The 133337-nt window shown below is 52.7% G+C and overlaps 11 protein-coding genes and 2 long non-coding RNA genes across 29 annotated transcripts in view; 7 read left to right on the top strand and 6 right to left on the bottom strand.

Moving 5' to 3' along the window:
- PPP1R3F (protein phosphatase 1 regulatory subunit 3F) overlaps window positions 1-10666 on the bottom strand; it is a 17568-nt gene extending 6902 nt beyond the window's left edge. Inside the window, exons 1-3 of the mRNA XM_072626176.1 lie at window positions 9596-10666; window positions 1732-1787; window positions 1073-1155 (exon numbers count right to left, since the gene is read on the bottom strand). Coding sequence (XP_072482277.1) covers window positions 1073-1155; window positions 1732-1787; window positions 9596-10554 — 1098 coding nt within the window. The 5' untranslated portion in view covers window positions 10555-10666. The remainder of the gene's footprint in view (window positions 1-1072; window positions 1156-1731; window positions 1788-9595) is intronic.
- Window positions 10667-23021: 12355 nt separating this feature from the next.
- Window positions 23022-28907, top strand: FOXP3 (forkhead box P3). Its single transcript, XM_072626175.1, has 12 exons — window positions 23022-23283; window positions 24675-24779; window positions 24926-25067; window positions 25413-25545; window positions 25900-25989; window positions 26082-26169; window positions 26324-26404; window positions 26876-27035; window positions 27113-27189; window positions 28175-28276; window positions 28390-28511; window positions 28696-28907. The coding sequence occupies exons 1-12, from the start codon at window positions 23104-23106 to the stop codon at window positions 28772-28774; spliced, it is 1359 nt and encodes a 452-aa protein (XP_072482276.1). The 5' UTR covers window positions 23022-23103; the 3' UTR covers window positions 28775-28907.
- Window positions 28796-33391, bottom strand: CCDC22 (CCC complex scaffolding subunit CCDC22). 2 transcript variants are annotated; one of them, XM_072626173.1, is made up of 16 exons: window positions 33221-33391; window positions 32864-33041; window positions 32613-32745; window positions 32415-32512; window positions 32254-32320; window positions 31907-32064; window positions 31497-31694; window positions 31195-31401; window positions 30995-31114; window positions 30792-30908; window positions 30490-30591; window positions 30262-30369; window positions 30068-30163; window positions 29458-29517; window positions 29300-29374; window positions 28796-29036 (listed from the first exon to the last, which is right to left on the bottom strand). In XM_072626173.1, exons 1-16 carry the CDS (start codon window positions 33268-33270, stop codon window positions 28923-28925), a joined length of 1881 nt encoding a protein of 626 aa, XP_072482274.1. In that variant the 5' UTR covers window positions 33271-33391; the 3' UTR covers window positions 28796-28922. The 2 variants fall into 2 exon arrangements, with proteins under 2 accessions (XP_072482274.1, XP_072482275.1); XM_072626174.1 differs by having other exon boundaries at window positions 28796-29032; window positions 33221-33382.
- A 62-nt stretch (window positions 33392-33453) lies between these two features.
- CACNA1F (calcium voltage-gated channel subunit alpha1 F) lies at window positions 33454-54868 on the top strand. The gene is made up of 48 exons (XM_072627335.1): window positions 33454-33817; window positions 33963-34125; window positions 34314-34419; window positions 35123-35262; window positions 35475-35617; window positions 35969-36121; window positions 37501-37700; window positions 37872-37975; window positions 38061-38236; window positions 38549-38623; window positions 38830-38908; window positions 39065-39091; window positions 39653-39813; window positions 39956-40181; window positions 41091-41298; window positions 41486-41606; window positions 41780-41861; window positions 41911-41929; window positions 42031-42141; window positions 42216-42264; window positions 42520-42652; window positions 42746-42875; window positions 43564-43623; window positions 43754-43860; window positions 44376-44463; window positions 44559-44666; window positions 44747-44799; window positions 44904-45050; window positions 45458-45659; window positions 45747-45905; window positions 46339-46449; window positions 46648-46731; window positions 47180-47308; window positions 47985-48050; window positions 48141-48232; window positions 48809-48968; window positions 49913-50040; window positions 50225-50321; window positions 50616-50718; window positions 50813-50914; window positions 51104-51234; window positions 51453-51560; window positions 51705-51832; window positions 52662-52751; window positions 52825-52988; window positions 53102-53214; window positions 53310-53510; window positions 53764-54868. The coding sequence occupies exons 1-48, from the start codon at window positions 33790-33792 to the stop codon at window positions 54016-54018; spliced, it is 5820 nt and encodes a 1939-aa protein (XP_072483436.1). The 5' UTR covers window positions 33454-33789; the 3' UTR covers window positions 54019-54868.
- An 11627-nt stretch (window positions 54869-66495) lies between these two features.
- Window positions 66496-74733, top strand: SYP (synaptophysin). The gene is made up of 7 exons (XM_072626171.1): window positions 66496-66600; window positions 69071-69136; window positions 71801-71925; window positions 72618-72816; window positions 72994-73188; window positions 73380-73680; window positions 73814-74733. Exons 1-6 carry the CDS (start codon window positions 66583-66585, stop codon window positions 73674-73676), a joined length of 900 nt encoding a protein of 299 aa, XP_072482272.1. The 5' UTR covers window positions 66496-66582; the 3' UTR covers window positions 73677-73680; window positions 73814-74733.
- Window positions 69949-77082, bottom strand: LOC140515457 (uncharacterized). The gene is made up of 3 exons (XR_011971033.1): window positions 76933-77082; window positions 72648-72774; window positions 69949-70238 (listed from the first exon to the last, which is right to left on the bottom strand). It is a non-coding gene; the product is annotated as an uncharacterized lncRNA (long non-coding RNA).
- Window positions 77083-77342: 260 nt separating this feature from the next.
- Window positions 77343-81881, top strand: PRICKLE3 (prickle planar cell polarity protein 3). Of its 4 annotated transcripts, XM_072626166.1 has the most exons (9): window positions 77343-77472; window positions 77616-77701; window positions 77908-78091; window positions 78320-78364; window positions 78881-78994; window positions 79450-79587; window positions 80145-80348; window positions 80434-80620; window positions 80822-81881. In XM_072626166.1, the coding sequence occupies exons 1-9, from the start codon at window positions 77431-77433 to the stop codon at window positions 81643-81645; spliced, it is 1824 nt and encodes a 607-aa protein (XP_072482267.1). In that variant the 5' UTR covers window positions 77343-77430; the 3' UTR covers window positions 81646-81881. The 4 variants fall into 4 exon arrangements, with proteins under 4 accessions (XP_072482267.1, XP_072482268.1, XP_072482269.1 ...); XM_072626167.1 differs by lacking the exon at window positions 78320-78364; XM_072626168.1 differs by lacking the exon at window positions 80145-80348.
- Window positions 81882-81986: 105 nt separating this feature from the next.
- PLP2 (proteolipid protein 2) lies at window positions 81987-84313 on the bottom strand. Its single transcript, XM_072626172.1, has 5 exons — window positions 83998-84313; window positions 82745-82900; window positions 82498-82593; window positions 82306-82396; window positions 81987-82213 (listed from the first exon to the last, which is right to left on the bottom strand). Exons 1-5 carry the CDS (start codon window positions 84091-84093, stop codon window positions 82191-82193), a joined length of 462 nt encoding a protein of 153 aa, XP_072482273.1. The 5' UTR covers window positions 84094-84313; the 3' UTR covers window positions 81987-82190.
- Window positions 84314-95905: 11592 nt separating this feature from the next.
- CCDC120 (coiled-coil domain containing 120) lies at window positions 95906-103980 on the bottom strand. Of its 9 annotated transcripts, none has more exons than XM_072626157.1 (11): window positions 103862-103980; window positions 101794-101913; window positions 100255-100345; window positions 99967-100097; window positions 99770-99886; window positions 99298-99568; window positions 99149-99205; window positions 98878-99052; window positions 98679-98777; window positions 97127-98131; window positions 95906-96920 (listed from the first exon to the last, which is right to left on the bottom strand). In XM_072626157.1, the coding sequence occupies exons 3-11, from the start codon at window positions 100301-100303 to the stop codon at window positions 96806-96808; spliced, it is 2019 nt and encodes a 672-aa protein (XP_072482258.1). In that variant the 5' UTR covers window positions 100304-100345; window positions 101794-101913; window positions 103862-103980; the 3' UTR covers window positions 95906-96805. The 9 variants fall into 9 exon arrangements, with proteins under 9 accessions (XP_072482258.1, XP_072482260.1, XP_072482253.1 ...); XM_072626159.1 differs by lacking the exon at window positions 103862-103980 and adding an exon at window positions 102179-102355 and having other exon boundaries at window positions 95906-96408; XM_072626152.1 differs by lacking the exon at window positions 103862-103980 and adding an exon at window positions 102179-102355 and having other exon boundaries at window positions 98878-99205.
- A 5954-nt stretch (window positions 103981-109934) lies between these two features.
- Window positions 109935-111192, bottom strand: LOC140515453 (uncharacterized). The gene is made up of 2 exons (XR_011971032.1): window positions 110908-111192; window positions 109935-110223 (listed from the first exon to the last, which is right to left on the bottom strand). It is a non-coding gene; the product is annotated as an uncharacterized lncRNA (long non-coding RNA).
- Window positions 111186-117614, top strand: TFE3 (transcription factor binding to IGHM enhancer 3). 2 transcript variants are annotated; one of them, XM_072626164.1, is made up of 10 exons: window positions 111186-112076; window positions 113630-113743; window positions 113967-114255; window positions 114670-114894; window positions 114991-115095; window positions 115471-115588; window positions 115869-115925; window positions 116048-116123; window positions 116566-116713; window positions 117002-117614. In XM_072626164.1, the coding sequence occupies exons 1-10, from the start codon at window positions 111895-111897 to the stop codon at window positions 117356-117358; spliced, it is 1671 nt and encodes a 556-aa protein (XP_072482265.1). In that variant the 5' UTR covers window positions 111186-111894; the 3' UTR covers window positions 117359-117614. The 2 variants fall into 2 exon arrangements, with proteins under 2 accessions (XP_072482265.1, XP_072482266.1); XM_072626165.1 differs by lacking the exon at window positions 113630-113743 and having other exon boundaries at window positions 111759-112076.
- Window positions 117615-117851: 237 nt separating this feature from the next.
- Window positions 117852-125768, top strand: GRIPAP1 (GRIP1 associated protein 1). Of its 4 annotated transcripts, XM_072626146.1 has the most exons (25): window positions 117993-118112; window positions 118731-118797; window positions 118947-119008; window positions 119267-119293; window positions 119997-120104; window positions 120219-120372; window positions 120464-120660; window positions 120760-120807; window positions 121155-121186; window positions 121275-121322; window positions 121405-121504; window positions 121583-121660; window positions 121825-121917; window positions 122072-122206; window positions 122301-122375; window positions 122785-122997; window positions 123330-123443; window positions 123530-123607; window positions 123694-123846; window positions 123943-124042; window positions 124320-124450; window positions 124721-124840; window positions 124924-125017; window positions 125145-125299; window positions 125394-125768. In XM_072626146.1, exons 1-25 carry the CDS (start codon window positions 118071-118073, stop codon window positions 125487-125489), a joined length of 2520 nt encoding a protein of 839 aa, XP_072482247.1. In that variant the 5' UTR covers window positions 117993-118070; the 3' UTR covers window positions 125490-125768. The 4 variants fall into 4 exon arrangements, with proteins under 4 accessions (XP_072482248.1, XP_072482247.1, XP_072482249.1 ...); XM_072626147.1 differs by lacking the exon at window positions 121825-121917 and having other exon boundaries at window positions 117852-118112; XM_072626148.1 differs by lacking the exons at window positions 117993-118112; window positions 121825-121917 and having other exon boundaries at window positions 118485-118797.
- Window positions 125769-127063: 1295 nt separating this feature from the next.
- On the top strand, window positions 127064-131813 carry KCND1 (potassium voltage-gated channel subfamily D member 1). The gene is made up of 6 exons (XM_072626160.1): window positions 127064-127497; window positions 127949-128748; window positions 130062-130308; window positions 130419-130517; window positions 130791-131056; window positions 131366-131813. The coding sequence occupies exons 1-6, from the start codon at window positions 127162-127164 to the stop codon at window positions 131625-131627; spliced, it is 2010 nt and encodes a 669-aa protein (XP_072482261.1). The 5' UTR covers window positions 127064-127161; the 3' UTR covers window positions 131628-131813.
- Window positions 131814-133337: the final 1524 nt, after the last annotated feature.

The raw sequence follows: 133337 nt of genomic DNA, 5'->3' as shown, positions 1-133337 counted from the left end.
GACCAAGAATGGGTTTAGGAAGAGTGTTGCAGAGAGAGACACGGAAGGAGAGAAGATGATCCAATAAGGGAACTTCTGAATTCCTGGACATGGACGTGGACCATCCATGGCCAACAGCAAGATCAAGAACATAGCTGAGGTGGGCACAGCAAGCATGTTGCAGGGGGGGGGCATATGGCATGCTGAAGTCCCTTAGTTAAGGGCAGGAACTGTGCAGCAGAGGAAGACTGTGAGCCATCAGGATTGGGTAATAAATGTGGAAAGGAGAAGAGGCTGCAGAGGGAGAGAGATCCCTTCTCGTGCCACTTTGTCCAAGGTGTCGGTATTTGAGAGGTGAAACTAGTATTATAAAGTATGGCCAGGCATGTAATATGGCAGGGCACAGCTCCAGGGGGCGTTACAGTGCACAGAGCTTGTAGTCAAGTCAGGATGACCTGAGCTCAAATCTGCCCTCAGATACTAGCTGTGAGACTTTGGGTAAGTCACTTCACCTTTGTCTGCCTCAGTTTCCTCAACTGTAAAATGGGGATAGTAATAGCCCCAACTTCCAAAGTTGTGAGCATTAGACGAGGTGCTATATGTAAAGTGCTCAGCACAGGGCCTGGCACATAGAAGGCTCTATAGAAATGCCAGATAGTATTATAATATTCAGTGTCAGCCAAGAGGAGTTGGGGATGGAAGGAGCATCAGAGTAAGAGGCTTTAAATAAGGGAAGGTTTGTTAGCCACAGAACTGGGCCATTCAGAAATCCTGAAGTTTCACAGCTGCAGGAGCAGGAGTGCTCTCCACCCATCCCAGATCTCTGTTTGGACACCTCCAGTGACCAGAGGGCACCTCACTCCCTCGGCCGATCTTGATGGGGAAGACAGTCTTCCTTAGGCTGTGCCAACCTCTCACTAGACCCCCAGCCTAAGCTACTGGGAGAGCTAAGGACAAAGGTGGAGGCCAGCTCCCCTGGTGGTGTTTTGTCCCTGGGCATCCTGGAAGGTTGCCCATCGACATGTGAGGCACATTACCACAAGGGTCCATGTGTGTATTTGGCTAATGTCATGGGGATGCTACTGTCTCTTACCTGTATTATCTGTGACCCTGGCTGGAGTGGCAGATGTGTCAGTAATATGCTCCCTGAACCCCTGTCCCCATCATCAGGGCATTCTGAAAGAGAAAAAGGTAGGAAGGAGAGGTCATGCTGCATTTCGGTGACTTCATGTCAACAGATTCTTTTCAAAACTAGTCACTGTATGAGAAACCCACAGGGAATGGGGAGGGCACAGCTACCTCTGGAGAGAAAATCTCCCCACTCCTGCCGCCCCACCAAGAGACTGCCTGCCTTGGTTTCCAACACCCTTCTCCATCTTCAAAGCCCACCAGACAAACTGTCCATTCATCCATGAAACCCAAGGTGTCATGGCCCCAAGTGCCAGTGTTCACCATCAGTGACAGCTTCATATCAGGAAGTGTCAGTGGAAAAGTTGGCCCAGGTCACCAGGATGGGTGACTCCCTGCCCTCCTTCCCCAAAAGGCTTTATCAGAGATATGCCTGTGCCTAGACTTACCAGTCTTCTTTTTTCACAGTAAACAGTCCATTCAACTCCCAAATTGGTGAGGTTCCCACTCTATAACCAGGGAATTTCTGAGACTGCAGGGGAATTTGTGTAAAACTCATAAGGAGATGAGAGGCAGGGTAGCAAAACAACACCAGTGTCATCATCACACTGCCCCGTCACTTACCCATCGAAGAGCCAGGGTCACCTACATTCTCTCTTCTGAGGTCCTCCTCAGTCTGCCTGTGGGAGGTAGAGAGAGGAAAGTGGACACATTCTCTACCTTGGAGGTCTGTCTCTCTGCCCCTCCACACCAGCACTACGATGTTTCTGAAGTAGAGCCCTGGCCATCCGCACCACTCACCACTGCTGGGCATTCAAGGTCTTTATATTTCAAGTCTCATCTCTCACTGCTCTGTGCTCTGCCCCTCAAACGTGGCTTCTACTGCCTTTGCCAGACTACCATCCCTCCCTTTTCTGTCAGATGCCATCTTCTCTGACATCACCTGTTTACTAAGCTAACCGCACCTAGCAATGAGGGTGTGTTGTAAGAATCATCGGCATGACAGATGGTACACTCTTTGCACCCAGCTCATTGCAGAAAAGCAGGAAGAGGGTATAGATTGGTGCCACCAGCCAAGTGCTCATAAGAGGGCACTCAGTCCAGACACTCTGCCAGCATCAGGAGCTTCCTCAGCTACTGGCCCCAAGCCAATTCTGATCTAGAAGTATAAGGAGAAAAAAAAAGCAAAGCAGACTGTGGGGGGCAATATTGGGGGCACACTGGCCCTGAAGTCAGAGGGACTTGAGTTCAAATCCGACCTCAAATACTTACTAGCTGTGTTTTACTGGTCACTCAACCCCAATTGCCTCAAAAAGGGGGGGTATACACCATATGAAAAGGAAAGCTTCACCTGGTCTCCTACCACCCCTAAATCTGAGACCGTTGGGCTCTTGGCTGAACAACTGTATTTACAAATTTACTTTTTACAACGAATCTACTCTTTTTTGTCTCCATGGTTTATTAAGATGTAGCTGAGAGACTTCCTTGTCCACACACCTCCTCAGAGAAGGGTTGTGCGTCCTGGTGACTGGCAAAGCGTCCAGGTCTGGTAGCGATATCCTGAGTCTGCTCTCGCCCTTGGAGATCTTTGGTCTCACCATCACAGCCCACAGTGACTCCCATCCAAGCACTTCTAGTCTCTAATCCCAGTGGCAGGGAAAGCGAGACTGGAACAGTGGGGCTGAAGCCTGAGGACAACAGTCAAGGGGGAAAGGTCTTCAAAGGATTTGAATCTTCACCAAGAAGCCCCTTGTGCCTGCTCCTCCAAACACTTCAGTCTAGTTCCCATGATCCTCCTGGGTCTTGCCTTCACATTATAGACAATCCCAGTTGCTTCAATGTGGCCTCAATCCATCTGCTGCTCAATTCAATATCTGACATGAGTTGGGACAAGGGCAGAGGACGGAAGGACAGCCGCTTTCTGGTTGTCTTAATGCACTGAGTTCATATGAGCATGCTTGGGCCTTTCCACTAAAACCCTCAGATCTTTTTCTAATTTGATTCAGCTCAAGGCTCTCGCCCAAAGCTGTCAAGAACAGGGTTCACAGTCAGCAAGTGGGCCCACAGCACTCCAGAGAGTTTAACAAAATAAATAACAAGGCAATGAAACACAGATACCATGACGTTTGAAAATGAAGTCAATCTGTGGTCGGTGTGAGTCCTGCCCGAGTCCAGCAAGGCTGCCCTGTGCTGCCTCCACTGTTTGTGCTTTTGTCCAAGTCAGGGAAGGAACATGAAACAGCAATCTGGGGCCCAGTGGGGCCCTCCTCCCCCCACACGGACATGGGGCCATCACCAGCCAACTCCACTTTGAGCTGATCGTCAGCTGGACAGATTCGATCTTGCTCCATGTGAACTGTCCAGCCCGATGTCCTCTCTCAGATGGTCCCAGGAGGGCACAGACAACTGGAATCAGGTGTGCATACGCAGAACTGGAGACAAACGGAAGTCTGGTGGGAAGCAGAGCACTGGCCTAGAGATTAGCTACTTGAGTGTCCTGACCCTGTACCACCTTTCACCCAGAGCCTCTGGCCTCTACCTCATCACACTCAACACCCCAGAAGCAAAAGAAGCATGGAGTGAGAAAACACCCAGGCCCGTCGCAGGTACTGTTCTTTGCAATAGTAGGACACAGAAGCGGTGAAAAGAGCCCTGGGAACCAGGAAAGCCCTGCATTCTAGTCCCCATCTGACTGAAGCCACCAGCCCAAGATCACATAACTGCAATGAGGAGAGAAAACGGAAAATGGGCCTCATCGGAAGGTCTGATGCAGACGAATACTAGAAGGCCATCGTTTGGGGGCCTCGAGCTCTGGCAGATCAGCACTTTGAAAGTCTCATATCTAAAAAATGTCTTTCATTTTCTCAAACCCCAAGTTCAAATGCTAAGAGGTCAGGGTGAAGGAGCATTCTGGGCCTCTAGCAGCAAATATAAAATCCTCTGCTTAGCTTTCTTCAAACCTGGCCCCCTCCTACTGTACTTGGATACTGGCCTCCCCGCAGCTCCATTCCCTGACTCTGAGCATGTGCACTGGCTGTGCTCCATGCTCAGAATCCTCTCCCTCCTCATCTCCTCCTCCTGCCCTCCCTGGCTTCCTTTCTCCAGGACATTGTTCCTCTTCCTCTTGCTGTCACTGCCTTCCTTCTGCTGATTCTCTCACTTTTCCTGACCGCGCCTTTGCAGCTGGCTGTTTGCGTGTCTAACCCTGTGAGCTCCTTGAGGGCAGGCACTCACAGGCTGGATGTTTCCTTCTATGCATAGCCTCGGCCCCAATGCTCCTAGTCACTACAGTGCACTGTTCCCTGTAGAATGCAATCCAAACTCCCTGGTCCAGCAACGAAGACCCTTCACAGCCTGGCCCCTGCCTTCTTTTTCTCCAGCCACACTAGACTTCTGCCTCTTTCTTTTGCATATCCCACACGCCTAGAATGTCCTCTCTCCTCATGGTCTCCTACAAGCCTTAGCTTCCTTCAAAGCTCAGATCCAAGGTTATTTTCAACATGAAGGCTTCCCAGGTACCCACCACCTCTGCCCCACAGACTGCTTTGGCTCTGCCAGTACCTGGCACACAGTGAGGGTTTCAGAAATGCTTGTTCAATGATCAGCTGATTAAACTGCCAGGTCACCTTTCTCCCTCCAACCTAGTCTCTTAATTATGGAAATCAAGGTGCTCTCACAGCAGTCTGAAGATCATTTCTAGCAGCTAGGAGGGGAAAACCTGGCAGGCAGGAGATGAGGGGGTGAGCTGAGAGTAAAGTGTGGCAACTTAGGAGCTTCTAGACAGTGGGGACAGACAAGAAAGAAGCAACCACAGAGATTTCACTTGAAAGGGAAAAGAGCCAGATGTGACCATTTCTAAGAGGCTGTGGAAAAAACAATGAAAGAGAAGAGAAGCGTGCCTCCACACTGAAGAATCAGCCTCTGCTGTTTCCTCCAAGAGTCTCTCTGATGCCATCAGCTCAGGTGGCTTTCGAGGTGCTTAGGTCACAGAAGAAAAGAGAAGATTCACAGACAAGGCAAGAAGCACTGACTGATAAGTGTGCGAACAGGGTTGTATGGGGCACACGGTAACCTGAGTGAGGAAACAGTCTGTACCATGGGAAAGTGGAGTCACGGACGTTTCAAAAAAGCATGTCCGCCCCACCCTGGTGTAGGCCCTGATAACCTGCCTCAATCTCTCCCCACCAAAGTGAGCTTCCTAAAGCTCAGGTCCGACCGTGCCCCCCAGAGGCCCTGCTCAGTAAACTCAGTTGATCCAGTGACCCAGGCCTCCTGGCTACTCCTCAAACAAGGCTCCAGGCATTTTTTCTGGTCTGGAATGCTCTGGCTCCCAGATTCCTTCAAGTCCCAAAGGAAATCCCACTTTTCCAGGCAACATTCCCAGGGCCTTTTCTTTGCAGACCATTTCCTATTCATCCTGGAGAAAGCTTGTTTGAACATCATAGTTGGTGGCTGGGCTTGGAGATCCTTGACAGCAGGGGCTGGCTTTCACCTTGCCTTTAATCCCCAGAGTTTAAGCACATGGTAAGAGCTTAATAAATGCTTCATGACTGCCTTGAAGCAGCAGGCCCAGCTCTGGTTCTCAGATCACTAGTGGGTGACTGGTGGCTGGAAGCATCACAGCCTCCACAACAGAAGCTCTGAGAATGGAGAAGGAGCCCACAGGATAGCAGAGACTGAGAACCCTTGGGAGGAGGAAGGAGAAACCTCAGGGCTCTTCCTTTTATCTCCACTTTCTGAATATCTGTGGGACTTCTTGGGAAACAGGAGAAATGGACGTTCCTCTCATAGTAATCCATGCTAAAACAGAAGGTCCTTTTTCCTGACTCCCACGTCTACAGACACAGGGAGAGGAGTACAACTCTGCCCACTAGGCCCAGGACAATCCATTTCAAACACATTTAAGATACAACCCACACTCATCTCCTGACCTGGCCAAAAGTCAAAGTGGTCCACCCCGGACACAGAGCACGATGGTCTCTCAAAAGCTTCCTACCGCCCAGTCTCACATTCCCATCACGAGAAACCAACTCCTACCTGACCTGCCCCTGAACAAGCATCTACTGGGAAAGCACCAGTGCCTGGGGGCTCATGGCCCCCCAAAGTAGTCCTTTTACAGTAGGAGAACTCTTCCAACTTTGCTCTTCCCACCAGCTGGGGCCCAGAGGAACGAGGTTGATCGTTCTCCACCCACAATGGTGGAGAACCCCCTTCTTCCCCACCCCAGGATCCAACTCTGACGTGGGTCTCCCTCTGAAATCTTCCCTGCTTCCCCCAACATTTGCATCCACAGCTCATTCCCCTCATCCTAGATTTAGGTTGGGCCTAGGCCATTTTTCATCTTAAAGTATACAAGCAACAGATTTATTCAATTAACAGCCACTGAGTTGTATTTTCTCAATTCTGAGAGTATATAGTTTAGATAAGATTAAGCCCCCTCTCCCACTTCAACAAACTCCTAGTGTGGGAGTGATGGGGGAGGGGAAGACACAGGGACCTGGACCACACATTACATTAAGTGCACTGGAGTGTTCTAAAACAAAGCACTCCCTGGGTCACTGATGGGAGGGAGGCTTTAAAGGGTGACTGAAGGGGTGGTTTAGGGAATGGTAGCAGCAAAGCCCCGGGCACAGGGGAGCCCACACATGCATGTTCACTCTGACCACACACGTCACAGAATGACACCGACTGGTAGAGGCCTGAGTGTCAGGTAGAAGAGTCTCAGCCAAGTGGCCCAATGGATAGAGATGCTCAACCAGGAGGCAGGAAGGCCTGAGTTCCAATTCTGCCTCAGATACTCCAGGGGCAAGTCACTCAACCTCTGTCTGCCTCAGTTTCCTCATTTGTAAAAGCACACCCACCTCCAAGGGCTGTAAGGCTTGAATGGGATAACACATGGAAAGCACACAAGTGCCAGCACTGATTTTTATTGTACACTGTTTGTATCAAACTAAGTCTCCTCCCTCTCTCACTTTTATGGTTATCCAGCAACCAGAAGGGAAATCCTGTCCTCCTCAGTGAGTGCTCTCCTGCATGCACACCCTGGCTAACGAGGTGCACGCATGTGTCTCTGGGTCTGGGAAAAAACTGAGGCCCTCCATGTTTTTTTGCAGTAGAGAAATTAGGGGCTAGCAGAGAATCAGACACGGGTCAGCACGGGTAGAGATGGAAGAAGATGAGCTCTGGGTGTCTTGCACAGCACCCAGACCAGCCCCAGAGTCCAGCTCAGATCTCTGCTTTCTGAATCTAGTGTTCAGATGGGCTCCAAAGTAGAAACTGACTCAAACCCAGCCAAATGAAGACTTGCCACGCTGGCTTTCCAATACTCACAAACCTGAGCTTGCCATCCAGTGCATTTAGTGGGCACTGGTGGAGGCTTTGTTGGGAAGCACCTTAACCACATGGGATATTCTGCTGTAAGTTGGATTTCCTCCCTTTTCTTCTCCCATATCTGATTTTTCAAAAGCTCTTGGAACTTAAAGGGCCTGTCAAGGCCATGCAGGCCAAATTACTTCCTGTGCTAAAGAGGAGAGGACAACCTATGGGCCAGTTACTCAGGCTGAAACCCAGGAGTTTCTGATGCCAAATCCAATTCTAATCCAAGTCTATTTCAGACTATGCCTAGTCTGAAATCACTCCTGCCCTCAAGGGCTCCCATAATATAGGAGATATCTCAGGCACTTGGCCCTGAGAAACTGACAGTACAAAGGCGATCACTCTCATTTTATAGATGAAGAAAATGAGGTGGAGAGAAGAAATCTGTCCAATGTTACACAGTGAGACAAGAGCTTAAGTTACTGGACCTTGGGTTCTACTTCTGAAAGCCATTTTGGCAAGGGCCCAGGACATGGTGACCAAGCTAGACAGGCTGATCTCATGCTGGTCAAGTTCTCCTTTCATTCGCAGGGTTAGGCACCATCCCATCATTCTCTCCAGCCAGGACTAGTTATCTGTGCATAGGTCACACCCTCATACCAGTCTGGGGGCCCCAAGAGGGTCAGAACTGGTTTTCCCAAACAGTACATCTTCTATCGCAGTGCAAGGCACTTTTGGGGTGGGGAACCATACTACTGACTTCATCAGTGTAGGGAACGAAGAAATCTGCTCCACTCAGTCTAGCCATTCCTATGTAATTTATTCCCTGAATCTTCAGGGAACTACCTAGAGCAGATTCAAATGTCACTGGGAAATGTTTAACAAAATCAAGAAAAATACATTAATACAACCTAGATAACGTTAATTTGTAGTTTTCTAAGTCTTTGTATTGAAGTTTGATACTATTGGCCAAGAGCACTGAGAAGGTAACAGAATCAGCAGGTGTCAGAGGTGAGATGGGAACCCAAGGCTTTCTGCCTCTAAGGCCAGTCCTCTATCTATTTGCCTGTCATGTTAGAAAAGAACAAGTGTCCAATTGGAGGACAGTGACCTGTGTGGGTTCAGCTAAAGCATGAAGCCTTGGTTCTCAAATATAATGTTACCCAGTGACCATGATGGGGATTACTCAGCAAGTCCTGCTGGGCTGGAAAGGCTTTGAGTACAGGAGTGGGCATGGTCTTGGTCCAAGAGTGAGCCGGCCAGTGGGGGACAGAATTCTCAGTGCTGGGATTAGCCATGATGGAAAATACTAGACAACACTGAATGTGTGAAGGTGTGCTCACCAAGGCTGGTTTTCTCAGCCAGTACTGGGCACAAGAGTCACTTCATCACTGTCTGCCTAACTCTAGGTTGGGGAACCCGTGGCCCAGAGGACCCACATGGTCTTCTAGGTCCTTGGGTTCAGCCTTTTGACTGAGTCCAAGTTTTACAGCACAAATCCTTTTATGAAGGGGATTTGTTCTGTGAAATTTGGATTCAGTCAAAGGGCCACACCCAAGGAACTAGAGGGCCACATGTGGCCTTGAGGCTGCAGGTTCCCCACCTTGATTCACTTTACAGAGGAGAAGACTGCTGGAGGCCCAAGAAGGTCCAACAGGCATCTGAGGCAGAGCAAGAACCCAGGTCTTCCAGTTTCTGAGTTGTTACTCTTTCACTTGGGACAGTGACACTAACACTGTTCACTCTAACATCTCTTCACTGTCCCCCCAAAACATTTGTGTTCAGATCTTGTTAAGACAACAGCTCCAACGACCACAGTCATCTGCAGCACTGGCTGCTGCTTCACAATATTACCTCATTTGAGCCTTGCCAGCTTACATGCTATAATAGGCAGGTGCTATTATTATTATTCCCATGTCACAGATGAGGAAACTGAGGCACAGAGGAGCTAAGAGATTTGCTAGGGGGTGTCTGAGACCACATTTGAACTCAGGTCCAGTGCTCTAGCCACTGTGCTCCCTATTTACCTGACCCTTACTCAGAGCTTTATCCCTTTTAATGGGGGGTGGGAGGGGATAGGGCAATGGCTGCCTCAGACTCCTTAGTGGGCTCCCACCCTGAGTATGGGAGGGAAGGAGCAGAAGCAGGGGTGGGCGCTGCAGTTCGAGTTTACCTGTGTCTGACAGGCTTCATACAACTCTTCAGATGTTTCGTCTCCACCTCCCAAAGTAGGTGCTTTGGTGTTGGGGGTGGCACAGAAGGCCGTGGGAGGCCCAGCCCCTTGGCCCGGGCTGCCGAGGTCTCCTTCAGCACCACTGTATAGTTTTTGCCCTGGTTGTTGGCCCAGTAGGTGGCCTCGGGTGTCTGGTAGCGCACCACGAAGTCTATGCGGGCACCGTCCTGGACCTGGGCACCCACGCTGGCGGGCTCGAAGGGCAGCTGGAAGGCGAAACGGTCCGTCTGCCCCCCGTCCTCAGGAGAGCTGCTCCCGCCTGGCACATAGTGGGCTGGGTGGTCACGGAAGGTGAGCCAGCCGTCGTGGGTGGCACGCACGTGCACAGCCTTGTGGTAGGACAGGTTGAGGACCCGGATGAGGCCACGCAGCACTGGGGCTCGGCCGGGCGCCCCGGGATCCTCAGGGGGCAGCAGGTCCTCCAGCTCCACCATGGAGCCCCGCAGGCGTTCCAGGCGCCCGGGGGCCGGGGGCAGCACAAAGCCGGGCAGCAGATAGAAGGGAGGCCCGGGCCCGGCTCCGGGGGTGCTCCCGCTCAGGCCCAGCTCGGCAGGGGACACGTCGTCGTCGTCGTCGTCGTTGTCATCGTCGTCGTCGTCACCGCCACCGTCGGGCCCTCCCCCGAGCCCCGCGCATCCCCAGGGCTGGTAGCGCCTCAGCTGGGCCAAGGGCAGCCCCAGGGCCTCGTCCGCAAAGAGCACGCGTCGGGGTCCTCCCGAGGGGCGCCGTGGCTGCCCCGGCCCCGGCCCCGGCCCCGGCCCCGGCCCCGGCCCCTCCTCTGGCCCGCGCGGGGGTCCGCCCAGCTCCTCGAAGGCGGCGGCGGCGGGGGGCAGCGGCCCGGGCTCCGGGGGCACCCCGGCCAGGCTCGGGGGCTCTCCCTGGGGGGCCGCTCGGGCCATGGCGATGGCGGGGCCGGACGGCCCTTCGACGAGGCCAGGCCCCGAACCCCGAGCCGGAGCCGGAGCCGGAGCCGGAGCCGGAGCCGGAGCCGGAGCCGGAGCCGGAGCCGGAGCGGGAGAGAGAAGAGGGGAGGGGGAAAAGCGCAGGCGAGAGCAAGACGCGGCCACGCGGCCAATGGCAGGCAAGCGAAGGCGGGAGATTAAGGGCAGAGACCAATGGGAAGATGGCAAACGCGAAGGGAGGTGGGGTAGGGGGGTGTGGGGCGCGCGGGGGTTGACGGAACGGGGCACGAGGCCAATGGGAGAAAGCAGCGCGAGGAGACCAGCCGAGGGAGGAGGCCTCACCTCGGAAGAAGGGCGGGGAAAGAAGAGGGAGGGGGGAAGGGGAGGAGTCGGAGGCCGGCCCGCCCCCCAGCCTCAGACGCCTGCGCGGCCAAGCGAACGGGCACGTGGGGAAGGCGGCAGGAGGCTTGCGGGCCGTGGCCGCCTTGTTTTTCCTTTCGCCTCCCTTCCTTACCTCTCCTTCCTTCCTCCTCCCTTCCTCTCCCCTCCTTTCTTACTCCCCTCTCTTTCCCCTCCCCCTGCTTCCTTTTTCTAGACGGGGAGAGAGTTCCCCATGTGGGGAGAGTTCCTACCTCTCCCCCAGCCGACTCCCAGAGCTCTGGCCTTGGGGGTTGGCCCATGTAGCCACCTCTGATGGTGTGTGATGGCAAAGAGAGGCATTTGGAGAGGGGACTTGGGACATTGACGGGGCTGCTTTGAGGGACCCAAGAGCCAAACAATGGGTAGGACCCCTGAGCCTCTCAAGGAGACAGAGGAGTCTGGGACCTTGAACTGGGGGTAAGAGACCTGGCCTTCAGACCTGACCGTTGCTGACTTATGAGCTGTAGCCTATCATGAGCTATGATTATGAGTTATGGTTGAGTCATAATCAGTATTGGTTTAGTGAATGCATCAAATGTGGCCTTAGGGAGGGAGGCAGCATCCCTGGAATTCTAGTTGCTGCTTACAGTCTGGATGAGCTTAGCCAAATCATGGCACCCCTGGGCCACATTCCATCCTTAAATTTCCTCTTCTGCAAAATACAGGAATTGGACCAGAGCACCTCTGAGGTCCCCCTTAAAGGAATTAGAGGGGGCAGGGTTTAGTGTGACTTGGCCAAGGGCCCCCAAGAAGTAAAGAAGTACAGCCCATTTTAATATGGTGCTTTAAAGTTCACCAGACACACCTCCCAGCCCCATGAGCAGTAGGTTAGCATATTTATCCCCAATGAGCAGGTTTCACTTCTGGGGAAATCCTCACAATCCACCTTGAGCACAACACTGAATCTCTCACTATATAACCTCTAAGAAGTATGTATTAAATGCCCTTTATAAGCTAAGCACAGTACCTACACATATGAAAAAGCAACCATAGCCCTTTCCCTCAAGGAGTTTAGAATTGAGTAGGAACATGATGAGGTCCCACAGTACAGATAAGATGCGGGAGCTGAGGATGGTGGTGAGGGGGAGGACCAAGGTTGATTTCATGATAAGGTTTTTTCCCTATCATTTATCATTTTCCCTGTGGCAGGTAGGGGGTGCTGCAGTGAATAGAGTGTCAGGTCTGGAGTCAAGAGGATCTGAGTTCAAATTTGGCCTCAGACACTTCCTAGCTATGCAAGTCATTGTACCCTATTTGCCTCATTTCCTCATCTGTAAAATGAGCTGGAACCACACAAGTATCTTTGCCAAGAAAACCCCAAGTGGGGTCACAGAGAGCAAGACATGACTGAAAAATGACTGGACAATGACAAAGATTTTCCCAATAATGAATTTCCTAGGGCATAGGGAAAAAGCCAAATATCTCTCTTCGAATGAGAGCCCAAGGAGCCTGACATCCAGCCATCCAGCCTTCTGAAAAAAGGATGCTATCTAGCCATGTTGAGGGACATACAGAAAGGGGCATTGAATTAAAAATAAGGGAGTGGTGGAAGCTTAAGGAAAGAAGAAAAGAAAACTTTGAAAAACCATTGTACTTGTTGTGTAACAGAGTTAAAGTCATAGTGATCACATTATTTTCCAAATAAACACACAAAATGCAAGTTTTAGTGGTCAAGTCCACTGACAGGTCTTAACAAGTAAGTGTTGGTAGGCAAGCCTGTTTCTCATTGTCTGGAAGTGCAGCATGCATTGGCAGGAATATGTGCATGTAATGACTTGTTTACAATGCAATACAGTACTATACAATTACATGACTCAATATTGTGTCAGAATTTCAATGCAGAAAAAACTCACAAATTTATAATAAATTATTAAATTTCAAGTGTGTCATTTAGAAATATATATTTTATATTTTTTGAAATGATGCAAATCTAAAAAAAAACACATTATTAAGGGGTTAAAGAAAGTAGATTTCCAAGGGGGTATGGAGTAATTTTCTTTTGAAAAGGGGGCACTAGGTCAATTGAGTTTGGGAACCTCTGTCTCAGATCCTGTGGGGAGACTTTAAGATGTCTGCAGGACATTATTTCAAGATGTATAAGAGGCAGTTGGAGATAAGAAATTCAAGATCAGCAGATATTTGGGGGCAGGTAAGGGAGATTTCAGAATCATTAGCATAGAGATAGTCATTAAATCCAGGGGAGTTGATAGGATCACCCAGTGAAGTTGATAGAAAGAGAAAAGAGCCTAGGACAGAGCCCTGAGGGCCACCCACTGTTAGCAGGTATGGACCTAGAGGAAGATCCAGCAAAGAAGACTGAGAAGTAGTCAGAGGTGGGAGGAGAAGCAGGAGAGAGACACTAGAGAGGAGAGAGTGTCCAGGAGGAAAGGGCTATGGGCAGCGGCTAAGGCTACAGAGCAGTCATCAGCATGTAAGAGCGATTACAAATTGTTAGTGTGGCAACTAGAAAGCATCCCTCCATCTTATCACTCCAAAATCTATAAACAAAAGAAAATGCTGCATTGGCTGAAAAACACAGAGGGGATTCGCAGAAGTCTCCGGTGTAGAAGGGTGCTTCCTTAGCCACTTACTGATTATTCCACCCTGGAACATTAAGCCTTCAACTCAGTTGCACAAGGCTTAGTCAGGTACCATAAATATCTATCAATCTATCTGTGTGTGTGTATGTGTGTGTTTCTATCTATCTGTCTATCTATCTATCTATATCTATATCCCAAGCATAGCATGTATATAACTATGAGGTCCACATGTAAAATGGTCTAGAAAATCCATCACCAACACAATAATGTTGAGAACAATTTATATAAAATGTGGCATTTTGGAAAGAGGTAACATACAAACAATTGTATACCCAGGATACACACAGTGTAAATGGGAGGGAATTTCAGAAAAGGTGCTAGTGGTGGAGGGAGAGGAACCAGAAGAAAGTGGGATTTGATCTGAAACTTAAAGGCAGCCAGGGAAACTCAGAGACAGAGATAAGGAGAGAGAGTGTTCCAGGCCCAGAGACAGTCAGAGGGAAGGCCCAGAGGCTAGAGATGGAGAGGCTAGAACAGTGGGGAGGCCAGGGGCACTGGATGGAAGAGGACATGGTAGGGAGTGAGGTGTGAAGAGACTGGGAAGGGAGGAGGGGGCAAGGTGTGAAGGAGGTCCTAGGGAGCCACTGGGGTTTACTGAGTAGGGGAGTGACCTGGTCAGACATATGCTTTAGGAAAACAATGTGACCACTTCCATGTTCATGAACTCTGAAATTCCCTCACCTGCTCATAATCTGCTGTCATGTCATTTCTTTCTTTGTCTTTACCTACACCATGGCCTGCAATTCCTCAGCCTCTCAGTTCTGTCCCAGGAAGCTACACTCTCCTCTTTTCTCCATCTTGACTCCTTGTGGTGCAGTGGATATGGCACCAGTGCAGGAGTCAGGAGGACCTGAGTTCAAATCTCACCTCACACTCTTGACACTCACTAGCTGTGCAACCTTGGGCAAGTCACTTAACCCCAATTGCCTCATCCTGGGTCATCTCCAGTTATCCTGAGGAATATCTGGTCACTGGATTCAGATGGTTCTGGAGGAGAAGTGAGGCTGGTGACCTGCACAGCACTCCCTCACTCAAAACAAAGTCAAGTGCAAGTCATGTCATCATTTCTCTGATGGTATGATCTTCTTCAGCTACGAAGGACAAACACACACCTATCTTTTTTCGTTATTTCCCTTGATGTTCTAAATCTTTTGTTTCTCCAAATGAATTTTGTTATTATTTTATCTACTTTTGGAAAATATGCCTTTGTTAATGGGACTGGTATAGCTTTAAAAGTGTAAATCAATTTTCGTGGTGTTGTCATTTTTATTCTGTTGGCACAGTCCAGCCATGATCACTGAATATTTCTCCAGCTATTTAAATTGGTTTTTTATTTATTTTGAGAGGATTTTGTAGTTTAATCTATACAGGTGTTGAATGTATAGATTGATTCCAAAATATTTTACACATTATATAGTTTTTTGACTAGAACTTCCCTTTTTATTATGGCTTCCTAGATACTGTCATTAGAAACATGGTTTATTTTTGTAGCCTGCAATTTTGTTGAAGCTATTGTCTTGATTAGTTTCTGTGCTGAAGCCCTATGATTTTCTAAGTAAACCATCCTATCACCAATACATAGAGCTAGTTTTATCTTCTCTCTGCCTTCTTTATGCCTTAAATGTCTTTCTCTCTTTTGACCGCCATTTCTAGAACTCTCTCAAATACCAGTAGGGCAAAGGGACGTCTTTCCTTTTCCTTTCCTGACTCTTCATGACTCCATTTGAAGTTTTCATGCCAAAGATGCCAGACTGATTTGCCATTTCCTTTTCCAGCTTATTTTACAGATGAGGCCAACAGGGTGAAGTGACTTGCCCAGGGTCTTGAATTTACTCTGAGACTGGATTTAAACTCAGGTTTTTCCTATTCCAGGCCTAGCACTCTACCCAATGCAGTGCCCACTAGGTGCTCCCCATTGAAAAACCTGATTCAGAGGATGTCACAGACTTCTTCCATAGTCTGCTCATGGACTGCATGACACAAGAGAGGTGAAGAGCCTATGGCACCCATCTTCTTTCTCCCCTGCCATCAGAGATGCTTTATGTCATCAACAGGACCGTAGAACCTCAATTTGCACCCAGTCCCTCGGACTCCCTATGCCTTGTGTCTCTCAGAGTGGGATGAGGAGCATCTTGGTAACTCTCAGATGTGGTCTTTGGACCAGTCTCAAGTGTCTGAGTTCACAGAAGGCTTGGAGGTTGGGTTTCCTTTCCTTCTTGATCTTTTTTTCAAACAAGAATTTAAACAATTCTGTAGATGACAGAGTGGGAGGCACAGTGTGGCGAACTCCTGTCCACAGACTCCTTCGCACAAAGTCAGAGGGCACATGAAAGCGCATTTTTCTCTTTCATTCTTTTTCTTGCTGTTTTTATATTTGTATTGCATGGGGGGAAGGAAAGAAAGAAATAAAAAGAAAGCAATGAAAAAATAATAATAAACCACAGCAGATAGAATCCTGATGGAAAAGCCAGAAGTCACAGCAAGTTCTTTGTCCAGCACAGCATAGGGGGGATGGGGGAGGGGCCCGATCAGAGCAGGAGCACCAGGGCCATCCAGGCCACATAGAGGGTCCCCCAAAAGGAACAGATGTCAACTGGCAGCTTTGTCATTCACTACCCAATTCTGGGTCACAGGTCCTGCCCAGGGGTGGCATTCCCAGGTGAGGAGACCCTAGCCAGTATATGAAGGCAGCAGCAGCAGTACTGGTGGGTCTCAGACCCCAGGACCAGATTGAGCTCTCAGTTCCAGTATCTAGCCCAGCCTGCAGAGAAGTAGCCAGGGTGGGAAACCCAGACCAAAGAGATGCTTACAATTCTGCTGCTCTAAAACAGCAGAGCTTGCCAGCTGGCTGCTGTTGAAGCCTGCAGCATCTACTGTTGCTCAGACTCAAACCCAGGCCCGGAACTTGCAGAGTTGGGGGGGGGTGTTGGGCATCAATCAGCTTTTGCCCTAGATCAGACCCCTCTGGGAGCATTGAAAGCTTGCAGGTCCCCAGTCTGAGCTGTTCCTGAGATATAACACTCAATACCCTAAGAAAATAGCAATAGAAGAAGACTTCCCTCCACAGAGGGACAGAGCCCACCCATAAAATCACATGCAAAGTCAGGAAGCAGGCTGGAAGAATGGGCAAACACAAAAAGAAGCCCACCGTAATGAGCTGTTATGGCGGCAGGACACTCTAGACACACATGCAGAAGAGATTGACTAAAACATTTCCAAGAAATGCTTCAGAAAAAAACACAGCTTGGGTACAAACTCAACTGGAATTCTTGGAAGAGATGAAATAAGAGCATTTTTAAAAAGTTAAAAATATTTTTATAAATGGAATGAGAGTGCTTAAAGAAAAAATTTAGAAAAGAATTTTAGGAGAAAGAACTGGAAAAGGAATTAATAGCTTGGTACAAAGGTATAAAACCTTTCTCAAGCAAAAATGCCCTGAAAATTGAAGTAGGTCAAATAGAAGCCCATGGTGTCATGAGGCAACAAGAAATACTGGAACAAAGTTTAAAAAAAATCCTGGAAAAAATAGAAGAAAATGTAAGGTATTTCATAGCAAAAACAATTTACGTAGAAAACAGATAGAGGAGAAAACAAATTAAGAATGATGGATCATCTAAAAGCCATGATCAAAAAAAGCCTTCACATTCTATTTCATTTTTAACATTCATTTTTAAAATTTTTGAGTTCCAAATTCTCTCCCTCTCTCCCATTCTCCCATCCCCCTACCTATTAAGAAGGCAAGGTACGTGATACCAATTATGTCTGTGAAGTCATGCAAAATATTTCCATATTACCTGTGTTGTAAAAAAAAAAAAAAATCCAACAAACCCAAAACTTAAAAAAAAAAAAACGTAAGAAAAATAAAGTAAAAAAAATCCATTTCAATCTATACTCAGAACTCATCATTTCTGCGTCTGGTAATGGATTGCATTTTTTACCTTGTAGACATCCTGTTTCAGAAATTCTTAAAAGAAAACTGCCCCAAACTCTTAGAACTGGAGGCAAAGTGGAAATAGAAAGAATAAACTGGTCACCTCCTACCAAAATCTAGAGTTTCCAGGTCAAAGAAAAAAATAAGTCACATTCTAAAGAGCCTCAGTTGGCATCACACAAGATTTAGCGGCCACCACTCGAAAGAAGCAGAGAACTTGGAATGTAACATTTCAGAAGGCAGAGGGTATGGCCTTACAACAAAGAATAAATTATCCAGCAAAACTGAGTATAATACCACTGGGGGAAAATGAACTTTTAGAGAAATAGAGGACTTTCAAGCATTTCTGATGAAAAGACCAGAGTTGTGGAGAAGTTCAAACACAGGAGTGAAAAGAAGCGTAAAAAGGTCAACCTGAATGAACAGTGACAAAGGACCAAACAAGGACCCTGTCATCGTCATGGCTTATAGAGGTGCTGCCCACTATGCCACTGTCCCTCAACCTCACCCCCAGTCCTCTCTCTTAGATAGCTGCCAGCGATCCTGACTGTACCCTGGCAGAGATGGAACATCAGCCTCCTGATGAAGGGATGGCGGCTTCTTGTCCAGGGCTCTGGGGAGCAGCTTTTGGCATGAGTCTGAGTCCTCAGTAGGTCCTCTGATAATGAGTATGGCAGACCAGGAGCTTGCTCACTTAGGCAGGGCTTAGCCACCAAGGGGTCAGGGAGAGGGGAGGGACCCGACCAAACCTGCTTCTCTTATGTTGTTAAAAACTCTGGGGTTTCCTTCAACAATATCTTCACCTCAGCAGGGCAGTATCTCATTTGCCTCAACATCTCTTGTTATTTCCAAATAACTGTGAAGGGCAGATACTGAGAGGGAGGAAAAGAGGGAAGGATGGAGAGTGAAACAGAGAAACAAAGAGAAAGGCGGAAGGGAAAGAGGGAAAAGATAAGACAGATACAGAAAGACAGAGAGACAAAGACAGACACAGTGAAAGACAGATACTGAGAGAAAGAGACAGAGAGGAGAGACAGACAGACAGTGAGAAACAGACAGACACAGAGAGAGAGACGGAGGGGAGGGGGAGGGGGGAAGGGGGAGAGAGAGAGTCTGAATTTCAAAATTTCCGTTTAAGTCCTGTACACTAGACCAAGAAGGGAGAAGAGCGATAGGATTGATTGAGAAGACAGCGTGTGGGTTCAGTTTTCAGTGGTTTTTTTTTTCTTCTCACCTCCCATATAAAAGCGAACTTGTTTTTGCGCCCTTGGTACTTCTTCCCCCAAGACAGCCTGGCCACCCTGCTCCCAAGAGGTGAGTAATTCCCACTTGTGCCTTCCCCAAACCCCATAAGCCAGGTGGTTTTCTTGGCCTCCAGCATTTGGGGTTACCAAAGGTGTGGAGAGACTTGGACTGGGTCCCAGGGAGGTCGCCTCCTATTCTGCTCCCGGGTCCAAGCTCTGCCACTTGTCATCTCTAGGACACCCCCTCCTCTGCACTGCCCCCCTCCCCTCCGCCACAGTAAAATGAGGGGCAGTCGAGGTGATTGCTAAGGTCTCTCAGATTCTGGCCATTTCCTAGCCCAAGTCAGAACAGGAAGGAAAGTAGAGATCCATTGAGTCATGAGGTCCTAGGACTTAATGCTAGAAGGGGGGTCTTGGACATCATTTCATTCAAAGCCCTGATTTTACATCAGGGAAGCCCACAGAGAGAAGAGACTGGGCCAGGGTCACCCAGAATCCAATGGGAAGGGAGGCAGCTTTTTAGGGGGGTGCTTTTCCAGGCTCCCTGTGGGAGACTTCTGCCTGGGCTCCCCACTTAGGAGCTGTGGGGACAGAGGGGCCAAAGTGCACCATTCCCCTGTGATGCAAGTCTCTGGGAGAAGTCCTGAGCTTTGGCTAGTGCTGTCCTTGTGAGACACACCCACAGTTACAGGATTTTATAATAATGTTGTATGTTAATAAATGCCATGAATGCTCATAACCCTATAGCTAACTGTTGTGCTATTGCTAATGATGGCACAAACCCAGTCTTGCTTGGTCTTCAACTTAGTCCCACTTGACAGAAAAGAAAACTGAGGCCCAGAAAGGATACATAGTGAGAACATAGTTGAGCCCTGTGGAGCTTGGTGGGGTGAGGGGCTTCAAATGCCAGAACCCTGTTCTAAGCCAAGTCCTCAGAGTACCCGACTGGCAAGGGCTTCCAGATGGGGCAGGGGACGGGGAACAATGAAGTAAAAAGTGTGGCCAGAGGAGCAGGAGCAGGGACTTGGAGGATGTGGCTGTTTGGTTGGGGGGGGGGGCACGAGAAGCCCCTGACTCCCAGATCAGACACCCAGGGGTATGAGAAAGGAAAAAAAATAAGCCAAACCCCAAACCTGAACACAAATAAGGCAGCTTGTAACCTGGAAGGAACCGTACCATGTTATGGCAGACAAAGCCAGGTCTCTTCCACACAGTTTATCTGTGTATGTGCATGTGTGTTACTTAGAGAGCTCAGGACACATCTAGCTGTCCAGCTTTGGAGAAAGGTATGTTACCCCCTTCACTGGGCCTCAGTTTCCTTCTGTGTCAAATGAATTTGCTCTACAGGTTCTTCCACAGTTCAGTCCTGTGAGCCTCGGGGTGCCTCATGTGGATAGTCTGTGGCTCCTGAATTGAGAACTGGATTCCAGTCTCCCTTCTCCTGGCCTCAGTTTCCTCCACTGTCAAAGGAAGTGCTTAAGGTTTAATGATTCCTGAGGTCTGCTGGGGAAGGTGCCAGATATCTTCCTTCTGCCATTGTTACTTGCTGGTCAGGGAACCTGAGGAGGGGGAGAAGGTGCTGGCAAGCTCTCTCCCTTGCCATGGAACCTGTTTTGGGCCCTCTCTTGGCCTCAGTTTTCAATCTCTGTCTAAAAAAAAGTGTATGGGGGGGCTGGAGTTGATGAGATAATCCTGAAGTGCCTGGACTGGCAGGAGGTGCCCATGGTCTGTATGCTAGGCCCAGGGTTTTGGCAAAGACAGTAAAGAGAGGCCATGGGAGCTGCCAGGCCACCAGGGAATAAGCTGAGCCGCTTTGGTTGAACTGGGCCCTAGGATTTCATTGGCACAGGGAACTCCTGGTAAAGAAGTTCCATCTGCTAATGCCACTCTGTGCCTGTTTTGCCATAGTCCTCGAGAGCAGCCCAATGCACTGAGAAGTGAAGTGACTTGTGCAGGAACACACAGCTAAGAGGTGGCAGAGGTGGGACTTGAATCTGGACCTTTATCCACTCTGTAAGGCTGCCTCTCACAAATGGGAAAGGAGCAGAGGAAGGGCAGGGGAGGAGCCCTGGACAACGGGGGCAGGAATAGGAAACAGCCTGGGCAGGGACACAGAGGCAGGGGATAGGATCAGAACAAAGGAGTCAGCTGACAAAGCCAAGGGCTCTCTGGGAACGCCAAAGAGAGGCTTCCTGAGGGCCATGGCCGGAGGCAGGCATTTCGCTCCAGGGAAACTCAAGACAGCAAGACCAGTTAGGAGACCTCGAGTTAGTGGAGAGATGTTGCCAAGGGAGAACCAGCACATGGTGAGGTGTGAGGAGGAGGGAGCAGTTGGGAGGATGGCTGGTGTGAGCAAGGCCAGGCCGATTGATGACTTCTGTTTGGGATGTTGAGGAGAGTCAGGTGGCCAAGAGTCAAAACGTTCAGCCTCAGTGACTGAGCTGGAGTCCCTGACGTGTTTGGCCATTCTGTGTGGGACCTGGAGCAGGCATCCAGAGGGAGGGAGGGACACAGAGGTCAATGGGCCTCAAAGAGAGTTCTGCTCCTATAGAACAGCTAGGCGAGACCACCAAACGTATTGCCTGAAGAAGCACAGATGACTGCCAAACCCTCCTCTCCCAGGACTGCTCTTCTGAGGGCCCTGGGACCTTAAAGAGGGAGAACTAGCTTGTCCAAAGTTGGGAGGTGGCCAGTTGACTCAGTGACAGGAACGTAAGGATTTTGTGGCAGGAAGGATTTCAGAAATTGTCTGACTTTAGAACAGAGAAGGATAGTAGAAGGGAATTGCTGGAGCTCACTCTCTAGACAGGAATGCCATGCTCCAGGCAAGACCTTTAGTCTTCAGGAAGTCTGTCAGATTGGACTGGACTGGACTGGACTGGGGTAGGAAGGTCCTAGGCCTGAGGGTGGAGTCAACGCAGGGCATGTTTTCCCGGATATCACCTATTTCCGCTGTTATTCACGTCATAAGTCCAGAAGTAGGGGGCCCAGGCTGCTGGGCAGGCCCCACCGGTTCTCAGAACGAAACCCTGGGGTGGCGTTTTCTTCTGTATCGCCAGTGACGTGGAGGGAAGTCTGGGGGTGGCAGGGCCGCTCAAGCTGGCCATCTCCTCTATCACACTGGTCCGCAATGAAACCCTACTTCTGATGAGAGAGGTGTGGCCCCCAGGGAATAGTCCGAAATGTAAGGGCAGGTCCCTATGGCTCACCCCAAAAAGGCCTTTCTCAAAAAACACAGCATGGAGAAGAAGGAAGAAAACAGGGGCCCAAAACCAAGTTCCATTTGAATCTGCCCTTCCCCCTAAAAAGTTCAGCAGAAGGAGAGCAGCCCTGGAGCACCAAGCCTGGGGCCATCTCTTACTTGAAGAAGGCTCCAACATCCCAGGGTTCTGCTGGCTCCTTAGACTGCAATATTTGGGGAGGAAGAGGTGGACATTCCAGGAATTTGCGTCAGAGACCGAGGGTTCTGTGATTCTAAGATTCTCTGGTCCATGTACGGTATGGTACGAAGCTGAGTGGGAGACGGTACTCATGTGGTTTGGACTCAGTGGCTGAAACAGAAATTTCGAGAATGACTTTGCCCACCTGTCATCCATCGATGGGGCTGCAGAGACCCCTGCCCTCAGGGCGAGAGCAGAGGAAGGGCCAGCGCGCTCAAGGCCCTTTAATGACGCAAGAGTCTCTGATTCGAACCTACAATATTTGATTCACAGAATTTTTGAATCAAAGAATCTTAGAATTTAAAATTCATAGAATTTGAAACTCACAGTGACTTTTCCATTGCCCTCTTTGTGCAGTGTTCAAAACAGCACCAGGCCACCACATGGCACTTTGAGGGCGAGCTGGCCTTTCCCTCCATTTTGGTTCACTCCAGCTGAACCCAGTTTCTTTGTTCAAGCCCTGGTGCTCTGCAGTATGACGGCACCAATGCTTTAGGAAGGACTGAAATTGAAGAGTTTAAGGTCTTCCTCTGCCCCCATGACTTCACTACTTTGGTTCCCCCCGCCCCGGGCCTCAGGCTCCCTAATGCTCTCCTCTTAAGTCTCTTTCAAGCTGAGAGACAGACAGACAGAGACAGAGAGACAAGAGAGAGACACAGAGACACAGAGACATACAGAGAGAGACAGAGAGAAAAGAAGGAGGGGGAGGAGGAGAAACTGTGTTGTTGTTAGCTCCAGTCCAATACAGGACCCTTGAACCTGACACAGAGAAACCCCAGGCCTCTGCAGGGCCCCAAGAGCAGCCAAAGGAGGACTGCCTGCCCTGCCCTACACAACTCAGACTCTCATCTTGCCAGTCTGTCTGAACCCAAGAAGCTTCTCTTCTTCCAGGCTCCCTGAGGACCAGCTTGATGCCCAACACCAAGCCACACCAAATCCCAGCAGCCTCTTCTTCCATGGCTTCCTCCAGTCTCTTGGCTCATATGAAGGACACAGAGCTGGTAACAAGAGGGGCCTTGGAGTTTCCAGGCTGGGAGGTTGGACCTCCCCCCCGAGGGGGACTCACTGGGACAACTGCTTTGTCGCCACAGGTAAGTGCTTGGGGGGCTAAAGAGCTGAGAGGTATGGTGCCCTCCCCTTTCATTGAGGGAACCTTCACCCCTATATCTGAATCACTGGGGAGAAGAGAGCAGAGGAAGTGGTTTCTGGTCTCTCTGAAGGGGTGAGGGGGCGCCGTCTATTTCTTATGCAGATCTCACCAGCAGGAGAAATCCCCCTCCAACTAGGGCACCTATCTTCCCTACACCCCCTCCCCATCCCAACCCAAACCTTAGGGAGGGGGAAGGTAGGAGAGACAAAGACAGAGAGACAGACACCAAGGGAAGGAGAGAGACAAAGACACGCTCAATCAGGTGACCTCTGGGAAACCCAAAATACATGACTACTGTCATATTTGAAGGGGAGAGAAAATGACTACAGTTACATAGCACATGACCAATGGAGAGAAATTCCAAAGCATCCCCTCTTGGGAGCACGTGGAAATCTCTTTCCATTTGTCACTACTCTCTGGGTCCACCTCCCTGGCTTAGCTTGCAGCCCATTGCCCTGCTGATCCATCTAGATGGAGATGAGAAAAGGCTTGGTCCAGTGCCTTCTGGAACCTCTAAATTCCTCAGGCTGAAGAACTTCAGAAAAATGGGACAGAAATTGATTTTCATGGATTTGTGCTGCCATTAACCTGCCCTCTCTGGACCCATGGCCAGTCAGGATGCAAAGCTCTCACCTTTGGTTCAGGCTTTTCACCCTACCACCTCCATGGTGGCCCTTCCTTTCCCTTCTCTCTGCTGGTCAGCCAGACTTCCATTCCTGCTTATGCATGCTGTCTCTCCCCCTTCCAGGTTGAAATTAGTCCCCTCCTGTCCTCCCCACCCATCTGTAGGCATGGCTGCCTTTCTGTCTTCATAAATGGACTCAGTGGGTACTTGCTGCTGAACAGTAGGTCTGCTTCTAAGCTTTCACTTGGGACAGTCATCCCTCCATTTTGGTTCTCCCAATTGTGTCCTACTGCGATGAATTGAAAAGTGCAGATCTACTTTGAGTCTCAGAAAGAAAAGGGAAAAGCAAATGTCAGTAGTCCTAAATGTGGACCCATCGGGGCCTGCCTTCTGCTGCCATCCCCACATCATGGCCTGTTTGTTTCCTGACTATACCATCCCAGTACCAGTCAGCTCAGTGGTATGCTGTATAACACAACAGTGGGGAGAGAAGGCTAGAGACAGAGAGGGCACCAGATCCAGGCCCAGGGAGGCACACTGTACTCCATCTTGGACCCCCCACATATAAACAGATTGAAGATCAATGTGTGGAGCTCTTCCAAAGTAAATGGGAAGTAGTAGAGGCTGGCTGCCCCCTCGCTGCCCACGTTGTTCCATTATGCATTGCACAAGACTCTGGGATTCTGTCTCTGACCCTCCCCTCCCAGCTGCCAACAGGCCCCATGGTGATGATGACCCCACCAGGTGGACGGCTCAGCACATCACTGCACCCCCAGGCCCTGCTTCAGGAAAAGCAGCATTTTGGACACCAGGTACAAGAGCAATGCCCTAGTCTAACTATGGCGAGACCAACCTTCTCCCATAATTGTCGAGCATATGGCTGCCTGTGGAAGGGGGAGAGGCCTCAAATGGTGCACTCAGGGACTTCCTCTCTTCTCCTCCCCACTCCATGACTTAGCTCACCTCTGCTGAGGTCCTCGGCCGATCCCCACTGGTACACATGACACCACTGAGCACCCCAGCCCTGATCAACCTGCCATCACCTCCTGGAGTCATCACCCTCAAGACCAGACCTACCCAGCTTCATGGCCTTCCTCCTGGTAACAGTATAGAAACCCTGCTCCTGCCCTTTCCCATACATGGCTCAAAGAACCCTAAAAGCTTGGATTCCAGGAAACATCCAGTCCAAACTCCTCTCAATTGCACAGGTGGGGAAAATGAAGGGATTCATACAATGAAGCCATGGCCAAGTCAGGTCCAAAGCCCAGACTTGTTAACTCCCTTGCATCGGGATTCACTGTCTTCAAGGGCTCATTGTTCATGAGAGAGGGAAGTCAACTAAGGCTGAGTAACCAAGGGAGACCTTGCTCATCCTATGGCCAGCCCTCTAGCAGTATGACTAAAGTCTCACCTGTCACAACCCCTCTTCTTCCTTTCCTCTCTAGGGATCAACTTTGCCAACCTTGAGTGGTTGCCCAAGGAACCAGCCAGCATGCTGACCACTTATCTCTGTACCTTTCCCACTGGGCCCAGCGCTGGAGATGCCTCTGCCTTCCGACTTGGCCCCAAGAAGGAGAGGTCAGTGTCGTTCAGCCAAGGGGGAGAATTGGAGAATCTTAGCGAGAGGCAGCCTGGCATTGAGGATAGAGGGAGGGTCAACTTTCGAGTCAGGAAGCCCTGGGTTCAGATCTCACCTCTCCCACATACTGCATGTGCCATGCTGACACTGGAGAGTTTCTATGTTGTCAGTGACTCGTAGGCTGAGCCAAAAATGAGGGCTGAGGTGGGGGAAAGCTCAGAATTTAGAGCCCTAAGCCTGCTGGGAGTGAATGACTATCCAAAGGGGTGGAGAAATTTGTCCCAGCTTCCCCAGTGGCAGAGTTGGAGCTGGGGACAATTCTGTGCCTCCCCCCTGTGTTGGTCCTTCCACAGCAGCCTCCAGACCTTCACGCTGGACAGCTCCCAGAGTTGCTGGTGGCCTGGTTGCGAAAAGGTCTTCCTGGACTCAGGGGATCTCTTAAAGTGAGTGTCCAGTCCTAAGAAAGTGACGGGGCTCCCACAGCCAAGGAACCCGCAGCTCAAGCTGCTCTGTTTCTCCCGCCTCCCTCCCCTAGACACCTCCAAGAAGACCACCGCCTGGATGAGAAGGGGAAGGCCCAGTGTCTCATCCAGAAGGAGGTGGTACAGAATCTTGAGCACAAGGTGACATAGGGGTACCTTCTGGGAGGGGGGCAGCACTACCTCATGCATGGTAAATGCACTGTTATTGGGGTGGTGGAGTGTGGCAAGGAAGGACTGGTGCTCAGGAGTTGGTCTCATTCCTATGCCCCGTCCAGCTCTTCTCTCTTTGTCACAGCTGCTCCTGGAGAAGGAGAAGCTGGGGGCCATGCAAGCCCACCTCTCTGGGAAGCTGGCACTGGTAAAGCCCCTGGCTGTGGTGAGTACTGATTGTTCCTCATCTTAGAATGCCAGCAGCAGAGACTCCAGCTGTTTCACTGAGAGTCTCTGGCTCGGAATCCCTGAGCCATAGGGCAGTAGGTAGGTGGGCTCCTAGGATATCTCATAAGTCATCTCCCATTGGCTCCCTTGAGCCAATCATGACCTGGCCCAGAGCCCCCAAAGGGGCCACTGAGGCCCCTCTGAAGGCCTGGGAAAAGCAGGCCCCCACCACTTCGTTCCGTGTTTGGCCAGTTAGAGGGATTGAGTGTTAGCCTGAGGCCAGAGGACAGGTACTGGCTTTGGAGGCTGGCGGCCTAGGTTTAAACCCCAGCCTAGACACCTTGGACAAGTGAAGGGGCAGGACTCAGTAACCTCAGATTTCCTCCCAACTGGGAGCCTCCTGGAGCCGAGCAGAGTCGGCAAGGCCCAATTTCTACTCCGACTGGCCTAGCCTCCCTCTCCTTCCTAGAGCCCCTCCACCGAGAAAGCAACCTATTGCCCATCAGGGAGCCTGGGCCCCACCTGGTCAGCCTGGCCAGGCACCCCAGAAGATAAGAAAGAAGCGCGTCTCCCAGGGCAGGGCCTCTTTGCCGTCAGGAGGCACCTGTGGGGTAGCCAGATGTCCCCAGGTGAGCATACTTAGGTGGTGTGAGGCTAGGGGAAGAGCCTTTAGGGCTAGCTCACTGCCTGCTTCCTCTCCCCACAGAATTTGTCCATAATCTGGAATACTTTCGATCCCACAATCTGCGGCCACCCTTCACCTACGCTACTCTTATCCGCTGGGTAAGTTGAGGCATTAGAGCTTAGCAGACCACCTTGCCCTTGGACCCTGAGACGAACAGGCCATTGAGCTGCACTGCTCCCCCGCCCCCCCTGCCCAGTCCAGAGTCTGGCCTTGAATTTAGCCTCAGACTCAACCCCAAATTAAAATCCTATGGTGACCTGATCCCTGGAAGCTGCTTCCAACTGAATTCAAAAAAATATAGACCTCACTGTATGTGAGACACCCTGGGAGGCAGGAACTGAAGAAACCTAGAACAAGTGCCTACCTTTACCATCAACTGCTCTGTTGGGCCCCAGCCAAGGAAGGAACATGGAGGGGGTGCAAGAGGGATGGGGGCAGGGGAAGATGGCCCCTGCAACACTAGAAAATATACAGAAAGAGGGGGAGCAGGACAGATGGCCAATGGCTGGGAGAACAGCTTCCTTTGGGAGGTCAGGGGAAGGTCAGCTCCCCTTGGGGGTGGGGGGGAGACTAGCTCCCCTGGGGGAATCAGGGGGGAGGTCAGCTCCCCTGGGGGGTGGGGGGGAGATTAGCTCCCCTGGGGGAGTTTTTCTCTTTGTATCACTCTCCCCAACTGCGTCCAGACCCAGCCAGCTTCAAAAGCAGCTGCACCAAATTCTGGCTGGCTACCTCCACTCACAGCAACCAGCCTCTGAGGGCTGTTAGCCTACCCTAATTTTCCCTGACCCCTAACCTTTGAGCTTGACCTGACAGGGCCCACTACCCCATCTCTAATTCCCAGCCTATTTCTAAGGTTAACTCCTAGCATGGGTCCTCTGGGGAGACCAGACTGCAGCCTAAGCTCAATTTTCTTTTGCCTTTCCTGTCTGTGGGCCTCAGTCTCCCCCTCTGTAAAATAAGATCTTCCTTTGGATTCTGTTCTCCAAGGACCCCCTTCCTCTAAATCCCCTGCCCTAAGGGCTCTAGGGACCACTCCAAGGAGGGAGGGAGGGACATCTCCCTACAGCCTCCCCTTGCCCACAGGCCATATTGGAAGCCCCTGAGAAACAGCGGACACTCAATGAGATCTATCACTGGTTTACCCACACCTTCGCCTTCTTCCGGACCCACCCAGCCACATGGAAGGTAAACCCCTATCTGAGCTCCCATGGGTGAGTCTGGGAGGCTGCATGTTGAGCCTTGTCTGGGAAGCTTCTGGAGCTGAGGAAGCCAGGGTTAGATGCCCTCCCTTTCCACAGAATGCCATTCGCCACAACCTGAGTCTGCATAAATGCTTTGTGCGTGTGGAGAATGAGAAAGGGGCAGTGTGGACTGTGGATGAGTTTGAATTCCGAAAGAAGAGAAGTCCAAGGCCCAGCAGGTACCCAGGCAGTCTTAGCTTGAGCCCCTGATTTTAGCCCCACAATAGCCTCAACTTGGTGAGGAGCCCCTGGCCCCACTAACTCTGATAAGGGATGGGGAGGAGGGCCATCCTGGGGGGGGAGGGGAAGAGGAGGGCTGTTCTGGGGGGGGGGGGAGTGACCCTCCTGCACTGTGCCCCTCAGACACCAAGACCTGAAACGCCTACTATCCTGCGCCCCACTGGCTGTGACAGAGGCCTGGCTCCCTCTGCCCCCCAGCTGACCATCCACACCTGAACCTAGCTGCTGAAGGAACCATTTTTATTGGTTGTCTTTCTCCCGCACCCCCTCCCCCCTCCCAGTGAAGGAGGGCCTTGGTCTCCTTCCACCAATAAAGGCCCTGTGGCTGAACCACACATTGGGAGATGTCCTCACGCTTCTCGGACTCGGCCCAGCAGGCCTGCATTCTCTAGGCGGACTGCCCTGTAGTCCTCCAGGATCTTCTCCAGATTGCCAAGAGTCTTCTTGCCAGTCTCAGTCTCTATCTGGTGCAGAGAGTAAGAGTCAGGGAGTTTGGCTCCAGCTGCTCTGACATGTTGATGGCCATGATGTGTCCATGCGTGTGTGTACGGAGAGTGGGGCATTCAGTGCCCCGCTCCTGCGTGCCTTCTACTAGGTCCTGAAGGGCTTCTCAGACCCCCCCTCCCTGTGATGCTGCAGGGGTTCAAAGACCAAAGGGGGCAGGAGGGGAGCCACACTCAGCCCCACGTCTTGCCAACAGCTCTGCCCACCCTCCCTGGCTCCTTACTTGTTCTTCCAGGTCTCGGACCTCCCGCAAGATGGTGCCAGTGTCCTCTATGGTTTGGATAAGCTGGCTACAGTTCTGGGAGAGATATGGGGAAAGGGGAGGTCAGGGGGAGAAGCCCCAGCAGCAGGAGCTGGCCCAGGGCACCCCACCCAACTCACTTCATGTAGGGCCGCCAGGTACTTATAGGCCTTCCTCACTGAATCATCCTTCTTGGCATCCTGCAGGGCACATGAGAAGGGGCCAAGGAAACCTTAGAGATCCCAGAGCTGGCAGGGAATCCAGCCTTGAGCCAGCAGTGCTATCATCCCAAAGATGAGAGGGGGGATGCCCAAACCTGACCCCTTCCCTCCCAGACAAGTAACTGACTGGGCTCATCCTGAGTGGCTCCCTAACCCTTCAGCAGAATAACAAGCCATCCCAGAGGCTTGAGGGAGGGAAAGGATTTGAAACTAGGCCTTGCCGACTCAAGTCTTCTGCTCTGGCCAGTGTGAAAGCACGCTCTCTCTTCAGCCATGCTTCCTAGCCCAGGGGGTCTTGTAATAACCATTAAGCCTTCCAGCACCCCCCATGTCTGGATGGTCCCTTGGGCTGGCATCTCTCTATTTGACCACAAAGATGGTAAATGCTCTGCTCAAGTGGGCCTTTGAGACTGTGCCAAGCCCAGGAAGGAGGCAGGGGGATCATGACTCATCTGAGGAAGCAGCTCCCCGCCGCCCGACCTCACACAGGCCCAGGCCTCTTCCCCTCCTTGATACCCAACACACCTACCTTGAAGACCAGTTCATCTGTCACAGCAAAAGTCCGGTCCAGCTTGCCAGACAGAGCATTGATCTCTTTCTGAAGGAGCTTGGTATCAGAAAGAATCTATGAGCCCCAGAAAGAAAGAAGGACAGGTGGATGATGGGTAACCATGGGCCAGCCAGGCCAACTGGGTGGAAGACAGGGGCCCCAGGCAGCGTCACCTTCGTGATCTCCTCTTTTTGCTTCCGGATGCTGCCCACGATCTCCAGGATGCGATGGGTGTAGGCAGAACGGGCCATGTCTCCAGGAAGGGTCTCTAGCTCAGCTACCTGGGGAAGGGGCCGGGGCCATTTTGATTGCAGTCCCATGGCTGTGCCCCTGCTCCTGCCCCTGAGGCAGGCCTCAGCCCTTTCTCCAACAAGGGCAGTCAATCAGTCAGTCTCACTCACCAGCTGCTTATATAACCCTTCCTTGCGTCGGGCCTCAGCAGCAGCCAGCCGGACACTCTCCTGTAGAGCCTGGAGCTCTGCCGCCCTGTGTAATGATTCTAACTAGAGAGGAAGAAGAGGGGGTTCTCAGTTTCCCCAAGTGTCAAAGTTGGGGGGGGCGGTGTCAAGGGGACTGTCAGCTCCTTTGTTCCTAGCTCAGGGCAAATCCTCTGGGGAAGGCCTGTCCAAGTCTCCCACTTCAAAGCCCCACGAAATGGCTACCCCAAACCCCTCGCTGGTATCAGAGCAGCAGGTGGGCTCACCTCTCTCTGGTCCCGACGCTTCTTCAGAGCTCGATATTCAGCCAGGAGTGGTACCCGATGCTTTTCCCACTGGCCAGTGAGGTGGATGACGCGCTGGGCACTGGCCTCTACCACCACCTGGACCGGATGGGAGACAAAGGAATGGTCACCAGGGCCTGTGCTGAGGTTGCTGCTGGGAGGCCCTTGTGGCCAGCCACACTAACCTGCAGCTTGGCTAGGTTGCTGGGGGCGTCTGGCAGCAAGTCCACGGCCTGGCGTTTCAGCCTTCTGGCCTGTTCCCTCTCTGTGGCACTCAGCCAGTCTTGCTGGGCCTCTGCTTCGACCTGTACCCCAGCTCATAGTCAGTGGGATGGAAGGAGTGCCCTTCTCCCCACTGTCCCAAGGTCTATGTTGTCCCCCCCACCTGGCCTGTGCTAAGTGCTAGCCTCTTCATGGTGGCTCCGGCTTCCTTGATGCTGTGGCCCACAAGCTCCAGGTGGTCCTGGAGAGAGGCCAGCTCTGCCTCCTGCCCCACCTGTACCTCCTGTTCCAAGTGGGTGGGGGACAGTGGGGACAGTGTCGAGGGGAGTTCTGCAGGCACCAAAGGTGGGGTGTGGGCCACCTTTTCTTCCTGGGAGGGGAGGAGAACAGAAAAGACAATGGATTTTCAGACTCCCCACCTAATGATGAGGCCCCTCAATCTCTCATCTGTCCCCCCGCTGCTACCTGAGCAAAAGTGAATTTTTCAGCGTGTGTGAATCTGGAACCTTTTCCTTGAGGCTCTCCAGGACCAGACACCCAAGTGCAGAGGAACTCACCCAGCTCTTGGCCTGGGCCAGGAGCCCCTGAGGGACTGGATGCAGCCTGCCCCCAGTTCTGCCTCAGCTGCTCTACTAGCCGTGTGGCCAGACGCTTCCTGCAAGCCTACGGAGAAAGAAGGTGCACAATGGATCCCCCTTCAGGGCCTGGCCTGGGTACTAAGGCTCCCCCAAACGGAGGGCATTTGCACAAGTGAAGAACAGGGAGAGTGAGAAAGAAGAGAAAGGAGAGGGGTCCCAGCTGGCCAGCCAGATACAAAGTATGCCTGGGGTCACATCCACTGGGGGAGTGGGGGGGGCCAGGTCTCCCAGCCGAACCTTGTCTGTGTCTCCAGGGCCATCTCCTTCAAATAGTTCCCGGAGCTGGGCTGCATGCTCTTCGAGAAGTGAAGCTGCCCGGATGGCCTGACAGGGGGTCTGGGCAGGTACTGGGGGCACCAGGGGCCCCCCTTGGAACTCCTGTACCTCAGAGGCACCTGGTCACAGGGAGGGAGACTCAGTGTCACTTTAGCAGGGCCTCCCCCTCCTGCGCACTCCTGTAGCATGAGGTCTTGTTAGAGCAGCAGTGAGCATGTTTTTCTGAACGAGATCTTTTCATGGCTAACTGTGTGTTGAGCCGAAAGCCCCCCGGGCCAGAGCCCAGAAAGTCCTGTGCCTTTTCTTACCTTCCGGGGTGTTGGCTTCGGGAAAGACATAGGACTGAACACGGAGGGGCTTCAGAGGGTCACAGTCCTGGGTGGGAGAAAACAGGGAGAAAGCGAGGGCCAAGCTGGGCAGCAGCAGGAGCAGGGACAGAAAAGAAGGGGTTGCGCGGGGACAATCGTACCTGGTGCTTGTGGGGCCTCAGGGCCGGGGGCACCCACGGCTCTGTCTGAAGCTCCCTGACGCGGGTGCCAATGGCCTGGAGCAGGATGGCCGGCTCACCTGATGGAATCAGGGCGCGTTTAGGGGCAGGGGGGCAAGGCTCAGCTGCCCTCCGCCAATCTTCCGCCCGCTGGCCCAGCCCCTGTGGGCCCCGGCTTACCTGAGGGCTGGGCGCTGTCCTGGGCTGGGTCGGGAGGCAGCCGCTCTGCAAGGAAGAGCAGCAGGTGTCTGAGGTCCGGCTCGCTGGGGTACAGAAAGCTCTGGTAACCGAGCTCCCGGGGGTAGCCTAGATCCTGGCCCACGTGGCCAGGGAGGAGAAAGGGACAGAGACAGGGAGATGCCACCCATTTCCTCCAGGCCTTCGCTCTCCTTCCCCTCCTTCCCCTGGGCTGAAATCCAACATGGACTCACGGAGCAGGCTTGGGCCAGACTCACGCCGAGCCGGAAGCGGGCGGACATCCCGGGAGGCAGGTGAGGGCTAAGGCTGGAGCTCAGGGAGGGCCGGAGGACTTGCAGGCAGCGCGCCACGGCCGCCACGGTCAGCTCCGCGCTGAAGGCCCGCAGGGACTGCACGTCCTCGGGGATGGCCCTGTCAGGGAGGGGTGGTACTCAGGACTCGGAGACCGGGACGGGAGGGGGCCCTGCCGAGGGGGAGGGGGCCGACCCGGGACCCTTGGCTCAATCTGGGCGCTGCCCATTTGGCACGCCAGGCTTCCTCAGTTTCCCCGCGGATCCCCGGCGATTCCCCTGCGCGGGGCAGGTCCTTACGAGCCCGCCTGGCGCAGCGAGTGGATCAGAATCCGGTCCGCCTCCTCCATGCCGCCTTCCCGCACGCGACCCACCGCTCGGTAGCCCCCTGGCCAGGCTCGGACTCCTGGGTTCCGCTTCGGAGCCGGAGGACGAAGAGCCAAGTCACCTGGCTCGAGAGCGCGGCGCCTTCTGGAACTTGTAGTTTCTTTCTTCTCCCCCTCCTCCCGCTGGGAGCGGGGAGGGGCAGCTGCACGGCTTTCTGGGACTCGTAGTCCTCAGGCCGCTAGGGTCTCGAGCATGCGCCGCAGCGTTCTCGTCCCTGGGATGGCAGCACTCCCCCTGGCGGCGGAGCGCGAACTGGCGAAGTGGGGCGGGGGCCGGTGGAGGAGACAGTGGTCCGCCTCAGAGATTACCCCCCGCCAGGAAACTAAGGGCGGGCCATCCTAGCGTCGTGTACTTAACCTGTGGCCACTCCCACCCCCTGATCCGCCCCCCTCTAGCCCCCGGGAGGACCATCTGGCTCCCCCCTCCCTCCTTCCCCACAGGACTAGCTGGCCTAAATGCCTTAATCCGGTCATCCCAGCAAGATGATGGAGGGAGCCGAGAGCGGGTTAGGTGAGCTTCACCCCCCCCCCCCCAAGCCTCCCCTCAGCCCTCACTTCAGGCCCCATCTTAAGCCCCAGGGTCCCCAGATCCCACAGAGACCCCCAAAAGCTTGGCCTATGAAACTGGACCTGTTCTTTCTTCCCTCCCCCTCCAGGAGGAGAAGGCCAGGCTGGGATGGCAGCAGGGCGCAGGAAGGCCCTTCCCAGCAAACACAAGGGTCCAGGGCCCGGAGGGATCCAGCGATCTCCTCGGGCCCTCTTCTGCCTGAGCCTTACCAACCCAGTGAGGAGATTCTGCATCACCATCGTGGAGTGGAAGTATCCTGTGTGGCATCCCCCCCACCCCCAACCTGTCCAGGCCTCCCACACTGAAGATGTGGGCAGCAGGCAGGGCAGCTCAACCCTTTCTCACTTGGGGGTTTGGGATGGGGAGGACAGAGATGGGGAGCCAATCCTTCCCCCCACTTCTACCCCCCCCCCAGCTTCCTTGACCTCACCTGCCTCAGGCCATTTGACATCCTCATCCTTATGACCATCTTTGCTAACTGTGTGGCCCTTGGGGTCTATGTCCCCTTTCCGGAGGATGACTCCAATGCAGGCAACCACAACCTGGTAAGACCCGCCCTTGGGCCAGCAGAGACCCATTCCCCCTCCAAATCCTTACACTGCCCTTCAGTGCCTTCACACAGAAACTTCCCAGGACTCCTAAAAGATTTCCCTGAGGTGCCCCCCATGGTTCTGCCCACCTGGCCAGGCCATCCTGGGCCCCCAAGCATAGGAAAGAACCAGAGATGCCATCCTTGCCCCCAGCTAGTCCTGTCACCACAATGGGCCCTGGGCTCAACCCCCTTGCAGGCTGTTCAGTGATGCCCCTCATGTATGTGGCAGGGAAGCCACTCCCAGACACCCTGCAAAGAGTGTCATAAACATCCCCTGCTGGATCCTTCGCGACTCCCTCCGATGGCTGGGCACCTCCCCTGGACCATTTCACGATTGCCCCTTGGAACCTCAGCATTTACCTAACCCAGTCCTACCCCACCACCACTACCAACCTGCCGTGGGCTTCTCTGGCTGCCCAGCTCAGAGCGTTACAGGGAACCCCCAGTCCCTCTTTGGGCCTTTCCTAGACCATCCTACACCCCTGCATGGCCGCTCTAGATGTTCCTTCTCCTCACTCCATAGACTGAACAGAGCTGAACATGAACCCTCTCCAGAGACCCTTAGGTTTTCTTTTGAACACTAGAGATGCCCCTCAGCAACCCCTTCTTTAGGTACCCTCCCCCACATGGTCACACTCTGCCCTCTGCACCCCCAGGAGCAGGTGGAGTACGCATTCCTGGTGATCTTCACTGTGGAGACAGCACTAAAGATTGTGGCCTATGGCCTTGTCCTTCACCCCAATGCCTACATCCGCAATGGCTGGAACCTGCTGGACTTTATCATTGTGGTTGTAGGGTACGCCCCAAAACTCATCTTCCCTCTGCATCCCTGACATACTCAGCACTTTCTTGGCTCTTCCCCCTGCTCCCACCAGGGTCTCAAACTCCCCAGACTGCCCCAGAACCCCCAAGCATAAGAAATAGCCAGAGAGCCCATTTCTGACCCAGCTAGTCCTGTCACAGGAATGGGCCTGGACCTCTCCTGATCTGGCCTCAACTCCCTTGCAGGCTGTTCAGTGTGCTCCTGGAGCAAGGCCCTCCCCGACCAGGGGATGTTTCCCATGCAGCAGGAAAGCCCGGAGGCTTTGACGTGAAGGCCCTGAGGGCATTCAGAGTCCTTCGGCCCCTCCGGCTGGTATCTGGGGTACCCAGTGAGTCCGGGCTGCACAAGGGGAAAAAGAGCTAGAAAGCAGGGAGGTGAGGGCAATGGCTTCAGTCCAGACAGGACTGCCAGCTGTCTCAGGGTCCTCAACTAGAGAGCAGAATGTACAGACAGTGCTGGATCAGGCCTCTGGAGACCTGCCTCAGGTTGCAACAGGCAATTGATAAGGTTTTGCTGAGGAGATGGCCTCCCAGAGGACATGGGGGGCAGTGGGGAGGCCTGTGGCCAGGACTCAGCTCCCCAGGAGGGGGTGAGGCTGGGCAGGAGGCAGGAAGCCCCGGGGGGCCTCCCAGAGGGAATGGGGAGCAGTGGGAAGGCCTAACCCTCCCTCCTCCCTCAGGCCTACACATAGTGCTCAACTCCATTCTGAAGGCCTTGGTCCCCCTGCTGCACATCGCCCTCCTCGTCCTCTTTGTCATCATGATCTATGCAGTCATAGGTCTTGAACTCTTCCTGGGTCGCATGCATAAGACCTGTTTCATCCGGGGTTCAGGTAAGTAAAAAGAGGAAGGGGAGGGGGGCAGAGCTTCCTCAGCCTCATGCCCCCCCCACCATCCCTTCTCCACTGGCCTCTGAGTCAGGAAGAATGGGATTTAAATTCAGCCTCAGCTACTTATTAACTGCATGGCCCTGGGCAAGTCATACAACTTTTTTTGCCTCAGTTTCCTCAACTGTGAAATGGGGATGATATAATGGTATACAGCCATAGACAAGAAATAGGGTTGTTCAAGCATGCCTGATGAAAAAATCCGAGCTGAGTAGAAAATCTGACGTTCATAAACAGAATTCAAGAAGCATCAAAAGGTGTATGTTAGTGAGGAAAGATGAGGGGCTAAACAACCTTAAATTCTTTACAGACTTACATGGTGACATGATCCATGTAACATGCTATAACTTTGTCATCGTCAGGGGTTTTAGAGGAAGTCTAAGTCAATGGAGAGCCTGAAAATGCTTCTATTATGTTTTGATGACCTCAAAAGAATGGATTGGTGAGGTAGAGGAATATACTGGAATAAAGTGAAAGGGAGAGGAAGAATGGGGAAAATTATGTCAAGTCAATGGGAAATGCAAGGAGGAGTTTATCCAATGTAGGGGACAGTGGAGAAAGAGAGTGTCAGCTGCACCTCACTCCCACATGGTTTGGCTAGGGAAGAAAGCGCATAGAGAGCTGAGTAAAGAAATCCATCTTACTCGACAGGAAAGTAAGAAGGAAAGGTGTTGAGAGAGAGAGAGAGGAGAGATAAAAATAAGGGTAGAAGCAAATCAAACGCTTAGAGGGGAGACGATGTGGGGAAAGAGAATGGGAAGTTTAATACAATGTGATGGAGAGAAAGACAGCAGTCACATTGTGAGTGTAAATGGGATGGGGAGTTGTTCATTGTCAGGCATATCTGACACTTGGTGACCCATTTGGAATTTTCTGGGCAAAGATGCTGCAGTGGTTTGCCATTTCCTTCTCCAGACCATTTTATAGATGAGGAAACTGAGGCAAACAGGGTTGGGTGACTTGCCTAGGGTCACATAGCTCCTAGGTGTTTGAAGCCAGATTTGAAGTCAGGTAGTCTTCCTGACTCCAGGCACTCTAGCTGCCCAAACAGGATGAACTCACCAAGAAAAAGGTAGAGAATAGCAGTTTCTGAATTCTAAATTTTGGAGAAATATTCCCTGCTCATGGAAAGGTGAAGCCAATATAATAAAAATGACAATACCAACTAAAAAAAAAAAAGAAAGAAAGAAATAGGGTTGTTATGTGGACCAAATGAGATAATATTTGTCAAAGGTGGGTAGCATGGTACCTGGCACATAGTAGACACTCTGTCCATGCTTTTTCCCTTCCTTTTCCTCTCCATGCTCACTCTCTCTGGTGGACAGACCTGGAGGCTGAGGAGGACCCATCCCCGTGTGCCACCCCTGGCTCCTCTGGCCGACAGTGTGTTGCCAACCACACAGAATGCCGGGGCCGCTGGGCAGGACCCAATGGGGGCATCACCAACTTTGACAATTTCTTCTTCGCCATGCTGACCGTCTTCCAGTGTGTCACCATGGAGGGCTGGACTGATGTGCTCTACTGGGTACGTGCCCAGTTGCTGGGGAGGCCAGAGCTGCCTGGAATGTGGCCATGAGCCCCACCAGCTCCCAGTGTACCCCAGGGTGGAGCAGCTTGAGCTCATTGGCCATTTGCCCTGTGTCCTCCTTCCTCCCTCTCTTCTTTCCTCTCCTGTTCCCTTCTCTCCCTTCTCTAGATGCAGGATGCCATGGGGTACGAGCTCCCCTGGCTCTACTTTGTCAGCCTGGTCATCTTTGGTTCCTTCTTCGTCCTTAACCTGGTGTTGGGTGTCCTGAGCGGGTGAGCCTGGGAAAGGGCAGAGGCCTTGAGACAGTTACCCCTGGGTGGCCCTCCCTCCATCACAGCTCTCTCTGGGGTGTTGCAGGGAATTCTCCAAGGAACGAGAGAAGGCCAAGGCCCGGGGAGACTTTCAGAAACTTCGGGAGAAGCAGCAGATGGAGGAGGACCTTCGAGGCTACCTGGAGTGGCTCAGCCAGGCTGAAGAGCTAGGCTTCAGGGACCAGGAGAAGGCGGAAGCCGAGGAGGAGACTGATGCTGAAGGTGAGGAGGACAGGCAGCAGCGTATGGGGGAGGGACAGGGGCAGTGACACACAACCTCAGACCCCACTGGGCCACTTGGGACGGGGGCAGACCAAGACTATGGGGGTATCACTGAAGACAAAATGAGTCATTTTTAAGAGATTTGCTTCAATCCCTCCATTGTCCAGGTTAGGAAATAGATAATATGGGAGGGGGGAGCCTGAGGCACAGGCTACAGACCCCAGTCCTCTGCTTTTCTTCCCAAAGGAAGAAGTGGGGTGGGAGCAGCAGACATCCTGCCCCCCCCTTCCACATGTCTTTCCCCTCCCACAGGAGTCACCTTGTCTGAGATGATCCACAAAAAACGAAGCCGGCTGCGGTGGTTCAGTCATTCGACTAGCAGCCACGGTATTGAGTATATGGGCATATGAGCGTATGGGCCTATGGGCGTATGGGCCTATGGGCTTGTGGGCGTATGGGCATATGAGCGTATGGGCCTATGGGCATATGAGCGTATAGGCCTATGGGTGTATGGGTGTATGGGCATGCGGCAGGGAGACCTTGGGTGGGACTCAGAGGCCCATAGGGTGGTCCCCATCTCCCTCTGCTTCCAGCTAGTGAAACAGGTTCCATGAGTGCAGAGACTGGGACGGAGGAAGATGAAGAGACAGGGAACGCCTGTAGCAGAAACCTGTGAGTGCCACTCAAAGCAGCCAGGGAGGGACAGAGAGGCTCAGTCCTGATGCGCAGTGGGTAGGGGGGAGGCCTTCTGGAATGCCTCAGTTCACAGATCTATTGAATGAAGCTCCTCCCCTCCCCAGACTCAGCCTAGTCCCTTCCATTCTGCAGGGCCAAGATCATGAAGACCAGGCTGTGGTAAGTTTGTAGGAAGAGCCAAGGTAGCCCTGGGGTGACTGCTCACCAGGCCATTCCCCATCCCCACCCTAGCTGCCATTCTGCCCAGATTCCCAGAGAAGGCAGCCCCCAGCTCCAGAGAGGTGGGGTGCATGTACATAGAGGCAGGAAACAGCATGTTGGAGAGTGGGCAGATGGCTGAGAGGGACCTAGGAAGTCATGATGCTTCTGACTCAGAGAAGAAGGAAGATGCTTGGAGGCTCTGATAGTAAGGGGTGATGGGAGTCTGAACCAGGAGGGAGAGAAAGGACTGGTCAAGGAGTTAAAGACTTTGTCAGGGCAATTTAGGAAAACAGTGGCCTCCTTGCCAGAGATCTGGAAGCTAGGGAGAAGCAGAGAAGATAACAGATTGAGTTCTCTGAAGTGAGAGACCCTGGATTCAAATCCCATATCTAATGACTGCTACCCAGAGGACTAAGCCACTGAGTCTCCCTCCCTCCTTACATCCATCACACATGGAGCAGAGGGAGGGGGGACAAGGGAGTCTGCCAAGTCCTCCTTTCTTCCTCCCCTCCTCACCAGCCGCAGGATCCGAAGGGCCAACAGGGCACTCAGGGCCCACTGCCGCCATGCCGTGAAATCCGTGGCTTGTTATTGGACTGTCCTGCTTCTGGTCTTTCTGAATACATTGACCATTGCTTCCGAGCACCATGGACAGCCCATCTGGCTCACAGAAATCCAGGGTGAGACCAGCCAAGACAACCAAATCCTCCCTGCCCCCAAGTGCCCTTGGGAGCTGCTCCCATGCCAGGCCCCCACTGAGCCCTTAACAGCCCCAGAGATCCCAAATGCTGCTTTCCATATCAGGGTCCTCTGTCCCCCTAGAATATGCAAACAAGGTCCTGCTGTGCTTGTTTACTGTGGAGATGCTCCTGAAGCTTTATGGTCTCGGCCCAGCTACCTACGCAGCCTCTTTCTTCAACCGCTTTGACTGCTTCGTGGTGTGTGGAGGCATTCTTGAGACAGCCCTGGTAGAGGCTGGGGCCATGCAGTCTCTGGGGATCTCGGTGCTGCGCTGTGTTCGCCTCCTGAGGATCTTCAAGGTGACCAGGTGTGAGAAGCCTCACCCCACCCTGCCCTGCCGTCCTTCCCCAAGTCCTCGGGCAGCTGGCACCTGCTGGGCCTCTTCCTGTCATCTCTCCAGCTCCTGTTAGGGAGGAAAGAAAACTATTGACTGGCACTTGAGTACGCTGCCGCCAGGTGGCAGTAGGGTGATGGCAACCATAGATCCGGCTCCTCTAAGGCTGCTGACTCAACAGATTGTTGAACCCCAAATAGTTATTAAGTGCCTACAGTATGCTTTCAAGACAAAAGGAGACAAACGCGGCTTCATCGCGATAACTGTCTATAGAGCCATAGAGGAGACTTTAGGGCCAATTCCCAAAGGCCACAGATGGCTTTGTCTACCCACAATGCCATGGGTTTGCTCAGCCTCCTTGCAATGTCATCCCCACAGGGTGAAATTAGCTCCAAGCCTCCGAATTTGTACCTGCTGGGGAAGAGGGGCTTGGCTTTCAGTCAGTCTGCTGATAAGCATTTATCGAGCACCGACTGTGTGCTAAGTGCTGGAAGAGAAAAGAAAACAGTTTCTGCTCTCAACGAACTTTCAATGTGTTGGGGGGATAAAGAAAGAATAGCAACAATAGGGAAATAGAGCATTTATGTGGCACCTAGTGTGTGCCAGGCACTGTGCTGAGGTCTGAGGGAAGAGTCTGTGCTCACGTCTGGGTCCTCTGCTTTGCTCTGCATCTGACTTGCAGTAGTGTGACCCTGCTTTCCACCTTCTGTCTGATAATAGGGTTGACCTAGGTGATCTCTAACTTTAACCCTCAGAAATTCTGGCATTCAGTCTGCCCTTGTCACCCTAAGCCACCCCTAGTCCTACTGTCAGCCCAAAGAAGGTGGCCCTGCCACTGCCCATGATTCCCTGGCTTTGACCTTGGCTTTCCCCTCCCTCCAGGCATTGGGCATCCCTCAGCAACCTGGTGGCCTCACTTCTCAACTCCATGAAGTCAATTGCATCTTTGCTCCTGCTCCTCTTCCTCTTCCTCATCATCTTCTCCCTCCTGGGGATGCAGCTCTTTGGGGGGAAATTCAACTTTGATCAGACCCACACCAAAAGAAGCACCTTTGACACTTTCCCCCAAGCCCTGCTCACTGTCTTCCAGGTCTCTGATCACACCTCAGCTTCTACCAGCCAGGGAGGCATTGGGGACTGGGGAGAGTATTGAGGAGAGCCTGGGCAAAGAATTTCGAGATGGAATTTGGCAGCAGTTCACAGGGACTGGGCTTGGGCTAGGTAGGAGGGGGTGAAGGACTTGATTCCCCTCAGCAACAGTGACCTTGACCCCACAGATCCTCACTGGGGAGGACTGGAATGTGGTCATGTATGATGGGATCCTAGCCTACGGGGGGCCCTTCTTCCCCGGGATGTTGGTCTGCATCTACTTCATCATCCTCTTCATCTGCGGCAACTGTATCTGCTTCACACACCCTCTGTCCCCCTTCCCCAACTCTTGGGTCCCTGCTTCCCATCAGCTTTACCCCACTGGCCCCAGGCTCATCCCTGGGCTCCCCTTTCACTCACCCTTGGGAAGGAAGGGGAGAAAGACAGTTAGGAAGTCCCAGGATCCTAAGCTAAACCGTCAGACATCCTACTGAATGTCTTCCTTGCCATTGCTGTGGACAACCTGGCAGGAGGAGATACTAGCACCTCCAAGGGCCGAGGAAAGTGAGGACCCCAAACACACACCTTCTGAGAATTCTTCCTGCTACTCCAGGCTAACGGACAAGATACCAGTTCCATACCTTGACCATCTCACCTGAGGAGGGGGGAGGGATGGGGGAGGGAGAAGGGAAGGAGGGGGAGGGAGAAGGGAGGGAGGGGGGAGTCTCCCTAGTCTTTGAAATTCCCTCTAAAGTCCAGTCCCACAACCCCTCCCACCATTTTCTGCCTGACCAGGGACAAGAATGCTGAGCAAGGTGCCAGCCCCCAAGAGAACGGAATGCTGGTGAGTTTATCTGGGACAGAACTTGGGGGGTTTGGACTTGGGGAGGATCTCAGCCTTGTGCTCCTCACCCCCAGGTGCCCTGTGGAGAAGTTGAGGAGGAGGGAGATCAGAGTGAAGATGGAGGTAGCCGAGAATGGGCTTGGAAGGCGTCTCTACCATCCTGTAAGGTGGAATGGGGAGGGGGATGCAGAGGAGAACAACGCCCATGTGACTGAATTAGTCACTTAACCTCATGTCTTGTAAAATGAGCCTTCAGTCCTTGATCCTTTGGTCCTTACCAGAGATAAGGAGAGATCAAGGAATCAGAGCACAGTGCCTGGCACACAGTAGGTGTACTGTATAAAGAAACGCTTGTTTCTTCCTTCCTTTCCATGCCAGGCTCAGGGGAGGAGGAAGAAGAAGATGAACAGGAAGGCATTAGGCTTGAGCGCCTACAAGAAGTGGTCCCCAAGGAGAAAGTGGTGCCCATCCCTGAAGGAAGTGCCTTCTTCTGCCTCAGTCACACAAACCCGTGAGTGTCTGCGGAGCCCGGGATTTGTGGGGGCTCACAAGGCTGGTGTCAGGGCCCAGGCTGAGCTGCCACCCCCCATGCTCTCTGTCCCAGGCTCCGGGTCAGCTGCCATGCTCTCATCCATCACCGTATATTCACCAACCTCATCCTGGTCTTCATCATCCTCAGTAGTGTCTCCCTGGCTGCTGAGGACCCCATCCGGGCTCACTCCTTTCGAAACCATGTGAGGGACAGACGCACAGCTGTCTGGGGGGATGGGGAGAGAGGGATGGGGAGAGGACATGCACAGATGGATGATGGGCTCTGGACTGGGGCTAAAAAATGCAAGGCACACAACATCCCTGCTCCAAGAATGAGCTCACCTTCTAGTAGGGTGAGAAAACGATGTGGGGGAAGTTTGGGTACTCAAGAGGGAGTCGGGGGGATGGTGAGTCGGTCCCCAGAGGAGGCTGAGAACACATCTTTTACAAAAGTAATGGTTTGACTGTTGTGCCCAGAACTGGAGGTGGAATGGGAAAAGTGGGGTGGAGGGAGAGCGGGACAACGGGAGGGGAGGCTTAGCTGGATGAGGTGTGAGGTGGTGTGTGTTATGCTCTGAGTTCGCTCTGAATGGCTAGCCCCAGGACACTTTGGAGGAACCGGGCTCTGGGTGCTGATCCAGACAGAGAAGCCAGAAAGCAAGAAATAGAAAAGGCACCTCCCCCCCCCCCCTCACACACAGAGAATCCTGGGGAACTAGAGGCATGTAAGAGAAAGCCACAGAGAAACAGAGAAAGGTTGAGACAGACCTCCTGAAAGAATGACTCCCAAGGAAATCAAGACCCCCAGAGAGTGAAGCAGCGGAGCCCTAGATGGGCAAAGTGAGAAAGAAGAGGGGGTTGGCCAATGCTCACATTCTGTCCTCCCCTCAGGTCCTTGGTTATTTTGATTATGCCTTCACCTCCATCTTCACTGTTGAGATCCTGCTCAAGGTGAGCTTCCCAGCCCCATCCCAGCAGCCCCCTGACCTGTATCACCCATCAGTCTCCTTGGGGCTGGGACTCAGAGCCTGGGCATCCAGGGCTGAGCCAGCCCGCTCCATCGTACCCCTCCTTCCCCCAGATGACAGCTTTTGGAGCCTTCCTTCACCGAGGCTCCTTCTGCCGAAACTGGTTCAATCTGCTGGACCTGCTGGTGGTCAGCGTATCCCTTATCTCCTTTGGCATCCAGTGAGTCCTAACCCTCAAGGAGTCACATGGGCTCACTTAAGGATTGGAATATTCCCCCAAAGATCTAACAAAACTGGTACCAACAAACCAGGAATGACCAGAAACTAGAACCTTTCAAACCTGGGACCCCCCAATTCAAGACTCTTTGAATTTGGAACCCCTTGAATCCTAGACCTGAGCCCTCTCACCACCCCTCCCCCCAAAGCCCAACGAATCATTGTGGAACCAGGATCTCTGAATCTAGGTTTCACAAACTGGAGATCTCCAAACCTATGAAATGACTTGCCCAAAACAGGGTTCTTGAACCTGATCTCTGGACCCCCATACCAGATAGCCCCAAAATGTCTGGAAGCCCCAAACCTGACCCCCCAAAAACTGGAAGCAAAAAAAGGCCTCTGTGGCCAGTACTCCCCAGATATGGGTCCCCTTAAGAGAATCAGATGCCCTAAACCCTAGGGCCCTTGAGCCCCAGAATTCCAAGGTAGGCTGAGGCTGACTCTGGCTCTGATCCCCAGTTCCAGTGCCATCTCCGTGGTCAAGATCCTCCGGGTGCTGAGGGTGCTCCGGCCCCTGCGGGCCATCAATCGAGCCAAGGGCCTCAAGGTGACTGACCTTTCCTAGAGTCTCCCTGACCCAGAGCAGGGTTTGGAGTGCAGGGTTTCTTTGTTCAGTCCTGGACACTGTTCTTGTGTCCTCAGCACGTGGTCCAATGTGTCTTTGTGGCCATCCGCACCATTGGCAACATCCTGATTGTGACCAGCCTGCTCCAATTTATGTTCGCCTGCATTGGGGTCCAGCTCTTCAAGGTAGGGAGTCTCTGGGCCAATGGGAGCCAAATGCCACAGGGCCTGTGCTCGACATACTCAATGGCCCTGAATCTCCACAGGGCAAACTGTACAGCTGCACTGATGAGGCAAAACATACACCAACAGAGTGCAAGTGAGTGTCCCTGAAATCACCCTCCTGATCTCTGGGGAGGCCTCACTCCCTCAGAGAGCTCTCTAGTCCATTGGAGCCCAGATCCTCTATCTTATTCCCCGAAGAGGCACCTTCCTTGTGTACCCTGATGGAGATGTGGCCCATCCTGTCATGAGGCAGCGTGTGTGGCAGAATAGTGACTTCAACTTTGACAACGTTCTGTCAGCCATGATGGCACTGTTCACCGTCTCCACCTTTGAAGGCTGGCCTTCGTGAGCTCCACACACAATGGCGGGGGAGGGAGTAGAGGGTAGGAGTCGGGGTGCTGGTAGGGGAAAGCCCAGGCTCCTCCAAGTGTCCCTCCCCAGTCTGCTGGCCTCTCTAGTTCTGAGAGGCTGGACTCTCTCCTCCCACCCTTGGAGCCTCCCCTCAACACACACACACATGCACACACACACACATGCACACATGCACACACGCACACATGCACACACGCACAGAACCTCCTAGTCCTGTGCCTAGGAGGTACCTTGGCAGGTGGGTTCCTCACTTGCCTCTTCTGCTCACTACCTGAAGGCCCAAGCCAGTCACTTCTCTTCCCTGGGATGCTCCGATTCCCTTCCAAGTCCACGACCATGTGTGTATTCTGGGCTCCTCTGCCCCTTCCCCCCCCCCCCAGATTGCTTTACAAGGCGATTGATGCCTATGCCGAGGACCAGGGCCCCATCTACAACTACCGGCTGGAAATCTCCATCTTCTTCATCGTCTACATCATCATCATTGCCTTCTTCATGATGAACATCTTTGTGGGTTTTGTCATCATCACCTTCCGAGCCCAAGGCGAACAGGAGTATGGGGACTGTGAGCTCGACAAGAACCAGGTCCCAGCCTTCACCCCCCAATCCCAGCACAACCCACCCCTCCCACTCTGCGGCCCCTGCTGCTCACCTCTGCCTTCTCCATTCCAGCGCCAGTGTGTGGAATTTGCCCTGAGAGCCCAGCCTCTCCGACGCTACATTCCCAGGAACAGGCATCAACACCGAGTGTGGGCGACCGTGAACTCCGCAGCTTTTGAGTATCTCATGTTCCTGCTCATCCTGCTCAACACTGTCACCTTGGCTATGCAGGTACATCCCCAGTGGCCTCCCAACTCTGCGTGCCTCTCTGGAAGCAGGGTTAGACTCAACGATCTGCAACTGGATCTGTCAAGACCTGACTCATACAGAGAATCTCAGGTGCTTCCTCTCTAAAGTAAGGAGATTCTGGGATCCCCCCACTTCCAGCCCTGATGTTCTGTGTTCTAGCTAAGTGGCCCAGTGAAGAGTCAGGAAGACCTGAGTTCAAATCCTGCATCAGATACTTCCTAACCGTGTGACCCTGAGCAAGTCACTTCACTGCTGTCTCCCTCAGTTTCCTCATCTGTGAAATGGGGATCATCATAACAGCCCCTCCCTCCTGGATTATTGTGAAAAGTGCTTAGCCCAGTGACCTGGCACACAGATGGTGTTTAATGAATGCTTACCCCCTTCTCGCCTCCTCCCTCCTTCTTTCTCTCCCCAGCACTATGAACAGACAGCTCCCTTCAATTACACAATGGATGTCCTCAACATGGTCTTCACAGGCCTCTTCACCGTGGAGATGCTGCTCAAGGTCATTGCCTTCAAACCCAAGGTTGGCACCTTCCTGAGGGGGAGCAGGGAAGGATCATTGAATAACTGAAGAGGGAAATCCCAACCTAGAGGGGGTCATACAGCAAAGTGAGAGGCACCTCACTTGCCTGGCTTTTGGCCTGAAGCTATTTCCACTAGAACTCAGGGCTCCTGGTGTGCCACTTCCCTGAATTTCTCATATCAGTCCCCCTCACCTCAGCATTACTTCTGTGATGCCTGGAATACTTTCGATGCCCTGATCGTGGTGGGCAGTGTGGTGGACATCGCAGTCACTGAGGTCAATGTGAGGATACTACTCCCCTGCGTGATCTCCTGGCCCCAGACTGCCCTTCTCCCTGATGGACTCCTTCCTTGTTTTCTCCATTACCTTTGTCCTCTCCACTCTCTCCTCCATCTTTTCCCCATAGCCTCCCTGGCCTTCATCTTCTTCATTGTCTCCATCCTTCCCTCTCTCTTTTTTGTTGGCATCTCTATTGTTTCCTTTATTATTCTTTGATCTCTTCTGTCTTCTCATTTTTTTTCTCTTGTGTGTCTCATAATGTCCACCATCATCTCCATCTTCTCCTCTGCCATCTCCATCACCCCCAGAATGGAGGACTCCTTGGTGAGGTAACTGTCTGCCTCTTCCTTTTTCCCACTGATGTCTGAGATATTCCATCCCCAGTCCCCTAGAGGATGGGAACAGGGGCAGTGCCTGGGGGAGGTCCTCAAGGTTTGGATCTCCATTGCAGAGCTCAGAGGACAGCTCCCGTATCTCCATCACTTTCTTCCGCCTTTTCCGTGTCATGAGGCTAGTCAAGCTTCTCAGTAAGGGGGAAGGGATCCGTACTCTCCTGTGGACTTTTATCAAATCTTTCCAGGTAAGGTATTTGGTTCTCTCCTACCTGAGAGCTACAGAGCATTCTCTCAGTTCACAGAACTCTCCCTGCTCCTCCCTACACCAGGAGTACAACTCCCAGAATGCTTCTGTTCCAACACACATTATTCCTGTTTCTCCCAGGATTGCAACTTATATAGTCCATGCACTTTACTCACTCCAATTTGGGACTACAACTCCCAGAATTCTTCCGTTCCCCTTCCCCCTTCACCTCCCTACTCCCACCCAAAGCTGCAATGCCTGGAATTAGTCCTTCTTCTCCCAGAATTCTCTCTGACAAGAGTAACTAGGCTGAGGTTTTGTAAAGAGGAGCAGAGCTTTGTTCCAGGTTGGACAATTGAAAGAGCCACAGTGGGTACTAAGGAGGGGGTGCTGGGCTGGCAAAGTGGGCAACAAGCAGGAGACCACCAAGCTGCCCCCACCTGCCAGCAGTTGGGCTTCTTGGATGCCCGTAGCGAAGAATCGCTGTCCTTGGTACCTGTCCCGACAATCACTAGTTAGACTAAGTATGGAGCAGGCGACTTCTTGGGGGGTGGGAGGGTGGGAGGGAGGATCAGTGCCCAGCCCTCTCTGAGGGCTCCTTTCGTATTTCTGTCGTTGACCCTTGTCTCACAATGGCTCTCTGTGTGTCTGTGTGTCTGTCTGCCACCGACCCCAAGGCTCTCCCCTACGTTGCTCTCCTCATTGCCATGATCTTCTTCATCTACGCTGTTATTGGCATGCAGGTGAGTCCCCAGGAGGGGAAGGGCAGAGCAGGGAAGGCCTGCTGGGTCCCCTCAGGGGCATCCACATCATCCTCTTGTGTCTTCTTTCAGATGTTTGGGAAGGTGGCCCTCCAGGACACGACACAGATCAACCGCAACAACAATTTCCAGACCTTCCCCCAAGCGGTGCTCCTCCTATTCCGGTGAGGAGCCCTGTCCAGACCCTGAGGTCCCCAGATTTGGCCTGGGTTTCATAATACCATGTTGCAGCTGAGACTGGCCACTCAACCTTTCTGAGGCCTGGTTTCCCCCTTTCTAAAGCAAAGAAAGTAGATCCTATGATCTCTAAGGTCCTCCCCAACTCCATCATTTGAGGACACCACCTGGGCTTTCTTAGTTTGCCCCGTGGACACTCAAGCCTGGTAGGATCACTCACAGAGCTGCTGATTTCCTATATGGCCTAGGCCAGTCCCTGTCCCTCTCTGGGTCTCAATTTCCTCAGGGAAGTGGATCAGATGGTCTTTCCTTGCCCGTGCCCCCACCTCCACCCCAGTTTATAGCTCTGAGCTACTGATTTGATGATTTGGCCAGGGCAGATCTCTGTGACTTTGGGCCAGTCCCTTGATCCACATCTCAGTTTTCCCCACATCTGTAAAATGATGGAGGTGGTGTTTAATGCTCGCTCTCTGAGGACCCTTTGGGTTGTGGTCCTGTCCTCTGAGTCTGGACCTTGGCTGTAGTCCTGACTGACTATATTCTTCCTTGGGGACCCGGCCCAGGTGTGCCACAGGGGAGGCATGGCAAGAGATCATGCTGGCCAGCCTGCCTGGGAAGCGCTGTGACCCCGAGTCAGACTTTGGACCTGGTGAAGAGTTCACCTGTGGAAGCAATTTCGCCATTGTATACTTCATCAGCTTTTTCATGCTCTGTGCCTTCTTGGTAAGCTCAGGGTGGGAAAGGGGGGACAGAGCAGAGAGCCAGTCCCTTAAAACCTCCCCCAAGTCCTGTGGCAGAGCCTGAGTTCCACAGTCTGTAAAACGGAGGACGTGTCTTTGAAGCCATGAGCTTCAGTCCTGACTTTGTGTGATCTGTGCCAAGTTCCTCCTCCTCTCTAGCCTTGAATTACCTCTTCTGCAAAATGAAATGGCACTCGATGCCTTTCCCATTTCTGGGGTCATTTTAAAGCTGGGGGGGAAATCTGCTGATTTCTTTCTAAGCCCCCTTCCCTCTGTCTAAGACTGTTGGGGTTAGTGACTTGGGTGGAGCCAGGCAGAGTGGGGTCTCCTTGTTTCCTCTGTCAGTGACCTCTGTAGTGCTAGCTCACTTGATAGCTGGCAAAGTGCTGAACAGAAATGATCCCCTATTATCATCCCCATTATGAGATTGGCAGCCATGATTGAGAGGGATGATATCTGAATTCACCCTAACTTCCTGTGTGACCCGGGTCAGTCTTGCCCTCTCTCTTCACCTCAGTTTCCCCCTCTGTAAAGTGAGGGGCTTTGAAGGTTCCTCCCTGCTCTGAGCCAAACCCATTGAAAAGTCAGGAAGCACTAGCTGTGGCGATAAGGGCTAGTTACTTGGTTTGTTTCCTCATCTGTAATATGGGGTCATCATATCTGTAGCACCTTCTCCCCCTGTTTTGAGGGTTTATCCAGCTCTGCCTAGGTCACCAAGGGCCAGCCTCTACCCTCTTCAAGCCTCAGTTCCTAAGTTTTTCCCTTCTGTAAAATGAAGCAGTTTGACTGGACAACCTCATTCCAGCTGTGAGCCCAGGAGCTGATAATCTTAGAGGTTGCCAGCATCTATGGAGGGCCTTCTCATGGGGGGCCTGTTTCTTAAGGGGCCCCTCCCCTAACTCTGTTTCTCCCCTCTGCTTGGGGTAGATCATCAATTTATTTGTGGCTGTCATAATGGACAACTTTGACTACTTGACCCGGGACTGGTCCATCCTCGGCCCCCACCACCTGGACGAGTTCAAGAGGGTCTGGTCTGAATACGACCCTGGGGCCAAGTATGAGCCTGTCCCCTAATTCGGCAGTGCCCCACCCTAGACCTTATATTCCTGGCCCCTGAGTCCTGTGCCCACTACAACCTACCCCATTCCTTCTCCTGGAAGTTAGAGCTCTGCTTGCCTGGGAGGCCTGGGACTCCCTGGCACCTACAAGGCTCTGATCTCTTCTCTCTGGGCTACCCAGGGGCCACATCAAACATCTGGACGTAGTGGCCTTGCTCCGACGCATCCAGCCTCCATTGGGGTTTGGGAAACTCTGTCCTCACCGTGTGGCCTGCAAGGTCTGTCCATCATGGCGTGCCCTTCAAGCTAATCCCTGAGACCCTGGACCCTTCTGAATCCCCTAAAGTCCCCAGCCTGGAGACCCTCCCCCAGAAGCTTCCTAAAGATTCCTCAAATACTCCAGCCTGGCACCTTATGGAACTGCTTCTCTTAGAATCTGCCAGCTCATCCCATGTCTGTGTCATACCCATGTCTCCTCACATGTGTGCCTGTGTATGCATGCGTGTGTGTGTGTGTGTGTGTGTGTGTGTGTGTGTGTGTGTGTGTATAACACAAACCCTTGGTCTCTGCAGCGACTGGTGGCCATGAACATGCCCTTGAATGCTGATGGGACAGTAACATTCAATGCCACCCTCTTTGCCCTGGTCCGGACATCTCTGAGGATTAAGACTGAGGGTAGGATGGAGCCCAGGATCAGATGGGAGGAGTGGAGTGACCTCCCTGGCCAACAGAAGAGGTCATTCTGTCTTATCTTCCTCGCCACACCCAGGGAACCTAGAGAGGGCCAATCAGGAGCTGCGGGTCGTCATTCGGAAGATCTGGAAACACACCAAACCCAAACTCCTAGACGAGCTCATCCCACCTCCTGATGGTAGGAGGCTCTGTACTCCCCCCACCCCCCTTCCCTCTCTGTGTTAGGAGATGGGCCAGGGACCAGCTTTGGGTCTCCAATGTCCCTCCCGCCATTTTCTTGCATTCTCCTCACCACCCAGCCCTGCTGCCAGGAGGCCCCAAAGGGTAAGTGAGCTCTGTGCTTTCCCTCCTTGATGTCTGGCCACAGAGGACGAAGTGACTGTTGGGAAATTTTATGCCACATTCTTGATCCAGGATTATTTCCGAAAGTTTCGGCGTCGGAAAGAGAAGGGTCTGCTGGGGGCTGAGGACTTGCCGAGCAACTCTTCTGCCCTACAGGTCTGTGGGCAGGTTGGGAGGGATTAGGGAAGGGAGCCAGAGCCTGGGCCTCTTCTGAGGGGCAGCGCTACAGTCCCACACCCCATCTCATCTCACCATTAGGCACTGACAGTGGGAAAGGAGGGAAAGGGACAAAGGGACCTCGGGAAAGGGAAGGGAATGGAGAGAGGAATGTGAAGCCCCATTTTGGGGGCCCTCCTTGGCTTCCCCACCCCTAGGCTGGACTGAAGACTCTGCAGGATCTGGGCCCAGAGATCCGCCAGGCCCTTACCTGTGACCTGGAAGAAGAAGAAGAGGACGCTGACTTCAGAGAGGAGATCGACAGGGTAAGTACATGAGATACCTCATTGACTCTGTGGCCTAGGAAAAATTATTTCACAACTCTGGGCCTCACCTTCACCATCTGCAAAATGGGACGATTGGGCTCAATAACCTTAAAGTCAAAACCCTAACCTTCTGGCTGTGCCTAGTGCCCACAGGATGCCCTGGACCCTTCCTCACCATCCCGCCATGACTCCACTACCGTATCTCTGACTATGCCCACCGAGGAAGATAGGGAAGCAGTGAGAAGACCTCCGCCTGGAGCCCATTCTCACAGGTACTGGGCAGAAGGGGCCAGGGGAGGATTCGCAGGCTTTGGTACTGAGAGGTCCAGGTCCAGACCTGGGTAATCAAGGAGAACACCACAAGCAGCGACAGTAATAAGCACTGCCCTGGGAGATAGGTGCTATAATGGTCTCCACTTTATCCATGAGAAACCTGAGGCATCTGAAGTTAAGTGACTTGCCCAGGGTCACACAAGTAGGAAGGATCTGAGGCTGGATTTGAACTCAGGTCTTCCTGACTCCAAGCCCAAGGTTCTAGCCACTGTGACGCCCCCTAGCTGCATCTAGCTGAATGAATGAGGGAATGAAGGAGTGGATGAAAAGCATTCACTCAGCACTCGCTGTGGGCCAGGCATAAAGATAAGGCCTCACCTCGCGTTAAACTGAGGGGTATTTTGAGTTTGATTTTCTTGCTCAACAAACATTCATTGTATAATGAGAAAAACGAGGCATCTTCCTCAGCGGTGTGATGTCAGCGAAGCTCGTTGGCAAGGCCTATCCATGCACTTGTAAAGCCTGAGGTTTCAGTGACTGAGTGAATAGGGAAAAGCAGCCCCTCCAAACTGAGGGTTCTTTTGAAAAACAAAATGAAATAAAAGGACCCCCTAAATCCATTCTCCCTAACATTTCTAGGCCAGTTGGACTCACCCCATACTTGCTGTTTCCCAGCTGCTCTAAAGTGCCTCCCTGCGGCCCTTCCCTTGGTGGAGCCACCAGAGGAGCCAAGCTTGAGGGGGGCAGGAATAGGGGTGGGGGGTGGTAAAGACTGAGAAGGCAGGGAAGGGAACGCCAGTCTAGGGTATCTCCCCCTCCCCTTGGCAGTGCTTTCCCCATGCCAGAAGAGCTGCCCTCAGGACCTGAGGGCCTGGCAGAGAAGGAGGAAGAAGAGACCCACTCTCCAAGGCAGGACAGGTAAAAAAAGATTTCAGGGGGCCAACCAAGCCGGGTCCTCCTCTTCCTAATTTCCTCCTTGACTCTCCAACAGACAACCCCACGTAAATGAGCTTCCCAGGAGGCCCCATCACATCCTTCTCCCACCACCACCTCCTCCCCCTCCTCGAGAACCCTCTGGACAACTGGGCAGGCTCCTGGACCCTCACCCCCGCCACAGCCGCCGCCGCCGCCGCCTGCTGCCCCCCACACCTGCTGGTGAGAACCTGAAGGGAGAAGAGGTGGGAGGGGTCTGGAAGGAGGCCTATGGGCGTTACGGCCTGTTTCCAAGGACAGGGGTCAGTGACGCTGTGCCCCCTGGGCTTGGGCAGCCCGGAAGCCCTCTCTCACTATCCAGTGCATGCAGCACCAGGGAAGTTGTGATGACTTCCCAATCCCTGGAACCTATCAACGCAGGGCACCTTCTGGCAGCCACCAGGCACAGGTGAGGAGGAGCTTGGCGCGTAGGGGGCCAACTGCCAGCCAACCAGCCATGTTTCCTTCCCTTTTACCTTTGGGGCTTGCTTCTCCTTGTTCCAGGGTTCGTGGGCCACACCTCCTCAGCGGGGCCACCTGCTCTATGCACCCCTGCTACTGGTGGAGGAAGGCAGGCTCCAGGGAGATTACACCAACAGGGGGTCCCGGGGCCCACTGCACACCTATGCCCGCCTACGTGTGCCCAGCACCCACCTACCGCCTAGCCCAGGGAAAAGGGGCAGTGCCGACAGCCTGGTGGAAGCTGTAAGTCTGAATGGGGTGATAAAAGAACTAGGGTATGCTCTCCCTAGACATGTGGATCCCTGACAACTGGTTGTAGAAGTACTCCCCTCCCTTCTTCTCTTTTTCTTTCCCTCCCCTTCCTCCCCATATCTGCTTCCATAACTTAGGCCAGCTCCACTCTAGGGTTTCCCCCTCCCCATCCCAAACTCCCATCCTCTCTGCCCCCTTTCCAACTCTACAATACCTTCCCTGGGCCACTGCTTGATGCCCACAGGTACTGATCTCCGAGGGCCTGGGCCTCTTTGCCCGCGATCCTCGCTTTGTGGCCCTTGCAAAGCAGGAGATCGCCGACGCCTGCCGGATGACTCTGGATGAGATGGATAGTGCTGCCTGTGACCTGCTAGCCTTGGGGACCTCCAGGCCCCGAGTATGGGGTCCCATAGGCAGTGATGATGAGGAGTGCCCCAGGGCCACTGAGGCTGAGGAGGAAGAACTAGCAGATGAGATGGCCTGTGTTGCAGCCCTCTAGGGGCTTCCTCTTTTAGGTCCCAAGACCCCTGGGAAAGCTTCTTTTTGGCCAGAGGTGAGCGAGGGGCTTGGAAGCCGAGTGGGGACAGAGACCCAGCTGTAGAGATTCATAGAGAACTAGAGTGTATGAATCCCCAAGAGGTACAACCTCCTGAAGAGCACCCTGGCCGAGGCCCTACTGATCTCTGCACTTAGCACTCAGGGAGACACCCTGGAAAGCCTTGAGGACCCTGGTACTTCCAAAGACTCAATGTCAAAGGGAAAAAGATGGCTCCTAGACTCTGCATTTTTAGGTGCAAGTCTGTCCAAGACGATTTTATTTCATCGAACATTAACTTAATATCCTCAGGGGGAATTCTGGAAAGATGGTCAGAAAACTTTCAGTTCTCCAGATTTCTTCCACAAAAAAAAAGACAAAACATCTCCTCAGAGCAGCAGAAATAAAAACTGGGTAAAGCAGACAATTTGAGAAGACCCTAGGAAAGACCGACCTCCTGGGGTGGAGTGCAAACACCTCCAGGCTGAGTCTGCAGAATCATCAAACAACTGGCCCTGGGGACAGCTGGCTGCAGAGGCAGCCTCCACCTTAGAAACTTGCTTTTGGCAGATCGTGTGGAGGTCTGTCAGCTGAGTAGGGGAAGATTGAAGGACCTTCCACAGTCAAGGGACACCAAGCACAGCTGTGCTGACCAGATGCATCCCAGGCTGTGGATGCAGGTAGAAGGAGCTAGCACACCCCTGAGGAGTGCAGTTTCTAGGGGCGAGATCCTGCTAGCTGTGGGCACATGCAGGAGAGTAGAGTCCCTGGTTTCAGTTCCAGGGCAGGGAGGACCTCTGTGGTTTGCAGCCTGGGGTGGGGGTGGGGGTGGGAGGGCTGGGGGAGGACTGCAGAGAGCAAGATCATTTGTGGGACAGTGTGGATGGGAACCCTAAATGGGGAGAAGATCTCAAGATTAGGCCCTGAGACAGACCTCAGAAAATAACAGTAAGAAGGACCTGAGACTTGGGGCATCATTTCCCCATACCTTGGGACTACAACTTGATTATGTTGATAGCTGCTAAAAAAAAAATTAAATAAAAAATAAAAGAAAAAATAAATAAATCAGAGTAAGCAAAGGAGAAAAACCCAACCATAGTTAGTTACTATGGGGATAGAGAAGATCTGGGTTCATATTTAGAAGAAGATGATGGAGCTAAAAAGCCACACCTCTTTCAATGAGAAGCATCACATGATCTCCAGCACAAAAAAAGTTCTTGAAAGAATACAAAAAGGACTTTAAAAAACAAATAAGAGAGGTTGAGGAAAAATTAGGGAAAAAAAGCAATCCAAGAAAATTAAGAAAATTAGGATAAGAAAGTCAACCAACTTGACATAGAGAATAAAAACCATAAGGAAGAAATGAATTCCTTGAAAACTAGAACTGGCCGAGGGGAAGCTAATGGCATTCTAAAACTTCAAGAAATCATCAAACAAAATCAAAAGAATGAAAAAACTGAAGAGAAAGTGAAACGTCTCATCAGAAGAACAATGGATCTGGAGAATAGATCGAGAAGAAATAGTATAAGAATAGTTGGATTACCTGAAAAATGATTTTAAAAAAAGAATTGATGCAACATGACAAGAAATGATCAAGGAAAATTGCCCTGAAGCTCTAGAACAAGAAGGCAAATGAGAAATAGAAAAAAATCCACTGATCACCACCAAGAGATCCCAGGAGGAAAATTTCTGGGATTATCATAGTCAAGAGTCAAAGCTCCCAGGTTAATGAGAAAGTATTGGAAGCAACAGGAAAAAAACAACTTAAATAACTTGGAGCTATAATAAGGATTACACACTACCCAGCAGCTACTATGTTGAAGGCCCAGTGGACTTGGGATACTATATTCCATAAGAGCAAAAGAGCTGAGGTTACAACCAAGTCTCATCTAGCCAGCAAAATATAAGCCTTTCAGGTTTTTGTGACAAAAACCCCAGAACTTAAGGGAAAATTCTACATATAACATACAGGAGAAATAGAAGGTAAACATTAAAGACTATCGACATAAGGGACTCAAGAAAGTCAAATTGTTTATTTCATATATTTGAAAGTATTAGCTGTGCTCTTAGCATTGTCATCATTATTTGGGTAGTTTGAAAGAAAGGCTTGGACTGATTCTAAAAAAATACAACTGTAGGGACAGATAAAAAAGAGTAATTATCTCATGCAAATGAGGCATAAAAGAAAAGATTGATACAGAAGAAACTGTAGGGCAAGGGCAGGTAGTGCTGGAACCTGATAGAATCGGGTTAGGGTAATCCTGCTCTCATTGGAAATGGGTTAAAGAGGGATATAGATATAGATAGATAGATAGATGGTAGATAGATAGATAGATAGATAGATAGATAGATAGATAGATAGATAGATAGATAGATAGGTGTATAAAAGTCTTCTAAATTCAGAAAGAAGTAAGAGAGCAAGGGGATAGGGTGGGGGGGAAAATAAGGGAGGGACTTTTAGAGGGGTGGGTAGGTTAAGGAATAAGAGGGCAAGGTAGAGGGTAGAAGTAAAGCGGAGGAGTGAGGAGAGAATAGGGTGAGAAGGATAATGAGGAAAAATAGGCAAGAGGAGAATATACAAGAAGTAATTGTAGCTCAGAAAGTGAACAGGACAAATTTACCCATAAAACAAATTGATAGCAGATTAAAAATTTAAATTCAACAATATGTTGCTTTCAGGAAACAATAAAAATGAGAGATATGCACAAAGATAAAATAAAGGGCAAGAGTAGAATTTATTATGTAAAAAAGGGATAGTAATCATGATCTCAGACAAAGTTAAAGTTAAAATAGATGTAATCAAAAGTGAAAAATAGAGAAACTTTTCTGTGTCAAATATATTTTTCAATGTAGTTTTAGATCATTTAAAATATATAGACAGTATAAAATACTATATAAGCATGTTCCTGCCAAAACAGACACAGGAACTATATGAACATAAACATAAAACACGTTTTTATGTAAATAAACTCAGATGTAAATAATTGAAGTAATATTTATTGTTCATGGGTAAGTAGAGCCAATATAATTTTTAAATGACAATTTTATCAACTAATCTATTCAACATCTTCCCAATTAAATTACTAAAAAAAAAAGTCATTTACTGAGTTAGAAAAATAATAACAAAGTTCACATGGAAAAACAAAAGGCGAGGGACTTCAAAGAAACCAGGGCAAAAAGATGCCAAGGAAGCAGATTCAGCAATCTCAGACCTTAAACTATGTTTTCTAAGGTGAGAGCATGATTGAAGTATAAAAGGGATAATTTGGATTATTTTAAATTAAACTTTTTTTGTATAAATAAAATTTGTGTAGCCAAGAACAGAAGGAATGCAGAAAATTGGGGAGAAACTTTCCTAGACATTCTCAGATAGGATGTGACTGGGTTGGAATCTTGCTGTGGTGTAGGAAATGATGAGCCGGTAGACTTAGAAAAACATGGAAAGACTTGGACTTGGGAAGGAAGATGCTTTCCACCTGCAGAGCAATAGATGAAAGGACATAAGCAGAGTCCCGTCTTACAGATATGTGTTTATAGATACTTATGTATATGCGTATATAGCCGTGCTTAACCGTAGTCATCTTTAGGGTGGGGGGAGGGGAAAATCAAGTAAAAAGTGCACAGCAGAGGACAAAGAAAGGAACAAAATGAGGAAGCAAAGAAAAGCTGGACAGCTTAGAAAACAATGTGTAGTATTTCTTCTAGAGATTTTCTTGAAATGGAAATTTCTTGTTTTGTATCAAACCCTTTCTTAAGCTCCGCTGTGTACATGGCAATGTGTTTTGTTCTTTGTTTTGTATTTCAGTTTAAAGTTTTTAAAAACTTAGTAAATAAACAAATGTGTACTATCCTGGCCTTTTGTGGCAGAGAGAGAGGGAGTGGGGGGAGGAGAGGCCTGAAGTGGCCTCAGTCCTCTCTCTATGCCCTTTAATAGGACTCGACCCCTCCCCCATTATTGAGGTAATATTGATAGGACTCTCCAAACAGGAAGAGTGGACAATGTGACAGTCCAGCTGGGGGGAGGTATTAATAATCCAGAATAACCCTGGAATAACAATCACCCTCCGCCTCCTGGAATGAAAGGTCCTATCTATTCAGAATCTGAGGAGTAGAAGAGGGCCCTTCCCTGCCCCCCCTCCCTTTGGGTGGGTCTTAGGTCAATCTCTGATGGAGACTCCAGACCTAGACTGCTCAGTATCTCCATTGCTTCTGGTGGGTGGGGGAGGCAAGCATGTGGATCAGAGCCAGGTGCTTTTTCCATAAGGAAACTCTCCTCAAACCAGGAAGTCTCAGAAGGGGCTTGTACCCAGAAAACAATGATTTCTTCATATTCCCACAGAAACTATGAATTTTTATATATGCTTCCACATCTGCAAAGCCTCTAAAGAGTCTTGGAGAGAACGTGAGACCCTTAACGTCTAGATGAGGCCTCAAGAGAGGACATAAGAGCTCTTCAGTGTCACCAAGAGTGGCAGAAAAGCCCAGAAAAAAGGCCTGAAGAGTCCCTGAGTGTCCTTGAGACCTCAAGCCTCTGAGAGTGCTCAAGACTCCCGAAGGGGCCTTTGAGAGCCTTGACCTCAGAGAGAGGCTCCAAAGGCCCTGATTGTCTGTGCAGCCACCCAGCAGAACATTCTGGTTTTTGCTTGAAAAGCTAGAACACCAAAGCATTCAGGCTTTGCTACTGAAGGTAGGCCTAAGAAAGACTCACTCTGGGGCCAGGTGGGTGGAGAACACTACCCTGGTCTCCTTCACTTGCCTTTGGTTCAATTGAGAGAAACCCTTACAGGAGAACCCATCAGATTGGCAGAACCCAGCTCTAGTCAACTGGGTTCTCTATAAGGCTTCGACATTGGGCCATTGCCTCCTCCCATTAAGGCAAAGAAGAGGTTCAGTGACTTGCCCAGGGTCACATAGCTAGTGAGTGTCTGAGGCTACATTTGAACTCAGGTCTTCCTGATTCCAGGCCCAGTGCCCCCTCTACTGAGCCACCTGGCTGCCTAAAGAAAAGAGCTAATCTTAACCTTTAGGGCTACCTTTTCTTGGTTAGGTGTGGGCAGCTATAATTAAAGAGGGTTAAGCTACCCTCATCTGGAAGAGCTTTAGAAACTCAAACTGAAGCTAGGCTGCACTGCCCCTGAAGGGCTGGGTGTACCAAGAAAGACCAGAGGAACCCAGTGGGACAAGAGGTCTAGCCCAGCCACCAAAGAGCCAATGAGCCCAGTAGAATGATATGCCCATCAAGAAGAATAGGTCAGGGGGGAGGAGCCAAGATGGTGGAGTAGAAAGACACACATATGCTAGCTCTGAACCCACAGCCCATAAAATATCTGTAAAGAAGAACTCCCAACAAATTCTGGAGCAGCAGAAGCCACAGAACAACGGAGTGGAGGAGATTTCTGTTCCAGAGAGCCCTGAAAACCTGACTCGAAAGGTCCGTTGCGCACTGGACCCTGAGCAGAGCCCAGCCCTGCCTTGGCCACACGGCACCAAGAGGAGCGGATCTGAGTGGGCTTCAGGGACAGAATCTCCAGCAGTCATGCAGGTCCCTCCATCCACAGGTGACAAGGGTCGGTGAGAGGGTCTCTTTGGCTGGTTGAGAGGGGAGTAGGGTGTCCCCATAACTCAGGCCCCCTCAGCAGGTGGCAGCGGAGGCAGCAGCAGACCAGGGCTCCCAAAGCAGGCAGGAGCTCGGATCTATTGTTGTATTGTTGAAGGTCTCTGCATAAACCCCCTGAGGGAACTGAGCCCCAGTGTGATGGCCCTGCCCCCACCTGAGCAGCTGAACTTAATCTCACACTGAATAGCAGCCCCGCCCCCACCCCAAGCCCTGAGGCTGGGAAGCAGCATTTGAATCTCAGACCCCAAGTGCTGGCTGGCTGGGCAGATCTGGAGGCAAGATGGGGGTGGAAAGAAAACTCAGAAGTCAAGTCACTGGCTGGGAAAATGCCCAGAAAAGGGAAAAAAAATAAGACTATAGAAGGTTACTTTCTTGGTGAACAGATAATTCCTCCCTTCCTTTCGGATGAGGAAGAACAATGCTTACCATCAGGGAAAGACAGAGAAGTCAAGGCTTCTGTATTCCACACATCCAAAATAAATATACCATGGGCTCAGGCCATGGAAGAGTTCAAAAAGGATTTTGAAAATCAAGTAAGAGAGGTGGAGGAAAAACTGGGAAGAGAAATGAGAGAGATGCAAGAAAAGCATCAAAAGCAGGTCGACACCTTGATAAAGGAGACCCAAAAAATGCTGAAGAAAATAATACCTTGAAAAATAGGCTAATTCAATTGGCAAAAGAGGTTCAAAAAGCCAATGAGGAGAAGAATGCTTTCAAAAGCAGAATTAACCAAATGGAAAAGGAGGTTCAAAAGCTCACTGAAGAAAATAGTTCTTTCAAAATTAGAATGGAACAGATGGAGGCTAATGACTTCATGAGAAACCAAGAAATCACAGAACAAAACCAAAAGAATGAAAAAATGGAAGATAATGTGAAATATCTCATTAGAAAAACAACTGACCTGGAAAATAGATCCAGGAGAGACAATTTAAAAATTATGGGACTACCTGAAAGCCATGATCAGAAAATGAGCCTAGACATCATCTTTCATGAAATTATCAAGGAAAACTGCCCTGAGATTCTAGAACCAGAGGGCAAAATAATTATTCAAGGAATCCACAGATCACTGCCTGAAAGAGATCCAAAAAGAGAAACTCCTAGGAACACTGTGGCCAAATTCCAGAGATCCCTGGTCAAGGAGAAAATATTGCAAGCAGCTAGAAAGAAACAATTCAAGTATTGTAGAAATACAATCAGGATAACACAAGATCTAGCAGCTTCTACATTAAGGGATCGAAGGGCATGGAATATGATATTCCAGAAGTCAAAGGAACTAGGACTAAAACCAAGACTCACCTACCCAGCAAAACTGAGTATAGTACTTCAGGGGAAAAAATGATCTTTCAATGAAATAGAGGACTTTCAAGCATTCTTGATGAAAAGACCAGAGCTGAAAAGAAAATTTGACTTTCAAACACAAGAATGAAGAGAAGCATGAAAAGGTAAACAGCAAAGAGAAGTCACAAGGGACTTACTAAAGTTGAACTGTTTACATTCCTACATGGAAAGAAAATATTTGTAACTCTTGAAACTTTTCAGTATCTGGGTAGTGGGTGGGATTACACACACACACACACACACACACACACACACACACACAGAAAGCACAGAGTGAATTGAATAGGATGAAATCATATCTTAAAAAAATGAAATTAAGGGGTAAGAAAGAAATATATTGGGAGGAGAAAGGGAGAAATGGAATGGGGCAAATTATCTCTCATAAAAGAGGCAAGCAAAAGACTTTTTAGTGGAGGGAAAAAGAAGGGAGGTAAGAGAAAAACATGAAGTTTACTCTCATCACATTCTACTAAAGGAAGGAATAAAATGCACACTCATTTTGGTATGAAAACCTATCTTACAATACAGGCAAGTCGGGGAGAAGGGGATAAGCAGGGTGGGGGGGATGATGGAAGGGAGGGCAATGGGAAGAGGGAGCAATTTGAAGTCAACACTCTTGGGGAGGGACAGGATCAAAAGAGAGAATAGAAGCAATGGGGGGCAGGATAGGATGGAGGGAAATATAGTTAGTCTTACACAACACGACTATTATGGAAGACATTTGCAAAACTACACAGATATGGCCTATATTGAATTGCTTGCCTTCCAAAGCGAATGGGTGGGGAGGGAGGGATGAAGAGAAGTTGGAACTCAAAGTTTTAGGATCAACTGTCGAGTACTGTTCTTGCTACTAGGAAATAAGAAATATAGGTAAAGGGGTATAGAAAGTTATCTGGCCCTACAGGACAAAAGAGGAGATGGGGACAAGGGAAGGGAGGGATGATAGAAGAGAGAGCAGATTGGTGATAGGGGCAATTAGAATGCTCAGTGTTTTGGGGTAGGGGTAGGGGACAAGTGGGGAGAAAATTTGGAACCCAAAATTTTGTGAAAATGAATGTTAAAAGTTAAATAAATTAATAAAAGAAGAAGAAGAAGAAGAATAGGTCAATGGCATTTCCAGAAGTTGCTCCTTTGTTTGTGTGTAATCCCTGCCCATTCACTCTCCCCACTGGTTTCTTGGCTATCTATGTGAGAATACCCCCTGTGTTGGAATGTGGGAAAATGTTCTATTGAAAATCTTAATATGCTATTTCATGAAGTGCTTTGGGTTTGGATCTAACTGAATTCTCTGGGTGACACCAAGGGAGGGGCTCATGAGCTGTGGCCTCACAGACGAACCTGGGGGACCCAAGTGTGTGTAAATGTGGGCCAGTGGGTATGTAGACATAGATAGATGTTATACCAGAATAAATGTCATCCTGGAGGAGGTGAGCTCAGGTACAACAGTTCCAGCTGCTATCTCCTGGGTCTAGAGGGGATGGCGAGAACTCACCTGGGGCCTGGCTTTGATGGAGTAACAAAGTGGGAGACCAAGGGAGACCCAAAAATACATACAGACACTGAAAGTTACATAGACAAAGGGAGAGGGCGACACAGAGGGAGGCAGAGAGACACAAGACAGACCAAAGGTTGCTTTTAAAAATATTTTTTCAATTACATGTAAAAAAATTTTTTTTATATTTGGTTTTGTTTGCTTTTTTTATGTGGAGTTCTAAAATCTCTCCCTCACTCCCTTCCCCCTCACTAATAAGGCAAGCAATTTGATAGAGGTCATCCAATTGCAGTCATGCAAAAGTTATTTTCATATTTGTTATGTGCAAAAAAAAAAAACCAGAGGAAAAAACTGCCAAGAAAAGTAAAGTTTTAAAAAGTCTGCTTCAACCTGTATTCACTCTCCATCAGTTCTTTCTTTCATCATAAGCCCTTTCACACTGTATTCTTGGTAATGCTGAGAATAGCTAAGTCGTTCATGATTGCTTGTCATACAATATGTTCTTGTGTACAATGTTTTCCTGGTTCTACTCACTTCACTTTGCCTCAGTTCATAGAAGTCTTGCCAGGTTTTTCTGAAATCTGCCTGCTCATCATTTTTCAAAAATTATTATTTATTTTTAGTTTTCAACATTCACTTTGACAAGATTTTGAGTTCTAAATTTTTCCTCCTCCCTTCTCTCCCCACTCCCCAAGAAGGTGTATAATCTGATATTTAACGTATTTCCACATTAGTCATGTTGGAAAGAAGAATCAGAACCAAATAGGGAAAACAACAAGAAAGGAAAAACAATGAAAAAGAGAAAATAGTATGCTTCGATCTGTGTTCAGACTCCATCCATCCATGCTAACTTTCATCTCATACCTCTCCCCCCTTTTGTGGATAAACACTTTTGGGGTTTAGAAAGTTGCCCACAATAGGTACCTCCATTTGCCTTCCTCTTACTCTTTTCTCTTTACAGTTTAGCTTCTAACCTCATTACTCAACTGAAGCTCCTCTCTCCAGTTACTCAGGATCTCTTGGTTGCCAAACTCAGTAGGCTTTTCTCAGTCCTCATCCTCTGTGACTTCTCAGAAGCCTTTGACACTGGCAACCACCCTCTTGTCTGGAGGTTTTCATGACTCTGCTGTATGTCAGTTCGCCTCCTTGTCTGAGTGCTCCTTTGCTATATCAGTGCCCTTTGATACATCTTCATCCAATGGTGGGCTCTGTCCTGGGCCCTCTTTTCCCTCTAGACTATTTCACTTGGTGGTCTCATCAGTTCCTGTGAATTCGATTCTCATCTCTATGCAAATGAGTGTCAGATCTATTTGTCCAGCCCTGAGCTCTCTCAGCTGACATCCAGTCCCATATCTCCAGCTGAAAACTGCATGTCATGTGAACATGCTCAAAATGGAATTCCTTACCTCTTCCCCAGAAACTCTCCCCTCACAGTTTCCCTATTACTTTCCATGGCATCTTATCCTTGTAGTCACCTCCCATATCCAATCTGTTGCCTAGTTCTGCTGTTTCTGTCTTTGGAACATCTTCCAAATACACTCCCTTCTCTCCTCTGGCACTGCCACCTCCTGGTGCAGGTTTTCATCACTTCAGCCGTTGATGATGGCAGTAGCTGCTGGAGGCTCTGCCTGTCTTTGGCCTCTCCCCCCTTCAGTTCATCCTCTACTCAGCTGCCCAAGCACAGATCCAACCCTATCACTGGCTCAAGAAACTGCAGCGGACCGGAGCAGCTGAGGCTGTTCCCTATCATCTCTAGGATCAAATATTAAATCCTCTGTTTGACATTCAAAGCCCTTCATGACCTGGTTCCCTACTACTTTTCCAGTCTTCTCACACCTTATTCACTTCCATGTCCTCTGGGAGCCTTCTGGATTTTCCTCCAATAGAACACTCTGTCTCTGGCCATTTTCACATGGAATTCTCTCCCTTTGCATGACTTCTTGGCTTTCTGAGCTTCCTTCAGGTCCCAGCCTTTCCTGATCCCCCCCTATTTTTAGTGCCTTCTCTCTGAGATCGTGTTTGTTTTATCCAGTGTATCCCCCATTAGATTGTGAGCTCCTTGAGGGCAGAGTGCATTTAGGGTTATTGTATCTCCAGAAAGTGGCACAATGTCTGGTACCTAGGAGATACTTGAGTAAATATTTATTGACTTACGTTATTTAGGTGGTGCTGCAGTGGACAGAGCTCCAGGCTTGGAGTCAGGAGGGACCTGATTTCAAATCCTGCCTCAGACACTTACTAGCTGTGTGACCCTGGGTAAGTCACTTAACCCTATTTGACAGAAAAGAAAGACTGAAACATAGTAGATTTTGATGTATCTAGACAATAGAGACACAGATATGGGAGAACCAGAATTAATGAAAGACTGAAATGGGAGTGTTCGTGTGCGTGTGAGAGAGAGAGAGGCAGACACACAGACAGACGCACAGACAGACGCACAGACAGACGCACAGACGGCAGACGACAGACACACAGACAGACACACAGACAGACACAGACACACAGACACACGGACAGACACACAGACACACAGACAGACACACAGACAGACACAGACACGCAGAGACACAGACCAAGTAAAAGACCATTATTTCTCCTTTAACATTGTAGTTTGCTCAGCATCTGAGAGATGAATGGTTGGAATCTCTCACTATTTTTATTTTGTTTCAAAGTTTGTTTGGAACTTAGTGAAGTCTTTGATACAATCCCTTCCTGAACGTTGGGTGCCTAGGTGCTTAACAGCTACAGTTTCGCAAGGAGCTACATGGCAGACTTGTTACAATGGAAGAAGAAACATTTGGTTCACCAAGAACCAAGAAAGAAGGCAGCCTCAGGGTATGTCTAAACAAAGGTCGTAATAGAGGGAACATGCGGAGGAAATCTAAGGTTTCCAGTGAAGGCAACAAACTTGGTCTCCTAAGCAGTGATTACTTTGGGTAGGGGGCCCTGTCTGAACTCTTGACTCTGAAAGAATGGATTTGAATGGGCCATTGTTCAGCGAGCTGGGAGCTCAACCGTGGCACGTCCCTTCCCAAAGCCATCCAGCCCTGGCTGCTAGTCCAGGCTTCTCAGGCTCCGGATGAATCGGTAAAGGGATGGCAGCCTGAGCTCCCAGGGAAGGGACAAGCTTCCAGGACCAAGGACATGACAGCCCATCGTCCTAGGCTCACTTATGGCAGCTAGGTTCCCAAAGGAGCCCCGACAAGACTTGTTTCTAATTAAGTGTCAAACCTGGAAAAACTCAGAGCCACGAGGTGATCAGAACATAGTGAGGCATTTCTTTAGGGGAGGGGGGAGTTGTAATCCCTGGAGAGGAAGGGGAGAAAGGAGATTCTCACTGTAGACGAGGGAAACAGGAGGGAGTAGGGATACATGGGACAGGCGGACTGCAAGAAAAGAAAAGAAAGGAAAGGAAAAGAAATCCATGTTTGCAGAAGTGTCCTTGCTGCTCTCTCTGTGCGGGAACAGAAAGTGCTGGGGATGGCTTTTCCTGGCCACTCCAAGCTGCGGGGGTGCCCCTCCCTGGAGGCCAAGTCAAGGCTGGGTGCGGTGGACTTGGAGGGGGCTGGGGAATTCAGATTCCCGTTTACAATGGACTCTGGGATCACCGAGTCCGCTTTCATCCTTGAGTCTGTGGGGCAGTCCAGGTCACCTCCACTCTTCAAGGGCGACCCCCTGAGGGAAGGAATGAGGGGGGGATTCCGGTTAAAGTCGGAGCTGAGCTGGATGGGAAAGAAATCTCGGCGGGCTTCCTAGAGCAAGAAGCTTGGGGGAAGGAGTTGAAAGCCTTTGAAGTCACCGCCCCCAGGGCCCCCCGGGACAACCCTTCGGAAACCTGCGCTATCTCCATTCCTTCAGAGGGCCGCCCGTCGCTACCTTCCTCTCGCGCGCCTGCGCATGGGGAGTAGGGGTGGGGGGTGGCAAGAAGAGCAGCGGAAGGGGGAGGCGCGAGGACCGGAGCAGCTGAGGCTGTTCTAGCGATCGCAACGCTCCGCCCCCCGCCCTGCCGCTGCAACTGCTACTGCTCCTCCCCCCGCTGCGGCTGCGGCTGCGGCGGCTGCTGGGCATCCAAAAGGCTACCATGGACGTGCTCAACCAGGTGGGGAGATGCCGAGGCGACCGAGGGCGCTTCAGCACCACGGACAGCCGCCCCCGAGCTAGCTCCTAAGCCCCCAGGGGTCGCTCCTACCCTTCCCGGAGGGCTCAGGGCCGGTAGCCAAGAAATGGACAAAAGGGCGGGGCGCGGTGGGAGTGTGTGTGTGTGGGGGGGGGGGTGCAGGAGGTGAAGGAGACAGTCGGGGGACCTGGGGGGAGATGAAGGAGCTAGAAGGGGGGGACTGGGGAGGGGCAGGAGGTGAAGGAGACAGTCGGGGGACCTGGGGGGAGATGAAGGAGTTAGAAGGGGGGGGCCTGGGGAGGGGCAGGACGTGAAGGAGACAGTCAGGGGACCTGGGGAGGGGGAGAAATGAAGGGGGGTCTGGGGAGGGGGAGAGATGAAGGAGCTAGAAGGGGGGGCCTGGGGAGGGGCAGGAGGTGAAGGAGACAGTCAGGGGACCTGGGGGGTAGGAGATAAAGGAGTTAGAGGGGGGGACCTGGGGAGGGGCAGGACGTGAAGGAGTCAGGCTGTAAGGGGAAGCGCCCAGGGGGCGAGAGATAAAGGGGGGGGAGGTGCAAGGCCAGAAGAGGCCTGGAACTGAGAAAGGTGCAGAATCGGGGGATGGATCTCAGAGGATGCAGGGAAGGCCCGGTTGGCTAGCAGAGATGAGCAGTTAGGGAGGGAGGAACCCCCCAGGACAACCAAGAGGAGAGAAGGAAGGTCGAAAAGGAAGGCAATGAGAGAATGCGGAGGAAAATGGGGGAAAACCAGTTCCTGAGGGCATCCAGGAAGGAGCATAATAGAGAGATTTTGGCCACAGGGGTCCAGAAGGAACCCCAGGCTCAATTTGGGGGGTGGCAACGTGAGAGGAAAAAAGCCTAGGGGCCCCAGGAGGAGGCAGGAAGCTGAGGCAGGCCTGGAAGGAGAGCTTAGAAGCAGTTAGCTAAGGGGAGGAGGGACGGCAGAGGAGACTTGTAGTTGAGGGACACAGATGGGACAGATAGAGAAATCCCAAAAGGCACCAGGAAAAGAGGAAGGGGAAACAGCCCTGTAAATGACAGGGGAGAGAAGGTGGAAAAATTCAGGGGGTCACCAGGGAGAAGAGGGGGAGGCTTGCCTAGGAAGTGGAGGTATTAGGGACTAGATAATCGATAAGGATGGATGTGTAGGTTTGTGGGTGGGGAGAATAGAGGAGAGAGGGAAGGGAGGGAAGGGGGAGAGAGGGAGGGAGAGAGGGAGGGAGGGAGGGGAGAGAGGGAGGAGGGAAGAGAGGGAGGGAGATGGAGAGATAGAGAGGGAGAGAAGGAGGGAGGGGGAGAGAGAGGGAGACAGAGAAGAGAGTGACAGAGAGAAAGAGAGAGACAGACAGACAGACAGACAGACAGGCACAGAGATTTGAAAGACAGAAATCTTGAAGGTCATCCAGAAGGAAGAGGTTGACTTGGAGGTTTGATGGGTAAGAAATTCCAGAGAAACGTCTCTAAGTGAAAGAGGAGGTCTGAATTTGGGGGAATAGGAGGGAAAGAGAAGGGAGGGGGATCTAGCAGGGGGATAGGGGGGAGACAGGGAGAGAGTGAGATACAAAGAGAGACAGATGGAGACAGAAAACAACCTCTGCAGATCCTGTCCCAGAGAAAGGCAGAGGTCTATCAAGGGGCCTGGGGGAGAGAGGGAGGGGAGATTCCAAAGGGCATTCCAGAGAAGGAAAGTGTAAAAACAGATGTTGATGGAAATGGGGGCAGAGGAAGGAAGGCTTGAAGTGGAGAAAGGGGGGGTGGGGATGGGATAATGAGGATGGAGACATGAAAGTGGAAATGAAGGAGAGGGAGGAAGCTACCTAGAGGATAGGAGGGGTGAGAGGACGGTGAAGGTAGGAATCTGGGAATGAATCCAGCAGTACGGCAGATGAATTTTTGTGAGGGAAATGGACAATTCTTGGCTGGTTCCTACATGAGCAGATGGCCTCAAGATTAGGTGGGGAAAAAAGGGAGATAGATGGAGAAATTCGAGTCAGAAGAGTTGGAGTCAGAAGAGGTTTGAAAGGTACTCGCGCGCGCGCACGTGTGTGTGTGTGTGTGTGTGTGTGTGTGTGTGTGTGTGTGTTCCTCTGTTAAGCTGAGAAAATAGAGTGACAGCAGGCAGGGTGAGAGCAAGGCTAGAGAGATGGTGAGAGGACTGGGAAGTGTGGGCTGACCCAGAAGCTTGGTTCCCTTGGATGGGGGCAGTGCCCTTTGCAGAGGCTGCACCAGAGCTACCCCCTCTCCCCATAGCCTTGCCCTCTCTAGCCTTCTTGCGTCACCTACCCTTTAACGTTCTCTTCCCTCTTTACCCCTTTGTCTTCTTCCTCTTCTCTCCCTTCACTGGACCTCTACTTATCCCCCTCCCTATCCCTTTTTCTTCCCCTCCTTTTTAAGCTCCATATTTTCCCCTCTTCTTCCATCTTTCCTCCTCATCCTTTCTTGTTTCTCTACAGCTGGTGGCTGGGGGTCAGTTCCGGGTGGTCAAGGAGCCCCTGGGCTTCCTGAAGTTACTGGAATGGGTGAGTCTCTTCTGTGGAGAATTTCTGGAGGGATGAGGTTAAGGTGGGTATCTCTCTGGTTCCCAAGAGAGGGAATCCTGGTGAGGACGGGAACAGCTAATTCTGATCCGGAAGTGAGTCATGGGAGAGGCTGAGGGAGAAGGGGAGGCCCCAGTTAATCCACCCTCAACCTTGGTAGGCAGAGAGATGGGAGCAGGGGAGGGCTTATCTGGGATTATGAGAGGAGAGGGTCAAAGGATGGCTGAGCCATCTGCCACCTGCCTGGTCACCCACTGGGCTAGAGAAGGGAGGGAGAGAGAAGGCAGCTGACCAGCCCGGACAAAGCCATGGAATTAGGATGCCTGGATTTCATCAGAGGTGTTTGGCAGTCTCTTGACATATTCATCAATAAGATGGAGGGGTGTGTGCCAGTGAATGTCTACTTGGATGGTTCAGAGATGGTCAAATGGATAAATTCCCAGCAGCAAACAATCAAAGCCATTCTGGAAGGAGGAGGTCTCTAGTAGCAGCCCCTGCCCTCCACCTTCTCTCTTTTTCTAGTCAGAAGCAATAGAGGAAGAGGATGTTGGAGAAATCGAGGGGCAGGAGTAGAGCTGGGGGGGAGCATGGCTGGGAGAGGTAGTTTTAAAGGAGAGATGCAGAAGTAGGTGAATGGGGGAAGGAAGGAGAGAGAGGAACAGAGAGAAAGAGAGAGAAAAGGGAGAGAGAAAGGGAAGGAGAGGAAGAGAGACAGAAAGAGAGAAGAGGGAGAGGGAGGGGAATGAGACAGAAATCCTCACATTCGCTCCGTGATAGTCAGTGCTTGGAGGTTTGTGGGGTTAGGGGTTTTTAATAAGCCATGGAGATGCTGTTTATTAATTTGGGGTTCATCTTGAACTGGGAGAGGATAGAAGAATCAAGATTCCAGAATCATCACTGTGATGGGCAGAGCCCAACTTTGGAGTCCTGGGGCCTGGATTCCAATTCCAGATCTGCTATGCAGTGGCTATCAAATTTCAGGGAAGTCGTTTTCCTTCTCAGGTCCTTGGTTTTCTCCTCTGTAAAATGGCACACTGGGTCCTCCAGGTGATCTCAGGACGCTCTGCTTCCCAATCCAGTATTCCTAAGGATAATGAGCCAGGGTTAATAAAACAAACATTAAAAGAAATCAATGTAAAATCTTCCCCTGAATCTCAGTTAATCATTTGGTGAAGTAGAGAATGAGGAGGGAGGCCGTCTCGACGGCTGTGTCCAGTTCTGGGGACCATGGAAAAGTTGGCATGTGTCCAGATGTGTGGCTGAGGATGGATGAGGTGGGGCCAGGCCCTGTGAGGGTCAGTTGGAGGAAGAGGAACAATTGAACCTGGAAAAGCTTGGGCCAAAGCTTCTAAATCCTTTGTCTTCAAGGATTGGAAGGGCCAGCATGGAAATGGGAGCTTACAGTTGCTCTTCTGGCCTCCAGAGGGCAGACTAAGGACCCATAGGGGGACTAAGAGATTCCCAGAATATCAGAGGTGGAAGAGACCTTTGGGTTTGTGACTTGACATCCAGCCCCGACTGGCTCCGCCCTCTTCCCATGGGGGCCAGCCAGCCCTCCACATCCTCCTGTCTCCAAGCCTGACCACGGTCAGGTGACATGTTTTTGAGGCCCCTCCCACCCTCCCATCCAGCAGCCACTGGACACACTCCAGCTTCTCGCTGTCCTCCCTAAACAGAACACGATGCTCTAGGTGGGCAGAGGCCAAAGGAACCCGTTCACACCCCCACTCAGACTTGCAGCTTCGGCTCAAACTACCGACGTCCAAGTAGGCCTCCTCTATCTTGGGCTTGGGAATCCAAGTGAGAGTGTTGCTATGGCATGTTGTCTCATTAGCCTCAATCAGATGCTCTAATCTGTGCAGATCTTTGTGGATCCTGACTGCCCATCAGCCACTCCCAGCCTGGCGCCATCTGTGGGTTTGCTAAGCAAACCAGCTAGGCTTTTATTCAGTTCCCTGATCGAAAAGTGAAGCAGGCCAGGGCCAAACACACATTCCCTAGGGCAATCCAGGACAGACCTCCCGCCAAGTTGACAGTGAACCTTTAATGACTACTCTTGGGCCATGCCATCGAAATGGGGCTGGATTCACTTAACTGTCTGATCATCTGGCCCACATCTTTCCATCTTCTCTGCAAGAATAAAACAAGAGGTTGGACCAAGCACTTCGTTAAAATCTAGGCAGACTACCTCCACCTGCACCCTATCTCCCACTTCAGTAACCAGAGGGGGAAAGGCAGTGAGCTCAGAGGCTTGCTGAAGCCAGGTTGGCCCTTGGCATAGGCACACACTGCCTGCTGATGTGGACCAGTCATCCTTTTAATGGCATATCCCAGGTAAAATCCCAAGGCCAGCTCAATGCTTTTAGAGCATGCAATGGAACATTCATCTCCTAATGGCACAGGGAGGGCAGTCAGAGCTTGATAGAAGGAAGAACTTCTCAACCATCTTGGTCATCCCAAAGTGAATGAGCCTTTCTCAGGCTCTGTAGAGCACCCTTTATCAGATGGCTCCAGGTGGGCCACTGGTGGAGAAGGTTGTTGCAAGGCTCTTGGCTCAAGTAGGGGTGACCCTAGATGACCCTCAAGGGCCCTTCCCACTTAGAGTGTCTGTGTGACTGTGTTTCTGTGTCCCTCCCACTGCTCAAGGTTTTCGCCATTTTCGCCTTTGCTACTTGCGGTAGCTACACAGGAGAGCTGAAGCTCAGCGTGGAATGTGCCAACCGGAGTGAAAGCCAGCTCAGCATCGACGTAGAGTTTGCCTACCCTTTCAGGTGCCCAGGTTCCCCTAGACTCCTCAGGATTCCCAGAGGGAGACTTCTCCCATGCTCAGGAGCCCCTAGATCTGAGCCCCTCCAGACATAGAATCTCCAGATTCTGCCCCCTCCCAGCCCATTCAAAAGCTGAAGAAGCTTCCTAGGCTGAGGCTCCCCTCACTGGGGTCCTCTGGGCCTCACTCCCTGGTGTTTTTTCCTGTCTTGATGTCCCCTTCTATCCCCATAGCTGTTCCTCCTTCTGTCTTGGCCAGATCTTTCTCTCTCGCACTCTATCCCTCTCTTCTGGCTCCACCTCTCCCCACACTCTCCCTTCCCTTTGACTTGTCATCTCTAATTACCGTGTCCACATCTACTCTGATCTCTAGCACCCTCCGTCTCTGTCTGTGCTCCGTGAGGGTTGCTCTGTGGTCTGGATGGGACTTCCTGGGAAGGAAGTGATGGGAGTAGCCCAGAGTGTGGTGGTAGTCTACCCCCAGCCTGCAGCCTGCACCCTTTGCCCCTGAAGAGCCTGAGCTCTGTCTCTGTCTCTGTCTCTCTGTCTATCTCTCTGTCTCTGTGTGTCCCTCTCTCTGTCTGTCTCTATCTCTCTGTCTCTGTCTCCACCCCCCCCGCCCCACCCCCACCCAAGACAGGAGCTATGTGTTGAGTAGGACTCAGGTCTAACTCTGGCCTTGTCTGACCCTGCCCAGGCTACACCAAGTGTACTTCGATGCCCCCACCTGTCAGAACAACGGTGCCAAGAAGGTTTTCCTAGTGGGTGATTACTCCTCTTCCGCTGAGTTCTTTGTCACCGTGGCAGTCTTTGCCTTCCTCTACTCCACAGGAGCTCTGGCCACCTACATCTTCCTTCAGGACAAGTACCGAGAAAACAACAAAGGCCCCATGATTGTGAGTCATCCCCAGCCCCCCTCATTCCCAGCCTGGCATGCACATGGCCAGGCCCAGCTAGGGAGTAGCCAAGGCAGCTGGGTGCATCCTACCTCCCGGAGCACCCCTGTGACCCAATCTGGCCCAAACCCTAATACTGCCTCAGCCCTCTTTCCCCTTCTATCCCCCTCCCTGCAGGACTTCTTGGCCACCGCAGCCTTCGCTTTCCTGTGGCTGGTGAGCTCCTCTGCCTGGGCCAAGGGCCTATCTGATGTCAAGATGGCCACTGACCCAGAGAACATTATCAAGGGTATGAGAAGCATCTGTTCCCAGCCTGGTGTGTCCTGCAAGGAACTGAGGGACCCTGTCACCTCAGGCCTCAACACCTCAGTGGTGAGACAGCCCCTTCCTTCACTTCTCTGGCCTTCAGTTGAGCCCTGTGGAAAGGAAGGGGCCTCTCAGGTCCCATATCTAGCTCCAACATTCTGGGAGTCCCCAGAGCTGAGGGAGGGCTGGGGGAGGGCTGGGGGTGGGGTCAGGCAAGAGCTGAAGGGAAGTGTTCTTTGGTCTCTATCACCTTGTAGGTCTTTGGGTTCCTCAATCTGGTCCTGTGGCTGGGCAATGTGTGGTTTGTGTTCAAGGAAACTGGCTGGTCTGCACCATTCCTTCGCCCACAGCCTCCTGCCCCAGAGAAGCAGCCTGCACCCCCAGGAGACACCTATGGGGAGTCTGGCTATGGCCAGGGCCCTGGCAGCTATGGGCCCCAGGGTGGCTACCAGCCTGACTACGGGCAGCCTGCAGGTGGCATGGGAGGCTACGGGGGCCAGCCCACAGACTATGGCCCCCAGGGAGCACCCACCTCCTTCTCTAACCAGATGTAGGCTGGTGAGTGGCTGGCTTGTGGGCAGCCTGGGCCTCTGGAGGTGGGAGTGGGGTACAGCATCTGCAGTTTTCCAACCAGCTATGTGCTCTCTCTCCCTCCCTCCCTCCCTCCCTTTCTCTCTCTCTCTCTCTCTAGGTGGGGATGGGGGGGGAATGAGACACCCCACCCCTGCCACCTCCTGCAGGAAGCCCTCTAGTGTGTGGGCGAGTGCACGTGTGCCTGTGTGTGTGTGCATAGTGGAGAATATCAGAGCCTGCCTAGGAGCCCCGCGATCAAATTCCCACTCCCCTCCCCCATCCTAGGGGACGATCTAGTTGTCTTTGATGTTTATATATAATATATATTACATAGAAAGATATATTATTTATCTGTCTGGAGATCCCTCACTCACTCTTCCCTTAAAACTCCCCCATCCTAGTCTGGGGAATGGGAGCCAGAGCGCCAGGCAGGTGACCCTCCCCTCTCCAACCCAGATCCTTCCCCACTCCTTGTGATGCTCAGTCCCCTTCCTTCTTCATCTCTTTCCTTCCCTGGGGGTGTAGGCTGAGGGGGTTGAGAGGGGGCAGAGACCCACATCTCCTTGGGGAGGGCTCTATAAGGAGCCAGGCTTTGAAGCCACAGTCATGAGCACATAGTGGGCCCTGAGTTAACTTGTTGAATTTGAGAAAGGAGAATGGAGAGGGTGGGGCTCAGTCTGGAAGGGGAGGTTCCTGGAAGGGCTGAGGCTGGAGGCAAAGGGCCAGAGTGACACAGAGGGTCCTCAGGGGCAAAGGGAGGGAAGGACTGCTGGCCCCTACAGGCTTAAGAAGGCCCTGTCCATGGGGGCAGCCCTGACTTTACCAACCCCTATCTCCTTGATCCCTCCCTCTCCCCTCCCCTTTCTCCACTCCCCCTCCTGCATCTGTGATTCCTGGTGCCTGTGCTGTATGTCTATTTGGTCCAACTTTGTGGCCCTACCCTTTTTCACCTTGCTACTCCTAACCCTTCAGGGAAAAACCAGGCCATGGATCCTCTCTTTTCCCATCTCCTTTAAATAAAACGTACCAAGGCCATCATGCTTTGCCTTTTCTCTGGGAATCAAGGGAAGGGAGTGGGGAAGGAAGGGGGGGAAAGATTTTTGTCATCACATAGCTTCTTAGAAAGTTCCACCTCTCTTCTGCCCCTAAGTACCCCTTGCCTGATTTAAAGGCCTCCCAACGCCCCCAGCTCCCTGCCCAGGTGGCAAGAAGGGGGAGCTCAAGGGCATACTTCTGCCTAGTCATCTTTTAAGCCTGGCAGGGAGTGGTTAGGGAGGGAGGGGTCCTTGCTCCTGCTCTGTCCCTGACTCATCCAATTTAGTGTGAAGGCTTAGGAACTTCCTAGTGCCAGGATGTTCCCATCTCCTTCCACTCTTTCCAGGAGCCGCAAGTGGACATGTAGGGAGGGGATGTGAGGTCCTCAGGTACTCGGAGTCCTCTAAAAGACTCTAAGGTCATGCAGACTAGTTTGATTTTATGCTGACCCCAAGAGGGTCAATTTCTCCTTCTGATTCATTGCTCCAACCTGGAATATCTAAATTTTCTTCAATGTGGGTATCAGGTCCATAGCTACTGTATGAGCAGTAAAGGTCCCAGATGCATATCGGATACAGGACAGTTCTTATTTCAACTCACATAGAATGCGTAAGACAAAAAATGCTCCCTGGAGCCCCTGAATAAAGTAAATTCATCAATTCCCCTCATAGGAGAGCTGAACCTGGGCACGCTGCTGAGAGGACTCTTTGACATGCACTAGGTTCCTCTTTCTAACAGCCACATATAGTCTCCCCAAGACTGTTGTTTACTTCTCCCCTGATAGGTAAACAAACATACGAATAATCTCCTTCCTATTGGACCTGGTCAGTCTGTGTAGTGCCCTGGCTGTGCTCACCAAGCTGGATTCTGTGCATGCACAAACACTTGCCACACAATCCTCTGCTCCAGCAAATCCCTTCTTTCTAGGAGTTTTGACCTTGGGAACTCTTGGACTAGTGGGTACCAGGGAATTCCTTGAGCTGGTGCTACCCCTCAAAGTCTCCCCTGTCATGCTAGGAGGCTAGATCCTGGGATTACCATTATGCCTAAGGAGTTAGAGAACACCCCCTCCATGCAGGAGCTGAGGTTCATAACCATGGTCATTGTCTCAGGCCACAAGCAAGGCCAGGTCTACTCTACCAGGTGCTTCTGCCACAAGCCCCCATCTCTCCCTTATTCCTCCCCCTGAAATGGGGGCAGGTTCCTCCTTGCCTCTATGCCGGTCCCCAAATATGCTGTACACTGGCCTGGCTTCTCAAAATCTGAGTCAAAGCTGGTGCAGCCCCTTGCCTTTATAGCTCATGTGCAAGGGCCCTGCCCTCTCCCATGACAAGTTTGGTCACCAGGTTTCAGTCAGCAAGTCCCTATGTCTATCTTAGAAAGACACCTGTGGTTCAGCCTATATTCTAGGGTGAGGATTCTTGATCTGGGCTCTATGAACTTGGATGGGGAAATAGGACATCTTTCTCTTGAGTAACCTCTACCTGAAATGTAGCATCTCCAACACCACCACCACCTTGCTCTGAGATGGGCTCCAAAGGCTTCTTCACCAGATGGCCCAACATGTCTATAAAAGGTTAAGGACTTCAGCTGCCTCCAAAACTCCAAATCCTGTCATCTCATCAGTGAAACTCACTCTGCTGAAGCCAGTCCAGGTATATCTGACTTGTAGTTTCAGAGCATTGCCAGGGGGCACTGAGAAGGGTCACCTGGCCAGGGTCATATATCAGTTTTGTGTGTGACTTGTGTTGGACTTGAACCCAGGTCTGCCCGACTCCAAGGTCCTTTTCCTTGTTTCCATCCTTCCCCTTTTCTCCTTGAGGTGTCCTGAGCAGCTCTGGGGATGCCGGTCCTTCCTCCCCTCCTTTCTCATGCCATCCTGCCTATCCCATCTCTCTGGACTTGGGGACTCTGAGAGAGCATCTTCTCTGAGCCTCTCTGTGGTGGGTGTAGGTGGATACTGGCAGCTGCCAATGGGTGTGCACCGAGTGTGTGTGCTGGTAGAGGGTGTCTAGATAGGGGATGACTGTGTGCACACGGTGGGCTGCCATCAACATCTTGTCAGGGGGGTGGGAGCTCCATCCCGGGTCCTTTCCCTGCCACCACCTCAGCCATTGTACCATCACATGATTCAGGGCTAGGGGTAGAGCACATCCCGCCCCGCTCCGCGGTCGGGGCTGTGATTTGGAAGGAGTGACTCACCACACGTGACCAAGCCGGGGGACCCTGTTTCTCGGGGTTGCCCCTCTGCCAAATCGGGCTGGGCCTGAGGTATCTGGACAGCTCCGCCCTGGTCAGGGACGCCGAGGCCCTGAAAAGGAAGGAATCGGTTGCGAACCCGGGCTCTGGGGGAGGGACTTCTGGCGGGACCGGGAGGGGGGGCCTGACACGTCTCTCGGGGTTCCCACACCGGCCGCCAGGGGGCGCCCCGTGGCCAGCGCTCTCGAAAGGGTGGGGAGAGGGAACGGAGCGAGAAAGCTGCTTGTCTCCTCCCCCTTCTCCTCCCCCTCCTCCTCCCCGAGCTCGGCCCCTGCAGTCCAGCGAGGAGGAAGAGGAGGGTGGGGAGCACAAGAGAGAGGAGGGAGGACGGAGGAAGGGGGAGGGGGAGAAGGAAGGGCTCGAAGAAGCGAGAGGAGGGAGGAGGAGGGGGAGGAGACCTGGAGGCGCCCAGGAGGGAGTGGACCGAAGCCTGGGGTGGCCATGTTCGCCCGGGGATCCCGGCGGCGCCGCTCGGGACGCGGGGTAAGGAGCCGCCGCGGGGACCCAGGCGTCCGACCGGGTGGGGATGGCTACTGTGGCCCCGGGGAGGCAAGGCGGAATGGGCCAGGTTGAGGAAGAGGGTGGCGGAGAAGGACTGAAGGCTCCTCCTGCCTGTCTGCCCCCAGCCTCCTGAGTCTGAAGACCCCGGCCTGGAGCAGCCCTGTAACAGCTGTGGGGACCAGTGTCCTGGCTTCCTGGTGCATGACTGGAGGTGAGGACCCTGGGCTTCTCACCTACTCGTTTCCTAGCTCTAACTCTAACTTAGAGAGCAGAGGCCTCTTAACGATTTGGGGGAGGGGCGTTTCCTCCTTCCTCGATTTCCCCACCTGTCACATGGAGGGAGGTAGGACTTATGGACCCCTCTCTTGAGGGAGAAAGTGGGTACTTTAGAGGTTCCAAGGTTTGCCATCCTCACAGAAAGATCTGTCAGCATTGCAAGTGCCCCAGAGAGGCTCACACGGGGACCGGGGTCCCTGAGGACCTGGAGCAGCTCATGGCCAGACTCATCTCCGACTTCCAGCGGCACTCAGCCTCAGATGATAGCTTTGGCTGGGCCTCAGAGGAGTACGCCTGGGTACCCCCAGGCCTCAAGCCTGAGCAGGTGACCTCTTGGCCCATGACCATGAGTCCTCTCTGGGATGACCCCTCTCTGGGCCTGCTCGCAGGGCCTCAGTTTCCCTTCCAGGGAAGCATATGTGGGGTGGGCAGGTGGAGGGAGGTGGGGCAGCTAGCCTGGGATTCTACCGTTTAAAACACTCATTTAAGACAAACCTAGTGACCCGGGGACCTGCCATCATGTATCAGGGAGTACATTCTCACCTCCTTCCAGCATCTTGGATCCAACAACTCCAAGTCTGAGAGGCTGCCAAGCTTGGTAAGATGGGAATCAGAACAGCGCCTACCTCCAAGGGCTGTTGCTGGGATCCAATGAGATATTTGAAGAAGTGATTGGCACAGTGCCTGGTACCTAGTAGGTACCATATCAATGCCCCAAAAGTCTGGCCCCTGTGACTCAACTGTGCCCTTAAGTCCAGGTTCTGGCCCTCCCTAGAGTACTCTCTGTAGTGCCCCCAGAGCCCAGGCTTCACAGTGGACTGGGTTAGGCAGTCATTAAGTACTCACATGTTCCAAGCTTCACAAACCTGAAGGCCAGAGAGGGGCAGAGCCTGACCGTTGGGACTTAATAATTTCAAAGGTTTGCCATGTTGAGAGGTGTTCACCCTGAATCTCAGAGCAAAAGTAAGTTTAGGGTTGGGTTAGGATTAGGGGACAATGGAGCCAAGTGTGACCCTTTCTTGAGTTAGAGGGCAGAGGTTCCCCACAATGACCCTGTGCTCCTGGCCTGGCTGTGATGGCTTCCCTGTCCTCTTCAACCCTCACTTGCTGCCAGGTGGACCAGTTTTTCAGCTGTCTGCCAGAAGACAAAGTCCCTTATGTGAACAGCCTTGGGGAAAGGTACCGAGTTCAGCAACTGCTTCGCCAGCTCCCCCCACATGACAGTGAGGTGAGATTTCCAGCCCCCAAACCAGGGGCTGCCTTTCAGAGCAGGGCTTCACTGAGTCCAAGGCAGCAAGAGCCCAGAGAAGAGAAGCCAAGTGAGCTGGGGTGGGGTGGGGGGGATGACGTGCTTGGAGGAGACAGAACTTTGCCCCTCATCACACCATGGGGCTTCCTGGAGTTGGGGCCTAAGGCCAGGCTACCCACATAGAGGAAGAGGCCCAAGTGAGCGCTGCTGCTGGCCAGCCAGGCTCACCACAAAGTAGTGGGCCAGGGTGAGCTAGGCAGAGGACAACGGGGTTCCAACAGTGGGGAGCCTTCTCCTCTCCTATCCTGCTGGAGTTTTTGGAAGGTTAAGTGAAGAGAGGAGACCCAGCTCAAGTAACTGAGAATGGCCAGCTGAGTCATCAGCAGTGGTGGACTTCGATGACTTTTGAGGTGTCCCCCAACTCCACTCCCCAGGCCCAGTACTGTGCAGCACTGGAGGAAGATGAAGCAAAGGAACTGAAGCTCTTTAGCCAAAAACGGAGACGGGAAAACCTGGGCCGGGGGGCTGTCCGAGCATTCCCAGTGTCCATTACGGGAGCCATCTGTGAGCAGGTAAGTGGGTCCGAGCAGGCGAGGGGGTCCCTGGGGCTCTGAAGTGCTGCACTTTCCCTTCACCAAGTTTCCCAGGAAACTCCAGCATCCCCCCACCCCCATCACCTCTGGGATCAGATGGAAGTACCAGTCTTGCCTTTTTGAGCCTCATCCCCTCACAAATTGTCATGCAACTCAAATAGCCCGAATCTTGCTCTCCAGTTGCTCCCTCCATTTTCACACCTTTGCTCAGGCCATCCCCTCTGTCTTCAAGACCCTCACTCTTCTCTGCCTCTGCGGATTTCTGATGTCCTCCCCCTCCCCAAATGGACTTTGTATTGACTTTGGGAACATGGTTTTTGCCCCCGGTAGAATAGGTGAGGCCCTGGAGGGGCCATCGTGTCACTTTCCAGTCCCATAGCAGCAGGCCAAGCCCAAAGTAGGTACTTTGTTTCAGTCAGTTGGCCAGCATGGGTGAAGGACCTACTATATGCCAGGGATGCCAAGAGAGGGCAAAGAGAAGCCCCGCCCAAGGGGAGTTCCTGGTCCAACTGGGCCTTGCTTCTTTCCCCTCCCAGTGCGGGAAGCAGATCGGAGGGGGGGATCTGGCTGTGTTTGCCAGCCGGGCTGGCCACGGGACCTGTTGGCATCCCCAGTGCTTCCTCTGTGCCACGTGTGGTGAACTGCTCGTTGATCTCATCTACTTCTACCAGGCCGGGAAGATCTACTGTGGGCGGCACCATGCCGAGTGCCTTCGGCCCCGTTGCCAAGCCTGTGATGAAGTATCTGAGGGGCACAGCAGGGAGGGAGGAGGTGGTTTGAGGCTCTTGTCCCTTCCATGCCCCCATTCACCATCTCCTTTCCTAGATCATCTTTGCAGCAGAATGCACAGAGGCCGAGGGCCGTCACTGGCACATCCGCCACTTCTGCTGCTTCGACTGCGAGGGACCCCTGGGGGGGCAGCGCTATGTGATGCGGGGGAGCCGGCCTCACTGTGGTACCTGCTATGAAGCCCGGCACACCCAGTACTGTGACAGTTGTGGGGAGCGAATTGGTGAGGAGGCACAGCAGGGTTGGGCTGGGTGGGGAGGTGGTTCCTGGGCCTCTGCTTGCCCCTTCTCCAGAGTCTATAGGCTGAGTGGGGAAGGTACCCTGGCTTCCGAGCTTGGTCCTAGGGGAAACCAGAGCAGCACAACCCCCACTTCAGGGAGCTTCGTCCTCCACTGAGCTCACACACTGTTCTCTCCCTGGCCAGGAATGGAACAGAGCCACATGACGTATGGTGGGCAGCACTGGCATGCCTCCGAGAGCTGTTTCAGTTGCTGCCGCTGTGGGCGGCCTTTGGTGGGCGAGCCCTTCCTACCCAGGCAAGGGCAGATCTTCTGCTCTCGAGCCTGTAGCCTCCCTGCTCAAGCAGAAACCGAAGTGGCTGAGGCAACAGTGGGGGCAGCAGCAGTCACCAACTACCCTCTGGTTCCCAGTGCAGCATCATTCCGGGCCCGCTCTCGGGCAGGCTCCCTGGCGGGCAGAGCATGCAGCCACTTCTGCCGTGGGGCCCCACAGCGCCACTCCATGCCTGTGCTGGGCCTCCGCCGAGTGGGCCCTTCCCCTTGGCAGCCCCCACAGCCAGACCCTCTGCCCACATCTGTCTCCAGCCCAGCAGCCTCCTCAGGGGGCCCCGACTTCTGCCGTCGAGGGGAGCTCCGAGTTAGCTTCCGAGAACCCCTGGTGGCCCAAGCCCCCCAGGAGAGGGAGCAGCTCCAGGACCCTCCTCCTCCTCCTCCCCCTCCTCAGAGCCCTCTGGCCCAGCCCAGTCAGAGGAGAAGTTGTCTGCCTCCCCATCACTACACTGCCCGCCTGCACTGGGATTCAGCTTCTTCTCTTTCCTCCTCCTCAGACTCAGAGGACGATGGCTACTTCCTTGGAGAACCCATTCCTGTGCCCCCAGCCCTGCAGAGAGCCACTCTGGGGTCCCAGGGGAAGAAGGAAGGGATGTGGGGAACACCCCCTGGGCCTCCCAGGCAGGTTTCAAGCCAGGGCCGGCACCAAGACAGGGACAGGAACTGCACTGTGGCCTGAGATCCTTCCCAAGGAGACTTGTGCACCCATTCTCTTTCCTCTCTGCCTTATTTCCCTTCTAATGTTGGACTTCAGGTTGGAGTGGATGCTGGATCAAGTTCTCCATGTCCCTCTTCTACCACCCTGGGGTCTGCATTCTGGCTGCCCGGCCCCCCACCCCAGTGCCTCTAGAATGTTCTATTCCATGCCATCCTTTGCAGGCTGGCTCTGCCCATTAAAAGGATTATTTTCATGTGTTTGACTTTCCAGGTGGTGTTTTTGTTAAGCTGCCTCCCTCCCCCTCCATCTCCTCCTTCCCTCTCCCTCCCCCCACCAGTGAAACTCACAATCAACAAATAAGCTGATTTATTCCCCATTTATTCATCCCCTTCCCGCCCTCGTGCCCCTTCTCTGGGACAAGTTGGTCCAGCTTGGCTCAGGGCTACAGCCGAGGCTCACAGGGGCAAGGAGGGGCTGAGGAGATCCATGGGCGCCTGGGATTCTCCACTGGGCATCCTCTGCATCCTCCTTCTGTGAGTGAGGGAGCCCGTGGTGGCCACATCGTGCTACGAGGGTCCATCGGGAGACTCTGCAGGGCAAAGGATGGGAAAATGGAGAAGAGTTTGCACTGGCCAGGCTCAGCCCCTGCCCTGCACAGCCCTCCCAGGCCCTGGAGCTCACCAGTGGCGGCCGGGGTGTGGCGGCTCCTCTGGTCTTGGAAGGTGCGATAAGCATCATAGGCGAACATGACCGTGGCCAGCAGCCCGAACACCTGAGGGCCGGGAGGATCAAGGTAAGACAGGAGCAGCAGGGTGCAGGCCAGCCCCTTTCCCCCAGTGGCCAAAAGGGAGCCCGGGCTCCAGGGCGGCTTACCCCTCCCACCATACTCTGAGAATCCGCGTTTCTGATGATGGTGACGAGTGAGGTGATGAAAAAGAGCACGGAAGCGATGAGACCTCGAAAGAAGTCCTGCAGGGGAGGCAGAGGAGGGGCAGTGAGTGGCAGGGAAGGCCTGCGGCCCAAGGCTTGCTCAGGTGGGAATCCTGGCCCTGCCACAGCTCAGCTTGGAAACCATCCGGCTACCCAGCTCTCCCCCCCCCCCCCCCCCCAGAGCACTCACACTCCAGGGCCAGTTGATGAACTGGATCTGGTGATGAATGTTCAACATGTAGATGACCAAAAAGAGCCCAGCCAAGACCATCTCCACCACAGGCACAGTAAGGTAGCCCATCACTCTGGAGGCTGAGTAACAGATGATGATCACCAAACACAACACCTGGTTCAGAGGAGGGCGAGGAGAGGGACAGGACAACACTGCTCGCTAACCCTCCAACAGAGGGCGCTGCTCGGTCCCGGCCCAGGAACCAGCACCCCCTCTCCTCCCTCCTTCCCCCAGGATGTTCAAGGAAGCACTGGAGAATTTTCCAGATGGACACAGGGCCTTTCGGCTCCTCTCCCTCTGGGCTCCCCGACGCCACTTGCCCCGGACCACCGGCAGCCCCGGCCACGAGCCATGGAGCCAGTGGGTAGTTGGCTGAGTGGGGAATAGGGGTGAGGAAACGAGTGAAAGTGTCAGGGAATGACGGAAGGAATGAATGAATCAGCTGGTTCAGGTTCCAGAGCTGGTGGGGGATGGGAGGCTAAGCGACAGGTTGCTACCAATTCCCCCAGTTTGAGAAGGGGAAGGGGGAGTCGAGGCAAGGACCACAAGCACGCAACCTCTCCCTCCCTTGCCCCTCCCCCTCTCGCTGGCTCAGGAAAATGGAGAGTGGGAAGTCAGAGGGGTAACAGAGGCGGGGCGGGGCAGCAGGAGCATCCCGGGGGACTTGCTGGGGAGTTGCCCAGGTAAACAAGCGGTACCATAGGCCTTTGAGGGCGGGGGAGGGGAAAAAAGGAGAAAGAAAACCAAAGAGGGGAAAAAGAGGGAGGAAGGAGGCAGAGACCGCGAGAAGTGGGGGACACACCCTTTTTGCCTTCCCGCCCCGCCTTACCCTGCCAGCCTCGCCAGGTTCACCTAGCTTTTCCTCCCTCCCTTCCCCCTCTACGCAGGGGCGCGGGAATAAGTTCTCGCGGTCCCCACGCAGCCTCAGTTTCCTCTAGAGTTTCCTTTCTTCCCCCTCCCTCTCCACTCCCTGGGAAGTGAGGGACTGGGTTACAAGGTTAGGGAGAAGCCCCCACAGAGTGGGAGAGGGCCCACGTTCCTCCGTGGGAGACCCCGAGGCCGCTCCTTCCTTCTCCTCTCCACGTGTTCAGACACACCCTTCTTGCCCAGCCACTAGCGCCAGTCCCCAAGCCCCGGCCAGGCCAGATTGCCAGGTACCCCGACTGGTCCTGGGTCTCTCCTTCCTCCCTCCCTCCCCCTGAAGCGCTCACCATCTCAACCCAGAGGAAAATCCCCTTGCGGGTGCGGGAGAACGAAGTGCAGGCGGCCAAGCAGTTGGGGGTCGGGCTATGCTCCGAGTCCGCCATCCTGGGACTGGAGGGACGGAGGTAGGCACTGCCTGGGAAGCGCCGGACGCTGCCCCGGAGCTCGAGCTGTACGGGCAATCCCCGACAGCCCTGGGTCCTCCGGCGCCCAGTAGGAAGTAGGTGAGGCCGCTGCCCACCCCACCCCACCCCACCCTACCCCACCCCCGCCCAGCCAGAGGGTGAATCACCACCTCTAGGCGAGAGGGAGGGAGGGAGCAGCGAGGGCGGGGCGGACGCTCCTGTCTCCCTATATGGAGGGGACCCAGAACCCGTGGGGAGGCCCTTCTTGCCCAGGGGAGGGGAAACGCACTCTTCCCTCCCTAGGTGGGAGACTGGGAAAACAGAATGACCCCAGCCAGTCCTGGACTGAGAGACGGGGACTGCAGTGTCCTCCCTCATAAGGATGGGGTCTTCGAGGTCCTTTCTGTCTGGATGATGGGAGGCTCACTCCCCGATTGGGGAGTGGGGATATACCTGGGACCCAAACGATTAGGAACATAAGGAGTTGACTTTGCCGGGGTCCGATGAGAAGAGGAGAAAACCTAAAAACCTTAGTGCTCCCCCACCACCACCACTGAGGCAAGACAGGGTGGGGCAGCCAATAGTCTACAGTGTTAGGAGAAAAATGCACCTAGACCCTGACTGGCACAGCTCCTCCCCCTGTCACACCCACCTTAACCCTCTTCAAGTCCTAGTCCTGTTCTGGGCAGGGCTCCCCAAGAAGATACTGAGCCCTTAGCCACCCTCTCCAGGCTCAAGACCAACTGCTTTTCCTGTGCCTTTGATCCTATCCCCTCCCTATTTGTCCTCTGAGAGTTTATCCATCTGGTCTCATCCAGCCCAGCTTGGGCCCCTTCATCTCCCCCGCCAGAGTCAGTATATTTCATGAGCATTGCCAACTCAACTTACCCACAAACTTTTCCGGTTTGCTGTACCAAACCCACACCTCTTTGGTGCTTCCCCATTTCTGTTGAGAACACCACCATCCTCCCAGTCACCAAGGTTTGAAATCTCAGAGTCACAAAGTGGGAGAGATCTCAAAGGACTCCTCAGCTGGCCCACATCCCAAAGGAATTCTGCCGAGAATGAAACTGACAAATGCTCCACTCTCTGTCTTTGCTTTACGACCTTGGATAAGGCCAGCTTTACTAGCACTTGGGGATGGCTCCAGTTGTCAAGAAGTCTTTCCCACAGTGAAGGTACTTCAGCCTCCATCTATGTCCACAGTTCTGTGTTCTGCTCTCAGAGTGCCAAGCAGAACTAACAGTCTACTCTGTGTTCCACAAGAGAGCCCTTCAGATACAGAAGCAAGCTTTCCAGTCTTCCCCTGGTCCCCTTTCACCTACCCCCCCAAACCCTCCAGGGTTTTCTCTTTTCCAGGATAAACATCCCCTGCTTCTTAAACTGATCCCCAAATAACATAAACTAGAGACCCTTCCCCTGTCACACCTTCCAGCTCCTCAAAGCCCTTCTTAAACTACAGTGCCCAGAAGTGGAGACAATCCTGAAGATGTGGTGTGATCAGAGCAGACTAGAGCTGACATCCCAATGCTAGCTGGTTCATAGAGAGCTCGGAGGCCATTCAGCCACTAAATCTTTATCGGACCACCCCTGTCTATCTCTTCCACCATTCTCCATTGGTGAAGTTGAATCATCCCTATTGCACTTTGTTGTATTGATTCAGCCCAGCATTCTAAGCTAACTGTTCTTTGAAAATCTGACTCTACTCCTGGCTCTGTGTCATCTCCAGATCTGCCAAGCATCCAAATGTTTGTGATTTAAAAAAAGGTGAAGCAACCAAGGGCTCAGCACAGAGCCCTGGTGCACTCTACTGGAGACCTCCTACCAAGCTGCACTCCTAAGCATTCCTTTTAGGCACCAGCCAGCCAGCTAGTTCTGAACCCACCTGAACATTGTACGATTATCTAGTCCACATCTCTCCTTCTCCTTAAGAAAACTATCAGACATGTCACCAAATGTTGTGTTGAAATTTTAGCAAACTCCATTTACAGCGTGCATGACAATCACTATGTCAGTGATCGAGTGAAAAAGTGGCATTACACTGAGCGCAGCGTGATCGATGCTCTCTGAAGTCACCACTTCCCTTTCAAGATGGATGTTCCCCCCTCATGTCTGCCATGATCCATTTGAACAAATGGACAGCAAGCTCACTGCCCTGCATCTTGCAGGCAGATTCCTATTTCTTCCTGGAAGATCAGAAGACTTGCCTTTTCCCTCCAATCTCATCCATTTCTCATTATTCTCCAAATACCAGGGACAGTGGCTAAGCAATAATGTGTGTCACCTCTTCTAAGACCCAAAGGTGCCACCCATACTAACCAGGTGACAAACTCCTCAAGACCAACTTGCATTTTCTTACTGTCTCCTTGCCGTAAGTATCAGCTCCCTGTTAGCCATTTGTGTCTGGAAGGTCATATTCCTTGGCAGAGAAAAAAGCAGCTAAACACACAATGTCCAGCGTCTCCTCTCTCTGCCACATCTTCTCTACCCATTCCTAAAACACATGTCTCACCACTCTCCTATTTACCAGACTCCTCTTTCCTCTAGAATCCAAATCAAACTCTTCAGCTTTACCAGCCCTTCCCAACTTGCCTGAAATGACCTTTTTAGGTCCCGTCTGGGCCCCAATGGGCTGGTGTCCCCCCCATTCCTGGGATATTTTCTCTTCCTCTCTGCTGTTCAAATCCTCATTCTCAACAAGGCTTAGCTCAGATGCCATGGGTTTCCTGCATGAGGGAGGCCTTTCCTGATCTCACCCAGGGGTTGGTGATTGCCCCCAAATTACTTCGAATAAATCTTTGTCTATCCTTAACCCCTGTACCTCTAATCCTTTATCACCACATTTATGTTCAGACCCTTAACTCCTATCAGACCTATTGGATCCCTTTCCCCATGGGTGAATTCCTCCAGGAAATTCCATCCTCATTTGGAGAAAGGGCTCAAAACAACTCTGCCAGCGTGTGAGGATACCCCCTCCCCCTCCTCTGCCCTTTCCATGTCATCTTCATTTGTTTGTTCCCCACCCCCACTCCAGCTATGAGACTGATGCACTCCTTGAGAGCTGGGCCTTAGCACAGAGTAGGTGCTTCAGATGTGTTTTCAGTCTTTGGCTTTTCAGTATCTAGTTCAAGGACTTGTACACAAGTACATCGTGTCTGTTTGGTTAAATTGTGAGACAGTGGCAGACTTCAGCCCTGCATAAGGCAGACCTGAGGTTACTGAACTCATGGAAGCTCTGGCTCTGGCTCAGGTCCTCACCCCAGACACAGCCACTGCACAATGTTGGACAAGTGGCTTCACCTGTCTGCCTCAATTTCCTCAACTATCCGGTAAGGATCATAATCACACCTACTTCCCAGGGTTATCATAATGATCAAATGAGGTATCTGCAAAGTGTTTAACACAGTGCCTGCACGTAGTAGGTGCTATGTAAATAGTAGCCATGATCAGCATCCCTAGATCAGCGAAATCCCAGGAGCTCATGAAGGACGACAAAATGAGGGAATCTGGAGGCCTTTCAGGAACTAGGTCTTAAAGGCTCAGGGAGAGAGTCTGGATAGGAATTGCAGGGTTCTAGGGTCCTGAGCAATGAGGCTAGGAGACAGACAATGCTCACAACACCTCCAGTTCCCTTTTGCAATTCACATTGATTCTGGTCTGGGCATTCAGGATATTGCTCTCTCTGCCCCCCCCCCTCCCGAATGTGAGCCCCCAGAAGGCAGGGCCTGAATAAATGCTCCTTGGATGAAAGTGAATTGAGACTGTCCCAAACTTTTGTACAGAGTTCTGGGGTCTTGGCTGCCTGTCCTGCCCAGCTTTACCCCAGGGAGGTGATATCCAACCCAGTCAGGGCCCTCTCCTTAACATCACTGGGTAGCAGCTCCCTTAGTGGTATTTCTTTGCTAGTTGTTTGTCCTTCATACTTGAAGGGTACCAAAATGACATTACAATGTTGGGATCAAGTGCATCCAACTGGGGCTCATCAGACCACATGAGCTTGGAAGGCTCTGACATAGGCCAGCCACAGATAATCCAGAGATGGCTCTAAATCTTAGCATCTCCCTTTTCTTTTGAGCTACTGCAATTCTGCTTCGCTTAGAGATCACAGGACTTTCTTTGATGCAGGCATGCCATACTGGTCTGTCTTTTGCCAGTGTCTCCCATGTCACAAAATCAATTCCAAAGTTCTTCAGAGAGCCCTTGAGAGTGTCCTTGTATGACTTCTTCTGACTTCTGTGTGTGTTGCCTGCCTTGCACAAATTCTTGTAAACTTGTCTTTTAGGCAAATATATTGGTCAGACAGGATCATGCTCTGGGGCTGAAGCCTCCTCCCAGCCCTGCCTCCTGGACCTGGAGTTAGGAAGTTCAAAACCAGCCTCAGACACTGACTGTCACTTAACCAGTATTTGCCTCAGTTTCCTCAACTGTAAAATGGGGATAATAATAGTTATTACCCACCTCGGAGTTGTGAAAGTCAAACAAGATATCTGCTTAACGGAGTACCTGGCACATAGTACGTGCTACATAAATACTTATTCCCTCCTTCACCCTCACTCCCAAGCCAAAGGTTCCTATCGTCAGTCAGCAGTTCCCTCCAATGGGCCCCAGTGCCACTATCCTGGTGATGCCAGGTTGGTGCAGTATCCTCGGCATGTTGTCTTCCCCCCCTTCCCATTAATTTGTGAACTCCTGGGGAGCAGGAGCTGGATGTTTTTTGCCTTCTTTGGGATCCCCAGTGCCTGGAACACCGTAGGCACTTTCGCCTTATCAGTGTTTGATGATTTCCCTTTCCCACCCAAGGTCGGGGGTTCCCCGAAGCCCCGCAGTCAGTGGAGGAATGGCCGTGTTTGTACCCGCTGGTGCCCTTCGAAAAGGGACCTCCCCGGGGTGTGCCCTAGCTCTCCGCAGGGCCGCGGTCCCGAACGCGAGGGCGTGGAAGGAAGGAAAGAGGAAAGAAAGAGGAGAGAAAGGGAGGGAGGACGGGACGCCGCCCGACGCGCAGCCACGAGGTCCTAGAAGGCTTTTTTTTTTTTTTTTTTTTGAGGACTCGCTAGAGGGACACCGAGCATGCGCACAGGGGAACTGTCCACCTACTACACGAACTAGGAGGCCGAGAAGCTTCCCGAGGCCTAGGCTCTAGCGCCCCCCGCGGGCCAGCTGGGGCACCCCGCGATCAATAAGTTCTAAGGAGGAGCACGATCACGGGCTGGGAGGGGAGTGCTCTCCTTCCTTCTCTGGCTCCGGCTCCCCACGAGCGGCGGAGCCTGGGACTCTGGGTGTCGCAACGGAAATCCTTAGCTGGCAGAAAAGGGGGAGGGGGGTTGGGGGGGAGTGGCTCTGCGCACGAGCAAAAACCCTTTCCCACCCGCACTGGGGTTAGGGGGGAGGGGGCGCAGAAAGTCAGAACTACAACTCCCGGCGGGCCGCGTGCGGCTGCGCAAGCGCCATGCTCCTCGGGCCCTTTCCCTGTATTTGCCCGGCACGTTCTGGCGAAGACGGACTCAGCTGTTCTCCCCCCTAACGTGCCCGTCCTCTCTGCCTCCTCGTAAGTGCCCTCCAAGTAAGACAGATGGCTAGCTCTCCGGGGAGGCCACAGTCCGAGCGCAAGCAGGACATTGGAACTACAAGGCCCAGCAGACACCGCGCGACGCCCGAGTTGAGGCTGAGCGCGCTAAGATGGCGGATTGAGAAGCCGAAGTTGTGGTTATCTAGCCAGTCCCTAGGCCTCGGGGCTTTCGATTTCAGCCGCACGGCCTTCTGGAAGATGCCTGGTGGAAGGCGGCGAAGAGGAGGACAAACATTTTCTGAGAGTCTAGGAAGAAGGTGGCCTCAGAAGTGGAGGGGTGTCGCGGAAAGGGGGTTGCGCATGCGCCGACCTGAAAGCGTACGAATGGATGGCCGAGTGAGAGGGAGGCCAGAGCAGTCAAGTACCCTGCACATCGGCCTCTCCTCCGCCTCCACCTGTTGAGTCTGACCGATGGGCTCAATAGTCTTCTCGAAAATGTTTCTTCGCTACCATTTCTTGTTACATTATCTTTAAAATTAACTAGCATTTATTCCTCTCCCTCCAATCCCCATTAAAAAAAACAAACAGAAAAAGCCAAGAAACTTGGCCCAGCCAGTCAGATTCTCACCTGGCCACATTTCCCTCCTGTCTGGAGGGCTCTGGTAGCCTGGTTCATCGTGAGCTCTCTGGAACGACCGTCGGGCATTGAGATCAGAGTTCTAGTGCCTCTCCAAGGGGGTCTGTCTTGACAATACTGTTTTATTCGATCACATGAGGCGATTGTATAAATTATTCATCATTTGTTACAGCACTATTGGGCTGTGTGTATTATATATTTGTATTTATGTACTGCGACTTGTTCTGTCCTTCCTTTGGATAGGTGCCCTCTCCATTTCTTCCTCTTTGCTACCACAAACAGCTGCTATAAATATTTCTGTATATATAGGACCTTTTCCTCTTTTTTTTTGATCCCTTTGGAATAAGGACCCAGAAATGGCATTCCTGGGTGAAAGGTTATTTACAATTTAGTAACTTTTGAAGAATAGTCAGACATTATTCTCCAGAATGGCTGTACCAGTTTTCAGATCCACTAACAGAGCAATAAGGTGCCTATTTTTCCACATCCTCTCCAGCACTTGTCATTTCCTTTTTTTTTTTTTTTGGTCATTTTAGCCAATTTGTTGGGCATGAGTTAGAACCTCAGGGGTTGTTTTAATTTGCATTTTTTCAAATTAGTGATTTGAAGTTTGGATTTCTTCCTTTGAGAACTGCCTGTGTATATCCTTTGACAATTTATCAATTGGGGTATGGTTCTTATTTATTTTTATAAATTTGAGTTCCTTATATATCAGAGAGGCTGGCTGCTGAGCATTTTTTCCCCAGTTAACAGTCCCGCGTATAACCTGAGCTGCATTGGCTTTGTGTAAAACCTTTTCAGTTTTATGCCATCGCAATAGTTGTATTGTATAGTGTGTGTATATTTGGTGTACAGTTATTTTCTACATTAACATCTTTGAAGATCCTCTGTCTTACCCCCTCTTCTCCATTAGTTCCCAGGAGAAGGTATTTGGTGCCAAGCTTGGAAGGTATGCATTTAGGACTGACATAGATGTCATGGTTGGTGAACATGCTTTGTTATACATGTCATAGCATATCTGACACCTTACATGCTTGTCTCTTGAGTTCCCTTTCCAATGGGCTCAGTATAAAGTGGCTCCCATTGACTCTCTTGACATATTTGCAATAAATTCATTTTCCACATTCACTCCTGTTCATTGTTTTATGAGCTGGGAGTGCTCACTATCTGCCATGATCCCCCATTCTGTATTCCAACCTGGGATTTCACTGACGTATCGAAATCTCAGTGAGGGTATTCCTTCTGCTACGGCATGTGTGCCTCTCCCACATGGTCCACTGAGAAGTGGTGTGACTTGTCCAGCTCATATTGCCAGTGGGAGTGGCAGAGGCAGAACTTGAACCTAGGTCTTCCTGGCTCTGAGGCCAGGTCTTTGTTACCGTGATCCTATAGCATCTATATATTTAAAAACTAATATTCTAAACTGTTGTTGCCCTTACCAATGGCTCCCTCCATGCCAAGATAACCTCATTCCATGGCTGACATGGTTTCTAGGCTCTTGGCCTTCTTGTTGGGGAAATTAGGAATGCCACTTTAGCATCTAGGGAGGAAGTGAAATCCTGCCTTTCAATTTCTGTCCCTTCGTCCTTTTCTGCATTTTTGATTCTTTAGGTTAAATGGGAACTCTTTGAATGTCAGACACATTCTGCCTTTCTCATTCTTCTCATTTGCTGTTAATACTGATCTTTGTTCCCGTTATTTAACTGCGTGACTGTATACAGAAAACTGATTCTGAAATTCAAGTATTTCATTAAAGACCCAGTTTGTGCCAAGCAGGTACTGTGCTGGGCAATGGGTTTACAAAGACCAACTCCCCCTCTGCCACCCCCAAACCTCAAAACAACCAAAAATAAAAACTCCAGACCTTGCCCACTGGGAGCTTACTTTCTCCTGGTGGCAGCTTATGATAAAATTAGATACAGATTTCAGGAGGGAGAAACAAAATAACCACTGAGAAGATAAAGGAAACATAGCTTCTACGTGAACTGCCTTTAAGGAAGCTGGAGAGGTAAAGAGGGAGTGCACTCCAGACTTGGGGGACAGCACACACCGAGACATGGATGTGGGAGGTGGAATATTCTATGTCCAGGGAACAGTTAATTAGCAAGCCAGTTTGACTAGACTAGAGAATGCATGAATGGGCCCAACCGGAAGGACTCCTTTGAAGTAAGTGAATTGATAATTTAGGACTTTGTGAAATAGGGGCAGGCACTCTTGGTTCTTTGGGTACTGTCTGGGAAAGACCACAGGGAAACAGGGCAGTAAACACAGAGGGCATGCGAGCAAAAAGCCCAGAAAGGCAGACACAAGTGGTAAAAAGTGGTACAGAGTCAGGTAGCGGAGAGCAAGGAGGCCATCATGGGAGGGGAAGAGAATCATACAGAAGATGGGATGTGAGCTAAGGAACCAAGGTGGAGATGAGGGGCGGCGCATGCCAGGAGTAGGGCACTGCCAGTGCAAAGTGAAAGAGGACAGGGCATGTTTCAGGGATTGCAAAGGGACTGGTGTCTAGACCAGGGAGTAGGGGGAGAGAATACTGGAAATCAACCAGTCAAGGCCAAACATCAGGCTTCACTGCTGGAATTCATTAGAGTGACATGGCAGCCCTGGACTTTAGAAAGATGGCTTTGATAGGTAAGGGACAGACAGGGGTGCGGTGAGGCTTGAGGTGGGAAGACCAGTCAGAAAGGCATTGCTTTAGTCTAGAGGGGAGGGATTAGGCAGTTAGGTGGTGCTGCAGTGCACAGAGTGCTGGGCCTGGAGTGAGGAAGATTTATCTTCCTGAGTCCAAATCCAGTCTCAGACACTTCCTAGCTGTGTGACCCTGGACAAGTCACTTCACCCTGTTTGCCTCAGTTTCCTCATCTGTAAAATGAGCTGGAGAAGGAAATGGCAAAGCACTCCATTATCTTTCCCAAGAAAACCCCCAAGGGGGTCATGGAGAGTCAGACACCACCAAAAATAACTGAACGACAAAAGAGGGGAGGTAATAGTAAATATTCATTAAATGTCTGCTGTGTGCCAGGCACTGTGCCAAGCACTGTTACAGATATTACCTCGCGTGGTTCTCATAACCACCTGGGAGGTTGAGGGCAAGGGGGCTGGAACTAAGTTTGGAGCTGGATGACTAGAGAAAAGGGAACATATAGAAGAGATGTTAGGAAGTTAAAGATGACAAAATTTAGCGACTGACTGGATACATGGGGTGAGTGAGAGTGAAGAGTCGAGGCTGAGCCCTTGGTTGCCAGCCTGGGAGCCTGAGAGGATGGCGGTGCCCTCAACAGTAATAGGGAAGTTAGGAAGAAAGGAAAGGTTGGGGAAAAAATAATGAGCTCTATTTTGAACATGTTGAGTTTGAAATGCCTGTAGGGCATCTAAGTCAATTCATCTAATAAGCATTTGAAGTTTTGGGACTTTAACTCAGCAGCGTCTGATAGGGTTGGATAAGTAGATCTGGGAATCACTTCATAGGATGGTAATCACAGCCACAAGAGCTGATGAGATCCCAGAGTGACCTAGTATGGAGGGAGAAGAGAAGACAGCTCAGGAGAACCTTGGAGGGACAGCCAGGGTTAGTGGGAGTGAACTGGACGTGAACCAGCAAAAGAAATTGAGAAGCCATCATTTCAGGAGATATGAGAGTATCGAGGAGATACTGATCAACTGTATGGAAGGCAACAGAGAAGTCAACGAGGATGGAGATCGGGAAAAGGGTTAGGGTTAGGACTTGGCAGTTTCAGTTGAATGATGAGGGTGGAAGTTCAGAGAATGAAAGGAGAGGAAGGGCAGACAGTAAGTGTCAATGGTCTTCTCGAGAAGTTTAACCAAGAAAGGAGAGAGAGCTAGCAGGGAGAGTCAGATAAAGTGAGGAGCTGGTTGGTTTGTTTAATAGAGGTGATGTGGGTATGTTTATATGCAGTAGGGAAGGAATGAGGAGATAAAGAGAAGTTGAAGATTAGAGAGTAGAGATGATAATGGGGGCAAGAAGATAGTACAAGGATGGAGCCAAGGATGCCCGTGGAGGGGTTTGCCTTGGCAAGAAGGGCTACCTCTTTGTGAAAGAGAGTTAAGAAATATGTAGCCCCTACTGTGTGCCAGGTACTGTGCTAAGGGCTAGGGATACAAAGAGAGCTAAAAGACAGTATTTGCTCTCAAGGAGCTCAGGGTCTAATGGGGAAAACTACATGGAAACCCCAATGTATAAACATGATACAGACAGGATAAATTGGGCATCCTCGGCAGAGGGAGGGCACTAGAATTAAGGAAAATCAGGAAAAGCTTCCTGGAAAAGGTGGGATTTGAGCCAGGATCGAGCCAGGGAAGCCAGGAGGTAGGAGATGAGGAGGGAGAGCCTTTCAAGCATGGGTAGCAGCTTTAGAAAGCTGCCCAGTGTTTTGTGCAGCAGGCCCATTACTGGATGGCAGAGTCCATGGGGGAATGGGGGTGGGAAGAAGTTCTAAACCTGGAAAGGTCAGGGGTGGGGGGGTGGCACTAGGTCATGAAGGGCTTTGAACATGCCCAACAGCATTTTGTATTTAATCTTGAAGGATTTACTGAGTAGGAGCTAGAGTTCTGAGTGATGAGAGAGGAGCAAGGGAGAAGAGGGAGCTCTTGGTGAATGCTTTCAGTTTGTTTCAGTGAACTCTGAGGTCCTCCTCAGCTGAGAGGATGGGGGGAGGGTGAGCCATAGGGGGCCTGAGGAAGCAGGGAAAAGTTGGGAAGAACCACATAGTAAGTAGAAGAGGAAACTGTTGTTTAGTTATGTCAGATTCTCTGTGGCCCCATGTGGGGTTTTCTTGGCAGAGATAATGGCATGATTTGCCATTTTCCTTCTCCAGCTCCTTTTATAGATGAGGAAACTGAGGCAAACAGGGTGATGTGACTTGCCCAGGGTCATATAGCTAGGAAGTGTCTGAAGCTGGATTTGAAATCAGGTCTTCCTGACTCCAGGCCTGGCACTTTATCTACTTTGCCACCTAGCTGCCCCTAGCAAATTGATCAGGGGATATAAATGGATTGTCTTGCTTCAGTGACAACCCAGTGAAAATTTTAAGAAAAGTTTATTTGTAGTGGACCCATTTGACCCAGATCTGTGACTCTGTCCAGCACCATGCGAATAGGAGCTAACATGAGGTTTGGGACTTGGCAGGACCCAGTTATCAATAGAATGAGGGGGCTAGAGATGTGAACATGGAGGATGGTGTTGAGCTGAACTGACTCACCAAATAGGCAAGGTAGCCTGTGTGGAGGGATTTAGAACTGGGTGAGTGTTGTAAGGCAGAAGCAAAGGTGAGATTGGAGATCATGATCGGAAGGAGCCATTACAAAGGGAATTTTGAAGTTCCTGTGTGGAGATGGGACAGTCATGTGCTGGCTGTGCAAGTAGCTCAGCTGGGAGAGGAGCTCATGTTTAACTCATGTCTAATGTTAAAGAGGGTTAGACTTTCTGGACCTGTGACTACCATCACAAGTTCCTCCTATATCAAGGGCCTCAGTCTCCTCTGTGCTTCCAGGTCTCTCTCCCTGAAATGGCATATGGGGGAAAGCCTTGAACGAGATCATCTAGAAGCACCTTTCTGGCTCTTGAAAGGGCCAGGGCCAGGAAGGTTTGGGGGAGGCTGGAGACAAGCAGGGAGGCAGAGACCAGCACCATTCACCTGTTTATTATGGAAACCCCTAGTGTTCCAGTGCTGATGCCAGCCAGAGGCTGGGGGGCCACCCCAAGGGGCCATTTTAAGAAAGCTTCTCCTTCTCTCCTGGGGTACAGGGCTGTCCAGACAGACGGCACAACAGCGAGACAGGAGAAAGGAGCAACATGTGTGGGCCCCTCCATGCTGTTCACCTGCAGGAGATGAAGCACAGGTAGGTGTCGCCCAATCGTCGCTGCCACCACTGGAACAAGGTAAAGTCTTTAGGAGGGGATCCTCCTGAGCGGGGCAGGGTGGCTGCTCCTCCCTGGCTAGGCAGCTTCCCTACTTGCCCCCGGCCCAATATCTTCACAGCCAATAGGCAAGGGACCTCCAACAGCTGCTGGGCCTTCTGCTCTTGGCACCCAAGAGGAACACATATGAGGCCTGGCAGACAAGTCCTCTGCTACCCCCTGCCCCCAAACCAAGGTGGCTGAGCCTGGCCCTTGCTTCCATCTGGAGGCCTGGTAGCAATGAAAGGAGACAGAGCACAACCAGTTAGATGAGATGGCAGCTGCCCCCTCTGCCATGCTGGCATCCAGCCCCATCCCCCTCCTCATGTGGGCAGAGCAAGAGAGATGTCAGAGCACATCCACATTCACAGACTTGGAGGTTCTCTAGCTTCCTCCTAGCAGGTAGAAAAGAGAGGGAGGGGTCCTGCACAGTGCTCCAGCCACTTCCCCACTCACAGGTGAGAAATGGGTGTGTAGCAGGGGCTTGGGAGGGATGGTGGTGGCTGCCTCAGTGTTCAGGAAGCAAAGGGCAAGGGTGTCAAAGCAGCATCCCTGGGGTCCGTGCAGGGAAAGGGTTACAAAGACGTGACGCTGGCATCTCCAGCAGGGAACTGGGGTTACTGGGATGTCAGACCAACGTCCCTGGGGTTCGAGGATCTGAGTCCAGGGGTCGATCCCCTTCCAATGCCAGGTCACTTAAGTGGGAGCTCAGCTCTGGGGGGTACAGGAAGTCTGCGTAGTGTCTTAGGGTGGGGGGAGGGCAAGGGAGAGGAATGGAAAGGCAAGAGAAGGAGCAGGAAAAAGAGGGACAGAGAGCCAGAGACAGAGAGAGAAAAGAGCAACATTAGAGAAAACAGACAGCAGAGCAGAGAACAGGGTCCACTGGGCTCCCCCTTGTTCCCACCACCCCATGTCCCCCGCCCTCCCCCAGGGCACCCTCACTCAGTACCTGCCAGAGACAGGAGGAGCTGTGAAGCTGAGGGAATGAGGTAGGGCCGTAGCCGCCGCCTCTGCTGCCGAAGGCAGGGCCGGTCCAGCATAGCCCAAGTATGGCTCGGGGCTAGCCTCGGTGCCATGGGCAGTATGCAGCAGGAGGCCTTGTGGGTAGCTAGAGTGATGCCAGGAGAATGGAGAAGGATGCAGGGCCTGACCCTCTGGAAGAAGGCCCCGGGCTGAGGGGTGAAGGCCTGCCACAGCACCCCCTCCTGTAGAGCCTACGTTTCGAATGTACCAGTCCCGGAGCCCCTCGAGGGCCAGAGCCTTGTGACCTCCCCGGGGGTCAGCAACTGACTGGTCTGGCTGGTTGTGGTAACGGCTTGATCCAGGGCCTGCCCAGAAGGGACCAGGTAGTGGGCCCCCATCATCTGACTTAGTGCGACTGGTTAGCCCACGCCCAGGGCCTCCATGGGGTGCTGGGTCCTTGGCTCGAAGGAGGGGGCTGCCAATGCCACCTCCACCATCCCCTTGAAGTGCCGAGGGAGCTGAGGGAAAGAATACAAGGAGACTGTCCCTGCAGGAAAGGTGGCCTGGGCCCTCAGGCCAGCACTGTCCGCCCCGGGCCAGGTAGTAATCCAATAACAGGCCACCATAGGCTGGCAGAGGCCGCCCCCGGGGAGCTGGGGGGGCAGCTGAGCTGGGCCGAGCAGCCCGGGGAGGGTCCGGAGGCCCAGTTGTTCGAGAAGAGAAGGCTGGGGGGGGCACAGGGGCTGGTCGCTCAAAAATACTCTCATTGCTTTTGCAGGGTGGGGACACTGGGGGGCCTTCTGGGGGCAGGCGAGCACACGCAAAGCTGGAGATCCCAGCACCTCGGTCGACCAACAGGGCCTCGGAACTGTTGCTTCGGCGGGTTCGGCCAGAGACAAGGAAGGCACGCTCCCAAGGGCCATCTGTGTGCGGAAAGCCCATCTGAGAGTCCTGGCTGCCAGACCACTGGCGGGAGTGAAGACCCTCTAGCCTGGGACAGGAGAGAGGGAGAAGACAATGAGCTTATGGGGCCGAACAGCAGGGCCTGGGGAGCCACTTGCCAGCCCTGCCTTCAAGTTGAAGCCCAAGTAGGTGCCTTCTCTGGAGCTTCAGTTTCCCCCTCTATAAATGAAGGATTTGGATTGGACAGTGTGTAAGCCCAATAAAATACTGCATCATTACAGGTTGATTCGCATTTCCTTGCTTTACTGGCAACCTTGTTCTAAACCAGGTGAGGGAATTAGAACAGCAAGTGGAGCCTGACACCGGGCAGCCTATCCCCTTTTTGGTGTCATGGTCCCCTCTAGCTGCCTGTTGAAGGAGCCCAGGGAGTCATACTTGGAGTAATCATGTTGCCATAGGGTTACAGAGGAACCCAGTCCTTTTGAAGACGTCATTTTCTCCCATACAAGAATTCACAGACCTCTGACCCCCCTGCCATCTATCCACAGACCCTCAGTTCTAAACCATGTCACTGATGATAGTTAAAAGACTGGGCTTCCTGTTCTCCTTGCCTTGGGGGAAGGGGCGGGTCTTACCGACAGAGCTGGGGCGCAGGGCCCCGGGCCAGGACAGGTGTGGCGGGAACACTCCTGCCCTCAAAGCTGGATATGCTCCTGGGAAGGGTCCTGGTGGGGCTGTCAGTGAGGAACAATGAGTGATCAGTGGTTTCCAGCCACCTGAGGGGGCAGTGCAATTCCACTCTTTGTACCACCCAACTATCTCCTTGGTGATCACCTGGTAGGGCTGGCCATGGAGTTCCTCCGGCTTTTCAGGTCTCCGTAGAGCTCAGCAGCTGGCAGAGGAGGTGTTGCCTTCCAGGGTGGCCGACGCTCGGGGCTGCCCCCTGCTGACACTGATGCTCGCAACTGGTCCCGGGCCTTTGGGAGTGCTGGCCGCTCATGGGGATCCTCTGAGGGCAAGAGGGGACAAAGAAGGGACATTTTAGTGGGGTGGGTGGGTTCTCGGTTTCTGTTCCTCCCAGCCGTCCTCCATGGGTCACACTCACCATTCTCATGGCTTGCTGATTCTGAGAGAGAGCTGCTCTCGGAGCGGGAGGCATCATCTAGGAGAAGGAAATAGAGGCCAGTCTTTGGAGTCAGCAGCCCCTAGGTTCCACAGCCCATCCCTTGGTCCTGCTTCAGCGAGCATTCTCACCTTGGCTGAGCTGGGCTACTCGGGTCCGGAGCCCAGGAAGTCCAGGACCTCCATGGCCTGGTGGCATGGGAAGCGGGAGCCCCAGAAGGGCCCGGCTAGCCCTCAGCTGCTCCTCCAGTTCAAGGAGTCTCTGTGCTGCATCCACCTGGACCTGCCGCCGCCGCCGCCGCTGCTCTACACTCAGCTCTGGAGCCAGTGCGAGGCGTCTGGCAGCAGCAGCAATCTGCCTCTGAACTGATACCTCTCTCTCTAGTGTCTCCAGTGCTAGCATCTGCAACCCAGAAGGGTCCAAAGCAGGAGGGAAATTAAAAAGGGAGGGTGAAGCCTTGAGTTCCAGGCATCCACCCTGCAAGCAGCTCCTGCTCTTAGGGCTGACCCTCCATATTTAGACCTCCTATTTCTACCATACCCCCCACTTTTGACTTTTGGTCCCTCTTCCAATGCACCCTCCTGAGGGGTTTAAGATACTTACCCCTGAGGGGCAGAGTCCCCGCGGTGGTGGGGGGATAGGGGCAGCCCTGCGTCGGATGGGGTGAGGCTGCTCCCCAGGCTCCAAGGGGTATTCAGCTGGCAGCCGGCCTGTCAGTTCCTGGGGTGGTTGAAGGAGGCTGTCACAGGACTCTCCTCCTGGCTTGCCCTCCATCCCAAGCCCCGGGTCCCTTCACCCACCGCCTCCTGTAGGCAGACCCTGCGGAGTTCTCGAAGCTTCAGAGTGAGGGTCTCCTGGAGGCCCCGCTGGCGTTCCAGCAGCACCCGAAGTCTCTCCACCTTCACTGGGGGGCTCTCCTCCAGAGGCAGTGCTGTTCAGTGGAACAGGGAGCAGGCTGGAGTCTGTTTGCCCCCATCTCTAACCACCTACCCAGAGTTAGTCCAAACCCTAAACCACGCCCTAGAGAGTCAGTCTCTCCCTGCCACCCAAAGGTTTTCTCCCCCTACACACATTCCTGAGGTTCATACCTGGGCAGTTGTAGCTTGGGGAGCTGATGAGTTGCCCTCTGACCTCCATCCTAAGGCAGAAAGGAGGCAGAGACTTCTAGCTGGACAGGACCTGGGTGAGGAGAAATGCTTGCTGCCAGGGGTTCTCCCTACTCAATCAGCCATGGAAATTGGTATCTTCCCCTTAGACCTTGTATTGTGATTTCTGCCTCCTGACCCCTCATTTGGGGTTAGGTTTTGGTTTGGGAGTCTTGGGGGGGGGAGCAGGTAGCCTTAGCCCAGAGTGGGTTTCAGGGGGAGGAAAGCAAGGTGGCACCTAGCAGCTTGTCCTGTCTCTCTCCAAATGCAGTGCTACCTCACTTCCTTAGCTTCTAGCCAGGAGTGAGTCAGGGACAGAGAAGCAAAGTCCAGAAGAGACAGATAAACAAGGGCTCAGCCCCAAGTAGGAGGTGGAGAGCTGCTCCTCTTCTCCACTTGACATTTTCCTACAGCTCACTTGGGGGGGGTCTCCACCCCACAACCTTTCTGACTTTCGGGGGGGCCTGGATTTCAGCTGCTTCCCACCCATGGCAAAAGTTTTTCCTGATCAGGCATTCCGTGAGGGCCGAGGTCAGCCTTGGCTTTGGGGGTAACTCCAAGGTGGCTCTAGGGTGATGTCCTGGCCTGTCACCTCCCTCCTTGGCAGCCCAGGTTCTCAGGTAGCCCCTTGGTCTCTAATTCCCTCTCTAAGGTCTTGGCTGCCAAGGTTTGCTTCTGTAAAGTCCTTGTGCCCCAAGAACTTGGCTTGAGTGGCAACTCCCAGAGCCTAGCCCTCTAAAACCAGACTACTGGGGGCTCATGTGGCTCTGGCCTGAGGAATACAGTTCCCAGCACCCCTTGAGTAACCTTTGGACCACGGCTATGTCCTGGGGGCAGGTGGAGGAGCTTCTGGGGTGAGGGGTGCCCAGCTCCTTCCTTTCCTGTACATTTGCTGCTGCTTCTGGGGAGGAGGCCAAGCTCTGTTTGGCAGTGCTCTCCCTACTCCTAAGTGAAAGATCTCAAACCACCAGGCAAAAAAGCTTGCCCTTCCCAGCATGCTCCAGGCCCAGTGTCCCCCCAGCCCCCTTCACTTCCCTGCTGAGCCATCCCTAGTTCTCACCAGTTTTTTAGGTCTGGGCCGAGTCAGGTCTGGGAGCAACAGCAAAGGAAGATTCCACCAGGAGCCTAGGCCCAGCTTGCTAACCTGCTCATCAGCTAGCTAGCCAGGGGGTGGGAGGTTCAGGAAGAGGAGGAGGGGCAGGTGGGGCAGGAGGGGCAGGAGGGGGAGGAGGGGCAAGAGGGGGAGGGGGAGGGAGAGGAGGAGGAGGAGGAGGAGGAGGGGAGGTGGGGCAGGAGGGGCAGGAGAAAGCCCCTTTGCCAGGTGGCCCAGGAGGCTCCCGAAGCACCTGCTCGGAGGGGGTGGGGAGCGGAAAGGTAAAGCAGAGGGCGGGGCTGAAAGGAGCTTGAGGCTCCCCATTCCCCCCCGCCCCTCCCCCCCCTCCCCCCGCCAAGGCTGGGCTGGGAAAACACACCGTCCTTTACCTCGGTCCCGGCACCTCGATCCTGGCCCCAACCCGGTCCAGGGGGGCAAGGCTGGGGGGAGGGGGCGGCAGGGCTTGACCTCATCGTTCCTCCATATTTTCGCTTTCTCTTTCCTCCAGCCTAGGGTTCGAGAAGACACCGGGGAAACTGATGCTGGGGGGAGGGAGGGCGCGTCCACTTCCTGCCCCCGGTCCTGGAGATGAGACAACCGACCTGTCTGGTCCTGTCTGGGAGATCGGGGTGGGGCCAGGTGGGGGATCGGGGAGGGGGCGGTGCGGGGGGGAGGGGAGGGCGGTGTCCGCGGCCTCCGAGCCGGGGCGGGCCGAGGGAGGGGCGGCAGGCCGCCCCCTCCAGCTCCCCCAGCCGCCCCCCGGCCCGCACTCACCGCCGCCGGGGGCTGGGTCCGAGGGGAAGGAGAGCGAAGGAGGCGGACCGATGTGGGGGCCCCGGCCCGGAGGCGGGGGGCGAGCGAGGGGGGGACCCCGGGCTTGTGTCTCTGCTGCGCGCCCCCGCGCGGCTCGCTCCGCCGCCTGCCTCCGGCCCGGGTGCGCGCAGCCGCCTCGGCGCGTACCCGAGCGCGCGTGCGCGGCGGCGGCGAGGAGGGGGGCAGCGGGAGGCAGGTGGTGGCTGCTGGACCTAGAGGGCGGGGGCGTGGCCTGCTCTTAGCCCCTCCCCCAGCCCCAACCTCCCCACCCCCACCCCCCCCTTGTCAGTACATTGGGGTCCATCAGTCCACCCTCCCACGCGTCCTTCTGTCAGTCCAAACGGTCGGCCATCCCTCCATCCCAGTTCTCAGTCAGCCTGGAAGTCCCTGGCAGCATCTGGAACCCTGACCTCTTCCTCCCAGTTCCAGCTATCTCCTCAGTCTCCTCTCTCCTTCTACCTACCTGCCTGCCCCCCAGCACCAGTCTGGGCCAGGGCAGCATTGGGAAAACTGAGGCCAGTGATGGAAAGAAAGGAAAAAGCCTCTAAAGTGGAGACTTCAGGGCCCCAGTCCAGGATTGCATTCAGGCCTAACTCCAAGGTCATTCCCAGAATACAGATGGTCTCAAGAAAGTCCCAAAGCACAAACCCATATGGCTCCTCCCTTAGCACCTGTACTACATACTTGGCCCCTTCCATGGTAGCCACTCTAGCTCTCCCATGCCTAGAATGCTCAGCCTTCTCACCTCCTCTTCCTCTCAGCCAGCTCAAGTACCTGTATGCCTTTCAGGAGGCCTCACCAGCCTCTGCTTCCACCCCAAATTACCAGGGAGTGCATTTATGTCTTTTGTATGTCATTTCTTGTCGTTTACTCCTCTTCAGTCATGAACAACTCTTTGTGACCCCAGTTTCTTGGCCAAGTAGTTTGACTTGGGGTAGTTTGACATTTCCTTCTCCAGCTCACTTTACAGATGAGGAAACTCAGGCACACAGGGTAAAGTGACTTGTCCAGGGCCACACAGCTAGGAAATGGACTCATCTTCCTGACTCCATGTCCAGAGCTCTATTCACTGGGCCACCTTTCTGTCCCTTGGAATTAGGGGTAGAGTTTGAGCAATGCCCTAACATGTATGTGGGGGGAGGGGGAGGAGAGGTGATTTCTGGAGGCCTCACTCTTCCCACTTCCATTGGCCAATCGAGCCAATATTCCTTTCTGAAACAATTACATTAAAAAAAAAATCACAGGCTCAGTCACTCAATGTCTACATTTATCTGTCCTCACACCCTTACCCTGATAATGTCACTTGTGATCACATGCTCATGGAGGTATGGAGCACCCTTTGCCATAAGGCAAAAACATGCAGCAGGGATAGAGAAAATGGAAATCCGCTGTGAAGACTGCAGTGTGCCCCTGCAGCCAGTTTTTTCCTTCTGTTCCCTTTTCTCTAGCCTGCCAGGCCAGGTCACTCCCCATGCTCTTACAGGAATATCTTCTTAACCTACAATGAAACTCACAGCCACCAGCATTTTGCTAATAGTGACTTAGGAGTAAGGTATGTATTCATCCCCAGCCTCATTCCACTCATCCCATTCGATCCCAGCAAATCTCAGTGATGCCCATAAGGTCAGTGGCCTCCTGGCTTACCATACTTTGTGCGTCTCTGCATTGCCAACCAACACCATGCTTCTCGTTGCTCATTCCTTGGCTTTTGTGTCCTCTCTAGAAATGTCTGGGCATCTCACTATTCTTTTTGCCTCATGAATACACCCTATGGGGGATATACAGAGTCAGTCTACTTCCTCCTGTCATTTTCAGTTGCAAACCCCTTCAATTAGATCCAAGCCAATTCATTTTGACCAGGCCTCAGGAGTTATACTCCACACTTGGCCAGAATTCTGTCATTCTTTCACTCCCATATTACAGATGAGCTGTGATCTAGAAATCCAAATCTCACTGCCCTGGCAGCACCATCTTCACCAAATCTCCTCTTCTCTCTTGAATCCCTTGCCTTCCATAGCAGCAGTGACCGAAATGCTGCCCACATCTCCAAACTCTTCATCTTCTTGCCTCAGACTGGGCTATCTTTACCAGTTCTTTTTTGGGTTTCTTTGAGCAATACATTGTGGCCCCTGAGGCTGGTAGTAATCATCAACTTTGGACAAGTCTTTAGAGATCATATTTTGTGATCTAAGGCTAGGAAAGACAACAGGCCACTCAATTGGTGTCAGGTCTACAAATGAATACCCTTAAGCAATTGTCACCAGCTACCAACGCTCTTCTCTTCATGTGTGGACCCTGACACCAAATAAGCTCTCCCCTGACAGTTTGGGCAGCTCAGCTCCATGGTTACTTGAGGGAATCAGCAGCTGCTTCCTTCCTTTTGGGGAACAGTCAGTCCCATGTCTGGTTCTTGACTCCAAGTTCCCAATACCTTTTACTCCTTCCCTCTGTGTGATATTATTCAACCCTGCAGCCTTCATACAGATCCCAGCTTTCTAATACCAACAGCTACATAGCCTTTCTCTTCTTAAAACCTTTCTTGGGATTTCTTTTTACAAAATATAAAAAACTAATTAATTTCTAGTTTTCAACATTCACTTCCATGAGATTTTTGAGTTTTCAATTTTCTCCCTCTCCTTCTCCTCCCCCCTCCTCAAGATGGAGTTCAATCTGATATAGCCTCTACTTATACACTCATATTAAACATATTTGCACATTAGTCATGATGTAAAGAAGAATTAAAACTAAGGGGAGAAACCACAGGAAAGAAGAAACAAAACAACTGAAGAAAACGCAAGCAAATCATCCGCCTCCGTCCACGCAGACTCCAAAGTGCTTTCCCAGATGGGCAGGGCGTTTTGTATCATGAGTCTTTTGGAAAAAAGCCTATCAATGTGTGATTGGTCTCGGGGGGGGGGGCAGAAGTAGATTGGACTAGACCTGGAGCGCTGATGCTCGAGTGCGCACTCCTTATTTCTTTATAAATCACAGATTCACAGGTTTTTGTTCTTTTCTTTTGAACACTTTTTTGTGATTCTGCTTGCTTTAAGTAGTTTGTTTTGCTTAGGACTAACTGTGCTAGGTAGCTCAGTGGTTAGAGTGCTAGGCCTGAAGTCAGGAGGACTTGAGTTCAAATGCAGTCTCAGACTAAATTCATAACCCTAGGCAAGTTACTTCACCTTGTTTGCCTCAGTTTCCTCATCTGTGAAATGTTTTGGAGAAGGAAATGGCAAACTACTCCGCGATCTTTGCCAAGAAACCCCAAAGGCTATATTTCAAAAAACAGAAGAGCAGGGGTTACGGACAAAAATATCATACCCAGCAAAGTTAAGAATAATTCTGAATGAAAAAAAGAAACATTCAATGAATTGCCAGACTTTCAGGATTTTGTCACAAAAAGAAACCCACAAACCTGAACTCAACAGAAAATTTGACATACAAGGTCCAATAGAAATACAAGAGACACACCAAAGAGTAATGACAAGGGACTGAACAGGCACAGGTTGTTTAGGTTTTATATGAAGAAACATAAAACATGTCTGAAACTGCTATTAGTAATTGAGTAGGTTGAAAAAAAGATTGAGGTAGAGCTGAGTATGATGTGATCCTAAAAAGGAACCATTTAGGAAAAGGTACAAAATATAGTTATCTTATATAAATGAGGTGCGAGAGAGGACTGACACAGAGGAATTCGATGGGGGAGGAGGGCTGGGAGTTCTGGAACCCTGCTCTCCTCGGGTATGGGTTAAAGACGGAACAATACAGACATATCTAGAAAAGTATAAACATCTTCCAAATTCAGAAAGAAATAAAAGGCTAAGGGGATAGGGAGGGGGGAAGAGTAAAAGAGGGATCTTTAGAGGGAACCGTACTCACATCAGAGCTGGATTAAAGAGAGAACAATATATACATTTAGAAGGCAATAAAAGTCTTCTAAATTTATAAAGACTAAGAGGGTGAGAGAATAGGATAAGGGGTGGTGCTATAGAAGGGTGTTTAGATTAACAGGAATGGAAGGATAAGGGAGACATCTTCGGAGAGGGGTAGGTCAAGTAACAGGAGGGCAAGCTGTCGAGTAGAAATAATGTAGAGGAGTTGGGAGGGACAGGAAATAAAACACATACAAACATAAAAAACATATCAGGAGTAGAATTTATTAGGGAAAAAAGCAGGGGTAGTAATCACGATCTCAGACAAAGTTAAAGCTAAACTACATTTAATCAGAAGAGAAAATATAGGGAAACTATACTATATATCAGCCATATTAATCAGTATTATTTTAGACTATTTAAAATAACTTGACAGTATAAGGTTGGAGTATAGCTGTGGCACAGGAAATGAGTTGGTGAAATTAGAAAATATGGAAAGACTTGAAATTATCAAGGAAGATATTTTCCATCCTCAGCGAAACAGAGGAGAATTATACTATGGTCTTATATCGTTGTGTTCATCCTTCTTTGCTGAAGAAGACTGCACCATCAGAGAAATAATGACATGACTTGCACTTGACTTTGTTTTGAGTGAGGCAGGTCACCAGCCTCAGTTCTTCTCCAGAGCCATCTGAATCCAGTGACCTGATACTCGTTAGGATGACTGGAGATGACCCAGGATGAGGCAGTTGGGGTTAAGTGACTTGCCCAAGGTTGCACAGCTAGTGTTAAGTGTCTGAGGTGAGATTTGAACTCAGGTTCTCCTGACTCCTGCACTGGCTCTATCCACTGCACCACCTAGCTGCCCCACGGTCTTATATAGATGGATATGAATGTATATAGATGCATATGTATATATGTAATTGATTATAAATATCTATGTACATGTAAGTGTATGTATGTCTACATGGTTGTATATATGTATATATGTGTATGTACATATCTATACCTATCTATCCCTGCTTTAACTGTAGCCTTCTACAGGAAGAAAGGAAAAAAGAACAAAGTAAAACATACCCAGCAGAAAACAAAAGAAAACTCCCAAGGAAGCAGAGGAAAGATGGACAGCTCAGAACACATGGGGTGGTATTTAGTATATAGGCTTTCGTGAAATGGAAATTAATTGCTGTCTATTTTGAATCCTCTCTTATTATTCTGCTATGCACATGGCAATGAATTTTTTTTCCTATTGTGTATTTATGTTTAAAATAAATTTTAAAAAAAGAAATCCCCAAATGGGGTCACAAAGAGTCAGCCATGACTGAAACAAGTGAACAACAAATCTCTCTGTTAACGGTCTCTCCTTCTTATTCCCCTTTACCTCCTGTTTCCCTATTGAGTGAAACACGTTTTTGTGGATTGTGTATGTGTGTGTGTGTGTGTGTGTGTGTGTGTGTGTGTGTAGCACGTATGTGCATTCATTCATTCCTCCTTTGACCCAGTTCAGATAAGAGTGATATGTGAGTGGCATCTGCTCCTTCCGCTCCTTCCTCCTTGTTTGGATCAGCTTCTGATTGTCCACTTGCCCATCCTCTTCCTCTTTCCCTGTAGTGTATTCATGTCCCTTTCTGTTCTTCAAAGATGATCAAAGCCTAACAAAACTGCTCACAGGCTCTGTATGTGATTATGCTCCTCTGCCCTTCTCATGACAATGGGCTTCAGAGGGGACATGTGTATCATCTCCTATTATTCAAATGTAAGCAGTTTATCCTTCCTCAGTCCTTCTCATTTTGCACTCATCTTCACCTTTTATATTTTTCTTGACTCCTTGTGTTTGCACATTAAAATTTCCACTCAGCTCTGGTGTTTTGAACAGGGATTTCTTGAAAGTGATTATTTGCAATGGCTGAACAAGTTGTGGTATATGAATGTAATAGAATACTATCGTACTATAAGAAACAATGAACAGGAGAACTTCAGAGAAGGCTGGAAGGACTTATATGAACTGATGCTGAGTGAAAGGAGCAGAACCTGGACAACTCTGTACACAGCAACAACCACAGTGTATGAGGAATTTTTCTGGTAGACTTAGTCCTTCACAGCAATGCAAGGACCTAAAGCATTCCCAAAGGACTCTTAAGGCAAAATCCTGTCCACATCCAGAGAAAGAACTATGGAATTGGAATGCCGGATCAAGCAGACTATTTTCTCTTGTGTTATGTCTTGGTTTAGTTTGGTTTTTCTCATGGTTTCTCCCATTCGTTTTAATTCTGCTATGCAACATTGCCAGGCCTAGAGGCCTGTGGGCTACCCGAATCTTCCCTTACCTCTATCAGAGGTCTTCGGCTGGCCAAACCGGATGCTCGTATGAGAGAAAGGACGTTCCAGAGTCGAACAAGGGTTGAGCTTTATTTCAGGGTCTAGTTACAAGTGCAGGGGAATTCTTCCTTAGGAGGGAGCGAAGAATCTCCCAAGGAGGCAAATATCTTTCAATAAGAGATTGGAAGTAGAAGTAGAAGTGGGGAGAGAGGGGGAGGGGAGAGAAGAGAGAGGGAAAGCGGAGCCTTGTGTCCTGTCCGCCCTGCGCCCCTCCGCCCAAGAGAACTTTCAGGCTTTCCTGATCCTACTTAAACCCTCCAGCAGCATAGTTTGCATCTGAATACCGTGCTGTTAGATAACAATAGTGTGCCCAGATCCGGGACAATCTCGAGGGCGGGGAGAGCTCTCTCCCATCACGTTTCTCACGGGAAGAGGCGGAAATACACAAGATAGCTCAGTTCACCTCGATTCGCAGTCGTTTCCTGGGGGGTCTCGTGAGAACTCTAAGATTTAGAAGTTCCCACCTTTACCCGCCCGAGACTGTCCACATGGAATTGAGCTTCCATCCCCAGCACAACATGATGAATGTGAAAATGTGGTTAATAAAAATGCGTGTGTAGAACCCATATAAGATTGTATGCCATCTCAGGGAGGGAGGGGGGAGGAGGGGGAGAAAATCTAAGACTTTTGGAAGTGATTGTAGAAAACTGAAAACAAAGAAATTAATTTATAAAAAAAACAAAGAAAAAAAAAGAAAGTCCTTATTTGCCCCTGAAGAACTCTTCTCTTTCGCTAGCTAGGTTATTTTGGGTCTTCAGGCTCTGTGTTTTACTTTCTGGAATTTCATTTCAAGCTCTCCACTCTTTTATAATTACAGTGGTGATGAAGTGATGTGTGGCACAGACTATGGCTCAGTCCATAAATTCTTTGTGTTACTTGCAGTCTTTTTTCTTTGACTTAGAGCTTTGAGATTTGACTCTGATGTTAGTGGAAGTTTTTCTTTTGGGGAATCTAACTAATGGAGCTTTTCTATTTCTACATTGCCCTCCTCTGGCTCTCAAACATGTGGGCAGTTTTCTTTTACAATTTCTTGAAATATGATATGTAGGCTCTTTGTTTTTTTGGGGGGATCAAGGTTTTCAGGAAGATTTTGAAATGATCTTGCCTTGACCTGTTTTCTGGGTCAGATGCTTTTGCTATGAGATATTATATACTTTTCCAGTTTTTTCCACTTTGCTTTAATGTTCTGTGTTTTGCTTTTTATTATCTCGCATACAGCAGAACATAAGAGAAGATTCAATATAAAACCATAAACTTCCATTTGAAGAAAGCCTATCTAATAAAGATTACACATTGTCTTCAAAACTGTCCAGCTTTTGTTTACCTCTTTCTAGGTTTTCTTGTTCTCTGCTGTGAACTTTTTACTTTTATTACCCTCACTTACCCCCTCCCAATTCCCTCCCCCAAGGCTAAACAAGGATATATACATATATTTATATATCTGTAAACATACACACACACTCTCTCCATAGAGCAAAATCACCACCTTATAGGCTCTTTTATAAAGTGTCATAAAGTGGCAACTGGAATACCACTGATCAGTGAACATGTGATTCTAGACATTAACACAGAAGGCTGTCTACTTGCCAAAGGAATTTTGTGATCTGATGGAAGAGATGCAGTACATAGTCCAGACCTAGGAAGGATGTTCCACAGATGGGGAGGTCTTGTAGATGCTCCTCTTAGTGGACTGCATCAAGCCCCTGGACACTGCTTACTCTCTTGGGAGAAATCTTTAAGCATCCAAAGAAGTTTGGGCTGAAAGATCAAGTGGATGAAGAATGTTATTGTCCAAATTTCAACATGCATTTGGTTAGAAGTCCTATAGAGCTTGTCTCTTGGTATGAGTGCAATGAAGGACCAATCAGGGTCCAATATTTAGAAAATGCTTGGATTTGTCTGTAGACTGCATGCATGGGTATGTCCTGCTTTGCTCCAATCCAACACCTAACACTTGTGTTCACTAAGTGCCTGACATTTGTACTGATGGCAGGAATGGACAGATAAACTATCTGGGATGGATTGGCCACGTGTGTCTTTTCAAGCCCAACATCTTGTGAGTGCTGCTGCACGGTTTCAGGTGCATGCTCACTGCTGGGTTGAAAAACCAAACCGAGCCCTGTGTGTGAAAGAGCAACAAGTAACGTGCGCTTCCAGGTTTGCAGAGCACTTTGCACATACAACCTCACAAGAACCCTAGATGCCAAAGTACTATGCCTATTTTCCAGATGAGGAAACTGAGGCACAAAGCTAGTACAGGAGTGTCTGAGGCAGGATCTTAACTGGGGTCCTCTTCCCACCGTGCCACACAAGGGATGCCAGGGGCCCGACCACTGAGCGCCATCCTCTAGGGCACGGCTGGCGCTCCGGAAGTTAAGAAGCTGGGATCGGAGAGCCTGCTTTGGGCCGCACGGAGGCCGCGCCCGCCCAGGAAGGCATTACCCCGTGAGACGCGCCACTCGAGGGGCAGGAGACACGGACGGCGACGCCCACAGCCGGGGCCGACGGGACGACAGACTGAGAAGCAGGCCCAGGTCACACGGGGGGCGGGGGGCGGGGCGAGAAACCCTGAGTCCTTCTCGCGATATCACACGGGAGCTTGGAACTCCAGGGTTAGCGGCCGAAGGCGCTGTCTGTCGTAACTCCGCATGTAAATCAGACGTCCCCGGAGGGGGAGGTGCCGGTGCGTGACGCCCTCAGTGGCTAAGGGAGGGGGGCGAGGAGCGGGGCAGGGACAGGGTCTGGGTGCTATTCACTTGCGGAATGTATCCTCCTCGTCGGGTACGTAGCCCCACCTCCAAGCACGGATGAGCACTGTTTGTCTTAGAGTGTGTGTGCAAATGTGTGCGTATGTGTGAGCGCGCGTGTATATGCCTTGGAGTAGCTCCGCCCCCAAAATCTGCATAAGGAGCGGGATGAGAAGGGGAGGTGGTGGCTGTAGGTAGTCCCGCCTGTGAGCCTACTACGTCACGAGTCGAGGGCGGTGCGTACGGGAGCCTTTGATCAATACCCTGGAGAAGAACGGCGAGGGGGTGTGGCCCGTCTCGCCTGGACCCGCCTCCGATAACTGGCTGAAGTCAGGGGGTGGGGCCTACTTGGTTTCCGGGGGCGAGGCCCTAGCTCCATTAGTATGCGGTGATTGGCCCCGGAGTAGGCCTGCGTGAGGTTGTCGTCACTTCCGGAGGCGTGTCTCCGGTGCGGCGGGGCGGGGAGGGGCGGGCTGGCGATGAGTCAGAACCCAGCCCGGGTGGCTGACGCCGGCGCCCGGAGGAGGCCGGAGACCGCCTCCTCCTCCTTCCCCTGACCGTGTCCGGCTCCGCTCGGCTCGGCTCGGCTCCTGGCCGGCGGGCTGGCGCCGATGGCGGCCGGCGGGCCTTGAGGGACGGAACGATCCTGCGGCCGCTGGCGCCCATATCAACGTCCTCGTCTATGTCGGTGCCCATGTCGGTGTCTGGGGCGGAGCCGGGCCGGGACTCAGCTGAGCCCGTGAGCGCTGGGCCTGGAGCGCGGGGGACCACCGGCGCCCCCGCCGTCTTCGTGCTATTGGAAGAGCGGCGGCCCGGAGGGCCCTCCGGAAGCGGCGGCGGCGGCAGCTCGGGTTCGCTGCTCAGGTTGGAGGGGACCCGGGGCTGGGGCTCCTGCGCCCGGTGTATTTTAGGGAAGGCGGGGCGGGTGTCTCCTCCCCCTCTACGATGTGGAGGGTCACTTAGCTCCCCTCTGATCAGGGCCCACCCAGAGGCTGGGGCCCCAGGAGGGGGCAACTGTTGAGTCTCGGGGGGCTCCTCCGGGCCTTGGGAGACAGGAGGAGGCGGGGACCTGGAGTCTAGGGAGGCCCTTGGCCTCGGGAGGGGACCCGGCGGCCTGGGAAAAGGCACAGACTGGCATAAGGAGGGCCCGGATTAGTCATTCCCCTTCCCGTGCACCGTTGGAACTCCTAGCTTAATCTCTTGGTTGTCAAGGATTGGAATTGCTCTCTGCTCTGAGCCTTTTGGGTCCCCTCCCCCCATCCGTTTTCCCCTCTTTCCAGAGTTTGAGTGTCCCCCTTCGAGGAAACTCCTCCTCTGGGAAATGGACCTGTGGGAGGGAGGCACAGGGAGTAGGGAGGCACGGGGCGGGGGGCGGAGGAGGGAGGCGCCGGCTCGGCTCCCTCTGCCTGGTTTTTGTTTTGTTTTGTTTCCGTTTTCCTGGCCTCTTGCAGCCACCTCCCCCCTTGACTGTTTCTCTTAGTTTATCTGTTAGATTAGTTCATCTGTTCTAGCCTCCCCCTTCCGAAGCCGCCTTTCAGTGCTCCCTGTGTCTCTCCCCTGCTGGCTCCAGTCCCTGAGCATCTCCGTAACTCTTGAAAGCTCTTTTCCATTCCTTCACGAACTAGTTGGGATCCACGTCTCCTCATTTCTTTGTTGAGCCTTCTTGGATGTCCACAAAGAAGTGGGGGCACTCGAGGAGCTGGAAATCTACTCCAACATCGTTCCCCTGGCTCATCCCCTGAGGGTGAAATCTCTGCTTTGCTCTTGTTTCATTCCCCTCTTCACTTTCTTTCTTCTCTTCCTGGTCCCTCTTGCAAGTGCCCACGCCTGACATTCTGGCTCTGCTACTTATTTCACTATCTGGATGTCATTGGGCAAGTCAGCTCGCTACTCTGGGCCTCAGTTTATTGCTTGAAAAATGAAAAAGTTGGCCCTGCTTAGGCCTAAGGTCCCTCTAGCTCTAATTCCCATGACTTCTCAAGTATTTTCCAGTGCCCTGAACTTTTGCTTCCTTTGGCTTTTCCCTGTTCAGAAATCCTCAGTTCCCAGAAATCTAACTTTCTCCCTGACTCTTTTCTTAGGTCAGTCAGTAAAAATTAAGTGCCAACTATGTGCCAGGCACTATGCTAAGCGATGGCAATAGACAGTCCCTGCCCTCAGTCTCATAGGGAAGCTTTTCCTGGCCCTTTACCAAACCCTTTTCACACCTTCCCAACTCTCCTCCCACAACCACAGAACCAGAACGTTCTTCTTGTCACACTCAGGACCCCAGGGCCCAGAGAACCTCAGGGATTTCACCAGCTCCAGGACCTAGGGCCTATCTAGTATCTGTGAGAAACAGAGCCATAACTGGGGTTGGGGGTGGGGGTTAGATGGGGATCACATGATCCCCCAATATCCACCTGTTCTCCTTGTAGCCTGAACTCCCTGCTCCCTGAGTCTGGGATCGTGGCCGACATTGAGCTGGAGAACGCCTTATCCCTGACCCCAGATAGCTTCTATGAGCTGAAGAGTCAGCCCCTCCATTCCAGGTATCAAGGGCCTGTGACCTCAGGCCACCAGGGGTTCAGGCTCCCCCTCTTCTGTCTGTCCCTCCCTGGGCACTGAAAAAGAATATGCTGAGTCATCTGTGTTCCAGGCATGATTGGGAAATCTTTGTCCCTCCTGTCCCTGTCTCTTTCTCCCAAACCCTCATGTCTGCTGGTCACTGTGGCTTGTCAGCCGCCCCTTCTGTCTTTTTTCTTTCCTTTCTAGCCTCCCTTCCCAGGCAGCCCCAGCAGCCTCTTCACAGCCTCCAGCTTCATCGTCTCTAGTCATGTCTTCACGGATCCTCCTCCGCCAGCAGCTAATGAGGGCCCAGGCACAAGAGCAGGAGCAGCGGGAACGGCGGGAGCGGGCGGCCTCAGCCACCTTCCCAAGCGGGCCAGCCCCTCCATCATCCCCAGCCATCTCGGTGGTAGTTGGGGCTAGCCCTGGCGGCCCTTCTGCTGGGGTGGGGCTTACCCGGCCCGCCTCTGCTCAGGTGCCAGTGGAGGTACTGAAGGTGAGACTTGTGTGCAGGCTCGAGGAAGGCTCATCTCTGGGCTGCCTTCATTTGAGGAGGCTGGCTTAGAGCAAGGATTCTTCCAGAGAGCAATTTCAGCAGGGTGGTCTGTGAGCTTAGATGAGAAAAGTCACCTTACCTTTTCCTCACTTCTAACTGAAATTGAGAACAAAAGAGCACCCAGCCTAGCTGGTCTTTGGAGGGCCCTCCCAGCTGGGACAGCTCTGAACTAGCTTTCTAATTCTAACCTCAGTTCTCAATTCTCTAGTGAAAGGATGAGAGAAGAGGTCATGGCTGAAGTTGCTTCCAAATCTAAATAGATAATTCTGTGAGGGTATAGGCCAGCTGGGGCCTGGGTTAGGCTGCTAAAGGGGATTTTAGTATCCTGATTGTTCTCTGGCCCCTCCATCCCAGGTCCAGACACACCTCGAGAACCCTACCCGCTACCACCTGCAGCAGGCCAGGCGCCAGCAGGTCAAACAGTACCTGTCAACTACACTTGGCCCCAAGCTCGCCTCTCAGGCCCTGACACCACCACCTGCTGAGGGCACTTCAGCTGAGAGGTCCCAGCCAGCTGCAGGAAGTGCCCCTAATAGCCCCATGGCCCTTCTCAACATTGGATCCAGTTCAGAAAAGGAGGTAAGCCCCCCCCACCCTGGGGCCCCTGGGCAGAGTACTTAGCTCAAGCTGAAGTCAACCCTTTCCCTGCCACCTGGTTTCCTCTCTGGTTCTCAGATTGATGATGTGATTGATGAGATCATCAGCTTGGAGTCCAGTTACAATGATGAGATGCTTGGCTACCTGCCTGGAGGCCCTGGGGGACTGCAGCTCCCAAGCACAGTGAGCTTTAGATGTGCCTAGGATATGGGGAGGAGGGTCATGGGGATATTTGCTTTAAGAGCAAAGGCCCTGATTTGGTTAGGATCAAAAGGAGCCAGATGACAGGTGGAATTGTAGCGTGTCCTTTAACACCATTCCTCTCTCCTATGGGTGGAGATTTGGATTTAGTTGTCCCATTTATGAGTGCCCTCTGCCCCTGGGATGGAGCCTGGGGACCCTGTCATTTGGATTCCAACACTCTCTTTAAGGGCTCCTTCTGGAGATGGAAAGATTAGGACATTGCAAAGTTTGGCCAGGGATTTGTGGGGGCAGATAGAGGGTGAATTGGGTGGGGGGGAGACCTGGTAAGTCTCATCCCCACCCCCCCAAAAAAAGCTGCCCGTTTCTGGGAACCTGCTGGATGTGTACAGTGGCCCCAGTGCCGTGACCCCAGCTGTCCCTGTCAGCAACTCCTGCCCTGCTGAGCTGACCAGTATCAAGCAGGAGATTTCCGGTGAGCTGTTCTCCTCCCCCAGTCTTCCCTCCCCTCACAGTGCTAGAAAGTCTAGCACTTCAGCAGTCATGACCCAAGTAGCGGGGACTCAAGGGCTGGGGTACAGGGGAGCTTCGCAAACACCTGACGCAGACTACGATTGGGTGGCTGTTGGGAGGGGAATCAGAGGCCATTGTTTGTGGACTAGCAGCTTCAGGGCTAGGAGCTAGGCTGGGCTGGGGGCCATGGCTGGGGGTGGCTCCCTTCCTTGACCTGGCTCTTCTCTGTCCCTTCCCTGCAGAGAACGAGGCAAAGGCCCTTCTGAAGGAGCGTCAGAAGAAGGACAATCACAACCTTAGTGAGCCTTGGGGGAGATGGGGCTAGGGAATCCTGGGGCCAGGGAATCCTGGGGCCTGGGAATCCTGGGGCCTGGCTCCCTTCCAGACAGACCACACAGCTTTGTTCTAACCCTTTTCTCAGTTGAGCGGCGGAGACGGTTTAACATCAATGACCGGATCAAGGAGCTGGGCACCCTGATCCCCAAGTCCAGTGACCCGTGAGTCCTTCTGGGGATGGGAGTGGCTCTGAAAGTGTGGCTTCTCAGGGTTGGGGCAAGATTTTCTCCTTTTAATCCAGGATATATGTCCCAAGGCAAGGTCCTAAGCCTCCCTGGGCCAGTAGTTTTTTTTCCATTCATGAAATGAGTACTGGGACCTTGGGACCTGACAATATCTACTCATTTCAGAGAAGAAAACTATTGTGCTTGAGAACAGGTTTGGAGGCAAGATGTGGGTTTGAATCCTGATTGTTACTTGGGACCTTCAGCATTCTCTGTAAAAAGTGGGTTTCTTTAGTTTGTGTTTGCTGTCCCAGTTCTGCCCGGTCTCCCGCTATCAGTGCCAGCCTTCCTATGGGTCCTCCCAGAGCCTAGGAGGTGGGGGGAAGGGAATGGCAAAGACTTGGGCACTGGTTCTTAGACTCTTTGCTCTATGGCCTAGGGAAATTCGACTGAACAAGGGAACCATACTGAAGGCCTCAGTGGACTATATCCGCAAACTCCAGAAAGAGCAGCAGAGAGCCAAGGACCTGGAGAACCGCCAGCGGGTGCTGGAGCAAGCGAACCGAAGCCTGCAGCTCAGGGTCCAGGTGGGCCTGCCCACTTTCCTTCCTTTCCTTGCAGAGGAGGGTAGGGGGGGCACATGGCTTTTGAAGACGGGGGAAAAGAAAAGCTTCTGGAGTTCAGGATGTTGGTTGTCTTTTTCCCCGGGAGTCTGAAACGCAGATTAGGTGGGGACAGGGCTTGCAAGATGGTGCTTCAGACACAAGGCTTGTGACCATGGCCAAGTGACCTAACCACTCTCCCCCTTGATTTCCTTGGCTGCTCCCAAGGGTGGCAGCTCCTGAATCCTCCTTCTCACTCTGTGCCCTTTGCAGGAGCTGGAACTCCAAGCCCAGATCCACGGCCTGCCCTTGTCCCCTGCCCCTAAGGCCGAGCCAGCTGAGTGTGGTGGCCCGCAACCCCTGCCACCCCCGCCTGAAGCTCTCCTGGATCTGCACTTTCCCGGGGATCCCCTCGGGGAGCTGGGCGAAGATCCCTTCCAGCTCGGCCTGGAGGACATTCTGATGGAGGAGGAGGAGGCCGCTGCAGCTGGAGCCCTGGGCCCGGGCCCAGGGGCGGGGCTGTCCCCTCTGCGGGCGGCCACTGATCCCCTGCTCTCCTCAGTCTCCCCGGCCCAGTCCAAGGGGAGCAGCAGCCGGAGAAGCAGTTTCAGCATGGAGGAGGAGTCCTGATGAAGCCCCGCCTCCCGGGAGCCCTCGGCGCAGACATTCCCACCCCTTCCCTTCCCGCTTCCCCCTCCCGTCGGCGAGCGAGAGGGGGCGGGGCCTGGACGGAAGAAGGGCTTCCTCCTTCCCCCCACCGCCCCGGCCGAGTAGACCCCGGGTGCTGCAGGTTGGACTGCGTGGGAGGGAGGGGGAATGTCGTTGACAGCCCGCGGGCTCCGCTTCTCTTGGCACACTCAATAAACCATGGCTCAACTTTGTTAAAGCGCTGTGAAATCGGCCCCGTCCTTTTCGGAATGGGGGAGGGAAAGGGTGCTGGGGAGCCCTTTGGGGCGGAGAAGCACCAGCGGAGAGGTCCCGGGGTGCTCGAGGCCCGACCGAGCCCATTCCGATTTTTCCCCACCCCCGGCATAAAGCGAGGAGAGGGGAAGAGGCGGGGCGGACGTGACGGAACTTCCGGCGTACGTATACGTCGGCCTTCCCAGAACCCTCTCTTCCCACCGGGAGTCACCAACAGCGGAGTAGACGGGGGGAGAGAGGGAGAGACGTCGAGTCTGTCGTCTTAGTCCTTCCCTCTTCGCAACGCCCTTCCCTTTTTCACCCCTGCCATTGGTAGCGTCCTACCTTCCCGGAGTCGTAGCCCAGCTGAGACCGCTGCGCCTGCGCTCACGGCGCCGGAGGCGGCAGCCGGGGCCGGGGGGGGGGGGGGGGAGCCGGGAACATGGCGCAGGCTCTTTCCGAGGAGGAGTTTCAACGGATGCAGGTGCCTGGAGACAAGGCGCGGGGGCCCGGGGAGGGCCAGGCGGGGTTCTGAGGGTACCGACTGGAAGCGGGGAGGGGGACTGCCTCGGAATCTTGCGGGAGGAGCCCGTAAAGGGCTCGGGGGGGGAGGGGAGCGGGATCGAATGCTTCGAGAGGGATAGTCTGGGGGCGGTGCCGGCAGGGCCTAGCGAAAGAGGGACCAATAGGGGTCCAGGGAGGGCGGGCACAGCAGGGCTCTGAATGGAAGGACGGCCAATAGGAGCCCAAGGAAAGCACTGAGAGGCTAGGCACCCAGTGAGGGTCGGAGGAAGGCAGGGTCCAGGAGGCCACTGAGGACAGGAAGAACCAATAGGGATCCAAGGAGGGCAGTGGAGGGAGGTGGGAGGACCCATGGGACCGGAAGGGGTCACAGAGTAGTGCGGGGGGTGGGGGGGGAAGGGGTCCTTCAATTCTGGAGGAAGAGGGCCCCCCTTTAAAGAGGCGCCGCTGTGTCGACTTCAAAAGGATGGGGGGGGGGGGCAGAGAAACTCCCTGAGGGGTTCGCAAAAGGTGAAACCTACAACGGAGGGAGGGAGTGGTAATGAGGAAAGGGGGGACCCCCGCCTTCCCCCCCCCCCAGGCCCAGCTACTGGAGCTTCGGACCCAGAACTACCAGCTGTCAGACGAGCTGAGAAAAAATGGTGTTGGTAAGGCTGCTGGGGAAAAGGGGGCCACAGAGCTAGATGGGGGCCTGGCCTGGGGATCAGCAGCGACATCTTTGGGCTGCCCTGCCGCTATGGGACTCGGGGAGCCACCTCTAGTCCCCTATGGACGCCATGCCTGTTTTCTCCTTTAGAGCTCACGTCCCTTCGGCAGAGAATCGTGTTTCTGGATAAGGAATTTGCCCGAGCCCAGAAGGTGGCCAGGATGACCCTGCCTTTCTTCAAAGTCCCTATTTCAAGTTCTTTCTACTTGAGTAGTTTCCCTTGAACCTTGCCCTTTCTCCCTCTCTCCCCACTTCTCCCCCTAGTCCCTGCCCTCAATGGTATTTCCTTCAATCTCACTTCACTGCCCCCACCAAAGGTTGTATTTCATTTACTTCATTTCCTATTCTTTTAGTCTCTTAGTGGTTTCTCTTGTGACCATTTTTTGTCTTTTTCCTTTCTTATCTTGCAGGCCCTGAGCAAGAGCAAGAAAGCACAGGTGAGGAGAACTTGAAGGGGCAGGAATTAGGCATCTCTGGGGCCTGGTTAGACAAAGGTGATTTCAGCCCGTGGACCTTATCATTTGTTGCCTGGAGGAGAAACTTGGGTCCTCCAACTCACTGTGTAACACTGAACCAGGCCTTGGCCCTCTCTGGGACCTCAGTCTCCCCTGTAGATAAAATAAACAAGGGTGAGGGGGTTTGGACAAGGTCAATCTCTAAACTCCCTTCTGGGTTTGATTTTCTGGGATTCCGGAGTCTTCTCTCTCTCCTGGAGGAAAGTCCCGTGTCGTGTCGTTTCCCCCCGAGACGCTTCCATGAAAGTCCCTGTAATACTCAACCCCATCAAATGAAACAAAGGCACAGGAGTGTGCTTTTTGAAGAGCTAACGGGGGACACTAAGAGAAACTCCCCGAGGGGTTCGCAAAAGGTGAAACCTACAATGGAGGGTAGATGCCAATGCCAGAAACTCACAGAAAGGACTCTATTGAATCCCAAGGAGGGATGAGAGGGATGGCGTTCTCTCCTCTCCTTCCCCTTTCCTCTACCCCTCTCTATCCTCCCCCCCCCCCCCCCCTTGCTCTTTCTCTCCCTCCTCTGGTTGATATCAGTTGCCTGGTCTTTCACATGTTTCACGCCCACTTGTGTTCTGTACGCTCCTTCCTCCTTGTGCCCACATGTGCACCCCTCTTCGTGTCCCAGGAAGTGGATGTTCTGCTCAGTGAGAACCAGATGTTGCAGGGGAAACTCCACAGTCAGGAAGATGACTTCCGGCTGCAGAACAGCACGCTCCTTCAGGAGCTCAGTAAGGTCTGTGCCACCTGGCAGGGGAAGGGGGTGGGGCCTCAGCTGCCCAATGCTGGCTTGATCTTGAGGCCTGCTCCTATAGTCACAGTCCCTGAGCTGCTTCTCATTGTCCTTCAGCTTTGTGCACAGATTGAGCAGCTGGAGCAAGAGAATCAGCAGCTAAAGGAGGGCTCTGCCGGACCGGGGCCTCCTAGCACAGCAAGCAGCCCCATGGATGGGGAGCTTCTGCGCCTGCAGGCAGAGAACACAGCCCTCCAGAGGAATGTCACAGGTACAAGCCCAGGGCCCCAAAAGTGGTGGCGGGAGGGGACCTGGGGTCCCCTGAGGAGGTAGCAGGGCTCAACCCCCCTGCATCTGCTCAGCCCTGCAGGAACGCTATGAGAAAAAACAGACCGGTTCCCCCAGCTTGCCAGGGACTGCTAGGAAGGATGAGGCTGGGGGCTGTGGGGACCCTCCAGGAGGCCCAGTAGCCCCACCCCCTTTAGCAGAGGCCGAGCTGAAGTGGGAAATGGAGAAGGAGGAGAAGAGGCTACTTCGGGAGCGTTTGCAGGGGCTTGAGGTAGGCCTCAGGGCTGGGGGGAGGTGGCTGTGATGCCTCAGGGAGGTCAGGTCACTAGCTACACCCCTTAAATCTGGTGGCGGCTGCATTTATCTACAGAGCTCGAAGCAGGCGGAGACGGCAAAGCTTCAGGAGGAGGTAGCCAAGGTGGGACTTTGCCCAGCCCTTTGTGACAGGAGGCCCTGGCTGGGGTCCCCTCCTTTCTCCCCCACCTCAGTTTCCCTGGTACTTCAACTCCACTTTCCTTTCTTAGCACCAAACCATTTCGACTCTATCCCAACATAGTAAGGAGCCCAGCTCCTTTGGACCCTCAGGAGTCTTTGCCCCCTTCTCCCTGAATCACCTCCAGTCTGGTGGGTTCTAACTCTCATGGATCTTTTGCCAGTAGGGGGCAGGTTTCAGTGGTAACCCCTCCCTTGCCTAGTCCTGCTCTTGCATAGTCCCTTATGTTAGCTTCATGGTGTCCTGAGGCCCACGGCCTTTCTATCCCACAGCTATCGGAGAAGCTGAAGAAGAAACAGGAGAGGTACGTGGGGATCCCTTGAGAGCTGGGGCTTGCTGGGGGGAGGCTCCCGAAGCTGCTCAGCCCACTTTGCTTTCCTTCCCTTGTTCAGCTTCTTCCGCCTTCAGACAGAAAAGGAGGCCTTGTACAATGACAGCAGGTATGGGGCTGGGTGTCGCTTGGAAGCACTGAGGGAGACCAGGGGCCGGGTCAGCAGCACACCTCATCTTCTCCCCCAACAGGAATAAAATTGAAGAACTCCGGCAGCACCAGGAAGCAGATCTCAAAGCCCAGTTAGCCCGGACTCAGAAGCTGCACCAGGAGCTTCAGGCTGCCAACCAGGTTGGCCATGGTTAGGGGGGAGGGGCAGCAAGCCAGAGAGCCAGGCAGTTTGACTTTGTTTTGCCCTACCCCATCCAGAGTCTAGCCGAGCTAAGGGAGCAGTGCCAAGCTGAGCGCCAGGACCACGCTAGTGCCCTCCGGGCCCTGCAGGACCAGGTATGGCTTGAAGTTGCTCTCTTTGTTGGCAAGAAGCAGGTCTCAGGAAAACCTGGCACCGCACGGTCTTTGTGTATTTGCTTGTCTCTTTTTCTCTTTCTCCTTTTCCTTCCTCTGGATCCCTCTGTGTCTTCTCTCCGGGCTTGGCACCCCTGGGGAACCAGGCGGCCTGCCAAAGCGCAGACTCACAAGAGCAGGTGCAGGCACTGTTGGCAGAGAACGATGCCCTGCGGACCAACCTGGCCGCCCTAGAGCAGGTATTGGGGCCAGGGTGCACCCTCTCCATGTGGCTCTGCCTCTGGCTCTCCGCACCTCCCTTGGGCATGTGCCTTCTCTCTCCCCCCTTGCTTTTTTTCTTGGTATCCATGGGATGGCCCTCTTAGGCCCCTGTCCCTCCTGGGTTCCCCTCAGATCCAGACAACCAAGGCCCAGGAGCTGTGTGCCTTGCGGGAGCAGACTGCAGGCCTGGCCACTGAGCTACAGCAGCGCCAGGCAGAGTTGGAGGCCCTGGCAGGCCAGAGAGATGACCTTCGCTCTCAGCTCCAGGTGACTTGTGATGATTACCTGCCTCCCTTTTCTTCCTCGATCTAGGGCCATGGCTTGGGGGTCTAGATGCTTAACACTCCTTAACACTCCTCAGGAATCCCTGCGAGCGAATGGTCGGCTTTTGGAACAGCTTCAGGTCCTAGGGCAGGAGCTGGAGGAGGCTCGGAAGGTGATTCTCTGGAATGTTCTTCTGAGGGTCTGCCAGGTTCCCTTGGGGTTCTCATGGCTGCAATGTGGGCTTTGGAGCCAACTCTTGGATCTTGGTCTCTTTTTGGGGCCATTCCCAGGGCCCTTTCAGGTTGGTTGGAGGAAATGGCTGACTTTCTTGAAAAGCTCTTCCATTCCAGTCCCACCAGCCACTTGGTGATAAAAGGAATGGCCAGTGAGAAGTGACGCTTCCTTTTTGACCAAGGGAATGCTGGAGTGGCTGACAGTCTCTTTATGATCTTACGGGAAGGATGATTCAGAGGAGAGGCCGGCCAGTTGCCAGCAGCCCAGCCCAGCCCCTTATTGTAGATGTTCACAAGGTGGGCTTGGGGTCCTGGGGCCTCAGGAGCCAGCTCAGTTGTGTCCTACAGAGTGCTGAAAAGAGGAAGGCCCTTCTGGATGAGGTGGCTGCTGAGGCCCTGCAGGAAAAGTCACGACACAAGGAGGAGCTGAGCTCAGCCAGGCTGCAGGCTGAAAAGGACGTGTTGGCGGTGCGGGCTCGCTACGAGCGTGAGCTTCGGCAGCTCCATGATGGCAGGCGGAGGCAGGAGGAAGAGCTGCGAGCCCAGATCCGGGAGGAGAAGGTGTGAAGCCTCTGTTCTACTGGGGCTCCTATAGCAGAGGAGGGAGGCCAGATGGTGGTGGGAACTAAATTGTGAGGGTCTCGAAGCATTTGTATTTGATCCTTGAGGCCCTAGGGAGCCACTAGAGTTTCTTGAGAAGGGGAGTGACATGGTCAGACCTGCCTGTTAGGAAAAATCACTCTGATGGCAGATTCGAGGCAGACTGTTAGTGCTCTCAACAGCAGTAGAACCTCTGAGGGACAGGATCCTTTTGTTCCGGACTGGATGAGTTGGGGGTGCTCTCCAAGGTGGCGGTAGGGGGACAGCTGTTACCAGGACTCTCCTCTCCTCAGGCTCGGGCCCGAGAGCTGGAGAGCCTACAGCAGATAGTGGAGGAGTTGCGGACCCAGTTGCAGTCAATGGAAGGAGCTAAGGGTTGGTTTGAGCGGCGCCTGAAGGAGGCAGAGGTGAAGTGCAGCTCCCCACCCCCACCACGTTGCAGACCCCAGCAGCCCAGGCCACCTGTGCTCAGGCCCGCCTTCTTCACACGCAGGAGGCCTTAGAGGAACAGCACCAGGGACACCAGGAGAGCCTGCGCGTGGAGGAGGACCGCCACAAGGCTGAGCTGCAGGTGGGCCCGGGGCCCCCTGGGGAGTGGGGGCCTGGCCTAGCCTGGGACCCCCCACCCATTGGGCTCATGGCTCCCGCTGTTCCTAGCGGAAAGAAGAGGAGGTGCAGGCGGCCGAAGGCCGGCTGCAGGAGGCCGAGGCCTTATGTGGCGACCACCTGGACACCATTGCTCGGCTGCAGCAGGAAGTGAAGGATGTGGCAGATGGGCAGCGCATTCTGGAGAAGAAAGGGAGTGCCGCGGTGAGCAGCCAGCCTGGGACAGTGGGCCTCAGAGCTGCCGTGCCAGCAGCAGCCTCTGCCTTCTGAGCACCTTCCCCCTTGTGTCCCATTCCAAAGCTGAAGGACCTAAAGCGGCAGCTGCACCTAGAACGGAAGCGGGCTGATAAGCTGCAGGAGCGGCTCCAGGAGCTCCTGACCAACAGCAAGAGCCGCTCGGGTGAGTGCCCCAGAAGCCCCTGCATGGGAACAGGGATTGGGGGGCAGGGAGTGAGCCTTCCACTGCTGCTCCCCTCCTAGCTGCCAGTGAGCATGGGCTTTCTGCTCTCCTGAAGGATGGGGTGGAGGCGTGTGCATGTGCCTGTGTGTGCCTGTGTGTGTGTGTGTGTGTGTGTGTGTGTGTGTGTGTGTGCGCGCGCGCGCGCGTGTGCGTGTGCATGCCTCCTTGGGGAGGTATGAGGACTGAGGCCACTTTCCCTTCCCCCTCTATCCCACAGGCTTTGAGGAGCTAGTCCTGGCAGAGATGAACTCACCCAGTCGGGCACAAACTGGTGACAGCAGCAGCGTCTCCTCCTTCAGCTACCGGGAAGTCCTTCGGGAGAAAGAGGGCTCAGCTGGCGCTGCTCGGGTACAGGGAGTCCTGGGGAGAAGGGAGGGCAGGAGGGCGGGTGGGGCAGCAGGCAGCCCAGGGGCCCAGTCCTGACCTGCTCACACAAGACGGAGCTTGGCCTCATCTACACTGAGAAGACAAAGAACCAAAAAGCCCACAGGCTTAGAAAGTTTGCTCAGCAGAGATTTCAGGTCTGGATGACACATTTGTCAAAGGCGGCTGGGCCCAGGGTCCGGTGGGGAGGGATTGTGGGGACTTTGCAGCCCAAGATCTTGTGGCCCTCTTTAGTCATCCTCAGGGAGCCCCCCAGGCCCAGCTCGGCCGGCAGAGCTGTCAGATGAAGAGGTAGCCGAGCTATTTGAGCGGCTGGCAGAGACTCAGCAAGAGAAATGGATGCTGGAGGAGAAGGTGCCCACCATGGGCCTTCAAAGGGAGGGGCGGTGGGCCCAGGCTCAGCCTGTGAGGACATTGGTGACTCTGGGCCTTAACAGGTGAAGCACCTGGAGGTAAGCAGTGCCTCAATGGCAGAGGACCTGTGCCGGAAGAGTGCCATCATCGAGACTTACGTCATGGACAGCCGCATTGGTCAGCACCTCCCCTCCTTCCTTCCCTCCTTCCCAGGCTCCTTCCTTCCTTCCCTCCTTCCCAGGCTCCTTGTGGGTCCATGGCCAGGTCTGGAGGCCCCAGTCCCAGGCCCTGCCTCCCCCTGCAGATGTCTCTGGCCCCTCGGGCCACACAGACAGGAGCGGCCTGGGCAGCGTCCTTCGGGACTTGGTGAAGCCAGGGGACGAAAACCTCCGAGAGATGAACAAGAAGCTCCAGAACATGTTGGAGGAACAACTCACCAAAAACATGCACCTCCACAAGGTGTGGAGAGGGCAGCCCCTTCTCCATGGCGGGGAGCGGGGTGGGATTGGAGCTGGGGAGGTCTACTTCTGCATCTTCATCCCTCTGCCCCCAGGACATAGAAGTGCTCTCCCAGGAAATCGTGAGGCTCAGCAAGGAGTGTATTGGGGGTGCAGAGTCCTCACCTTCCGTGTCTGGAGATGCCAGCTGAGAACGAGATGCAGCCCAGCCGGCTGGCCCAGCCTGGGCAGGGGGGTGCAGGCTAGCCAGGCCCCCCCCCCACCCCAGCCTGCATCTGTCCCTGTGCATGACTCTATTTATGTCTCCTGATCCACTGTGGCTGTTGCACTTTGGGGGAGGGGGGGAGAACCGGGGAAAGAGATTCAAGTCCAAATGTACTGTACTGTGCCTGTGTGCTCTGTTGAGGTCTTGACTTGTGTGACTATTTCCCTGAAAGAATAACGTCCTACCTTCCTCTCCTGCCTGAAAATCTTGTTGCCTCTTATTTGCTGAGTGTCCAGGGCTAACCTAGGGTAGCCTGGGACTCCTGAGGATGGTGCCTCCACTTGCCTCATTGGGATTAACAGGCCATCTCCCCCTTCATCCCAAAGCCTCCTTCCTTTGGCTGGCCAGTGTGGCCTCCATTCCTATTTTGCAGCAAGGAACCAGTTCCTCATATGCATGAACACTCATTTTTCAGAAGAGCTAGAGACAATATTACCTAGAATGGGCCTGACACAGGGTCTCAGTGGGGACACCCCCTGCCCCCACCCATGTAGCAATTCGTGCCTCCCTCCCCCATGGCCCCACCAGTGCCCAAAGGACAACACTGCAGAGATGATACTCCCTTCCTCCAAGGCCCATTAAAGGCTCAGTGGCCCCCTCCAATCTTTCCATTGATCTAAGTTGTTTCCAGCTAAGTGCTGCTGAGCTCCGACCCCAGGGACCAAAGCGGGAGCGGGGGTAGGCTTGGAGGTGGGAGTAGGGGGTGGTGTTTTGGTGCCCAGGAAGAGGAGGCTGCGGATAGCATTCTGAAATGGGCAGTGGGAAACTGGGTTGAACATGGAGGAGGGAGTTGGAAGGCTCAGGTACTGACTCCCCCCTCAGGAGAGAGTGGGGGCTGGGAAAGCACCTCCCAAATGTTGGGCCCGCCCCTCCATCCTCCAACCTTCTGTCTGCTAGAGGAGGAGGAGGAGAAGCCGGGCAGCTGCAGCAGCTGCAGCAGTGGGAAGCCCTGGCATTCCCGCCCCGCCCCGCCCCCGGGGAGGGGCCAGGAGAAGGCAGCAGGACGGGCTGGGTCGAGGAGGGCAGAGTGGAAGGGGATCCTCCCTGCAGCCATCGCTCCATCCCTAGCTTGTGGGGAGCCCCCTGTCCCTGCTGCGGCCCCGCCCCGCCCCTCAAGGCCCCGCCCCTGCGCAGAGCCCAGCCCCAGCCGCACAGCTTCACTCCCTACTCATACCAGCACTGGCCGCCACCTGGCCCCTGGCAGTCCTATACCCCGGGAAAAAGCCCTGCCCTGCCCTTTGGAGCTGGCCTCGGTCCCTTGGCCAGGGGCACCCCAGCCTCCCCCTGTCCCCCGCCAGCGCTCAGGCTCCAGATCTGCAGCCCCTTCTCCAGCTACAGATGGCTCTCTGATCCCCTCAGGCTGCCTCAGCTTTCTTTCTGGTCCTCAGACCCCCTTTTTCTCCCTTCCCTCCGCTGGCACGCAGCCTTCTTCCCTCTCCTCTTCTCAGCTGGGTCTGACTTTGGGCCTGTGCCACCTCAGCCTCAATCCCGAGCCGGTCCTCTCCCGCAGCTGCGTCCCGGTGTTTCCAGGGCAGATGCCCGCCTGAGTTGGGCAGCCTGTGCCCAGCCCTGCCTGTACAGGGCTGGGTGCTTGGAGCATGGCAGCTGGGGTAGCAACTTGGCTGCCTTTCGCCAGGGCAGCTGCTGTGGGTTGGCTCCCTCTAGCTCAGCAGCCACTGCCTGCCGCCCCCCAGGGCTGTGAGGCCCGCAGTGATGAGGTGCTGGTGGTGAACGTCAGTGGGCGACGCTTCCAGACGTGGAAGAATACCTTGGACCGTTACCCAGACACGCTGCTGGGTAGCTCGGAAAAGGAATTTTTTTTTGACCCGGACTCTGGAGAATACTTCTTTGACCGGGACCCGGACCTCTTCAGGCATGTCCTCAACTTCTACAGGACTGGGCGCCTCCACTGTCCAAGACAGGAGTGCATCCAGGTGAGCCTGGGGCCTGCTGTGGCCCGGAGAGGACAACTTGAGGGAAGGCCACCACTTGCCTCAGTGTACAAAGTTGAGGGGGGTGGGGGCGAGATGGCATGGGAAGGGAAGAGAATATCTGGGAACTCGGGCAGGACTTGCCCAAGGCAAGCATAAAGAGTGAGCCAATGGCTTCTTGGGAGAGAGGGCAGGGGCTCCACCCAGATTCCTCCTTTCCCTCTCTGGGCAGGCTCCCCCAAGGCACACGGGATTTTTTGGGTCAGTCTCAGGCTTCTCCTCAAGGTAGAGAGAAAAAATCTGCTGGTCAGTCAGGGAGTCCCAAAAGAGAGAAAATGACCAGAGGCCAAGGAGGAGATGGGGACGCTTCCTCCCTAGGGTAGGGTGCACATGGAGAGGGACAGTGGCCCTTTTGCCCCCTTTCTCTCCTCTCCAGTCCTTTTCTGTCCCTTAGGCTTTTGATGAGGAGTTAGCGTTCTATGGCATAGTGCCGGAGCTCATTGGTGACTGTTGCCTAGAAGAGTACCGAGACCGCAAGAAAGAGAATGCCGAACGTCTGGCCGAAGATGAGGAGGCCGAGCTGGGGGGACCTGGAGGAGCTGGGGCAGATTGGGCTCTGCCGCCTGGCAGCCCCTTTCGCCAGCGCCTGTGGCGAGCCTTTGAGAACCCACATACGAGCACCATGGCATTGGTGTTCTACTATGTGACAGGCTTCTTCATTGCAGTCTCCGTCATCGCCAATGTGGTAGAGACCATCCCCTGTACAGCTGGTGGCAGGGCTGGCTGGCGGGAGGAGCCCTGTGGGGACCGCTTCCCACTGGCCTTCTTCTGCATGGACACGGCCTGTGTGCTCATCTTCACAGGGGAGTACCTCCTGAGGCTGTTTGCAGCCCCCAGTCGGGGCCGCTTCCTCCGCAGCGTCATGAGCCTCATCGATGCTGTGGCCATCCTGCCCTACTACATTGGGCTCTTTGTGCCTAAGAATGACGACCTGTCTGGGGCCTTTGTGACCTTACGTGTCTTCCGAGTCTTCCGAATCTTCAAGTTCTCCAGGCACTCCCAGGGCCTCCGCATTCTGGGCTACACACTCAAGAGTTGTGCTTCTGAACTAGGCTTCCTCCTCTTCTCCCTTACCATGGCTATCATCATCTTTGCCACCGTCATGTTCTATGCTGAGAAAGGTACCAGCAAGACGAACTTTACCAGCATCCCAGCTGCCTTCTGGTACACCATTGTTACTATGACCACTCTCGGGTAAGTGACTTGGATGGAAAGGAAATCGATGGGTGTGATTAAAGTTCGCATGTTACACGGGGGCTTGGCCAGCAGCTGACTCCAAGGCCAACACATTATATCCAGTCTGCCATTCTGTCTCTCTTTGTCAGAAGGATGGAGCATGGGGGCAAGACTGAGGTCCAGGGAGGAAAAGGGATTGAGTGCAAGTTGCCCAGTGTGGAGAGGGGAGAGGGAGAGTTACCATGGGGCAGGCAGGGAACAGTGAAGGAGCCAGGGAGTGTCCTAACCAAGCTGTGAAATCTTGCTCTTGCAGTCAAAAGGGGGCCCACCTCCTCATTTTCCAGAGGGATCTGCGCTGTGAGGGTCACTCAGGTGGCGTGATGCTATTTGGCCAAACTGCAATTCCAGAGTCTAAGGGAGACTTCAGAGGGCTTGTTTTCTTTTTTTTCTGTCCTCCACATCAATTTTATTCTCCTTCAATGAATAAGTGTTTCTTTTTCTCCCTCTCCACTGAATGATTAAGAAAAGGAAAAGAAAATCTCCATGTCAAACATGTAGAGTCAAACAAGGCAGATGCCGTGTGTTTTACTGTGCATCTTGAGTCTGTTTCCACATCGGTCCTCTGGAACTGTGGTTACTCGCTGTGTTGCTTGAGCTTGATCTTCTGTCACTCGTCCCCCTGGTGCATCAGCTCCTCTGTGTCTTTCCAGTTTTCTCTGTCTTTAAAAGACCCTCAAAGGGAGCAGGCCCAAAGCAGAGGGTTCCAGAGGTAGACTGAGGCACAGAGAAGGTGAAGGACTTAGCCTGGGTCTCTGGGGAGTTACCAGACAGGCAGTCACATGATTTTGTCAGAGCTGTGAGAAAGCCAGGAGCAGGGACTCAGAGGGATCCCATTGGTGCCAATGGGGTAGGAGAATAACCTCTGAGCAGGGCTCTTAATTGTCTGTGTGTAAGTCACCTGAGGCCCAGAGAGAGCAAAGGGCCTGTGTGAGTGGATCCAGGCTTCTGTGGGTGCCTAACTGTTCCTCCACTGTGGTATCTTTGAGTCACATAGGAACTTAGGGGTAGACAACATGGCATCCACACCCCTTGTTATAATGAGTCTCAGAGACCAAAGGTCCTGCCTTTGGTACTTCCCACTCTGTAAAATGACTGCCTTGCACCTAGATATCACAAATGGCCTTTTCCACTCCAATCCCCACCTCGAGAGGGCACTGGGTCTCCCATCTCCATTCCACAGCCCCCCCTCCCCCCATCTGTTCCTGCACACATTCAGGTTTGGGATTAGGGCTGAAGGGAGCCCAAATCCAGCATTGGGTGTGTGCCCGCAGGTATGGGGACATGGTGCCCAGCACAATTGCGGGAAAAATCTTTGGCTCCATCTGCTCGCTCAGCGGGGTGCTGGTCATCGCCCTGCCGGTGCCTGTCATTGTCTCCAACTTCAGCCGAATCTACCATCAGAACCAGCGTGCCGACAAGCGCCGGGCACAGCAGAAGGTGCGGCTGGCAAGAATCCGGATGGCCAAGAGTGGGACCACGACAGCCTTCCTTCAGTACAAGCGCAGCAGGGGCCTGGAGGTGGGGTGCCGCCCTGGGCACAGGGCTCTGAAAGCTGGCCAGGGGAGGGGGCAAGGAATAGGGCTTTGCTGCTGAGGTGGCTCACCTGATGCTCTGCCTGTGCGCCCTAGGACCAAGATGGGGCCGAACAGCCAGCACTGAGCACACGAAGCCGCTCAGCTTTTGAACAGCAGCACCATCATCTTTTGCACTGTCTGGAGAAGACCACAGTGAGATCCTTCTCTCTCTGTCTCCCTGCTGACCCCTTCCCATTGCCCAAAAGCCATCTCTGGAATCCTGAGTCCTTTCTTTGTGCCCTGCTCAGGCTCTTGGCCTCCCTGTCTGTGCTCCCTCCTCCTTTGGGTCCTGCCTGCCATTGCTTGTTCCCCTAAGGCTCTAAATACCCCCTGATGCTAACTCTCCTCTCTCTCTCTCTCTCTCTCTCTCTCTCTCTCTCTCTCTCTCTCTCTCTCTCTCTCTCTACGTCTCTTCTCTCCCCCCAGTCACATGAGTTCACAGATGAGTCTACCTTCAGTGAAGCACTGGGAGTCATTTCCCTGGGTGGCCGCACCAGCCGCAGCACCTCTGTGTCTTCCCAGGCTGTCATGGGAACCAGCGCTCGGACTAGCAGTCTGATCTCTTCCTGCTGCCCCCGACGGACCAAGCAGCGCCGGGCCATTCGCTTGGCCAACTCCACTGCCTCTGTCAGCCGAGGCAGTATGCAGGAGCTGGACACTCTCGCTGGGCACCATAGCCCAGGACCCCAGAGGTAATGTGGCCTCCATTACTTGGGGCCAGGAAGCGAAGATTTGGGTAGGGGGCCCTAGGTGCCACAGGTGCAGATAAAGCTGAATGCAATCCCACTAAGATAAGATTTTAGAGGGCAGCGTGCAATGGCGCGCCCTTTCACAGCCCAGGGACTCAAGACATTTACCCTGGAAGGAATCTCAGTTATCATTCAGTCTCCCATTTTATGGATAAGGAAATTGAGGCTTATGGGTTAGACTGCCTCACCCAAGGTGGTGGATCTTGGATCCTACCCCAAGACCCTCTCTCCCTTTCTGCTTCCATCCACCAGCCGAGCCAGCCTCAATGCCAAGACTCATGACAGCCTGACTCTGAATTGTGACAGTCAGGACCTGGTGGCAGCCATCATCAGCATCCCCACCCCCCCAGCAAACACCCCAGATGAGAGCCAACCACATTCGCCTGCCAGTGACAGTGGGAAGGGGCCTGGAAGACCCTCTGGGGGCAGCAGCAGTAACAGGGGGGCTGTCCAAAACTCCAGCCTGGGCCCTTCTGATATTCCTCACAACACTGTCAAAATCTCCTCCCTGTGATTGAGGGGGCTTCACCCCTCCTTTGGGGCATTGGTTCCCCACCTTGGGTGTCTCCCTGTTTTGTTTTCAAAGCCATATTTGGATGGGGCAAAGTGTGAGGAAGATGAGGGGCACACTGGGGGGGGGGGCGGCATCTCAGCCCCTGTGATCTCCACTGCCCCTGAACAGGACAATCTTGTAGTGCAATGGAGTATGTATGTGTGTGTGTGGGGGGGGGAGGAATGGAGAACCAAAGCTCCGCTCGTGTCCCCTCTTCTCTGTTCTCTAGAGACATGGACATCAGTAGCTGGGAAGCCAGAGGGTGAGTCCTATTCTTGGGACCTGTCACAGACCAGGAAAGGAACCTGGTTGTCAGGGTGGATTCAGGTCTTGGCCTATATGTTCTCCATCCTTTGTCTCTGGGATCTTTCACCTGCTGAAATGGTGGCAGGTGGACCCAGGTATCTTGGGAGGGGCAAGTGTGCTTGCTTAGCACATCTGGAGGATATCACCATGTAGGCTAGCAGAGGCTGACTGAGAGATGTGGTCTCTGTCTCCTGCCCCTCCTCCTCAGCTGTCTCCTCAGAGCTTCACCCTGGGCAATGTTACCAGACTGCTGTGTCCTTGGTGAATGTCCAGAGAGATTTCCCTTCTCCATCTGGAGGACAGGTGACTGAGTGGGACAGTGAGGGGGAGTCTCCCCCTACCTCCTCATCTCATCCTCAGTATGGAGAGAAGAGCAGAAAGGCACCTGCAGGGGCTCAGCTCCCAAACATCTGACCTTCTGGTGACCCCCCCAATGACATAGGAAGCAATAGCTCTCAGCCTAGCTGTTTGATGCCCTTGAGATCCAGCTGAATTCTTGTGAGATAACTAAGGGCAGCAGGCCAGGAGGAGGAGGTGCTTTAGGGTCTCTCCTCAGTAGCTGCAGAGCTCTTAGAGCCTGCCTCAGTTTCCCTTCTAGATCCCCTCCATCAGCTGGGCTTCTCTGCCTGCCTACCTGCTTGCCTCTCTCCTGGCACGTCTCAGGTTTTCCCACCTGCCCCATGCTTGAAGCCAGTGCCCTACTGGATGCAGTTTAAACCAATAAAAACCCACACAACAAACCAAAGGAGACCTTGGCCCACAAGTGGGGGATGGGGGGGTGGGGGTTGGAGCAATACGGGGTGCTGAACTGGAGGTGACATCAGAAAGGACTTGAGTTGGGTTCCACCAACCACCTTCTTTCCCAATCTGGGTCTCAACTTGGTTATCTGGGAGATGGGTCTGATCTCTGCTTCCCCTGCCATTCCAGCGTGGGCTACCTAGCCTGCCCCAGGGGATGGTGGGAAAGCACGAACCGAAATGTCCTTGCTGATCCACCCAGAGAGAGGTCTGGGAGGCGGAGCCAACTGTAGAAAGTTCGGCGAGGAAATGAGGGTGGTTTTGTGAACCCCCAGAGGTGCCTGAGCTTTTCAAGGGGGACGCGGAGGGAAGTTCTGGCCACCAAAGCAAAGTCAAGGCTGACTGGCACCCAAGATGGGGTAGGCGCCCAGTCCGACCTGAAGGGAGCGGGTATTAACATCATGGTGGCCGAGGCAGCATTTCGGGTGGGGAGGGGATATGGACCAAGAGAAAAGCCCGCAGTCCCCGGAGTGCGAGGTGGGGCGGGGGTGAGGACGGGCCAGGTCGCAGGACAGAGACCTCGGCTACCAGTAGGCGGCAGCATGGACCGCGGAATGCCAAAGATGG

Source organism: Notamacropus eugenii, chromosome X (assembly GCF_028372415.1).
Source record: "Notamacropus eugenii isolate mMacEug1 chromosome X, mMacEug1.pri_v2, whole genome shotgun sequence".
Lineage (NCBI taxonomy): Eukaryota > Metazoa > Chordata > Mammalia > Diprotodontia > Macropodidae > Notamacropus > Notamacropus eugenii.
Note: the sequence above shows the minus strand (reverse complement) of the source record. Positions and strands in the feature narration are given on the sequence as shown.

What these genes read in the sequence shown, in the direction of transcription:
- CACNA1F (XM_072627335.1), top strand. Translation starts at nt 33,790, where the DNA reads ATGATGGAGGGAGCCGAGAGCGGGTTAG. An exon ending in ATGCAGGCAACCACAACCTG is followed by an intron (nt 34,420 to 35,122) that starts GTAAGACCCGCC and finishes CTGCACCCCCAG; the next exon opens with GAGCAGGTGGAGTACGCATT. An exon ending in ATCGAGCCAAGGGCCTCAAG is followed by an intron (nt 44,464 to 44,558) that starts GTGACTGACCTT and finishes TTGTGTCCTCAG; the next exon opens with CACGTGGTCCAATGTGTCTT.
- CCDC120 (XM_072626152.1), bottom strand. Translation starts at nt 100,303, where the DNA reads ATGGAGGTCAGAGGGCAACTCATCAGCTCCCCAAGCTACAACTGCCCA. An exon ending in GGGGACTCTGCCCCTCAGGG is followed by an intron (nt 99,569 to 99,769) that starts GTAAGTATCTTA and finishes TCTGGGTTGCAG; the next exon opens with ATGCTAGCACTGGAGACACT. An exon ending in GCTCCTCCTGTCTCTGGCAG is followed by an intron (nt 96,921 to 97,126) that starts GTACTGAGTGAG and finishes CCCCACCCTAAG; the next exon opens with ACACTACGCAGACTTCCTGT.
- CCDC22 (XM_072626173.1), bottom strand. Translation starts at nt 33,270, where the DNA reads ATGGAGGAGGCGGACCGGATTCTGATCCACTCGCTGCGCCAGGCGGGC. An exon ending in AAAAATTCACTTTTGCTCAG is followed by an intron (nt 31,402 to 31,496) that starts GTAGCAGCGGGG and finishes CTCCCCTCCCAG; the next exon opens with GAAGAAAAGGTGGCCCACAC. An exon ending in TAGCACTTAGCACAGGCCAG is followed by an intron (nt 31,115 to 31,194) that starts GTGGGGGGGACA and finishes GCTGGGGTACAG; the next exon opens with GTCGAAGCAGAGGCCCAGCA.
- TFE3 (XM_072626164.1), top strand. Translation starts at nt 111,895, where the DNA reads ATGTCGGTGCCCATGTCGGTGTCTGGGGCGGAGCCGGGCCGGGACTCA. An exon ending in TATCAAGCAGGAGATTTCCG is followed by an intron (nt 115,589 to 115,868) that starts GTGAGCTGTTCT and finishes CCTTCCCTGCAG; the next exon opens with AGAACGAGGCAAAGGCCCTT. An exon ending in GCCTGCAGCTCAGGGTCCAG is followed by an intron (nt 116,714 to 117,001) that starts GTGGGCCTGCCC and finishes TGCCCTTTGCAG; the next exon opens with GAGCTGGAACTCCAAGCCCA.
- SYP (XM_072626171.1), top strand. An exon ending in TCCTGAAGTTACTGGAATGG is followed by an intron (nt 69,137 to 71,800) that starts GTGAGTCTCTTC and finishes CCACTGCTCAAG; the next exon opens with GTTTTCGCCATTTTCGCCTT. An exon ending in GAGTTTGCCTACCCTTTCAG is followed by an intron (nt 71,926 to 72,617) that starts GTGCCCAGGTTC and finishes GACCCTGCCCAG; the next exon opens with GCTACACCAAGTGTACTTCG.
- PRICKLE3 (XM_072626166.1), top strand. Translation starts at nt 77,431, where the DNA reads ATGTTCGCCCGGGGATCCCGGCGGCGCCGCTCGGGACGCGGG. An exon ending in TTCCTGGTGCATGACTGGAG is followed by an intron (nt 77,702 to 77,907) that starts GTGAGGACCCTG and finishes CCATCCTCACAG; the next exon opens with AAAGATCTGTCAGCATTGCA. An exon ending in CGGGAGCCATCTGTGAGCAG is followed by an intron (nt 79,588 to 80,144) that starts GTAAGTGGGTCC and finishes TTCCCCTCCCAG; the next exon opens with TGCGGGAAGCAGATCGGAGG.
- FOXP3 (XM_072626175.1), top strand. Translation starts at nt 23,104, where the DNA reads ATGCCCAACACCAAGCCACACCAAATCCCAGCAGCCTCTTCTTCCATG. An exon ending in AGCAGCATTTTGGACACCAG is followed by an intron (nt 24,780 to 24,925) that starts GTACAAGAGCAA and finishes TCCATGACTTAG; the next exon opens with CTCACCTCTGCTGAGGTCCT. An exon ending in GGGTAGCCAGATGTCCCCAG is followed by an intron (nt 27,036 to 27,112) that starts GTGAGCATACTT and finishes CTCTCCCCACAG; the next exon opens with AATTTGTCCATAATCTGGAA.
- PLP2 (XM_072626172.1), bottom strand. Translation starts at nt 84,093, where the DNA reads ATGGCGGACTCGGAGCATAGCCCGACCCCCAACTGCTTGGCCGCCTGC. An exon ending in TCATCAACTGGCCCTGGAGT is followed by an intron (nt 82,594 to 82,744) that starts GTGAGTGCTCTG and finishes CCTCCCCTGCAG; the next exon opens with GACTTCTTTCGAGGTCTCAT. An exon ending in CTCAGAGTATGGTGGGAGGG is followed by an intron (nt 82,397 to 82,497) that starts GTAAGCCGCCCT and finishes CCCGGCCCTCAG; the next exon opens with GTGTTCGGGCTGCTGGCCAC.
- KCND1 (XM_072626160.1), top strand. Translation starts at nt 127,162, where the DNA reads ATGGCAGCTGGGGTAGCAACTTGGCTGCCTTTCGCCAGGGCAGCTGCT. An exon ending in GTTACTATGACCACTCTCGG is followed by an intron (nt 128,749 to 130,061) that starts GTAAGTGACTTG and finishes GTGTGCCCGCAG; the next exon opens with GTATGGGGACATGGTGCCCA. An exon ending in CATAGCCCAGGACCCCAGAG is followed by an intron (nt 131,057 to 131,365) that starts GTAATGTGGCCT and finishes TCCATCCACCAG; the next exon opens with CCGAGCCAGCCTCAATGCCA.
- GRIPAP1 (XM_072626146.1), top strand. Translation starts at nt 118,071, where the DNA reads ATGGCGCAGGCTCTTTCCGAGGAGGAGTTTCAACGGATGCAG. An exon ending in AGGAGTTTCAACGGATGCAG is followed by an intron (nt 118,113 to 118,730) that starts GTGCCTGGAGAC and finishes CCCCCCCCCCAG; the next exon opens with GCCCAGCTACTGGAGCTTCG. An exon ending in CAACAGCAAGAGCCGCTCGG is followed by an intron (nt 124,043 to 124,319) that starts GTGAGTGCCCCA and finishes TCTATCCCACAG; the next exon opens with GCTTTGAGGAGCTAGTCCTG.